The 121,896-nt window shown below is 51.2% G+C and overlaps 4 protein-coding genes across 15 annotated transcripts; 3 read left to right on the forward strand and 1 right to left on the reverse strand.

Annotated features, from left to right (window-relative positions):
* Positions 1-19,753: 19,753 nt before the first annotated feature.
* PLEKHG4B (pleckstrin homology and RhoGEF domain containing G4B) lies at positions 19,754-78,278 on the forward strand. 7 transcript variants are annotated; one of them, XM_074355396.1, is made up of 24 exons: positions 19,754-19,898; positions 40,319-40,516; positions 42,768-43,998; positions 48,045-48,236; positions 49,096-49,219; positions 52,863-52,956; positions 57,086-57,172; positions 59,383-59,499; positions 59,807-59,905; positions 60,519-60,661; positions 61,190-61,310; positions 64,628-64,732; positions 64,815-64,949; positions 65,614-66,371; positions 69,152-69,404; positions 70,380-70,469; positions 70,543-70,773; positions 71,970-72,140; positions 72,642-72,822; positions 73,974-74,090; positions 74,288-74,527; positions 75,584-75,750; positions 76,158-76,629; positions 77,354-78,278. In XM_074355396.1, the coding sequence occupies exons 1-23, from the start codon at positions 19,848-19,850 to the stop codon at positions 76,194-76,196; spliced, it is 4,944 nt and encodes a 1,647-aa protein (XP_074211497.1). In that variant the 5' UTR covers positions 19,754-19,847; the 3' UTR covers positions 76,197-76,629; positions 77,354-78,278. The 7 variants fall into 7 exon arrangements, with proteins under 7 accessions (XP_074211497.1, XP_074211502.1, XP_074211505.1 ...); XM_074355401.1 differs by having other exon boundaries at positions 76,527-76,629; XM_074355404.1 differs by having other exon boundaries at positions 69,155-69,404.
* Positions 78,279-78,409: 131 nt separating this feature from the next.
* LRRC14B (leucine rich repeat containing 14B) lies at positions 78,410-84,330 on the forward strand. The gene is made up of 2 exons (XM_010970333.3): positions 78,410-79,902; positions 82,900-84,330. The coding sequence occupies exons 1-2, from the start codon at positions 79,013-79,015 to the stop codon at positions 83,543-83,545; spliced, it is 1,536 nt and encodes a 511-aa protein (XP_010968635.2). The 5' UTR covers positions 78,410-79,012; the 3' UTR covers positions 83,546-84,330.
* Positions 84,331-90,017: 5,687 nt separating this feature from the next.
* On the reverse strand, positions 90,018-97,437 carry CCDC127 (coiled-coil domain containing 127). 5 transcript variants are annotated; one of them, XM_010970334.3, is made up of 3 exons: positions 97,311-97,437; positions 96,297-96,427; positions 90,018-91,000 (listed from the first exon to the last, which is right to left on the reverse strand). In XM_010970334.3, the coding sequence occupies exons 2-3, from the start codon at positions 96,415-96,417 to the stop codon at positions 90,330-90,332; spliced, it is 792 nt and encodes a 263-aa protein (XP_010968636.1). In that variant the 5' UTR covers positions 96,418-96,427; positions 97,311-97,437; the 3' UTR covers positions 90,018-90,329. The 5 variants fall into 5 exon arrangements, with proteins under 5 accessions (XP_010968636.1, XP_010968640.1, XP_074211547.1 ...); XM_010970338.3 differs by having other exon boundaries at positions 97,332-97,352; XM_074355446.1 differs by having other exon boundaries at positions 97,307-97,328.
* Positions 97,438-97,447: 10 nt separating this feature from the next.
* On the forward strand, positions 97,448-118,464 carry SDHA (succinate dehydrogenase complex flavoprotein subunit A). Of its 2 annotated transcripts, none has more exons than XM_074355431.1 (15): positions 97,448-97,603; positions 101,935-102,024; positions 103,077-103,238; positions 105,002-105,145; positions 105,368-105,532; positions 106,542-106,690; positions 107,312-107,436; positions 108,849-109,017; positions 109,780-109,975; positions 110,534-110,705; positions 112,462-112,580; positions 113,712-113,823; positions 113,959-114,089; positions 115,756-115,869; positions 117,038-118,464. In XM_074355431.1, the coding sequence occupies exons 1-15, from the start codon at positions 97,541-97,543 to the stop codon at positions 117,122-117,124; spliced, it is 1,998 nt and encodes a 665-aa protein (XP_074211532.1). In that variant the 5' UTR covers positions 97,448-97,540; the 3' UTR covers positions 117,125-118,464. The 2 variants fall into 2 exon arrangements, with proteins under 2 accessions (XP_074211532.1, XP_074211538.1); XM_074355437.1 differs by having other exon boundaries at positions 101,938-102,024.
* The last annotated feature ends 3,432 nt before the right edge of the window (positions 118,465-121,896 follow it).

Raw genomic sequence — 121,896 nt, forward strand, 5'->3', positions numbered from 1 at the left:
AGCTCATCTTCAGGAGGAGGGCAAGAGGCAGCCCCAGGTCACACGGAGGAAAATGGAATTTTAAGCTATATTCTAAGGACATTTTTATAACATTTCCTGCTTAATAAAACTTATGAATGACCATCTGGGAAATTTTGGAAATTACAGAAATCTATAATGGAAAAAGCCATAACAATTTCACCACTAAAAGATAATCTTATTACATCATTTTATACTCTTTTTTTGAACATTTTTTTCTTTTTTTTATGGTGGAAGTCATATTGCCTGCACGATACGATTTATTATTTCCACCTTAATATAGTATTATCTTGTCAGTCTCCATTTTATAAACATGAACAGTCACCCTATATTCTACAATATAGACATATCATTCATTTAACTCCAAGAAGTTTACCCATGTGCTCTCACACACAAAGAATGGGCAGAAGGAAACACCAACTCCTGCTGAGCATTTGCTGTGAGCCAGGGACCTTTCCCAGCAAGTTCACACATGTTAATGCTCATTCACTCTATGAGCAATCATGCAGCTCAGGAATGACTGCTATCCCCCTTTTGCAGCTAAAGAAAGCAGGATTGTTTAAAACAGCTTCCTATTGTAAAAAATATATACGCACTTGAAAAATTAACTCAGGAAATTACAAAGACATATCCCTCTATCCAGAGGTGACCACTGTGGCCGTTTTGGACAAGCCCTTACAGGTATGGCTCAGCACATTTACGTACTCATCTCCGACTTGATTAATACCTAATGTCTATTGGTGAAATTTTAGGGTGTTTTACTTTTACTAGAATTTCTAAGGTATATTAGTAAATCTTGCAAAAAAAAAAGGTGTAATTTTAAAATAAGTGATAACATATGCTTTAAGATGCTTTTACTTCACTTCTTTGGGGTTCACGAGGAGAGCAACTCAGTTCAGTCATGGTCACACTGCTCAGCCTCTCCTTCTGGTTCATTCACCTTGTTTTCCACGGAGCTCAGGTAACAGACAACCCGACAGCCAACGGGATGAAAGCTTGTCTCTGCATCAGTTCTAGAAGCAAAGAGCGTGCATTTCACCCTTAATTCTAAACATGATAAATGTGGAGGGTCTGCAGTGATTTACTCACTACAAATGTATTAGATTGACAACTGACAAGCAAAAACTGGGTCAAACTCTTTGAATTGCCCCAGACAAATCCCACTTAGACTCTAAAATACACACACTTCCCCCATGGAAAATGGGCCTAAAACTATGTTAGTTCAAAAATAAATTACACTGCCCGATGGCCTGGGACTTCCAGAATGACTGAGTGAAGAGTTTGGCAAATCCTCTTTCCAAAAAAGAAATGACAAAACTTTAAAAAACAACAATCATTTCAGGACTCTGGAAATGGGCCCACAGGCAGGCAACAAACTGAGAAGCACTTATTCAAGGAACTACTAACCCTTAGACAGAACAGCAGAAATCTGCAGCAGTCAGCCGGTGGCCGCTGCTGTCCACCCAACCCCAGCCGCTCCGCGGTGTGGTAGTTCCACTGGGAAGGGCTAGCTTGATTTGGAGCCGAGTGTTGTCAGGACAACAGCGGCCTCAGAGGTGTCCCGTCAGGGAAGGCCAACATCGCAGCTGCCTGCAGCTGTGCTGCTATTCGGGGCAGATGCAAGCCAGGAGACCAGGTGGCACCTTGGCTGAGAAGGAGGACCAGGTATCACTGGAGTCCAGAGGTTCTTGGGAGTTTCGAAATGCACAAAGCTGCAGGCAAGCTCAGGAGGAGCCAGAGAGGGTCCTGGCTATGCCTTGTTCCTGGATGAACGCGAAGGCTTACAAAGGCTTACACGTGCAGAGAGTGAGGGCCAGGACAGGCCTGTGAGCTGTTGGAACTTTTTACATGGTCTGAAATGACACACAGATCCACTGGCCAAGGAGGAAGCTTCGCTGCCTCGTGGCGTTTCTGTGGACTGAGCTGTGTCCCCAAATGCGTGTGCTGAAGCCCTAACCCCCAGTGGGACTGTTATTGGAGGTGGGCCTCTGAAGAGGTGATTGCAGCTAAGTGAGGTCACAAAAGTGGGGCCCTGATCCCCTTTGACTGGTGTCCTGAGAAGAAGAGGGAGACACTGGGGTTGCAGATAAATGGAGGGAAGGCCATGGAGGACACAGCGAAAAGAGTTCCCACCTCCACCCAGACTGTGAGATGGTAAGTGTCTACTGTTTAAGCCACCCTGTCGGTGGTGTTGGCTACGCAGTCTGAACCAACTGACACAGTGTTTAAGTACAGCTTCCTGACTAATCATTGCCTTGGGCAATTTCAGAAGAAAAACATCTTGTGGAACAAAGGCTTACCCAGTAGACTGTAAGCAGAAGAGAAGGAGATGAATCTGACTTATTTACCTGTATCTGCATGGCACCCAGCACAGAACCCAGTACACGGCAGGTGTTCTGGATATCTGCTGATGATGGGACGCACAAGTGAACCACAGAGCTGAGGTCCAGCCCTGTCTCCACCCACATCAGAACCTCAGAGAGCTCCAAGGGTCAGATGAGGGATCAGAGGGTCCTCTGCTCTGCCCAAGACGATGGCTGGAAGGGCCCTCTGAGGTCAGGCTCGCCCTCTTTGACTGAGCCCAAGGTTCAGAACCTGCGCCCAGGGGAGGGGAGGCCCAGAATCTGCAAGGATGTGCAAGGGTTTGGGGTCGCCAGGTGCAGTCTCAGTGTCCAGACTCCTACAGGGATTGATGCTTGCAGCACATCCTCTTGGTGGTTCTCCAAGACTGAGCTTCTGGAAACAGATGGAGAGATGCAGATTTGTTCACATGATGCTGCAAGGAAAAGCTGGGTTGTGACATGGTTTGGAATAGAAAAAGGGCCAATTTTTCCCAATATATTTTAAAAAATAAAATTTAGGGCCCCATTACCAATGGATAGAGTCGTTATGTAAACTGCTGGCCAGATTGTAGAGCCTGGAGCGAAAGTGCCAGCACCATCAACCTGTAGTTTAAACAACCTGTTCCTCCTCCTCTCTGACTCCCAGAGCCACCTCCCAGCCCTCCTGTCACCTCGACCCGCCAGCCACACTGGCTGCCCTCTCCAGGTCTCTCCTGTCCAGCTCAGCCCATCTCTCTCCACTCTTGCCCCCTCTGGTACATCTGTTTCTGCACCAGAGCCCCTGCGTGAGGAGACGGCTCCAGCATCAGTAGTGTCCCTGAACCGTGTCCATCCCCACCTCACTCCAACTCTCCTCAGTATATAAAGAGAGCCTCATAGTCAGTAACGAAAGGACACAGGTCCCAGTGAAGATGGGCAAAGATCAGACCAGAAAGTCACTCAAGAAGCAGAGGTGTCGGTGAGAAGTGAAAGACACGTCCAGATAGGGGCTTCTTCCATCTTTTCAGGCTCTAAGCCAGCATCCTATCTCCGAAGCACAGTCAGTGGCACATTTATTTGAAACATGCCTTTGCCTGTATACTTGTGACCAAACGTGGGTTATCTATTGTTCATTTTTTCAGATGCAAACGTGAGTTTTGCTTTCATGCTTGAGGAGTGGAAATGTTGGAACTTCTGGGACTCTGAAATTAGGATTTCTCAAAATGTATTTCTTCCCATAGTCAGGTGAAACACAGGCTGACCAGAGGGAGCTGGTCCTGCTGGGACAAGGCCAGAGGGCCTCCCTGTCCAGCTCACGCTGGGCACTCTGGGCCCTTCTTTTGTCCTGCACCCTGAAGTCTGACCAGGATGACCATATTCCTTTTGGAGCAAGTGCTCTGAGCTCAGCCACAGATTACTGCTTAGCATTGAGACACACAGAACAGGCTTTACTCTCTGCCCTGAAAATGTTGCAGGTACGTATGGGCCTGGGAGCAACCCAAAAGCTTTAGAAGACAAGTATTTCAGTTTTCTTTGTAGCTTATTCTATAAAGAATCACTAGGGTCTAAAAATAGTAAAGCAAGAGGCAGAGACCCCAACTCTTGTGTCTGGGAAAATGGTTCTTAGGACAGTTTGCAGAAACATGTACTGGAAACAGGTCTTTTCATCTGATAACTTCAACATGGTGAGGGACATTCTTAGAGAATGCCAGGTGCCTTTGGGAAAACTTCATTTGCCTTAAAATTTCCCACAAGCACCTGGTTTCTGACTTCCTGCCTGAGTCAGAATGACTGGGGCAGGGTGGAGGGTGGGTAGGGTTCTGACATTTGGGAGCAGAGACAGGCATTGACACGGTGTCTTGGAGACCCTGAGGTGTAGAAGCCCCCTTGTCCAGAACACTAAGTCGCCACCTTCAAGGCACTTTCAGAATTGGTAAAAACAAACCACCATGAAGGAAAACCAGTGAACCATTTTCACACCTACATAATTTATAAGTAGGAGCAATACTCAGTGTGCTGTTGAGTTAAATCACCCCCTTTGACCTCCATTCGACAGTCTTTTACCGAAACTAATCATGTCATGACCACATCCAGGGTTTATGTGCTCAAAGGCTGAAGAAAAGAGCAAACCCAGTGACTCCAACAGGGGTCCAAAGAAAATGAGTGTCTTCTCATTTCCACTTCACATTTATCTGCCCATCAGAGGTCTTGCAAGACCTGCCATGAGGCCAGCCTGCCACCTCCACGTGCCAGGCCAGCCCAGCCCTGCCATCAGCCTGGAGCACAGCAGCGCCTGGTGGTGGAGAGGGTCAGGGATGCAGTGCTCAGCCCCTCCCCAACTACGTCTGCGCTGCAGCTCCCAGCACGCAAGGCTGGCGTGAATCCTGGCCCAGGGCCTGTGTCCCCATAAAGCTGAGGCTTCCCCCCCCCTCCCTGGGAGGCCCCATAAGGCAGTGAAACGCACCTCACTGGACCTCCAGTTTTGAGGCCAGACCCCAAGCTGCAGCCCCGCCGCAGGCCTTGATGTAGGTAGGGTTCTGCCCACCAGGAACCACTGCTGGGACTGGCGCCTGTGAGGCCAGGGCCACAACCCCCAAGTCTCCATCCATCCCTTCCTAACTTCCCGAGGCACCACTTCCCCAAGCCTCAGGCCAGCCGTCTGCGGTCTTGTAGGCTTCTGCTTGTGGGTCTAGACCTCCAGGTATGATGTGGGCTGAGCTCAGGCAGAATCACGGCAGCTGTGTTGGACCCAGGGGAACTTTAGAAGGAGGGCTGGGTCTGGAATAGAGAAAATAAAGGCTCTTTCCAAGGTGGGCAGTTAATCGTGTGACTGTGGAGTCCCCCTGTCTTGGGGAGGGGTTGGATGATAAGACAACAGAGTCCTCCCAGCACTCAGGTCCTTTGGCACTCTCTCGGGCCACCTCACTGGGTGTTGGGGAGGCAGTGGGGGCCGGGCTCACAGCTCAGAGATGAGAGAGGACACCCATGCACATCCATGGGCTCCAGCACCCACTTGGTCCCCAAGCCTCACCAGCCCCTTCCTCAGGAAGTGTGTTACAGGAATTAACCAACGAGGCACAAGACGTGCTCAGAGAAGGACCAACCCTGGCTGTAGGAAGAAATCCACATTCCTATCAGGGTGCGGGATAGGGAGCCTGGGGATATGAGACAGGAAGACAAGGAGGCTTGTTCCCCACAAAGAGGGGGAGGTAGTTTGTGGGGTCAGCCTCCATGTTTCATTCCACCTCAGAGAGAGTGCAGAGGGGTGTGTGTGTGCATACATGTGTTTTTGCATGTGCACATGTGTGTTGCGTGTGCATGTGTGTTTCACGGAGGGGGCCGGCTCCCCAGCTTTGGCACATGGCTTCCGGTTGGCTTGGCTGTCCCTGACCTGCAGGGGGTCTGCCCCTCCTGTCCTCTGGGACCAGCCTTGTTGAATTAGGGTCTCCAGAGAGCTGTGCTGCCTCTTCCTTCCTGCAGCCTTGGTTCTCAGCCTGGTGCACCCAGGGACTGGAAGCTCTGTAGGGGCCGGGCAGCCTGGGCCCTGGGGAAGGGGTGGAAGGGGTGGTTTCTGGCCTGGAGGGAGGAACTGGCCTCAGTCCTGCCCATCCAGCTGCCTCACACATGCCTCAGGCCTCACATCTTCAGTCTTGATTTTGCTCTTCCCTCATTGTTCTGTGGCCCTGACGTTTTTCTTACTTTTCCTGCTTCTTCCCCACTGATTTGTTGATTTGCTCTCAGACACCTGTTTTGGGTTTTCCAAGGACTGCTTGTCTGTGGAGTTCTCGTCACAAGAGCTCTGTTCTGTCCTGTCCTGTCTGACCCTCCATGCCCCCTTCATTTAACAACAGTGCCGCCAGATTAGAGCTCACTCAGCCTCCACATGCTTCCTCATTTGATCTTCCCAGAATCCAGGGGTCACTGGCAGGGGTGGTTTTGCCAGCCCCTCTGGCTCTAGTGGCCAGGCCCATCCATCACATGTCCCACTCACTGCAGCGCCCAGTGAACATGGACAGAAAGGAAAGGGACAAGAGAGTGCCCAAGACAGTCACCTCAGGAAGTGTTGGTGGCCAGGCGCAGTGTGGTGAGTTTACCAGGAAGGGGCTGTGGATGGCCAGGCAGCTCCTCTGATGCCGCCCTCCCCCGTGGGCCTCCATGGCCACCCTAGACAAGTGGTGTGGGCGGGACAGCCATGGGGAATCCTGGAGGCCAGCTCTTCTTGTCCAGCTGGGACAGGGTGAGGGGCCCTTTGTTTGTAAGGAAGCGGCTATCCCACAGTGACCAGCTTTAAGGAGGACCAACTCTAAGGCAATAATCCAGGGGCTTAGCACAGCTGCTTTGTCGTGAGAGTAAAAGTTCATTAGATTCCTTATCAGAGTGATTTGCCATGAATTTGACAGGATTAAAATGGCACCACATACTTATGGGTCCACAGTTATTTCCTGGTCACACGGCAGCCCTGGCAGGGGGTCCCCTGGCAGATGGCTCTTTCCTGCAAGTCATTCAGAGACCAGGTGTGCCTTCCAGCCTGTGGCCCTGCCTTCACCTAGGGCCATGCCACCTGTAGCCAGGTGACAAGGGAAGAAGAGCATGGTGGGGGCTTGGCTGGCTCTCCTGAGGGAGAGAGGGAGAGCCAGGGCCTGTGTACCTGCTCTGGAGGAGAGTGGACTTTGGTGGAGAAACCCTAAAACTGTTCATGAGGAGAAGCGCTGAATAATGTTCTGTGTGTAAATGTGACTTTAGTTACAAACATTTGACTATCTGCTATTTAACCATCGGCAGATTGGTCAAAACTAACAACCTAACGTGGTATTTTGCTTCACACATCGAAACTCACGTCTTGCGTGAGGAACTACAAAGTGCTGGAGTCGGTACTGGGACAGCAGACACGAGTGTGTAGGGTGGACGACGCTCCCCCGTGACCTTTTACACTGCTCTGTTACCGAGGCCTGACATTCCACAGAGCACTGCAAGGTTTTCTGAAGACTGGTTCAAAGCTGGGTCCAGACACCTCTGTCCAGGACAAAGAGGCAGGGCCTCCCAAGCCTCAGGAGGACCTTGTGGGAGGGCCTGACTCTGTAGAGGGCTCAGCCTGCAGCCCTTCCCATGAAGCAGCGCGCTGTGGGGACAGCCTGTGAGGTCGCCACTCTGGACCCCTTAGTCTGTGCTCTTTGGAAAGGCCCTCTCCAGCCTGAGGGAGCTCCCTGACCTTGTGCAGGAAGTATCAGGTTAGGAAACTTCAAACTCACCTCCGTGACAGAGCCAGGCTCCCTCCTCATGCCTGGTGGGGGTGCCACAAGGTTGGGCCACTCACCCTGGGGTGCTTTGTCTGAAGCCCACAGACAGCCTTGGTTGAGTGAAGAGAGGCTTTAGGGCAGAAAGAAAAGTGCAGATCAGGAGTGAAAAGGGAGCTGGGCAGGTTGGTCTCCGACTGGGGTAAAGAGGGGAAAATGTGCCAGCAAAGCGCAGAGGGCCAACAGCAGACATAGGTCTTGCAGGGCCAGCAGCCCCAGCCCGCGTCTGCCGGGCCTCCTGGGCCCCGACTGCAGAGGGTGCAGCAGTGAGGGGACACTGGTGTCAGGAACGCGGTGTCTCCTGGAAGCTGTGGCTCAGCGTGCATTCTCTGCCCACTTGGCCAGATTCTTTCCTTCAGGGCACAGAAGGGCCTTTGCTTTCAAGCCCTGAGGCCCTGGGAGCTCCAGTCTCCTTGCTGTGGCTGTACCTGAGGCCCTGGAAACAGGGACCGGGGAGAAGAGCAGTGGGGGAACCGGGAGGAGGCTGAGCCCTCAGGCCTGCCTGCAACTGTGGGCACAGGTCACAGGGAGATACCCGATCAAAGAGGCTCCATCCTGCCTGCCCCACACAGGCCACCCATGGATTTCAGCTGTCCTCAGGAATCCCGGGGAAAGGTGGCTCTTTCTGTCTCTTTGGAACCAAGGTTTCCAGAGTGGAAACAGTCAAGAGTTCAAGAGGGGACATTTTGAAAAGCATTCATGGGAGAGAATTGCCTCCAGCATTACTGCTTTCGGCTCCCAAACAATGTGGGGTTTTTAAATTTTTTTTTTAATTTTAAGATTTCTTTTTATTTTTTAATTTTCAAAACTAAAAAAAATCCTTAATTAATTTTTTCTTTTACTGAACAATGTGGTTTAATGATATTTGTTAACTCATCTTTCATGAATAAAATGGTCGGATTGTAGGAACGCTCAACTCACTGTGCTGACGCTATGTTTTAGTTCACAGAGGCAGACTGAGTTGTCAAGGTAGGTTTCATAAATAACCTCATGGAAATTCTCAGACATCAGCAGGGCAGGTGTCGGTAAGCTCAGGGTGGGGCCCTGGAGTCTGGCGGCAGGAGGGACCCCGCGGGGGGTTGTCGGAAGGAGGCAGGAGGCGGGGGGGGGGGGGGGGGGGGGCGGTGCTCAGCACAGCCTCATACCCAGCTGAGGGTCAGGGTCAAAGGTGGGACTCCAGCCCCTCAGCAGAGCAGGAGGCGGGAATGGGTTAGGTGGCTCTGGCCCGAGGGCCTCTCTGCAGCTTCGGGCTGAGGGCAGTGGTCAATCTGAAGGTCTGCTGGGTCCAGCGCAGGAGCTATGGCCACAGGTGGCAGCCAAGCACTTGAACTGGAGCTCCTTCAAATGGAGAGGAAGAGCAGACCTGACTCCATACTGGGTCTGTTTCTTTCACTTTAACCTTTACATCCCAAGGCTTTTGCTGCGTGTTAATCGCTAAAGGGATGCTGCCTATAGATTAAAGAGTGTGCCTAATGGCGCACCCCCAGGAACCCTGCCTCCCACACTTGAGCCTGAAGCTAAAATACCTTTTCTGAGCTCACAGGAATATTTTGGCCAGGCCTACATTTGAATGTCTTCAAGAACAAAGACTTTAACACATCGCCTCCAGGGTCTGGCAGGCACCAGAAATTTGCAATAACTTTCAACCTTAAGCTCCCACTCTTTGCAGCACAAAACAAACTCACATCCACACCTGGGCAAGATGGTTAGTCCGCCACCTTCTCAGTCCCCTGGCTTTCCAAATAGAAGTGCTATTCCTTGCCTCAACACTTGCCTCTCTTGTGCAGCAAGCAGTACAAGCTTGGATTCGGTGACAAGCATGAGGAACACATAAATTTCCAAGACCAATGCAGAATAAACAAAACATCTCAGTAATTTCTCTATTGTATACATGCAGCCATAGCACTTCGGCTATATTGAGATACATAAAATATGGTATTGAAATACACTTCATCTGTTTAGGTTTATCTCTTTTTACCTTTTTAAATGCAGCTAGCAGAGACTTTCAGACGGCAGCCATGGTTCCCATTCCCCTTCTAGACCCTCGCCAGGGGTGGAGAGCCTGGCTCCCCTCAGCAGGAGTTTGTCACGGTTGCAGGCTTTGAGCTAAGCTGTTCCTGGTTACTGGGATCTTGTGCAGTGTATAGGACAGTGTTGATCATTGTGGTGGGTGACAGAAATTGACTGGGGCCGCCCACCAGAAACTGCTGGCTGCCACGGAAGAGGAATGTGACCCTAACAGCTACCTTCCCCACCCAATCCTGCAGTGAGGACACCAAGCAGGGTCCTCTTGGCTTTGTCTGCCCCATGGGGCTTCTGGTACCTTTTTCCATTCTGATGACCATCTTCCTGGAGCAGCTGCTTTACCTGATAAGGAACTCACAACAATATTGTCATGCTAAAGGAATTACACTGTAGCTGTGTCCTGGGTTTAAAGCCAGGTTTCTGTGGAATCAAGCATCATCACTCTTGGAGCTCTGCAGTTGGTTTGTGGGGGCATCACTGGCAGGTCATCCCCAGCATGTTCCTGACTTCGCTCTGCAGCCAGCCCTTCATCTCTCCTGGCCCTAACCACACCCCCTCCCCTATAGGTTCTAGTGATTCGGGGACAGGGACGGGTGCTGCCCTCCTGGAGCAAAGCCCTATTGGGGAAGGCAGATGTTAGCCAGACAGCTGACAACAGCAGCAGCTGCAGCCTTTGGGAGGGACCCAGCAGTTTGCAGAGGGAGGGATTAAGCTAAGATCTGCAGATGAGCAGGAGTTGGGGTAGGGGTGGTGGGGACAGAGCATTCCAAATGGTGGGAACAGCATGGAGAACAGCATGTGTGAGTCCCTGTGGGCACAGCTGGTCTGTAGGCTCTGTGTGCCCCTCCCAGTCACACTCCACCCAAGGCAGCTCAGACCTGACTCCAGAGCAGTCAACAAACTTCTGTAGCAGCTGATGTCAGGCCTCAGAGCCCTGCAGTGTTCTTAAAGCCCAGCCCAGCCTGGGCCTGCAGCATCTGAGCCCATAGCATGCTTTGTGTTTACATGGGTCCTTCCTGTCCTCCAAGGCAAGTATCCCTGTGTGCTGAGACACACAGAAGGCCCTGCTCTGAAATAACGCCCATTCCAGGGAGGGGGAATATGTCCATTTGTGCTCTGCTGCACTGATGGAACAGTTGTGAGCAGACTCTCCCGCGTGGCCCACTGAGTGCCCTAGAGGGGACAGTAGCTGTGCAGGGTTACAGCAGGTAGATTTCATAATACTTGGTTTTGACTGTTTCTGAACTGAAACAATTTTAGTTTATATGCTGCGTGATGTTCTGCTAGTGATGGATGGTGTAGCTCCCATTTGTTTCTTGGAAGAATTAGCAAATTAACATGGTAGAAACTTCTAACATGTTTAAAAAAATTTTTTTGCAATTACATTAGAGTTTTAATCTTTATTGAAATTTGAAATGCCAATACTTTGAGACAAATACATTAAACATCAAAGCAAAACTTTTAAACAAATGCAGCTCTTTTCTTGTTGTGCTTGAGTAAAACTTTCAGCTGCTTCAGACAGGCACCTGTGGATCGTCTTTGTTTTCCTACTTTGTCCACAGTGAGCAGATGTTTAAGTGCTTTTGGAAAAGCTCAGTCAGGGAACCAGGACATGGGGATTTCCCCTCAGGCTATGTGGACGGGGCTGCCAGGGACACAAACCCTCTCAGCGAATCAACAGCGCCCAGTGTGCGTGGTGACCTACGAACAGGGTCGGCGGCCAGTACCTTGTCACCAGCAGGGCAGACAGAGCGAAAGCCTGGCCTTGGGTCCAAGGAGACTGCGTCTCTCTGCTGCTGTCCCTCAGCTGCTCTTGATGTTTGGTGACTGCGGACATATTTGCTGTGATCTATTGAAACAACAAAGGCCTGAAATAACATGAAGTGAACTTGCCAGTTTTTACATGTGAGGTCTGTGAAACAAAAATTATGAAAAGTTAAAATATTCCACAAACAAGTAAATGAAGAAGCGCAGAGTTCGCAACAAATTCGGGGCACTGAGCATGCTCAAAACGTCTCTTTATTTAAGACTTCTAAATGAACAAAGAACAGAACCTTGAAGTTCAAAAAGTACAAGCTAACAGCAGCTGTGGCCCACAGCCCGCCAGGGTCGTGACTTTTGGTGACAGAGCCTCATAGTCCTCTCAGCAGGGGAGTCCTGTCCCATTTCCAGACACTTCCTATTCCTGCCACTGACAGCCAACAGACAGCCCAGGTCACCCCCCAGGACCAGCCAGAGCCAACAGGACAGCTCAGGTCACCCCCGGGACCACCCAGGGCCAACGGGACAGCTCAGGTCACTCCCGGGACCACCCAGGGCCAACAGACAGCCCAGGTCACCCCCGGGACCACCCAGGGCCAACGGGACAGCTCAGGTCACCCCCGGGACCACCCAGGGCCAATGGGACAGCTCAGGTCACCCCTGGGACCACCCAGGGCCACACTGGCTGTGTCTCCAGCCCCCTCACCCACACACCCCTCGCCAGTTCTGGGGCACACTAGCTCTTTGTGGTCTCAGAGCACACTGTGTTCATCCTGCCTAGAGGCCACCCTGCCTGCTGTTCCCTCTGTGAGGTGGGCTGACCTCTGACCTCTGGGCAGTGAGCCCCTTTCCCCTTTCATCATCTACAGCTGAACCTTGGCCTACTCCCGCTATCTTTCTTCCTCGTGGCGCCCCTCACAGCTTGTTTTGTCTTTTCATTGGCTGAGGCCTCTCTTCCCAGGGTACCGGGGGCCTCTGAGGGCAGGGCTTGCATCTGCCCCTGTGAAGCTCAGAGTCCCGAGCGCAGCAGGTGCCCAGGAGGAGTTACTGGGCCCACAAATGCCTCCTTCATCTCCTTGCTGCTTCCCTAGAAGGTAGACCTCACGGCCACCCTGGGTCGGAGGTTAACAAATGAGCTGCATCCACACCCACTCCACAGACACAGTTCCCTCTGTGCGCAGCCGTCTCACAGGACAGATGGGGCAAGCAGGGAAGGAGGCTGGGCGCAAGGCAGGTGAGTGTGAGCGAGCCCGCAGGGGAAGGGTGGAACCAGGATGGGGCTGGCCGACCACCAAGGTTTGCCGAGGCCCTCCCAGTACCCAGCTCTGCCCAGTGCAGCAGCTGCTCCATGGGGTGCACCCAGGCCTGCCCGCAAGGGCTGCCCTCTGGCCTGTGAGTGGAACTGCCTTGCAGTGAGTCTCCACCACACTCTCTAGGTGTGCAGCCCCGTCAAGGGGCTCCCTGAGCAGGAGGCCTGTGTGGATGGGGGCGGCATAGGCTGCTCCTAATGGAATTCTCATTTGATTCACACTCCATCCATCCTCGGCCTCCCCAAGACACCCACCTGTTTGTTTCGCATGTAATTGTTGTCTGCAGCCAGGACATTTCCCAAGATAATCTCTGATTACAACTTCAAGTGAAAGCAGAGCAAATGCAGAGTAGAATAGAAATTTAAATTTGAAAAGCAATGTGAACCATAAGCCCAGCCCTTGGCAGCTCCCATAGTAGAAACCCCAGACAGTGCACATTGCAACAAGCCTGGTGGTTCCTCATGCAACATCCCACTCAGAGAAAAGGCATCCAGGCCCCAGGTCCCCACAGCCAGATCTGAGCAGACACACAGGGTGCTCCTGGAATAAAACCTGTGTGTCACCTCGCACAGGGCTTTACACTTTAACAGCACGAGAAGTGACGGTAGCAGTCCAGAGCAAGGGGCATTTCTAGGGTTTTTACCTAAACGACACCATGCTGTTCTGGTCCCTTTGTAACTTGCTGTCCTTTCACTCAGCACCGCTTCTGAGGCTTCTCTGTATTCATTCACTTTACGTGCCACTCTCCTTTGCATAAAGGTCACAATTCATATTTTCACCCTCATGTTGATACGCCTGGGGTGTCTCTGAGCTGAGTTCTTTCAGCGCCGTGGGGAGGACTTCAAGCCTCCGCTGCCCAGCGCAGGCGCTCCACTCAGGTGTGTGCCCAGACGCGGTCTGCTGACCAGGAATTCACTGCGTATCCACCAACACTGGGCAAGCACCAAACACTTAGGATGTTTAAACCTCAGTATAGAAAAATATTAAGTATTTTAGCTTTGTGTTACATTTTAGAAAAAACATTTTTAACTTTAAATATTTTAGGCCTTAAGCATTTTGCTAAACGACGGGTATACGATGAGAGCTTGTTCACGCTTGCACTAGAAAGACTGAACATCTTTTGTTTATTGAACATCAGGGTTTAGTAAGAGTTTCAAAACTGACCTTTTGAAATACCAATTTACGACCTGCCTGAGTTCCCATTAGTCTGTCTTTCTTATTGTAAGCTTTTAGGCGCTCTTTATATATTCTGGATTCTGACCATTAGTTGTCCACAAGAGGTCCAAACATCTCCCATTTTGTGGGTCATTTTTAAATTTATCACCCAGAAGTATGAAACTTTAATGCAGTCAGATGTATCAATCATTTTATTCATAGACTGTGCCTTGTGCATCTCATTTATTAAATACTTCCCTATCCCAACTTTCTAATGATCTTCTTTTCTAAGTTTTTGTTTGTCATATTTAGTTCTTCACTCTATTTGCAATTTATTTCTACTGAGGTGAAATTTATGTAACATTCACCATCTTAAAGTGCATAGTCCAGGGGCATTTAGTACATTCAGAATGTCGTGGAACTATCCCCACTACCTGGTTCCAGAGTGCTTTCATCTCTAGAAAAGGAAACCTTCTATTTAGCAATCATTACCATTTCAGCTCCTACTCCCAGCCCCTAGCAAACAATCATTTGCTTTCTGTCCCTGTGGATTGATCTACTTTACGTATTTCATAGATAGAATCATACGATGTGTGGCCTTTTGAATCTGCTTCTTTGAGTTAGCAAAATTTTTTTCAAGGCTCGTCCATGTTGTAGGGTGCATTAGAATTTTACTCCCACCTATGGATGAATGATACTCCATTGTATCATTCATGGACCATATTTTGTTCATCTGTTCATCTGTAGATGGACTTTGGATTTTTTCCACCTTTTGGCTATTGTGAGCAGTGTTACTATGAACATTTGTGTACGGGTTTTCATGTGACCTTACATTTCCATTTCTCTTAAGCGTGTACCTAGGAATGGAATTGCTGGGTTACATACTGACTCTATGTTTAACTTTTTGAGGAAATACCAAACTGTTTTCCACAGAGGCTGAACCACTTCACATTCTCAAGAGCAGTATACAAGGATTCCAATTTCTCCATCTCCTCACCTACATTTACTACCTCTGTAAGTCATCCCAGTGGATGTGAAGTGGGGTCTCATCACGGTTTTGATTTACATTTCCCTAGTGATTGGTGATGCTGAACATCTTGTCATGTACCTGTTGACTGTCTGTATATTTTCCTTGGGGAAATGTCTAAGTCCTTTGCACATTGTAAATGGGTCATTTGTCCCTGTTGTTTCTAGGAGTTCTTTCTATATTCTGGATGTCAATCCCTTACTGAATATATGATTCACAAATATTTTCTCCCATTCTATGAGTCGTTTTTTCATTTTCTTGACAGTGTCTTTTGAAGCACAAAAGTTCTTAATTTGGATGAAGTCCAGTTTATATATATATTTTTTTTCTTCTGTTGTTTGTGCTTTTGGTATCATATTTAATAAACCACTACCAAATTCAAGGCTGTTCAGATTTATCTCTGTTTTCTTCTAAGAATTTTGTATCTTTACACTTAGGTTTTAGACCCTTTTTTAATTAATTTTTTGTATATGGTATGAGATAAAGGTCCACCTTTATTCTTTTGCACGTTGATATCCAGTTTCCCCAGTATCAATTGTTGAAAAGACTGTCCTTTCCCCACTAAATAGTCTTGGATCCCTTGTTGAAAATTATTAGACTATATATGTGATGGTTTATTTCTAGGATCTCTATTCTGTTCCATTGGGGTATGTCTGACCTTATGCCAGTATCATACTGTTTTAATTGCTGTAGCTTTGTAGCAAGTTTCAAATTCAGGTTCTGTGAGTCCTCCAACTTTGTTCTTTTTCAAGATTGTTGTTGCTATCAGTGGCCATTTCCAAGTGGATCTGAGGATCAGCTTTTCAATTTCTGTGAAAAAGGCTGTTGGAATTTTTATAGGCGCTGTCTTGAATCTGTAGATCATTTTGGGTGGTACTGACATCTTGACAATGTGAAGTCTTCCTATACATAAACACCTGATGTCTTCCCATTTATTCAGGTTATCTTTAACTTCTTTCAGCAATGCTTTGCAGTTTTCAACATGCAAATCTTTCACCTCCTTGGTTAGATATATTCCTAAGTATTTCATTCTTTTAGATGCTATGTTATACATGGAATTACTTTCTTAATTTCTCTTTTGGATTGTTCATTGCTGGTGTATAGAAACGTGCCCACACTTAGAGGTCATGAGAATAGATGAGCCTCCTTCTCAAACTCTTCCAAAAAATTGAAGAGGAGAGAATACTTCCCTACTCATTCTCTGAGGCCAGCATTACCCTAATATCAAGGCCAGATAAGACATCACAAGAGAAGAAAATTATAGACCAAGATCCCTGATGAATAAAGATGCAAAAAATCCTCATCAAAATTTTAGCAAACAGAATCCAATAGCATACTGGAAAGATTATTCACCACGAACAGTGAAATTTATCACAGGAATACAAGGGCAGTCCAACATAAGAAAATCAGTTAATGTAGTACATCACATTAACAGAACAAAGGGAAAAAAACATGATCATCTCAACTGATACAGAAAACGTATTTTTAAAATTTCAATACCCTTCATGACAAGAGCTCTCAGAAAACTAGGATTAGAGAGAAAAATTATTCAACAGGTTAAAAAATATTTATGGAAAACCCACAGTTAACATCATACACAATGGTAAAAGACTGAAAGCTCTCTCCTAAAGATCAGGGATCAGCCAAGGATGCATTTTGCTTCTTCTAGTCAACATTGTACTGGAACTTCTAGCCAGAGCCATTACAGACACAAAAAGAAATAAAAGACATTCAAATTGGAAAGTAAGACGTAAAACTATCTCTATTCACAGTGACATGATCCTATATACAGAAAATGCCAAAGAATCCACACACACACACACACACACACACAAAAGGTTACTAGAGCTAATAGATAATTGAGCAAAGTTGCAGGATACAAAACTAACACACACAAATCAGCTGTGTTTCTATATACCAGCAATGAACAATCCAAAAAAGAAATTAAGTAATTCCGTGTATAACATAGCATCTAAAATAATGCAATACTTAGGGATATATCTGATCAAGGAGGTGAAAGACTTGTATGCTGAAAACTGCAAAACATTTGCTGAAAGAAATTAATTTCTAACCCTAACCCTAACCGTGGTGCCTCTTCCCTTCTGTCTGCACATTCAGTTCCCTCATCTCTAGACACACCTACGTGTGGATGCTTCCAGGCCGATATTTCCTGACTTCCTCTCGGTGCCAAGCTCTCACAGCAATCCAACCACTCAACATGTCTAACAGCATCTCAGCACTAATGTGTCTTCTCCCAAATCTGCTTCTCCCATCTCAGTAAATGATACCAACTTCCACCTGCTCACCAGGCCTCAAATCCCTGAATCGCTGTCTTAGTGCTGATTCCTAACTGCAGAGAGCAGAATCCACTGCAGCTAATTTAAGCAGTATGGGAAGCTATCAGGTGAGGTATGCCATCTGTGACAGGGTGGGTAACCAGGAACAGCCAGTAACATCAGCAACCTGGAAAAACTCCTGACAAGTCTATAGCATCCTTTTAGGAAAACCCCACGGCCCTGTTCCCTCCTACTCAGCGCTAGCGCTAAGGACAGGCCTTAACTGCCCAGATGAACCAAACACTTCAACCGCCAATTTGCTGAGACAGCCACCACTCCCGTGGTTCCTCCCACACCTTCGGTGGTGCATGTACGAGCACAAGCAGGCACATCTGCACCTCAGATGCAAAGGACCTGGGGCAAGTGGCTTTGCAGTTGCCAGCGTCTGCACGCAGGGAGCATGCACGGTGGCTGACAGGGGCCGAGATCAGCTAGTTCACTGCCTGCCACCTACCTCCTTGGCTTCTTTGTCCCTCACTCTCCAGACAGCTATCAGCCAGTCCTCTCAGCTCTACCTTTAAATGGATCCTGCTTCAATCATTTTTCACACCCTCTGTCATTCCCACCCTAACCAGCCCCCATCGCTCACTCGCCCCAGGATCACGGCAGTCACTTCCTGACTCACCCTGCCTCAACCAGCTGTGGTCTCCACCCTGAGCCAGGGTGAAAGGTTTGGAACATAAATCAGATAACATCACTTCCTGCCCAAAGTCTCTGCACAGTGGTTCCCCATGACACTCAAAATAAAACAAAACTCACCTCTATCACTACATATCCCTGCAGACTTTCCCATCTGGTCTCTTTCACCTGTGCCCTTGTTCACGGTGTCTTAGGTACAATGGTCTTCCCGTTGTTCCTCAAGCACACAGTTCTGTTCCTGCCCACCTCAGGGCCTCTGCACAGGTGGCTCCGTCTGCCTGGAAATCAGCTCCCTCCCAGGTCCCTGCACAGTCTTCCCTGGCTCAGCCATCTGCCTTATTCAGATGCGATTCTCTGTTCTTTGGTTTACTGTTTTGTCTCCCTCCATTGGAATGTCACACCCCCTGACAGGTGTCATACAGTGGCTGGCAGAAAGGAGGTGGTAAGTACCTTCTGAGTAAATCAAACCATTTCAACAGTCCAAGTTTGGGGGGAAATTTCTTAGGAAACATCCCTGTTTCTATGCATACACAGCAAAGGACTCAGATCCCAGGACACTGCAGCTGGAGAGCACATGCGGACTCCCCTGTGCAGGCCCGGCTTTCCTTCTGCACAGCAGAGGTACAGCATCGGTGTGCCCCAGATCTCTAGTTAAAGAGCTGCACCCTGACCAGGCGTCCAGGTCACTGGTGACTTCGCCTGCTGCCAGCCCCTGGATCCTGGACGACAAAGCCCCCGTTCTGGAGGCATGCCAACAGTCCCGAGTTGTGTCCTGGCAGGACGGCAGAGGTTCACGCAGCGCAGCATGGCTCCTGTTCCTAGAGCGTCAGGCAGGTGAGCAGGTGAGAAGGTGGGGGAGGGGCTGAGGGAGGGGCACCCAGGTACCCAGCACCGAGAGGAATCCGGGAATCCTAGCAGAGGAGCCAGGCAGAGAGCCAGCAGAGGAATTCAAAACCCAGTACTGGGCGAGGGAGCCGAACTCAGGCCGCCACCTCAGCTTCCTTCACCCTATACCTGCCGCCCTTCGGCTCCAACACGACTGAACTTCATCGCTAAGTGACTGGCCTGTTCCGCAGTGGGCGGGCTGAGTCCAGTGCCCCTGCTTCTAGTCCGGACGGCGTGCTGGATGAGACACCGGACGACGGGCGGGTGGCTCTGAGACCCCTGCTTTCCCCGCACACAGCGGGTGCTCCACGAGCCGGAGCCCCCGGCTCGGAGCTACAGGGAAGGAGCTGGCTTCCCGGGGTCGGGGAATACTTCGTTTTCGGAGGTTCTCCGCAAACCTAGGCGTTAGCGTCGCAAACCCAGAGAGAGCGCGTTCAACTCTGGCGCCCGACTCGCGAAGGAGGGGAACGTGGCCGCTCGCTCGAGGCCCAGAAGCGCCCAAGCTCTGTTTACCCCGCAGAGAGCGTCCCGTCCGGCAGGAAGAGAGGCCAGCCCATCCACACCGGCAGAAAGCGGTCCACTCCATCTACCCCAGGGGGAATCGCGTGCTGTTGTCTTCACTAGTCTGTCTACACCGGCGCACGTCAGGTATGAGTCTGCCTACACTGGGGAAAATCACGGTGCGATAGTCTTCACCAGCACAAGTCAGGGTCCGGTCCACCCCCGAGGAAATTAGGTGCAATAATACAGACACTGGTCCGAGAACAAAATGGCAGGTCTCCAGCCCCGTGAGAACAAGAGTAACTGGGAACGCCGCCCCTGTCCGGCCCCCGCCCGGCGCTGGGTGGGGGACGGAGCTCGCCCCCACCCCGCCAGGTGAGGGCGCGGCCCCGGCACCCGCCAGGCCGCGGCCCCGCGAGCCTCCTCTCCCCCAACCCGGCCGCAGCCCCGGCCGCGCCCCGGCTCCTCCTCGGGGCGGGGAGGGGGCGCGGCCCGGGAGGGTCCGCCCCGAGCCCGGCGGGCGGGCGGCCTCGCGGCTCTGTCCTCCCCGCGGCCGGGACAAAGGCGGCGCCACCATGGCTCTCCGCGCGGTGCTCGGCCGAGGCGACCGGGGCTCTGGCGCCCAGGTAGGGACCCCGGGGACGCGGGAGGGTCCCGGGGACGCGGCGGCTGGAGCGGGAGGGCGCTTGCGCTGTCGGTCACTTAAACGAAGGTGTAGCAAACTTTTCGCTTAACCTCATGAATATTTATGAGAGAAATACGCTTGTCAAGACAGATTTGCATTGCTGGAGTTTGAAAGGGGTGCAGGGGGAGGGGCTGTAGGACAAAAAGAGGCCTGTGAAATTGTCGCCGACAAGGAGAATGTTCCTAAGTTGTTCATTACCTCAAAACTGGTAGGGCAAACCAATGAACTTTGTGCACGAAGACAACGAATTTTACTTAAAAAATACCAGGGTAGGCTTTTATACTGGAACAGCCGCTGATTTAGACAACCGACCCTGCCTGGTAAACAAGGCCCTCCGTCCAGGTTCGGCAGAGTGTGGCGGGAGCGGTTTCCTACTTCACCTGATCTGCAAAAAGCGTGTTGGGCGCGTCTTTCCCTTTTTCCTGTGAAACGGGATCACAGAACAGTTTGGTACAGTAATTACACTCTCTTCTGTTACCCAACAGCACTTTCACTTAAGAAGTTTAGCTGGTGCTTTCGGGTGTCTAATTAAGACTTAAAACATATAATTAAAAAATTAAGTTAAACATAACTGAAACTGCATAATTTACAGTGAGTGTCAAGTGAGCCTTGCTGCATCCTGAAGAGAGATTTCAGAGTGGGCAGAGGGGAAGTGAGGGTGGGCTTCCCCTTCTTGACCCTCCCTCGGATTCCCAGGTTCTCTGGGCCAGGAGGAACTTTAGAGACCACTATTTGCTCTCAGTGGACACGTTCAGACTTGGAGACGCTCCTGTTCACGATAGAGCCACATCCCTGTCCTGGAGGGCTGGGTTTCCCCCGCAGAGACCATGCACCCTCTTCTGAGGAGACACCCGGCTTTGATCTCACTGTTTGGTGTCCAGTCTGCAAATAGAAGGGAGGCCTGGGTTGGGTGCACAAGTGGACTGTCCAGGTGGGCCACAGAGGGCAGAGCACTGACCTTCCCAGAGGGCTGGGTACCCAGGTGCAGGTGACCTGTGGTTTCATCCTGTTAGAAGGGCCCCATGTGGGTCTAGTCTGAAATCACCTTTGTGAAAGGTAGGCCTTTATGTCTGTGGTATCTGTTAGTTCACGAGCCTGCTAGTGGTCTCACATGAATACTTTATTACTTGTAAACCATCCCAAATGCTGTGCTAATGAAATAAAGTTGGCCCTGAATTTGCCCTGAGGCTCTCTGAGATATGTGTTCACAGCTTGTATCATCCAAGCAAATACAGAAGACCCCAGATTCCCAGATCTCAGCATTTTTAATGAGAATCGTTCAAGCACAGCTCACATGCCTCCCTCCTCACAAACAGATAATGTGCCCTCTATTTGTGCTTAAACAAAAATCAAGTCACTCAGAGCCTGCTAGCCCTAACAGGAGTCTGCCACGGCAGGCTACCCATTCTGCAGATGGAGGGAGCCAGGCTTCTGCACTTGTCCTGTGGCTCCCAGCCGACAAGCAGCCTGGAAGCGGTGGCTTTCCTCTCCACACTCTGTGTCCTGAAGCAGTGGTGCCTCTGCCCAGTACTTACCCTCCTGCCCTGTAAGAATAGAGCTTCTGTGCCCTGCTCTCCGTGGGAGGGTCACTGGGGATTGCAGACTCCTTATCTGTGTCCCTCTGCCCCTGGCGGGGCCTGGCACTCAGTACACGTGCACAGGCCAGTGCTCACTGGTCCGGACAGAAGAATGAGCCCAGAGAGATGACTGGTCTGACCTTAGAGTCCAACACACTCCTGAGGGGGGAGTGAGGTGGGGGATGGAGGGGTGGGCTGTGAGGTGGTATGTCCTGTCCTCCACCTGTTGATCCTAAGAGGTGCTGGGAATCTGGGGTCCTGTGAGCAGAAGGTGTCCCTCAGTGACCATTTACCCTACAAGAGGTCCAAGAAGACAGGTGCCCGTGGAGTGGGGAAGAAGCTCCCACCCTGACCCAGATTAGAGGTGCACCCACATTCACCCTCTGTTAGCTGTCGGCCCTGGGCAGGGAGTTCAGCCTCTTGGAGGTTGTCTGTTTGTTTACAGGAAGAACCTGTGCCCCACCCACCTCTTGGAGCTACATAGGCTCTAATTTTAAAATGGATGTGTAGGTGCTTCTTGAAAGGAAACCTAGGTCGTCACTTACCTGAACGTTCCTGAGTTGAGGGCTGCCTCTGTGCTGATGTCTGGGACAACTTTCCAGGTGTCTCAGTTCACACCTGGGCCCAAGCTCTCAAAGACAGAGCTTTCAGATACTTCTAGACATCGTATAACCTTACAGAATTTTCCCCCAAAGTGAGATAATCAGGTTGTGCAAAAGATACTTTGTGGTGAATTTCTTCTATATGACATTAAAACTACGTCTGTTTCTGAGACCTGGGACAGGGATTAAATCTAATGCCAACAATGGTTTGGGACAGGAATTAATTCGAAGTTCTGCACTAGAATTGTTCAAGTCTGCCAGGTAATGAGTATGTGCACCCCCAGGAGGTGAATTCTCTTGGAGAAGTCTCACCTGCCTGCAGCTGCACAACCTGGGACCCCCAACCCTGGTAGGCTTCAGCCTCAGAAAGCCCCCTCTGCAGCATCCCCCCCCCCCCCCAGGCCCTTCCCTGCCTGGTTTCTCCAGACAGGATTTGAACCCACATCACCTTGTGCCTGACTCCTCAGTTGCCTGTCTCCCCAGGCGGCACTGGCTTTATTTCATTCCCCTGTTTCTCTGGTGCCTAGAATAGTGCACGGCACACAGTAGGTGCTCAACATGGTGACGACCCTGAAGCTCACTCTCACTCCCCCGCCCAGTGCTGGCCTCTGGGGTGGCACTGATGCACAGCTTGCCCTGTGGCCTGAGCTAGCATGATTCCTGAGACTTTTAAGAATAAAGTAGCAGCTTCAGAGGGAGTGCCAGGTTACAGCTGATTCTGGGAAACAACTTGTCCAAGTGTGATATGGAAAATAAGGCCCAGGACGCTTGCAGCAAATGGCTTGGCAAGACCTGGTGTGACATAATGCATGTGCTTTGTGTGTGGTTTTTGAGGTGGGGATGACGATGCCACAGAGCAGAGGAGAAGAAATGCCTGCATTAATTTTCTGGGACTTTATTGCCAAGTGGTTTGATAGAAATGCTCTGACCTGGAATTAGCTGCGGGCCATCAGGTGACCTTGCCTGGAGAGTGAGGAGGTTGGAATGAGTTTCTGAGAGCTCTTGGGCTCTGTCCCTGGCTAGACTGAGACATCAAGCAGTGTGGACGGAGGCAGAGGGCTCGGTGGTTGGGGATGCAGGCTATGTGGCCAGTGTGGCCTGGGATCAGTCCTGGCTCCCACACTGGGTGGGTGGGCAAGGAAGCCCCTCAACCTCACCATCCTTAGAATGGGGAAGACAATCACATTACAATGTGCTTAGGATAGTGTCTATTATTCTGTGATTCTGTGAGTCTGTGATAGAGAGGAAGAGTTTCATACAAATGGGAGATAAAAAGATTGAGTTACCATTTTTCTGTCAAATCATTTAAGGAAAGATATTTGTGAAGCTGTCTTCAAGATATGCTGATACACAAAGATATCCCCAAGGGAGAGGAATTGCAACTACGATTATGTGCTATTTTAACAATGTATTCGGGTAGTTTTTTAAAGAAATGCTTTGCACAAGTGCCAAAATCAGTATGTCATGAACTCCACTTGAGTTCAAGGGTCCCAGAACTCTCTCTATGGCTTAATCAGAAGGACGAAAGAAGACTTCATTGGAGCAAGCATTTAGCTAGCCCAGAGTACCAGGCCTGGTAACGGAGAGTGTTTAGTTCTCGGACTGATTCTTGCCTGTCCAGAGACACCAACAGTCTGTGACGGCAGCCCAGAGAGTCACGGTGACGTTGGCCTGAGCAGCCCAGCCTTGGAGACCAGTGTGACCTCTCCCAGAGCACATGTTCAAACAGGAAAAGCATGTGGAAGGCTGCTGGGGACAGCGAGCAACAACAGCAACGAATGAGGAGAGAAGTGTCATCCCGATTTCTGGAAGGGGCTGGAACTAATTTTCATTTTAATTTTAATAGGGTTAAATTCACACAACACAAATTTAGCCATTTAAAGCAAACAATTCAGTGGCATTTAATCCATTCACAATATTGTACAGCCATCACGCCTGTCTAGTTCCAGGATTCCAACACCCGAAAGCAAAACCCCACAGCCATGAAGCAGTTTCTTTCATTCCACTCTCTCCCCAGCCCCTGGAAGCACTACTGTGCTCTCTGTCTCTATGGATTTTTCTACTCTGAATATTCCATATAAATGGAATCATAAAATATGGGACCTTTTGTTGTGTTAAAATACGTGTAACATGAAATTTGCCACCTAAGCCATTTTAAGGGTACAGTTCAGTGATGTTAGATACATTCACATTGTTTTGCTACCATCACCACCATCTGTCTCCATGGCTTCTCCAAGTTGTAAATCTGAAACTCTACACCTGCTGAACAACAGCTCCTCACGCTGCCCTGCCCCCAGACCCTGGCAACCACCATTCTGCTTTCTGTCTTTATGACTGTGCTACACTAAGTGCCTCTGTGAATGGGCTCACACAGTATCTGTCGTTTTGCAACTGGGTTACTTCACTGAGCACAAGTCCTCAAGGTTCATCCACATTGCAGCATTATCAGAACTTCATTCCTTTTTGTGGCTGAATAATATTCTGTTGTACGGATGGACCACATTTGGTTTTTTCATTTATCTGTTGATGGACATTTGGACTGTTTCCATCTTTTAGGTTTTGTGAATGGTGCTGCTATGATCATGCGTTTAAAAGTTTTTGACTCTAACTTCTCCCAGCAATGTTTTGTAGGTTTCAGTGTACAAATCATTTATCTCTTTGGTTAAATGTATTTCTTGATATTTATTCTTTTTAGATGCCATTATGTAATGGAAACTATTTTCTTAATTTCATTGCTGGGGTAGAGAAACATAAGTGATTTTTGCATGTTGATCTTGTACCCTGCAACTTTGCTGAATCTACTTATTAGCTCTAGTAGCTTTCTTGTGGATTTTTCTTTGGGATTTTCTATATGTAAGATCATGTCATCTGCAAGTAGAGATAGTTTTACTTCTTCATTTCTAAATTGGGTGCCTTCAATTTTTTTTCCTTGCCTAATTACTCTGGCTAGAACTTTAAGGGCAGTGTTGCATAGCAGTGGAGAAAGTTAGCATCCTTGACTGGTTTCTAATGTTAGAGGAAAACCTTTCAGTCTTTAACCACTGAGTGTGAAGTTAGCTGTGAAGTGCCTTTTTATCATGTTGAGGAAGGTACTTTCTATTCCTAGTTTTCTGAGAGTTTTTTTTTTATCATGAATGAGTGTTGGAGTTTGTCAAATGCTTTTTCTGCATTATTTGAGATGATTATAGGATTTTTTCTCTACGTTCTATTAACATAGAATATTATTTTGATTGGTTGTTGAACTACCCTTGCATTCCTGGGATAAATCCCACTTGGTCATGGTGAATAATCCTTGTAATATGCTGTTAGATTTGGTTTCTTAGTATTTTGTTGAGGATTTGGAACAAATGTTATAACTCTGCTTTTAAATTTCATTATATTATGCAAGAATACTTTTTTCAAGTATATATATATAATTTTAATTGGAGTATAGTTAGTTTACAATGTTGTGTCAGTTTCTGTTGTACAGCATAATGCTTCAGTCATACATGAACATGTATTTATTTTCATACTCTTTTTAACCATAAGTTACCACAAGATATTGAATATAGTTCCCTGTGCTATACTGTATAAACTTGTTGTTTATCTATTTTATATATATTTGTTAGTATCTGTAAATCTCAAACTCCCAATTTATCCCTTCCCACCACCTTCCACCTGGTAACCATGTTAGTTTTCTACCTCTCTGAGTCTGTTTCTGTTTTGTAAATAAGCTCGTTTGTCATTTGTTTTTTCAGATTCCACATATAAGTGATATCTTATGGTATTTTTCTTTCTCTTTCTGGCTTCCTTCACTTAGAATGACAATCTCCAGGTCCATCCATGTTGCTGCAAATGGCATTATTTTATCATTTTTCATGGCTGAGTAGTATTCCATTGTATAAATATACCACAACTTCTTTATCTAGTCATCGGTCAATGGACATTTGGGTTATTTCCATGCCTTGGCTATTGTAAATAGTTCTGCTATGAACAATGGGGTGCATGTATCTTTTTGAATTAAGGTTCCCTCTGGATATATGCCCAGAAATGGGATTGCTGGATCATATGGTAAGTCTATTTTTAGTCTTTTGAGGAATCTCCATACTGTTTTCCATAATGGCTGCACCAAACTACATTCCCACCAGCAGTGTAGGAGGGTTCCCTTTTCTCCACACCCTCTCCAGCATTTATTGTTTGTAGACTTTTGAATGATGGCCATTCTGACAGGTGTGAGGTGATACCTCATTGTAGTTTTGATTTGCATTTCTCTGATAATTAATGATACTGAGCATTTTTTCATGTGCCTATTGGCCATTTGTATGTCTTCATTGGAGAATTGCTTGTTTAGGTCTTCTGTCCATTTTTGGATGGAGTTGTTTGTTTTTTTCTTATTAAGTTGTATGAGTTGTTTATATATTCTGGAAATTAAGCCCTTGTCAGTCTTGCAGATATTTTCTCCTGTCCCATAAGTTGTCTTTTTGTTTTGCTTATGGTTCCCTTTGCTGTGCAAGTAAAAATACATTTTAAGAATGTAAGTTTTGAAATAAGAAGTGACCTCTTTAAAAACAAATTGTTTCAAGGCTGAAACATAAAATTACTAGGAAATCTGCAGAAGTTTAAGACCAATTTTTAAGACTTCAAAATGTAGCAACTGGGAAAAAAGCCACTGGGGAAGGAGTGTTGTGAGGTGAATCCCTGTAAAATGCTTAAGCAGTGTCTAACAGGTACCAGTGCCTGTGGATCCTTGTGAGGATTCAGCAGCCTGGGTCAGGCCTTCTGCACTTGAAACACTGTCATCTGAAGGCACAGATGTCAAATGTTTACCACGGTCTAATTAACCTCCTGAGCCATTGAACGGACATGCAGACCCAGCAGTGACAGCGCTTCAAGTAGAGTCTTGATTAAGTGGGTGTTCAAAATATCCTGAATTGGTTTTAAACAGAATTATAACTGGAAACTACACAAAAAAACCACTCCTCACTCCCCTCCACCCTCGCTCACTTCACTCCACCCCAACCTCCACCCCACCTCAACCCTCACCCACCCCAACCTTTTGTTCGATGGTGTACTCATTAGTGGCACCAATCAAAATGAAGATTCAGGATTAAACTTTGGTTACTTGAGCCGAGAGCTGTCACTTTATGGGCTCAAGGAAACCTATGTTACAAGCAGAGTGGGTCTATCACTTGTTGTCCAAGTTGAAACATTTTGAGGCGAAAAGAGAGCTATTGCCTTAATCACAAGTGAAAACCTGAACTATGTGGGAAGCCCTGGACAGGACTCCGGCCTATGACTTGGGGTATCACTACCTCCTGGAGATGGCTTTCTGAACAATGAGGGTCGCTCTCCACCGTGGATGGGGGACACTTATGGACAGGTGTCTGCCAACTTCCCCCCTGGACCAAGTGTGTGACTCCCAGTGTGAGCACCTCAGCTGGACGGTGTAGACCTGCTGCCTACATGGCCCCCCGTCAGTCCCCAGGGAGCCCCCACGTGGAGCCAGCTGGACCATCAGCAAGCGGGTCTGCACCCTGTCCTCACGAGCCAGCACCCGGCAGCTCTGCCTGGTCAGCTGCCCACACTCTGAGCCTGGCAGCCACTGGTGCTTCTCATTTGCACCGACACTGCTCTCTCCTGTGTTCACCCCTAGGGCTCTCCTCTGTGGACTCCAGGAGTCGTAAGCACCTGCCAGGCCGTTCTGAGTGTGGTTTGGGGCTCCAGGCTCAGCCTCATCACCAGACTCAAGATCCCACCAGTGTCATGTGGCATGTCTTTCTCTGTCCCTCTCTCAGGCCCCCACGTTGGAAACCCACCACCCACTCACATTGCAGCAGCCACACTCACCCACCTGCTTGTGCCTGGGACCTTGTGCTTTGTGGTCACTTTCTTGGGGCTGGGGAGGCAAAAAGCACTACTGAACACTCCAAGTACACTCATCACAGATTTCTCCTTAAACTGTCTGCTTTGCTGTTCTTATCATGCATAAAGGTATTTTGGAGGGGTGGGGGTGCTAATTTTGCTTAACTGTGCCGCCGCTTCCCTCTGCCTTCCTGCATCCCAGTGTCACCTCATGAGCTATCCCTGTAGAGCTTTCCCTGCCAGAACTTCTGCAAACTTAGAGCCTGCACTCCACCTTCTTTCTGAAAACCAAAGGTGCTTCAGCCCAGGCCCAGCACAGATTCCCGACAACCTCAGCCCAGGGTCAGCAGTCAACATATGTCCCACCAAAGCTGAAGATTAAGTCTAAATCACGAGGTCCTTTAGGAAAGCATGGAATCAGGGGTAATTTAAAAGCATATCTGTGGTTTTCCAGTAACACCAGAAATTGTGGGCTTCGTACCTTAATGGTTAATATCAAATTAGGACCTGGAATCAGCCGCCTTCAAGGCACTGTCAGGCAGAGGAGCACTGCCAGGCTGAGAAGCACTTTCCTGGGACTCCTGCACTCCCGTTTGAAGAGCCCACATCAGACTGACCCCGACTTTGCTCACAGCTGTGTCGGGGGTCCCCACTCAGGATGGTTTGGAAAGATGTTAGTTAACACTTAAAACTAGTAGTGCAAACATAAACTGTCACACTCCCACTTAAACTTTGTATCTGATGCTCTTGTCTGTGGAGGAATGTAATCTGAAAGTGTAAAAAAAAACCAAAAACACAAACTTGTAATTGGTGATTTAGGTGAAGTCTGCTGTCATATCTACAGTTTAGAGAAATTAGTTCCAATCGTCCGTCAAGAGTGTCACTTGGAATTAGCTGTTTCTCCGTGGGAAACATGTGAATGGTGTGGGGAGGCCAGGTGTGCTGGCTGAAGCCAGGATACCAGGCAGACACCGGCCAAGCGGCTGGGCTCAAACAAAAGGAAACTTAATCTGCTTTTGAAGTTGTTCTGGTTTGGCTCAGTTTAACAGTGAGGTGAACGAAAAAGGACGACAAAAACTTGGAGGGGTGAAAATAAGTTTTCATCTTCATGCATGAGAAGCACACATCTAACTGAGCTGAAAAATTTCAGGAGCACTTTTCTCTCCTGCCAAAGGGTTTTCTAGATGCATTAAGCGGGAAAGAAAGGCTGTTACCCATGTTTCTCCGAAAGAACTGTAAGTATGGATGCAGAGACAACAGATGCGCCTTGGCCGAGCAGCCCAAGCTCGCCCACAAGCCTCCTTGCTCACTCACACTCTGCCTGTACTGCATCTGAATGGAGGAACCAGGGTAGGAAAGCTAAGTTTGTTGTCATTAAAACTACAGGAGATATTTTTTTTAGGTTGACACGATCTTTTCTGGTTTAGCCGTGGTTTAGAATAAACAAAACTCTTACTTCCAGCTGAAAGCATATTTCAGCATGGGGACACCAGTCTGTGCTGATGGTGGTTAACATCAGTTTTACACACTTTTTATCGGGCACCTTCAAAGAACTGAAAGAACTAAAGAACTGAGTTCACCCAAACTGCCTTAAAAACCAATATTTCATTGTCAGTTTGCATTTTGTATTAAAAGATAAAAAGCTTTGAAGTCCTTTCAAGATGAAATACACTGTTACCCTTGTGGACTAATTGGTGAGTTAGATTCACAGTAATGTTCCATTGACAAACAAAGAAAGCAGATAAGCAGAAATGTGGGGGCTTTGTGCTGTGCCACCGCTGATAGAGAACTGGTTGACGTTTACATGTGGTGTCCCCCAGCCCTGGCCTCAGCCCAGAGACACAGCCCACCCTGGCTAGCCTCTTCATCCTCTGCACCTCCACACCTGCCCCTTGCTTCCTTTACTTCTTTGGTAGGCCCATTTCCCCTTCACCCTGAGGGCAGGGCCGTGTGTGTTGACCGACCACTGCAGGATCAGCAGGTGAGCAGTAAGGTGGGGTCACTCCCTGGTCACTGCTGGCACAGTGGGCTCCTGAGCCCTGGGAAAGCCTTGATCCGGGACCTTGTGTTTGTAGCTGCTTCTGTCCTGGGTAAAGACCAAGTGAACATGAGCAAGGGCTTCCTGTGTGTATCCATCATTACCTAAAGGTAATGCTGCATGGAAAGCTCCTCCCAGGACTTTTACAGCTCCTGGGTTTTGAGCTCCTTGATGAGGCTATGAAATGCAAGAAAGGATAACTGAGGACTCTGCTTTTAGACGTTTTGCATGCACTTGACCATGAGGAGAAATCAACAAGCCCCCAGAGACAGAGGCAGTGGGTGGCCATCCTCTCAACCTCAGGCTCAGACCACTAACTGCCCAGCCTCCAAGCACAGAGTGAAATAAGGAGGGATTCCATGTCACCGTCAGTCATTTGGAATTTGTGTTGGGTCAGAGAATGGTGGTGTTAACACAGCACTTGCTCCTCCATGTCTTCACCCAGAAGGTAGCTGGGGCCCATGGGACTTGGCTCAGGAGGCAGAGTGGGGCTGCCTTGTCCTCTGTTCTCATGCCCCTCGCAGCCTTGCAGGGGTTCCTTCCCGGAGGTGGGGTCAGCAGGCTTGCAGTGAAGGGCCAGACAGAAAGCAGCTGAGGCTTTGAGGGACCGTTGGGTCTGGGTCCTAACTCCTCGCCTCTGGCTGTGTCACAGCAGTGACCGTGGGCAATACACAGAATGAGGGTTGCTGCATTCCAATGAACTTTACTTATGGCCACTAAATTTGAATTTCAGATAATTTTCACATGTCACTGACTAGTGTTTTTTTCCCCAAGCACTGGTTCCATGGTTTGCCAGCCCCTGAGCATCAGGTAGAGAGCTGGAGGTCACCAGGGTGCCCCCCACACCCCTGGTGACGTCCTGGGTACCCCATCTGCTGGGTGGAGGCTGAGAGGCAGCCTCTGCAGAGAGCACCCAGAGGAAGAGTCTGAGTGCATCTGGTGGAGGGCGACTCACCAGAAGATAAAACAAGCCAATTCTGTGAAGTCGGGCTGACTCAGGGGTAAGAGGGGGGCCACCGTCATGCCTGCAAAATTGATGCGGCCTCCTAGGCCTAGCCTGCAGCAGAAGAAGGTGTGCAGGAAGAGAGGCAGGCAGTCCAGGTGTGCAGCTCCTGTGGGAGAGTGGCCAGCAGGAAATGGCCCCCACCTGCCCACTCGGCTTCCCCACCTCTGAGGGAAGGCGCTCTGATGTTCTGTCCGGGGAGGACTGGTTTTAGAAATGCTTGAGAAGTTATGTTTATTTGATTTTGTTGTCTAACCTAAGGTTGCTTCTGTTTGTGATTTGTTTAATGCCAAGCCTGGATAGGAAAGCAGGCCCCTTAAAACATGATTAAAATGGGGACATGAGATCCTGCTTGAACAGAAAAGGGAATCGTGTTGATAAAAGGCCTGTGGCTTTGGAGCTGAGGGCTGCAGGGCGTGTTGGCGGGGAGGGTGCAGGTCTGCTGCTCGTCCCTGGAAGAGAGCCTCTGGTGGGCCGTCTCAGATGCCCACTTGGCACCTGCGTGGCCAGGCCCCCTCCTGAGGCCCAGCCCTCCGTCCTTGCAGCCACTCTGTGTAACCGCTGAGGGAACGGAGGTGAGACCACGCGAGTGCCGGGCCTCGCCTCTTCCTCACACCTCGGTCCCCCGGACACACGCCAGGGACCTGCGGGGCTCGATGGGCAGGTGGGGGGGGGTCCCGAGTCCTTCCCGCAGAGCAGCCTCTGCCCACCACACTGCCAGCCAGCTAGTCTCAGCGAGTCCCTAAACCTCGCGCTGGTCTGGAGTCTGGGTGGGCCTGAGGAGCGAGGATCAGTTTTAAGGCGAAGTAGGTGGGGTGTAAGCCTTCCTTGCTCAGGGTGGACTCGGGGGTGGACTGGGGCATCTGATGCAGGAGGAGAGTAAAGGAAGTGCAGCCTCTATCTGCTCGGCCCCAGAGAAGCGGCGTACCAGCTCCCCGCTGGCAGAGTGTCCAGCGCTGGTGGATTTCCAGTGATTACACGCCAGCTTTAGAATTATCAGTCAGAGATAGCGTGATGCAGCCTCAGTAAGTCATGTGTAAATTCAGAGAAGACATTTTCAGGGTTTATTTGGAATCATTATTTTCTGGATTCACCTGCAAGGCCTGTTACAGAAAGTACAGCCCTGAAGCTTGAACCCTGAACTAGCTCCTTTGTTTTGGCATCCTCCTAATTTGGCCCCGAAAACCGAAAAGTGTTGGTACCATGAAAAAACAAAGTCTGTGGATGAAGAAACTCTGTGTGGAAATGTTTCTGGAACACTGTCAGTCCCCCCACCCCTGGAAATACAAACACCTAGAGCCACCAAGCCAACAGGGAGGCTGGAGCCCCGGGTTCTGCTCCCACCCCTCCCCCCAGGCTAAGTCCACCAGAAAGCTCCAGCTCAGGATGCACCCACGTGTCTGCACACAGCTGGTCCTGCAGGTGCACTTATCAGGAGGGCACCTCAGTGTGGGTGTGGCTACCCTCGTGGGAGGGGTCCCAGATGCTGCAGGCACCAATGCCCTGGCTCCCAGAGGGCATCACATCAGCTTCATCTGGGATCTGGGGTGCTGCCCAGCTCGCGGCAGAGGGAGGGGTTCGAGGCGGAGCATGGGTCTGCTTGCAGAGCTTCTGCTCAAACCGTGTGTGCGCTGCCACCACATTTCCTTGCCAGGAGCCACTCCTGATGCCAGTGGGTGGGGGCGTGCCATCCTCCCAGGGAGGCAGGGATCCGTGGATAACTGTCCCCACAGAGGGTGTGCAGTTTCTGCCGGCTCCGTGCCCATGTGGAAGGCAGGTCCTCTCTGTCCAGCACCCTGCAGGACTGGTGTTCCTCAGAAGGGTCTTCCACGTAAATTCAGCTCCTTTAGAGCCTGAGCGTCTTGGTCATAAGATTTGGTTAGGCATTTCCCTGCCTCCCTCTTCTAAAGATGCTGTAGGTGTAACTCAACTCCGTGAACGGTCCGGGCGACCACATGGTGCACTGGCTGGGAGCAGACCCTGGTTTTGGAGACATGGGCCCAGAGGACAGCTAAGCGCTAAGTGAGAGTCTGAGCTTACAAGAGAGCTCTCCTGGGTTAGGGAGGCTGAGAAGTGTCTGTGGAGGGTGTGCAGTGAGCCACTACAGCCTGGGGTCAGTGCCGGGAGCACTGGCCAGAGAGAGAAGACCTCAGCCCAGGAAAGGCCCAAAACTGGAGGCTGGACTGGGTGGTCCAGCTCCTGCCTCCTCAGCCCAGGACAAGCAGGCCACACCAATGTGTATCTTGCCCCTGGGCCCTCCATTCAGAGGCAGCTGCAGCAAGACCATCCTAAACCTCCAGTCCCCTGTAGAACGGACGCCTCCCACCCTTGGGGCCCTTCACACAGGGACGTCACTAGAGCGGCTCCTCTGTGCATCTCGGACGCGGGGACCTGCCGGCATCTAAGACTGGCAGGTGACAGAGGCTGCCAAGGCTGCTTCCAGAGTCTGGCGGTATTTCTGCTCCTTGTTATGAAGCCCCTGCCCTGATTCATAGTTCACTGAATCCTTAGAAACCAACTCCTGGGCATCTGCTCAGAGGAGCCAGAATTTCCCTGGAGACAGCTGCCTTCTGCATCTGTCTGGACACCTGCAATGTGTTTAATTAAAGACCACATCTCTGTTAGGCCTGCTGCTTCCTCCACAGGCCGGTAACCTTAGCAGTGTTGCCATGGCTCACTGACAGCTGTGGCAGGTCTAGTCCAGGAAGGAAGTCACAGATGCAGGAGTCCTGATCAACATCTGCACAAGACCCGTGCTGTTAGTATCAGAAAGGAGAGCAACGAGCTCAGACAACAGGCTCCTTCAGAGGCTCTACTCGCTGCTATGAAATTTACGGACCCTTAGTTTGAATATGGAAGAGCTGGGAATAGCCTAGTCTGCTTCCTTTCCTGAGAAGAACACCGGCGGGGCCCCGTCCAGCACTTGTATTTTCAGATGAAGGTCCTGGTCCTTAGATTGAAATTTTGCTTTTGAGATTTTAAAAACACCTTAGGCTTAAATACAAAGTTGTTTTTTAACATTTGCATGTCTATTTATTTTAACACTTTTTTGTTTTTAGTCTGATAGAAAAAATTGTATGCAGTGTTTAATATCATAATTTAATAACTATGTAGTATTTAATAATGTAGTATTTCATTACACACTGCACTTTTAAAAGTTTCGAGTTAGACAGTATTTTCTCATGACTGTCTCTGCCGTCTCCCTGCGTTTCTGGAGTTCTGTCCAATGGCTCCTCCCACTGCAGAGTGGCCGAGAGCAGCTCTCGATGAAAAACAAGGCTGCAGAAGTGAGAGGTAGAGTCCAGGGAGGTGCACGGCAGGAGTGAGGTAAGTGTGGGCGTGCTGAGTGTGTTTGTGTACATGCCTGTGCTTCATGCTCATATGTGTACACATGTGTGTGCATGTGCATGTGTGCAGGGAGGTGAAGGTGCAGGGCACTGTTTTGTGTGTGTACATATATGTATGTGTGTGTGCATGTGGGGAGACCGAGGCACAGGGTGCAGTCCGGTCCCCTTGTCCTCCCCTTGGGTTTGCTCAGTGTGCACTGTGGATGGCAGGCTGGAATGTGCGGCTTTCTGGGGCCTGCCCGCCAGGACGTGCTCTCAGGCTGTAGAAGTTAAACACAATGGGCTGATTATCAGTCTGTAAGCCAACTCCAGCTCTGCCTTCTCTTGCTGCTGGAGGAGGGGTGTGCCCAGTGGGACAGCCCCTCGTGCCCCCAGGGCACTTCCTCCCAGGACCTAGCTCACACCGACACCTGCTTAGCCCACTGGGCTCTGCCGGACTTGCTGTTCTCAACTGATTGCCCCCATCCCAGGCACCCAGGCACCCAGTCCCTGGCCCCATCCTGTCCTCCTTGTGGGTTCCTGGACAGCCTCTGGCCATTGCGGGGGATTGAGGGGGCCCTGCAGGAAGGCAGAAGGAATCCCTGGAATGCTTCTTGCCCACATCTGCACTCTGCTTCCATGGTGAGGCCGGCCTGGACCCCAGGCACTGCTATCTGCTGTGCTCCCACCTGCCCTTCCTGCCTGGGGTCTGGCCTTGTTCCCTGGGGTCAGTTTTGAGGGTCCTCTCCACCTCAGATTGTGAGTCAGTGAAAGGCAGGGTCACCTTGAGCAGGGGTTTCTGGGAATGTTGGTGTGGACGGGGGTAGGGAACTAGGCCAGGCGTGGGCATCCTGAGGCTTCAAGCCGGACATGCCTGGTGTGGGAGGGGGCTCTGGCCAGATCACAGGGGTGTCTGTCATGGCTCACCTGGATGCCCCGCAACTTAGTATTCCAGGTGGGGCTGCAGCATGAGACCCAGGTTCCAGGTGGGCCAGGTTTTCTGGGCTTCAGAGAGGACAGGTGTCAGAGGAAAGGCAGAAAGCTGTGCTCTTTCTGCAGTCACCACCCTGGGCTCAGTTACAACTGAGAGGTTTAAAAGGCAACTGTTGAATGGGCTGTGGGGTTGGGAGAGAAGGGGTCTCAGTGACATAGGGCTCCCTGGAGCCCCCTGCCCAGCTGCTGGCACCCAGAGTCTCCCGGAGGCTTCTTGTGCCAGTTTTGGTAGAACAGGGCCAGGAAGCTGTGTGTCAGGGAGCTCGACGTTTGTGGACAAAGCTCTCATCAAGGCCCAAGGTCTCTAAACCCTGTCAGAGAGATTAGGGTGCGTGATTAGGACGCTCTTGGTGATCCCGAACTCTGACCTCTCCCTCCCCGTGCAACTTTGGGCCAAAGGAAGCTCCACCCTTTAGAAGCATCTTCAGCCTCCCCTGCTGGGGTGGGGCAGGGAATCCCTAACGAAGCAGCCTACCAGTGGAGAGCAGGGCCGGTACAGACAGATTGGTTGTAGACAGGCTAGCACGCCAGCCCAGCTGGGAGACTAAGCTTTCCAGACAAGTTTTCTTTGACTCAGAGGTGGCTTCCTGGTCTCCACACACAGGAAACAGAGCCGGCCATCAGTCCCCTTGGGCAGGACACCACGACCATCGCTGGGTGCTTTCAGGAAGAGGCCTCTCTTAAGAGCACCTGAGTGGCTGGAACCAGGTCGGCTGCCCAGAGCAAGTCTCCTGGGGAGTGTGGGTTTCACCCCCACAGGGCTGAGAAAGTGGCTATTGATGGAAAGTGGGCCAGAGCGAGGCCCATTGTGGATGCCCCTCCATGCCTGGGGCCCCTGCTCAGGGGAACTGCAGGAAGGGCTCCAGTGCCCCATGGCGGGTGCCTGCTGCCCCCACATCCTGATTTTTGTGTATAAAATCTGGCCAGAGGCAAAGGCCACAGTGGTGAATTAAACAGTTACCTTGACCTTGTGGGATGGAAGTGCCTAGCTGACGGACCCCCCTCAGATGGTCCCATCCTAGGCTGTCGCCACCAGGGGTATCATGGGGCTGATCAGGGGGCTGCAGGCGGGGCCTTGATGACCACGGCCCCCACCCCACCCACCACTCAGGCCTTGCCGTGTTCTGCTTGCTTTTTGCACCCCAACGTCCGCTCCCTGTGGATTCTCAGGACGAGGTGACTGGCTGGGTCCAGAGAAGCCCCCGCCTAGCTGATGGTTGTGGACAGGACTGTGCCACACAGCTGCCTGGTTCTCCCCTCACCCCATCTGAGACCCCACCCTGTGTCCTAGACACCCCTACTGTCCCTGGGTGCAGTGACCCAGGTATCAAGGGCCCGCCACAAGACTGAGCATCTGGGCTTCTTGGTCACCTGGGGTGGTCACAGGGCAGGCATCCCGAGGTGGCTGTGCTGCTGCCTCTGACATTCTTGCACTTTCTGTCCCCATGGGGACATCGCACCCTGACTGTCCAGCAGTCTGTCGTCTTGGTGCCTTCCCTGGGGCCCTCAGTGAGCTCCTGCAGACCCTCTCCCAATGTGTGGGTCACCCTGCCTGTGGCTGCTGGCGACCAATGGCTCTGTCCTGGGCCCACACCTTTCACTCCCTCTCTGAGACGCTGCACTTGAATTAAAATGAGAGCCCTGAGGGGCAGTCTGGTAGGCTGGGCTCGGCCACGTCTTTCCAGCCAGCCAGGCAGGCCCTAAATGGGTGCCCCATTCAGCTGGCATCGTTTACGTCCTCACACACCTGCAGAGAGAAAACATCCCTTTCCTGTGACATTTAGCTGGTTCTTGCCTCCGGAGGAGAAGCAGTTGTTTCCAGCATGTGTCCTTCCTGCATCTCTACGACAGGCCCCCCACGAGGCTCCCAGCCCCTGTCGTCTCATCGCCAGCACTTGCAAGGTCTAGAGGGTCATGGGGAGGGCCTGTGCACTGAGACCTCGTCCTCTCCCCCAGGCCCTGCGCTGGGAGGAGCCTGCTGAGTCGGGGGCACTGCTGTGACGAGAAACGATAATCGCTCTCGTGTCAGTAAAATTTTACTAAAGTTCACGGGGTAAATACATCCATCATTGAAGAGCGAAGCTTTCAAATGTTTTCCCAGGCATAAATTTCCTGTTGTTAAAATGCAAAGGCAGCTCTGCTGTTGGCCAAATGACGGGAATTCCCAGTGCAGCGGAAGGGAAGTCACATGCTTTTACACCAGCTCTGGGTGAGCTGTCCCACTAACTGTGTCACACTGGTCACAGCCTAAGCCACGGTGAGGTTTATGGTCCAGTAAACAGGCGCAATCCTGAGTCCTGAAGCCGACTTGTGTTCGTGTGAGTGCGTTTGCTTCAAATTGGAACCCTGAGTTACCTCCGGAGAAGTCAGCCCTTTCCTTTCTACCAAGTCACTGGCATCTCTCACTTGGGATATTTTGACAGTTTGCTAGGTTTTGGTGGATGAGTGAGTTACAGCTAACAGAGAGCGGAAGCAGGTGGAAACAGAAGTGCTCGGTGGACATTCTCCCACCCTGTGTCCATGCCCTCCTCATCCTCTGCACCCGAACAATTTTAAGATTTGCCCACACATACTTCTCCTGGGTCAGTACTTATGTACATGCACACATGCACACACACACTCGGCCAAGCAAACATCAGGGAGCTGATGCTAAACAGGAAATATTCCACGTGATGGAAACTTACCCTTGAAGATACTCAAACAACATTCTCTTTTTAAGCATTCTTATGGAAATCTTTCTGAAACATACTGTATACTTTCCTGTTTTCTTAAGTGGAATCGAATATATTCCAGGTAACTTGGTTTTGCTGTGATGTGGTAGTTTTTGCCTCTCTGCCCGCGGGCTCCTGTATGTCTGCTGCTTCCTCATACAATTTGTATGTCCTAAGCACACTAAGTTGTCTGAGTCGTGTGCAGGTGGAAACGGTTTCCTGTACCCATGGCTCCAGCCTGGGGCCGCCCTTCATGCTTCGAGTGGTTTGTATCTGTTCTGGGGTGCAGACCCTAGACGTCTGCTCTGGTCAGGTACCTGGCTTATCCACCAGAACCCCCTCCCAGGGCAGGAAGGGCACCATCCTCAGAGTGACTGGGGGCTCTGTCAGTGTCCTGAGCGCAGCCTCATGTTGCCAGCTCTCCCTGGACAAGAAGTGCCCAGAGAGCAGTGTCAGCAGGAGGGGCTGTGCACGCAGGGGAGGCTGGAGAAGTCGCTCCCTTGGCTTTCCCAGGGATTCCTCGACTTACATGCCCAGAAGTAGCCTCACAGCCGGCAGGCAGCTCCCCTTGGCAGCTCTTGCCCAGCCAGGCTCTGAGTAGGGATGGCCACACACTGCGTGGGGGCTGAGTGTGGGCCCTGACTCAGGCACGGCGGGAACCAAAGGGCAGAAAAAGGCCATGGAGGCCGCCATTGCCCCATAGGTGACCAGGGCTGTGGGATCTCGGTGAGTGGCAGTCCCTCCTCCTCACACTGGGCAGTTTTCAGAAGGTGAGCCGGTGAGACAGAGGCTGGAAGGCTGCTGACCACAGCTAACCTAGAAGCAGACCGGCCCCGTGGGTCTGGGAGAGGAATTGGCCTGGGTTTGGGAAGCTGAGTGGCAGGAAGATATCTCTCCCCAGGAGGGCCCAACATTTGCATTTCAGTTCAAGGGAGGTCCTTCAAGACTGTCCCCAGGATCACATCCCACTTCTTCCTGCCAGTCTCTGTCTCAAGTAAGCATTTGCTTCCAAGGAGGGTGGGTCCTGCCCCTGCTCGGAACCAGCTCTGTTCAGTCCCTGCACTGACGTTTGGTCCTAAATCAGGTGTGATGTGGGCCCTTGGAAGTCAGAGCACATGGGCACTTTTGGGATGCAATAGTGTTTAGAGTATTCCCATGGCCAGAGGAGTGGCCCTGCCTAGTGGGGAGGCAGCCGTGTGGAGAGGGAGCAGACAGGAGGCCTGTGGGAGGGACAGGAGGGAGTGGAGCCGGTCCCAGCAACTGGACTGATCCAGCAACGCATGGCTCCCCAGGTGCTGTGTGGCCTGGCCCACTGGCAGGACAGACGGCTTCTCTACTAGTCCTCATCCACTGCAAACCCAGAGGATTCCTATTTTATTTTCAATTTTCTTGAGATTAGCCATTCAGAAGAGTCTGCGACAGTAACCATTGTTCCTTTAAAAGTTGATTTTGCAATTTTAACCTCTTTGGCTTCTGTTATTTGTGGCCTTGTATGTCTTCTCCAAACGAATGAGCCTGGTGGTATCTCCTCAGGAAATGTTACATCTAAAAATAGAATTAACATTTTTTAAACTAAAAAGCATTCTGTCTCTACATAGAAGCATGTTGCACCAAACATTTAAAGAGGGATTCAGACACCAATGATACTGTTTTCCAAATGGCTGCATGAGCACAATCCTGTGGTTTTGAGGAAGGCTGCCATAATGGTTTCTGTTTAACTTTTTAAAAATCATCAATATAAGTAAAATGTTTCCTGGGATGAAGTTTTCTGACTATAAAATGGGACATGGACCAGCTCTGACCTCCCCCAGGGCCCCGATTCCCTGCGCAGACTAGGAGTGCCGGGGAGAGGGACCAGGGAAGGGAAGGCCCCCAAGAAAGTGCACAGGCTCCCAGAAGAGCCTAAAACGCAACATTTAAGATGCATATTTCAGAATTTGATGGGATGGAACTTAAGTCAAACCTAAACTCACTTGTGCCTTGTGTAATAAGGGACAGTCGTCACTCACAGGTGTTAGATAGGGTTCCCCACTTAGGGACAGGTGTCAGGTGTACCTGTCACGATGTGCTTCTGCTCTGTGATGACGTGAGGACCAACAGCAGGAGCCCTGCTCTGTGCTGGGGGTTCGCCAATACCTTCTTCATTTCACAAAGATGATTCACCTTCCCGGACTTGAGACAGGCGCCTTCAGAGCGGACACTTAAGTGCCAGCCTGGGAGAGTGTCCAGTGCACCTGTTCCTAACTTCCGGAACCTCTCTTTCCTTTCAGGACCTGGAATCCCTTGACACCTGTATTCAGAACACACTCTCTGCCCTCTACCCACCTTTTGAGGCCACGGCAGCCACGGTGCTCTGGCAGCTGTTTAGTGTGGCCGAGAAGCTCTACGGTGGGGACGGGCTGCGCTGCCTCACGGACTTCCTCGTCCCAGCCAAGAGGGCTCTACAACACCTGCAGCAGGAAGCCTGTGTAAGTACCTCCCTTGGGGGTGGAACCCATGAGCCCCTCCCTCAGGGGAGTGGAACCCGTGAGCCCCTCCCTCGGGGGGTGGAACCCGTGAGCCCCTCCCTCGGGGGAGTGGAACCTGTGAGCCCCTCCCTCGGGGGGGTGGAGCCCGTGAGCCCCTCCCTTGGGGTGGAACCCGTGAGCCCCTCCCTCGGGGGAGTGGAACCTGTGAGCCCCTCCCTCGGGGGGTGGAGCCCGTGAGACCCTCCCTTGGGGTGGAGCCCGGGACCCCTCCCTCGGGTAATACAGCCTATGTGAGATCCTCCAGCGGGGAACCCCTTACATTTTTGACTAGTTTAGAGACAGGCAGTGCTTTATCTGGTACTTGGAGAGCATTTAATCTGAACAGTATGAATTTTAGATCCAAGGAAATATGCTGGTGAAGGGGCAAAGGAGAGTGTGCTTCTGTGCGTTTCAAATTAATCCAGGAATTAAGCAGATGTCATTCAAATGGGCGTTTGTCGTTTCCTTTCAGAAAGAAAGCGGGAGATTATTAAAAAATAAAAATAAATTGTCATCTCAGCCATTTTTTTTTTTTTGTAGCGTTTAAACACGCGACTGGGGAAACCGCCCCATTTCCTCTATTTCGTGGAGTCCACTAGGCACTGGCTCCACCCTCTCCTGGGTTCAAATAACGGTGAAATAGGCGCAGGTCCAGAAACAAGGCTCTTCAGCCTCCAGTGGGTGGGGGCCCGCTGTCGGCAGACCCCTCCGGTTCTCCCAGGCAGCTCCCGTCTAATGGCTGAAGGAGGGAACTGAGTCCCGGCCTGAGCAGTGGTGTCAGGGGTGTTGGAGCAGCTCCAGTTCCTTCACACAGACCCCACTTAATAACTGTCCAATGCACTTAGTTTATTGGGGGATGTTTTTGAGGCAAGTTGAAACTAATGACGGCTAAGTTGTAGATGTGTTGTAGTAGGCTGCTGGAAAGATTCATGGCTAGATCTTAAAAAGTACGATCTTTATTCATCCCCAATATTCCACAGCATACGTGTTAATTTAGGAAATGGTTTCTTGATGTAAACCTGTGCTGCTAATCAGCTGGTACACCTGTTACTGTGACAGATACTGAGCGTGTCTCTTGATGACAAATTGGTCACGAATCATAAAAGACCCTCATCACCTTTGATCCTGTAATCCTAACCCCAGAAAATGATAATTTAAAGGAAGAAAAACTGTCATGAGAATGCTCCCTGCATTTTTTATTTACGGTGGAAATGCACAGAAGCACTGTCAGTTTCTGACAGTAGAGGCACCGCTACGTAGTCATCAGGATGGTAACTGAATAACAGAGAAACGCTTGCTGAGGGTGGCTGCCAACAAGAATACAGAACCTGTCTACATTATTATTGCTTTTAGAATAACTAACAATAGTAATAAATTGTGCATAAGGGCACAGAAAAGTTTAAAATCTCTTTAGATATATTAGGATGAGATTCTCTTTTTTTCATTTTCTCTATTATTGTAATAGTGTTTGTGCAGTAAGTCAGTGCTGGAATAGCGAAATTTGCGCGCACACACAAAAATACCGGAACTAAACCCAAACAGTAGCATGCAGTCCTGTTTCAGAACCTGTAGCTCCAGCTCTGACATGCCAGCGGAGTCCCACCTACCCCTGTTCTCTACCAGCCTGACACCCTCATGCCCCACGAAGACACTGGTTCATCCATTCCTTAAATCGAAACCTTTTCTAGAGCAAGTTCTTCTCAAAGAAGCGCTTAAGGACTCACCCCATAGTCAACAGCTTGGTTGCAAACTTCACTGACCCCTTCAAATAAGCAGAAAGGACCGCTGTTTTGGGTGGGAGCTTGCATGGTGTGGGGTGTCCTGCCCGATCAGTGCGCTCTCACCGTGGCCCCCACACCGTGATTCCAGAGGCAATGCTCTGCTTGGGGGCTGCCTGTAGGTGTCAGGAGCTTCCACCAAGGGCTGCAGGGGCAGATGAGACATCTCAGCCCTGCCCAGGGAGGGACGACTCCTGGGAGGGGCTCACCTCTCGCCCCTGGAGCGAGACTGTGCCAAGGGTGGCTCCTTCACTTGGCTCCCCTTCCCCAGCTATCCAGACCCCCAGGCCCCCAGGAAGAGCTGTCAGAATTAGTTTCTAGCTGCCCTGCTTTCAGTCCTGATGATTCCTTTGGGGTTTTGAGGTGCTGGGAGGCTCAGCCCCCTGCTGGACAGGTTCCGCGTCGGCTGCTAATGTCCCTCCCTCTTGTCCCAGGCCAGGCACACAGGCCTCCTCTTCCTGCATGAAGGCTGGCCACTGTGCGTCCACGAGAAGGTGGTGGTGCAGCTGGCGTCCCTCCGCGGAGTCAAGCTCAGGCCCGGGGACTTCTACCTGCAGATCACAGCGGTGGGGAGGCAGTCAGCCAGACTGGTCTTGAAATGCCTCTCCCGGCTTGGACGAGGCTCGGAGGAAGTTGCTGTACCTGAGGCCCTGTATGGCTGCGTCTTCACGGGAGAGTTTCTGGACCTGGTGAATGAGGAGCGGAACTGTGTCCCCTTGCAAAACTGTTTGCTGACCTCGGGCTCCGAGGTCTACCGCACCCCTTGGAGCAATATCACAGACCCTGTCTTTGTACCCACCACGGGAACTGGCCTGTCTAGCTGCCCCAGCCATCCCAGGCCTCAGCAGCTGCCACCCAGCAGCACCTCGGAGACCTCAGCCCCAGAACCAGCCGTGATAAGCTCCCCTCCTCAGGGGGGCACCCCTTCCAAACACACCGCGACCGTGCCCCACCATGGTGGGCTTCCCGGCAGAGACCAGCACCTCCACCTTCCTTCCTCCCGAAGAGCTGAGTGTGAAAGCCCCAGGAACCTGTCCAGGAGTTCTGACAGAGGCATCTCGGGTGTCAGCCCCTCAGAGCAGGGCCCCTGGGAGCCCCCTGAAAGCCTTGCAGGACCAGGAGGGAGGCTGGACCCCATGGACAAGAATGATGGCCCCCAGGACCTCACCTTCCATGCAGAGGGGGGCAGCCAAAGCTCCAGGAGGCAGCCACCTAGGGCGCCGTCCAGTGTGGAGGCCAGACGCTGGTTCAGGAAGTCCTACATGGAGGCGCTGCAGAACCCCATGCCCCTAGGATCCAGCTGTGAGGAGTCCACTGGGGACGAGGCCTGTGGTTCCCAGATCCAAGGCCACAGAGCCAGGGGAGCCAGGGCAGCGACCAGCCTGATCCAGAAAGAAACAACTGGCCACCGAGGAGACCCCCAGGGGATCCCGAGTCAAGAGAGTGTTTCTGGAGCTACAGGGAGAACCCTTCCCAGGAGGTCTCAGTCCTGGGACAAGTCCCTCAGAAGCTCCCGAGGAGACACCCAGCGGGCCTCCCACCACTCAGCCAGTGCCAGTCCTGGGGGCCTCCTGGGAGGACAAGCTGTGGGGACTAGACTCACAGGGTCCAGCCGTCCAGGCACAGCGGGGAGTCCCAGCTGCACCAGTTGCACCAGAGAGGAAGGTAAATGTCCGCCCATCCTCCCCCTGCCCTCCCCTCTCCTCCCCTCTCCCACCCCTCTCCTCCCCTCTCCCACCCTGTCCCTCCTCTCCCTGAAACTCCACTCACCCCGACTCCCCACCATACACCCTGCACAGCCTCTCTTCCTCCCTCCTCCTGCTCCCACCCTGTCACATTTGGTCACTTGATTGAGTAGAAGCCCGTCCGCGTACCAACTGTTGAGTTTCTGGATCTGGCGAATGGGGAGTAGAACTGTGTCCCCTTCCAAAACTGTCTGCATACTAACTGCTGAAAGCGTTTACATGTATGCGTTTCCTGGAGCCTCCACAACAAAGTACAGCAGACTGGTGGCTCAGGACAACAGAAGTTATTCCTTACAGTTCTGGAGCCAGAAATCCTAGACCAAGATGCCCCAGCACCTCGCTCCCTCCAGAGGCTCCAGGGGAGGGTCCTCTTCCAGCTGCTGGGGCCCCAGGCATCCCCTGGCCACACTCATTGCCCTTCTCTGTGTCTCTCTGTCTCAAACCTCCCTCTCGGTTCCCTTGTATGGACACCTATCATTGGATTTAGGGCCACCCTAAACTTCACTAATTCACTTCTGCAAAGCCCCTTTCCCAAACAAGGCCACATTTACACATTCTGGAGTGGACACCTCCTTTGGGGGTCACCATTCAGCCCACCACATTGCATTAGTACTCCTCCCAAATATATAAATCAGGTGTAATGTTCATTTTTAAATGGGACCAGGCCAGTGAGTTTGTGCTGCTTGAAGGTGTGTAACGTCACTGAGCTGTGCCTCTAAATTCTGGAATTGCTACCTTTCCTTACAGCTCTGGAGGGAGAAGGAGATGATATAACGGCGTGTTTGCAGGGTACAAAGAAAGAGAAAGAGAGAATGACAACGTATTTCTTAAGTCAAATATTTCTCTTTTTTTGTTCTTTTTAAATGTTTTTTAAAATTGAAGTATAGTCAGTTTACAATGTGTCAATTTCTGGTGTACACTATAATGTTTCAGGCATACATATACATACATATATTCGTTTTCATATTATTTTTCATTATAGGTTACTACAAGATATTGAATACACTTTCCTGTGCTATAAAATATTTCCCTTTTTTGAATAAAGAAATGTTCTGTGGAGAAAAAAACAATGCCTTTGGAAGCAGTGAAGGTGTGAAAGTTCCATTGAGTCCCAGGAACCTGATGCGTCAGCTCTTCTCTCTGTGGCTCCCTCACCTGTGAGACCCACACCTGGCTGCCCACCTGGCCCTACCTGGGCTCTGCGGAAACTGCCCCTGGGCTCTGGAGACCCAGAGAGTTTCTTGCAGCTGTGGAGGGCCTCTCACTTCCAAAATTAGGTTGTCTGCTCCGCTTGAAATCCTGACAGAATTCCAAAAGTGCAGAACACACACTGGACTTACTACAAAAATTTTTATAGCAAAATTATTTACTTAGGGTTAACACTTTTAAAATATATTCTATTGCCTCACTGCAATTCAATTAAAATTAAAATAAAAACTGGACAGCTACATGTAAAAGAATGAAATTGGAATGTTCTTTAACAGCACATACAAAAATAAGTTCAAAATGTATTAAAGACCTAAATGTAAGACCAGAAACCATAAAATTCCTAGAGGAAAACATAGAACACTCTCTGACATAAATCACAGCAATATTTTTGAAGATCTGTCTCCTAGAGAAATGGAAACAAAAGGAAAAATAAACAAAGGGGACCTAATTAAATTTAAAAGTTTTGTGCAGCAAAGGAAATCATAAACAAAACGAAAAGACAACTTACAGAATGAGAGAAAATATTTGCAAATGACACGACTGACAAAAGGCTAATTTCTAAAATATACAGCTTATGTAGTTCGATATCAAAAAAAAAAAACAAAAACCAAACAACCCAATCAAAAAGTGGGCAGAAGACCTAAATAGACATTTCTCCAACGAAGATATACAGATGGCCAACAGGCACATGAAAAGATGTTCAACATCGCTAAGTATTAGAGAAATGCAAATCAAAACTACAATAAGTTATCAACTCACACCTGTCAGAACGGCCACAATTAAAATGTCTACGAATGATAAATGCTGGAGAGGATGTGGAGAAAAAGGAACCCTCCTACACTGCTGGTGGGAATGTAAATTGGTACAGCCATTATGGAAAACAATATGGATATTTCTTCAAAACCTAAAAATAGACTCACCATGTGATCCAGCAATCCCAGTCCTCAGCATGTATTCGGAAGACACAAAAATCTAACACGAAAAGACACATGGACCCCAGTGTTCATACCGGCACCACTTACAATAGCCAAGACTTAGAAGCAACGTAATTGTCCACTGACAGATGACTGGATAAAGAAGATGTGGTATACACTACTAAGCCACTAAAACTGAAATAATGCCATTTGTGACAACATGGGTGGACTAGGGATTATCATACTAAGTGAAGTAAGTCGGACAGAGAGAGATGAATATCATATGATATCACTTATATGTGGAATCTAAAAAATGATACAAGTGAATTTATTTACAAAACAGAGACTCACAGACATAGAAGACAGACTTATGGTTACCAAAGAAGAAAGTGGCAGGGGACAAACTGGGAGTTTGGGATTAACAGATGCACACTATCAACTACATCTATAAAAACAGATAAACAACAAGGCCCTGCTGTACAGCACAGGGAACTACATTCAATACCTTGTAATAATCCATAATGGAAAATAATGTGAAAGAGAATATACACAGTATAACTTGAGTCACTTTGCTGTACACCTGGAAAGTAACACAATATTGTAAATCAGCTATACACCAGCTTCTAAAAAAAAGCTTCGAACAATAAAAATAATTAAAATGAAGCAATAACTCACTGACCATTGTTTCTAGGTCCTGGAAGTTCCTTTATGTCCATTTTCTTTCCTGTTTGTTTTGGACGGAAAACACACACAACCACACCCACAGGATGACGCAGTGAAAACTCATGTCTGCAACTTCTTCATGGCTGGGAGACAGTCTGTCTTCAGCTCCTGCGTCAATATAAACTAAATCCAGCGATTTTCTCTCAAGGGAGACATGCTAGCTGTGCAGGGCTCTCCCCGGCATAGCCCAGCGTCGCAGGCATTGCAGAACCAGGAGGTGGAAGTGGGGCCTTGGCCGGCAATTCCCCTGCGAGGAGCAGACATCTAAGAAACTCGAGGTCTTGTCCTCAGAGATGTCGTGATCTTAAGAAATCACATCTCTTGGCCCCGCGGGCTTTGCCTACACACTAGTCAGAAATTACTTGTGAGTGGACACTGAGGCTGTTGGGTCAGAAGTCTCCCTGCCCAAAGAACCCCTGGGGAGGGGTTCACAGCCTGGGAGAGGCCTCTTCCTGGCTAAACACAAGCTGGCTGTGCAGGACAAAGGAAGACGCTGTGCACGCGCAGAAGCTGCTTCTACCCACGAGGATGTAGGTGGTGGTGCCAGAGGTCTGGTCAGAAGGGCCAGGACCACTGATCACAGATGCAGGAGACCTGCTTCCATCCCTGCTGCCTGGGACCACACACCTGTCCCTGGAGCCCACAGTCCGTGGTGTGGGCCACACCCCATGTGCTCATTCACAAGGAAAGAGCCTCAGAGGGGATCCCCTGCCCCCGCCTGGGTGGGGCCCCATCCTTGAGGGGATGGATGAGGGCGAGACCCCCTCTCTGAGGAGATGGGTGAGGGCAAGACCCCCTCTCTGAGGGGATGGGTGAGGGGTTATGTCATCCTGAGGTTTCACTCTGAGGTGACATTATTCAGTATTAAAATATTTCCCCTTAAGATGTTTTCAGGTGGTGAGGATCTGAGAAGCGACCTCCCTCATTGTCTCCTCTCTGTGTTATTTATTCATGACTTCTCAGGGAAAGCCTGACCCCTAGTCAGGCATGCTGACCTCTCCCACCGTAAAGAGGACAAATTCATAGAACTCTTGGTTTCTTCTTGTGTTTGTAGCTCACTGAGCCTCCTTCTAATCAGAGAAGTGCTTCATTTTCCACCCGGTCTCTTTCCCTCGTGCAGCCCCTGTTGATGCAGAGGCCAGCCCCCTCCGGGGAAGCAGCCTCAGCAGGTATTCAGAGCTGCTTGGAGGACTGCTGTGCCGGGAGAGAGAAGGGCGGACGCCCCACACAGGAGAGCTGCCCAGCCCAGTGCCCAGGCCAGTGCTGGAAATCAACCAGGAACTGCTGCAGTCTGGGGTGGTCACCCTCCCAGGTGAGCACGGCTGTCTAGCCAGCAGAATACACAGAGATTAACAACAGAACTTTGTTTCTCACAGTCCTGGGGCTGGACGTCTATGGTCAAGGTGCAGCACGGTGGGTTCTAGTGACTGAGAATCCTTCCTGGTTCATAGCCAGCGCCTTTTCACTTGTCCTCACGTGGCAGGTGGGCAAGGGACCTCTGTGGGGTCCCTTTCATAAGGGCACTGATCCCATTCATGAGGGCTCCACCCTCAGACCAAAGCACCTCCCAATGTCCCCCATCCAGATTCCATCAGAATTTCAACATGAAAAATATTCAGAGCATGGCGTTGGCCCTCACCCGCCAGGTGAGCACTGGGCTCTCCTCTCCCCCAAATCTCACACTAAGCCAGTAACTCAGCGAACGTTTGCAAACCCTGGCTCTGTAGTCCTCAAGCCTGAAGCCACACGTGTTCCCTTTGGGGTGCCCCTTTCATGACACCCCCTTGTTAGTTTGCAACCTCCTGAGAGCTTCCCAGGTAGAATCTGAAATTGGTCACATTCTCACAGAGGCAGAAAGAGACCTGAGAAATCGGCAGACGCGCCATGTTGGTAGGTGTCAGGATTAATAAGCAGGTAATTTGTGTTGGACGACTGCGGGATTTCTGCCCTTCCCACCAGAATCTTAAAGTTTATGCAGAGGCCTCAACTGGGCTCCATCAGGTCATCATCCACATGGCCTCAACACCACATCATTATCACAAAGCTGCATCCATGGGCAGCTTCTGGGAGCGGGGAAGGCAGAGGAGCACACAGGGCCAGGGTCCAGCTCGGGGGTCAACCTGTGGTCAAATCCTGTCAAGTGACCCTCACCAACCCCTCTCTTTCCACAGGAACCCGAGACCGGCAGGGGAGGGCGGTGGTGCAGGTCTGCACGAGGGGCCCACTCTGGTCCAGTGAACACACATCCAGTGCTGAGCTGACCCGCCTGCTCAAGTACCTCCACAGCATCCCCAGGTGGGACCGTGCCAGCCGCCACCTTTCAGACCCTTTGGGGGTGAACCCACAAGAGGTGTAACCTCGGGGGTTCCTGGGCTCTGCAGTCTGGTGCCACTGCCGCCAGCCCCATCTCCCATCTCCCCCTCATTCTGGGCCCTCGGCTGTCCCCACACACCATTGGACCCCTCTCCTCCCAGTCAGGCTCTGCCACACTCTGGCCTTGAAGTGTGCGTTGCTCTAAGCATCCTTTATTCACATGTTTATACACCACCTCATTCTAAAATAGATTTGAAGTGGCCTTGATTAGAGACATGAGCCGATACAAAGAGAATATTTAGAATAAACGGGAGGAGGTACTTGGTACCAGGAAGCAGGAAGGACCAAATCATGCTAGCTGAGACTGGTGTTTGTCACTGGGCCTCCGAGCAATTAGCAGTGCTACGTGCCAAGAAATCTCAAGAGACACATCTCCCTGGTGTGGAATTCCAGGGGAACTCCTCCTGACCCTGCGTGAGGAAAAGCAGACGTGCAGCCTCCTTCAGGGCTCTCCATGGACCAAGGGTGAAGATGGGGGTAGACAGGAGAACTGAGGTCAAGGATGGTTAAAGTGCATTATTCAGGGCCCCTCAATCCTGTCAGGTGCAGACACGCTTAGACCTCACAGCTGTCAGACCAGGAGCCCCCGTGGTGCTGGGTAGAGGCAGTCCCCAGGGCTCAGTCTTGACCAACTCAGTTCTAGGTCAACTGTCCAGGTTTGAACCCTGGCTCCGAATGACATGGGATGGTGGCAGCTGTCTGTCTCACAGGTGTGCTTCAGGGGTTGGAAATAATCTCCACGCAGTCCCAAGACCAAAGTCACGTGACACACCATCAGGTGACGTGACCTCATGTGAGAGCATGTTGGGTGATGGAGCACATATAGGAACGTGCGACCTGGTTCACCCCCACGTGACGTGAGAGCGTTCCGTGTAACCACACCTCTTCATGGTTTATCGACTTTATGTTGAAATGTCTTCTGAAGTAGCACAGGTATAATCAGTGTGGGAACATGCAGGCAGAAAAGGAATCAAGGTGTTCTCCTAGACTCCTTCACAGAGCAAGGCTCCCCATCATCTGCAGGGCTTGGTTTTACTGCCTTCAGGTGAGCCTAGGATTTGAAACATCCTTCAGCACAGGTTGCAAAATATAATAAAGCATCTCTGAAAAAAATTAGTTTCATCCTTGCATTAGTTCCTGCTCTATAAGCCTCCAGGAAACACCTCCAAAGCCGTGGGATAACGACATTTTCTGTTTACCAGGAGCTCTCCTTCGGCCATGACAGAGAACATCTCCGATTGACAAGGCCTGTTGGGGCCACGCCCTTCCAAACGCTTAGCTTCTGAGCTGTGTGCAGTGCTCTCCGCCTGGCAGTGAAATGCCCAAGATAAAGGAGTGGGACTGCCATGGGGCCTGAGGGGCCAGGGCTCCAGCTGGGGGGCTGGCCCCCCGCTTTTCCACTTTGCCGCAGCCAGTGGAGACCCACCTCCCCTCACCAGCTCATGAAGCGCTGGGAGGAAAACGTCTCTAAAGACTTCAGGAAACTCGTTCTGGAGCCTCAGGGTTTGGCTGACTGTTTCCCCACAAGCGCTGTCACTTTGTTACATCCTGACGATGAGCAGCACCTTGAGAAGCCATGAGGTACCTGGGATGTCAGCGTCTTGGGGAGGTGCATCCTGCAGAGTCTCACTCCCGGCTCCCACAGATGTGTTCTGAGAGCGTGCCTCGGGGACAGACTGCCATGCCAGTCTCGGATATGTGGCGTCTTGGAAAGGGTCTTGGCTGCCACTCATCCAGCCTCCTGTGGGTGCAGGAATTGACCTGTCCGTCCCTCTGCCGACACTTGCTCGGAACACAGAAGCTCTGAAGGAGACACGTGTGTGGACCCAAGTGATCACAGCCCCCAGCGTGAGACAAGCCCACGGAGCTTGGGAGGAGCCGCAGCCACAGCCTGGCTGGACCTCCAAACACGCTCTGCATCCTGGAGGTGGGCAAGTGTTTGCAGACACAAAGCTCCTGGGCAATCGGCCACTTTCTGAGTCAGGACATGGCCCTGACGCAGGCGGTGAGTGAGGATGAAGGACACTGTAGAGGCAGCAGGCCTTCCTGGGCCAGAACCATGGTGTGCGGCAGCTGGGGGGCCAGTGGTAGCAGGGCAGTTCTGTGGCTTCTGCAGAAACACAGACTGGACGCCCAGGGCTGGTGTGCACAGATGACCAGGGACCCCAGGGGCTAGACTGGGGGAGCCTGCAGGTGGACCAAGACAGGAAGCAGAGGGGCTAAGGAGCCACTCTGTCCACCATGGGGGCAGAGGGGTGGGCAGCAGAACAGAAGCAGATCTGGTCTGGGAGTTCATGGGCAGTTTCCTCCCTTCTAATCCGGTGCCAGCGTGGCTGCAGGAATGAGTAAAGGGTCTGTCTGGGGCGCCCAGGACCAGGGTCTGGCAGCTATCTGACCCAGGAATAGCCCCAGGAAGGGCAGGGTGATCTCTCAGCACAGTCACCAAGCGGACGATTGCGGAGGAGAAGCTGTGGTCCTGCCAGAGGCCTCTTGCTGGACGCAGACTCTGGGGTGCAGTCGACTTTGTGGGTGAAGGAAAACCCCAGGGCTGGGGGCCCACAACAGAGCGAGATCTAGCCGTCCCTGCCCCGAGTAGCACTGGGCCCCCGAGGAAGTGAAGTGTGGTGCCCAGCTCCTGGCAGAACTGACCAGGACTGCAAGGAGAAGGCCTCGGTGCAGGGACTCCGCGCCCACCGCCTGCTCCCACCTGGGCCTCCCAGAGCAGTCAGTGCTGGTGCATCCATCCTTGATCTGCAGCTCCACTTCTGTCCTCAGGAACTGGTCTTCCCCTGGAAACACCCTTCAAAATGTTCTTGAGCACTCATACCCCAAAATGAACACAGCCTGACTCGGGGCAAACAGGGACCCGGCACTAAAAGTCGGTGTGGCTTTGCCGCTTTTGTGTGAGTGGACGTCACGCCCCCGGCTCAGTGAGTGCTGCATGTTCAGTTAAAGACTAGCATCCAGACGTACACCTGAAGTAGAATGCTAACTGATGCTGGAGTCAGGGCTGGAGACAGATCCCGGGGAACACCGAAACCTTTGAAGAGTGAATGTATCAACTGCCAGCCTGTTATTCTTTCCTCCCGAATTTAGAACAGGAGCTTCCGCACACTCACAATAGAGACAAAGCTTTTAAATGGGGATTTCAAAAGCAGGTGGCGAGATGTTTAGTTTCAGGGGCTGCTCTGCAGTCCTGCATCAGCTCTGGGTCAGTGACGCCCCAACAGACAGACTAGTGAAGGAAGCTCTGGAGCCCTGGTCTTCTGACAAAGGCCTGCTTCATCCACCCAGAGCTGCCCCTGGAGGCAGTGCAGTGGGCAAGGGAGATGGTAACCCCGCAGACGTGGCGCTTCCCTGGCCTGGAGATGCGTCCGCTGCAGTGAGTCCTCTCTGCCCTGCCTCCAGCTGATAAGAAGCTGATTCCTCAGGAGCAGAAGGCTGATGTATGAAAAGTCAAGTCCTGAACTTCTGGAGCCAGGATCTGGGAGGGGATGCGTCCCCTCCAGCGATGGAGAAACTTGTTCTGGAAGAGATATAATACCTCCTGCCTTTCTTTCTCCAGGAAAGAGGTACGGGAGCGGGGCCTGGTCATCCTGGTGGACGCACGCAAGAGACTGGCCACCCCTGCCCTCTTGCGGGCCCTGGCAGCACTGCAGGTGAGTCAGTCAGTCCTGTCCTGGGGCCTGAGCCTCTTCAGGTGCAGGGGAACTGCAGCAGAGCTCCCTCTGCCTGGACCTGGAGGTATGGGGAGGGCCTGAGCTCAGAAGGAACAGAGCAGAGAGCCCTCTCCTGTCCCCATCGGACCACGCGCCCCCTCCGGGTCTTGCTGCAAACCTTACCAGCCCAGCTGGCCAGGATCAGTCATGCAGGCTCGTGTCCTGACTTGGCAGGAATGGTAGTGACCTCCCCTTCACAGCATGTCCATGTCTAACGTCTGACTAAGTCGGGGTGCAGGGTGGTCTGTCACCTCCCAGACAGGGACAGAAGCCTGGAGAGGCAGCTGCTGCTCACGGCGGGGAGAGGGCTCTGGACTTTGGTGCCCAGGACTCCTGAGAGCCCTCTGGGATGGGGTCCAGGGAGGTGGTCTAGCAGTGGCCTCAGGGAGCCCCATCCTGGATTCCAGGTCATGAGTAAAATCCAGAGGGAAATGGGAGTCCCTGGAATGGGGAGAGAGGCACCACTGGGATGTCTCAGGGACCCAGAGCCAGACAGGAGCCTGAAAATTTTGTCTCCCTTAGATGTGTGTATAGGGGCCCCTGTGCACCCAGCACGGCGCTGGGGTCTGGGCTCTCACAGGTGCCCAGAAGCCTGTCCAGCTGCTCCACAGGCTCTCTGAGCTCCTCAAGTTCTGTCTCTGCTAGTGGTGCAGACAGCTCACTGTTCTCCCCCCGGTTCCTAAGTTTTGGGAACACTGAACAGGAGTTCTTTCAAGGAAAGATTCAGTGACAAGGTTGGGGCAAATCTGGTCCGCTGGAGATGAAACAGTAGGAACTGGGAGCCCAGCAGACAGGCTGTGCGCAGGGCAGGGGCTGGGTGGGCCTGGCCAGAGAGGCCTGGGGAGACGACCCAAAGTTCCAGGTAGGAGGAGAGGCGTGTGTGCCATGGCATGTGTGTGCTGGTCCGTGTACGTGCTGGTCCGTGTGCATGCTGGGTGTGCTGTGTGCTGGACTGGGAGCAAAGCAGGGCAGCACAAGCAGGAGACGCAGGTGCATGCCCATACCCACACGCTTCCACAGGCATTTCCTGAAGCCGGAGGACTTGGTGGTTTTGCTCCTTTGGCATTCGACAAAAACATGAATATTGGCAATGCCAAGGAGCAAGGAAAATCAAGTGTCCAGCTTCGAACAGAGACGACCGAGTCTTTTGTGGAGAGTCTGCAGCGCTTCCTCACCTGCGCGAGCCCCAGACAGGCCCCACCGTCAGCTGCCGATCTGAGCTCTAGGCAGACTGGACAAATCAGCCCAGAAGCACCTACCTTTCCGCTTACCAGTTTTCCCAGCATTTATTTTGTACAGACTTCCCTTAGATCCTGGGCCCCTTGAGTCCCACGGAGAAGACGAGCCCAGAGAGAGACGGTCCCTGTCCACCTACGTATCTCCCAGAGCAGAAGCTGGGAGCCGGGGAGACATAAGCTACATCATGGACTTCTATCACAAGCAAATAGTCTAAGGAGCTTCGTGACGGGGTGCGAGCCAAAACCCAATTCTTTTCCACATCTGGACAGAACGATTCTTTAAAACTGGCGTTCAGACCTCCCTGAGGACCTTGCGGATGGAGAAGCTGGCCTTGCAGGCCCCCCCCCACCCCAGTTTGGGCTCTGCCGACAGCAAGATTGTGATCCACACAAGAGAAGGGGTAACAACAAGCTGAAATTTAAGGGTCACGTGTCCATTTTCAGTTTAATTTTTAAGGGATGTAAAAAAGTAAATATTTTTACAGAGGGCAAAAATTTCAACTCTTTTTCACATTTACCTCAAGTAAGTATACTTCAAATTTATTAAATTACTAAAGTTCAGATATGATAAAAGCCTTCCATTTAAAAAAATTTTATTTTTTCTCGGTGGAAAAACATTTTAAGAATTTGCTCATTCCTGCCCCACTCTCAACATAGTGATTGTCACAAAGCACTAACTGTTCTCACTTTTCTGAGAATTAACAGTAATTCTCTTTGCAATAGTAATATCCTAATAGTAAAAATTCACTCAAATAGGAATATATGAGAAATATAAAACAGTTTGCCAAACTGTTTGTAGTTTTAATGCCTGATAACTCAAAATTTTAGCTAAACTGAATGAAACAGAATATGGCTCTAAAATAAGAAAGCAAGATGGTCTTTCTATGGCTTTTCTATGGCTTATTCATTCAACAGATATTTACAGAGCGTCGTGCACAAGAAGCCACTTAACAAAGATCTAAGTATATACGATGGACTTAATGCAAACAAGACATCAGTTAGTTCTGAGGCCCATCTATTAAGTTCCTTTCAAAACAGGGGATAACAAAAAAGCCTAAAATTTATCACTACAAGAAAGTGTTAAAAAATAAAGCCTTAAGAAATATAAATGAAGAAACTCTGGGTACATAAAAGTATTTTACTGCTGAATGATCTGGCCTCAATATAATCTAGCAAACAGAAACCAAGGAGGTTAGATTAAAGTCATAGACACATCAAAAAATAAGATTTTTTTCAACCAGTAGAGTTGGAACAATTGTACACCTGTATGCAAAAGAAAAGGAAAAAAAAAGAAATCCTCAACACATACCTCATATGATGTACAAAAATTAACTGAAAATGGGTCATAGACCTATATGTAAAATCTAAAACTACAAAGCCACCAGAAGAAAACAGAAAATCTTCATGACCTGGGTTTAGGCAAGTATTTCTTAGCTCAACCACAATAGCATAATCCATAAAAGAAAAAAATGATAAATTGGGCTTCATCAAAATTTAAAACTTCTCCTCAAAAGACACTAACCAAAATGAAAATGCAGAGCCAAGACTGTGATAAAATGTTTGCAAAACATGTATCTGATGGAGGACTTGAACCCAGTATATATAAAGTCTTAACACTCAATAATAAGAAAACAAACAACCCAGTAAAATGTGGGCAAAATATTTAAGCACACTTCACCAAAAAAGATTGATAAACGGCAAGTAAGCACATAAAAATATGCTCAGCATCATCAGTCACTGGAGAAATGCACCTTAAAACCAAAATGAAATCACACACACAACCACCACAAACGTGCCAGAGTAAGAGCTCGGTGTGCTGCTGGCGGAGCGCAGGGCAGCGTGGCCACTCAGGAAGACTGTTTGGCTGTCTCTTCAGAAGCTGAACACACACTTACTTAGCTCCCAGCTAAGTATCCATGGCTGGATGCTTACAGGAAAGAAATGGAAACACAGCATTTACAGCGGCTTTGTTTATGATCGTCAAAAACCAGAAATGTTTGAGATTTACAAATGTTAGGCACTATACATAAAAATGGATTTTAAAAAAAGGTTTCTGTTGTACAGCACAAGGAACTATGTTCAATATTTTGTAATAACCTTTAATGGAAAAAATACAAAAACAAATGTATGTCTGTACATGCATGACTGGGACATTGTGCTGTACACTGGAAATTGACACATGGTAATTGACTTCACTCCAATTAAAAATAGTAATAAAAATGAAAACAAATTTTTTAAAAAGCAAAAAAAAAAACAAAAACAAAAAAACCCTGGAAATGACCCACATGTACTCCATCTGCTGAATGGATGCCTGTGTTTGGTGGGCTACGACCCAGCGGTGGGAGGAATGACCACTGATCTCACAGCAACTTGGATGGACTTCAGGGCACCATGCTAAGTGAGAGAAGCCAGTACTGCATGAGTCTGTTTTATGACATCTGGAAAAGGCAAATTTATTGAGACGGAAAACAGATCGGTGGTTGCCAGGGGCCTGACTACTAAGGTGTGTGAAAAAATTTGGAGGGGGAGCCAAACTGCTGTTTATCTTGATGGTGGTGGTGGTGACATGACTATAAGCTATGTCAAGACTTAGAGAACTGTACACCAAAAAGGATGAATTTTACTTTATGTAAATTATAACCAGTAAACCTGATTACAAATTCGTAAGGGCAAATACTTCACACTCAGAGCAAAAGCAACTACATTTTATGTGTTCTAGCTTCTTTGGGAAAATATCAAAATAGAAGTAGAACCAATTAAAATTGGACAATTCTATTAGCTCAATGAAGTTAAAAATTAGAAAGTGAATCAATATTTCTTTCTAATTTCAGAACACATCTCCTCCCATAATCCATAGTATTTTGCTATTGGTGGATAAAGAATCAGCATTCAGGCCTGACAAGGATGCAATAATTCAGGTAATGGTTTTAGACCCTCAGCATAAGAGGTGGCACTGAGTGATGCATAAAACTGGAAAGTAAGGCACCTGGATGAGATAAAACATATTGAAGAGTTTCTGTAGGTTCTGGTTGCATCCGTACAGGAGGCTAGAAACCTGTCTCCGATCCCTTGAATTCTTGTGGGTGCCCTGCAGAACATAATAGCAGAAAACTTTTAAATATCTGGTCTTTTTTCTCAACCTCTTTTGTTTTCTTTCCTCCTCTTTCTTCTTGCTTCTTTCTCTTTTATCTGAAAATGTCTTTACTTTGCCTTCATTCTTTTTCCTTTTTAAAGCAGTCTAATTTTATTTATTTATTTTGGTTGGGGGGAAGCAATTAGATTTGTTTACTTATTTATTTAGTGGTGGTACTGGGGATTGAACCCAGGACCTCACGCATGCTAGGCATGTGCTCCACTGCTGAGCTATACCCTCCCCCACTTAGCCTTCGTTCCTGAAGGATATTTTTGCTGGGTGTAGAATTCGGCTTGACAGTAGGTTTTTTGTTTGTTTGCTTGTTTGTTTTTCAGGACTTTAAAGATGTTGTCCTGTTGTCTTCTGGCCTGCATAGTTTCTGATGAAAAGTTCATAGTAAATCAAAAATTACTCATCTATAGGAAACCTACTTCTGAGATTTTCTCTTTCTTTTTAGCAAATGGACTGTAATGTGACTCAGCCTGGTTTCTTCTTACTTATCCTGTTAGGTTTGGCTGAACTTCTTGAACTTTTACTTTTATGCTTATTACCAAATTTAGGAAGTTTTAAGTCATTATTTCTAAAGAGTCTTTTTTGCCTCATTCTCTTTTCTCTTGATTTAAATTACATATACGTTACTGATACTGTCCCATAAACCTTTAAGAATCTGGAGGTTTTTCTTTTTTTAATTTTTTTAAAGTTTCTTTAACATATTTTTATTTATTTATTTATTTATGTTGGTGGGGAGAGGTAGTTAGATTTACTTATTTATTTTTAGAGGAGGTACTGGGGATTGAACCCAGTACCTTTTGTTTGCTAAGCCTGTGCTCTACCACTTGAGCTATACCCTCCCCGCTTTTCACTTTTTTCTTCTCTCTTCTTCAGATCAGATCGTCTCTATTGATGTATCTTCAAGTCTGTCATCTCCATTCAGCTATTAAGCCCATCCAGTGAATTTTTTTAGTTCAGCTATAGTATTTTTCAGCTATAAAATTTTCAGTGGGTTTTAAAATACATTTTCTGTACCTCTGCAAAGATTTCCTATCCTTTCATTAATTTCAAACATTTTTCCTATATATCATCAAGCATAGTTGTAATAGCTGCTTTAAATTTTAAGTCCTTGTCTAGTTTTGACGTCTGTGTCTCTTCTGGGTTGGTCTCTGTCGATCATTTTTTCCCTTCAGAGTGTCACATTTTCCTGGTTCTTTGTATGTCAAGTAATTTTGGATTGTATCCTGGACATTGTCAGCATCCTATTGTAGAAACTGGATCCTGTTACAAACTTTCATAGAATGCTGTTTTAGTGAGCGTTTGCTTGATTAGACTGAAAACGATCAGCTGTGTGGGTCCAGCTACACACGGCTGGAGCTCCCTTCCCCTGCTTTCTCCGCTGTGGAAACTGACCTTCACTTTCTACCCCAGCTCAATCCTCTGGCTGTTCAGGCCAGAAAGATGCCCATTTTCTATCTGAGCTTCAGCCACACCAGTCCCACCATATTGGCCACCTGCCTTCAGACCAAAGCCACAAAAGCGAGGAGCCACCCACGCTGGTCCTTTTACACAGGTTCAGCTGCCTCCACCGTAGCCTGGTTGTGCTCACCCTGCAGAGCTCTCAGATGGGTGTCATGACACTCAGCGGGCGTAATGGGTCTGTGTCAGGAGGGGCAACGTGCCAGACCAGAGGTAGCTCATCTGTGATGTGTCCTCTGCCTTTTCCTGCCAGCATCTTCCTTCTCTTCTTCCCTGATTTCTCCATTCCTTTGGCCTTTCCTTCATTTCTCTTTGCTGCCTTCTCCTTTCACATCTCACCTTCACACCTGTATCCAGTCACATGCCCTCCAGTATTGCTGCCAGCAGGCAGGATAGCTGAACCCCAAACTTGCCTCTCAATGCCCTCATCCCAGGAAGACCAGTTCTCCCAGGAGTGAGCCATTCTAGGGGTTTTCCTGAGAGCTGCCTCTGTGGCCGTGACCAGTGAACGCCTGTCCTTGGCAGTGTGAGCTCGTGGGCTCCCTGAAGGCCCTGCACAGACTCATCGACTGCTCCCAGCTGACTGCAGACCTCGAGGGCTCCCTTCCCTACAGCCACAGTGCCTGGCTCTGCTTCCGTCAGGTAAGATGCAGCTCACAGCTGCTGCCTGGGCCAGTCTCCTGGGCTTCTCCTCGGATGCATGTGTTCACTCAAATCAGAAAAGGCTGTCACCCCCCTGAGTCACAGTCACTATCCACAGTCTGTTTCTGGACAGCCGCACAGTGGCGGGCTCAAGATACCCAGCCCTGGGCAGAGCAGAGGCTTCTGTGGACACTTGGAGGCCACTGGGCGACTGGACAGCAGGCTTTACAACTTGGGAACTCGCTACTGCTGGTTCAGCACCTAACAGAACCTGCATTTCTGTCTCCTGCCTCTCAAACCTCAACAGAAGCTGGACCCTTTCACCACAAACTGCGAGGAGGCCATTGTTTTCCTACAACACTCAGTCCGCTCCCTGAACACCCCCAGGACCCCGAGCACAGCACAGGTAGGTTCTTGTGCATTTTGTTTTATTTGACAGGTGGGTGGGAACACAGAGGTTTGGCCAAAACCATCATTTACAGTGGAAATTTTTGAGCCCGTTTTGACTCTATATCCCTTTCAATTAGCAAAAATCTTCCAAACCACTTCCTCCCCTTTGTGACCATAAAAGTCCCACTCCGCCCAGAAGAGAAACATCACCACTACATTTGCTGATGCGCCGCCAAGGCACAAGTAATTGCTGTTAGGAGTGAGACACAGAGGTGGACTGGTGGGAGGGACCTCGATGGCTTAGGAACCCAGGACCTGGAGACAGCGCCCAGGGTGTGCGGTGAAATCCGCTGGCCTCATCTAAATGCCGGGGTCTCTTGCTGCTGCCTTCAAGCTCTCCTCTTTCTACCTACCCTCAGCTCTTCCTTCCCTTGGCCGAGGGCATCTGAGGCTGTGCTGCCTTCCTGCTGGTCCAGGGTGGCAAGTGTGGATGTGCCCGACCCGCCGCACTTTAAGCTCAGTTGAAGGAGAAGGGACATGGGTCGGAGCCAACATGTCCACGTAGTGCTAGGCTTAAGAGGAGTGGCCTGGAGGAGGAGTTCCATGCGTGTTTCTCCCACCCCGTGCAGGAGGTCGCAGTGTTGATCAGCAGGCACAAGGCAGTGATGAAGCATGTCCTGGAGGACGCAGTGTTGGTGGCCCTCCGGCTGGAAGGTGGCACCGTGCTGGCCCAGCTGAGAAGGGAGGGCTTTGGTGCCAGCCAAGACTGCCGGTGAGTGTCCCCCAGAGCCACGCTGGACTGCAGCCCACCCATGGCAATTCCCAGTGTTCTGCCTGGTCAGGGGAGGCGCATCTCCATCACATGCAGTGTCTCCAAGGAGTTCAAACCTCCATTCCACTGACGGACACTCTGTGACTGACTAGAGCTCAATTCCCTCCAGAACCAAGGGAAAGCCTAGCAGATTCCTCTAGGGCTCAAGTAGAGACAGAATTCATTTCATGGGATTCAGCAGTCTGTCCTAAGCGAGTGCTTCCTCGTCATTCCCTCGTGGTGCTGGGTCCACCCAGCACCCTTCCTCTGCCACCAGTGCAGTGTCTGAGCCCATGGCTGGTGGGGCATCACAGATCACAGTCTGTGGGCCTGCTTGGGCCGTGAGCCTCCTCTGGCTTCCATTTCTGTTAGATGTAGAGAGTGCAGTTGTGTTTGTAACCAGGTGGTCACAACAGACGTTGCTTGGGGACTGGCTGTGAACAAACAGGTGATCAGGACACCACACCGACTGCTGCCTTCTCTTTCCAGAGATGCTATCGAGGCTGCCTCCAGGCTGTACAACCAAGTGGATGAGGAGGTCCACAGGCTGGTCCTTGCATCCAACAGGTGTCTGCAGGAGCTGGAGAGTCTACAGGAAGGAGGTGACCAGGTCAGTGTCCACGGGGAGGCAACCAGTCAGGGATCCAGGAAGTATGGGACCAGGTTGGTCTCTGCCACCTAAAATGACTGGTGTAACACTCAGTATTTTAATCTAGAGTCTTTTCACATACATAGGCATATAAGGCTTTTTAAAAGTTTGTATGTATTTTCAAGTGAAATCTGTATTATTTCATGAAGCACTAAGTCCAAGTTATGAGTGTGTAGCCTGGAGCCCCCGCACAGCCAGCAACATTGGGCGACAGGAAGAGGGACTGGGAGATGCTGGATGCTTGTGGCCTCTGCGTCCCTCTGGTGGCAGCTTGCCATGGGGCAGGCAGGGTAGGAGTCCCCAGGATGGCCAGCAGACCCGGTAGGGTGTGTATGCTGTGTATTTTCCCTCCCTGGTCTCCCCACAAACAACTCCAGCTCCCCGCCATGGGCCAGCAGGGGCCCAGGTGATGGGAGACGGTGACACAGCTTATCCAGGCTTCAGGGAAGGGAACGAGAGACTGCCAGCACCCCTGGGCAGGAGCACAGGTAAGAGCCTGACCAGCTGGCCAAGTCCTGGTGGTGGCCGCCTGGAGTGTGGCTGACTCAGGACACCCCGCCCTGGAGGCGGCCCTGCCTGGGGCTCCTCTGTCCTTGGGAAGTCCTGGAGTGGGGGTCTCCTCTGCCTCCTCCTCCACCCTGTGGGGCCAATTCCCTGTCCTGTAGGGCCTGTTATTTCTTATACATCATGTATTTTATTATAAATATGCTTCAGGGCTTTCTGGAGAAAGACCTGCGTGTCCGATGATATCTTTTCTGGCTTCACATTTCTCAGTAGCTTGTCTTCCCAGTGGTGACTCTGGGTCATTTAACTTCATGGGGTGCCGCCGAGAGCCTGCTCTGCCCTGCTTTTGACTTCGGTCTGCGCCCTGCTTCTCACTGGACGCTCGTCCACCCAGGGCCTCAGAGCACCTCCTTGGCCAACCCCGGCCCCCTGCTCTGGGAACTCTGGGGTTTCCTGGATCCCGCGCTTGCTGCTGGCTCACTCATTTTCCTCCTGTTCCACCTTTGGTGTCGCCAGTCTTCCTCCACCTTCAGCATAGGTTTTCTCGACTTTAGCGTTTACCCCGCTTGAGAGTTCTTCCTTCTTCTCAAACGTTCTTAGTTTCCTTGCAGTTTCTGTTTGCTGGTTCCTCTCAGCGTCCCCTCTTCACAGCACCTGAAATACTGACCGTGGTGTCTGGCCAGCCTCTGCCCCTCCAAGGGGGTTTCTGCAGGCTTGTTCTGGCTTCTCCTTTTCATGCTTGAGGCTCCCTGGTGACCCTGGGCTGCTGCCCAGGTCACTGGTGAGGATGGGCCATTGGAGGCTTTGTGCTGGTCCCTCTTCCTGGGCTGGTCATCCCTCTAGAGGCACCTGCAGGTCAGGGAGGAGATGAGACTGAGTGTCCACTGGCCTCCTGCCTGCCTCATCCTCTGCAGAGAACACCCCAGGCCCTGCAGGGTGGGGTGGGGTGTGCACGTGGGGCTCCTGCCCCTCCACAGCACCCCCAGTCTACGTCGCCTCCCCCTCAGTTTCCCGACCTCTCAAGATGCCCCAGGGGCCCCCACTGCCCCTGCCTTTCCTGGCTGTCTGCTGTCCCCTGTCCCCACCCTTTATACCTTAAAAGAGTTTACTAAAATTTCAGCAGTGCTTCAGGAAGGAGCAAAATTAGTTATGTTTTAATCTGCCATCTCTGCCCAAAACTAAACTCATTTTAACCTAAAAATGAAATCATCCTATATAGCATGTTAAATTGTCTTTTTGACCTGAGAAATGCATGCACACTGTGGAAGAATTAGCAAGGAAATAGGTTTCACCAGAGTGGGCTCGTGCTGCACATGCAGCTCTGCTCGGCCCTGACTGGGGCCGGGGTGGGGGGTGGGTGCTGCAGACTCCAGCGGGAGGTTCCTGGGCTCTGTCCCACTGTTGGCTGTTACAGAAGTCACCCCATGGGCTTCACACCTTGTGAGTGTTTGCAAGTTACTAGGCTGGGATGGCAGGTCAGAGCACGCATTTTCTAAGGTTTTCGCACACCTGTCAGTGGCCCTCTGACCGTGGCCGGCCTGCGCTCTCTGCATCCTTTCAAGGCCCACTTTCTCATTTGCCAGTCTGACAGGTGAAGATAAAATGGCTCATCACTGTCTGAGTTCAGATTTTTTATGCTACAATTGAATGTTTTTGTCATATGTTTATTGGTTATTTTTATTTATTCTCTAATAAATTGCTTTTTCGTGCATTTGGCCAATTTCTCAACAATTTGCAATAGTTCCACTGTGTTACTTCTAATCCTTTGATTGTGTTGCAAGTATTTGTAATTTGTCCTTTCATCTTACTTATGATTTAAATGGCCTTTCCTACCTTAAGGCTACAGAACGACTAAAGTATTCCATCAAAAGACTTTCATGGTTTGAATTTTTCCATTTAATTCTCCAAACCAACTGGAATTTATTTATTTTGGGACTCCACCGATAAGGTGCCTCTGCTCTGCTGACCCATTCCTCCTTCTCACCTGGCAGTTCCAGAAGCTTCCTCACAAAAAATCTGGGTTCATGGTGTTTTCCATGACTCTGTCCACAAAGAGCACATACACTGGTCTCTCTCCTCTGCTCTTACATCTGAGACCATTGAACACAATTATTCTGGTTGCAGATCTAGCCCGATGGCTCTATTTTTAATAACAAACCTTTTCCTGGGTGAAAACAACCAGATGCCCCTGCATTGCTTTGTGGCAAGAACTGCTCGTGGAAATGAAGGCTTACCTTTGACGCGCTCAGTGTGAGCCCAGTGTTGTTGCCATGGGACTTGTGTCTCTAAAGCAACAACCTTGACCTGGTGGGGCTGCATTGCGGGTGGGCCTGCCATCACCCCTCCATCTCCCAGTGGCCCTCCAGAGTCCCAGCGCCACCAGCCTGAAGAGTATTTCTGGGGTTTGGGTACCATAGTAACAAATTTGAAATGGAAACGTCTGGATCTATTTTTCAATGACCTTAATTTCCTTTTCCAAACAATGAAAATAGTTATAAACTTGAGCTACAGAGATCTGTGGTCATCCCTCCCCAGCCCCATCCACAGACTGAAAAAGCACAAGTGTCAGAACAGTGGTTCCACCTGCAGCTGCGTGGCCTTCGTTGCCATGATTATGTAGGACGCAGTCAGGAGATGTGTCAAGACAAGGTGTATGGCTGTAGGAACCAGGTGTACCAGCCCTGAGGAGGCGTCTGACGCCTCCTGCATCCTCCGAAATCTTAGATCTGGACTCCTTCACATGTATAAAAGTAAACCCTTCTTTTCCTACATAGATCAAATCGTGGCTTGGAAAAGGAGGGGAGGAACTCCTCGGGCCTTTGGAGCTGCTCTCTCTGGGAAGCATGAAGCAAAGGCAGGCGCCCCAGGACAGGCAGATGGTGGGTGCCCCCCAGGATACACGCAGGGATGCCCAGAGGAAGTGCCAGGGCTTGTTCTGATTGTTTGCTTCTTGGGCCGCAGCGGTACTGTCAGAGAGGACTGGGGCCGACGGGAGGGAGCGCTCCAGGCACAGAGGAGGTGACCCAGGACTTGAGAAGGAGTCTAAGCACCACAGCCAGCCAGGCGGAGCAGAGGGAGGGGGAGTTCTGCGAGGAGGTAAGAGCCCCAGCGCAGTCTCTCCTGGGCCCAATGCTTTGCTGCTGGCACTCGCTGAGTGTCGTCTGGGGCCCGAGCAGGCCGGGCTCTGGGATGGCTGCAGCGCCCCTGTCAGACCGCCCCTAGGCTCTCCATAGACCTGTGAAGAGTTTATTTATCGTACCAGACAGATAGGCCACAGGGACACGTGAGCTTTATTTCACGTTTGCCAGTTCAGTGATAAAAGCTTCGAAACCATCACTGCCCATGTCAGGCACCTGCACACTTGCAGTGCCCTAGAATTGCCCACCGTGTAGGCGCCAGGGCCAGAGCCCTCAGGACACAGAATCCAAGGGGCCAGGGCAGGGCAGGAACTCTCTGCCCTGTCTCTGCCCCTCGGGCTCCCACACCAGGCAGAGGTGTGGATTGCTTCATGGTCTCTCCAGCCCTGAGGCCCCCAGTCAAGTCTGGTCAGCAGTTGTCCCTGTGGGCCGAGGGTCTTCCTCTCACTCTGGCCTTTGACTCACCCTGGTCCTTGGTTTGGGCGACCTTGTCAGCAGGACAAGCATGACCTGAGTTTACTCCAGTTGCTTGTTGGCTACAAGCTACTGAGTGGGGCCCACCAGGCCATCTGGGCCATGACCATCCCTCATTGCTCTGACCAGTGCCCTCCTTTGCTGTGCAGGTGAGCAGGTGGACACCGCAGTGCAGTGAGTGCCTGGAACACCTGGTTGCTGAGGATCTGAAGCGTTGTCACCAGGAGACCACAGAGCCACCCATGCAGAGCCTCCCCAGGGCGAGTGTGGCAGTGTCGGGCCTGGGCGGCCAGCAGGCACTGCCTCAGGGGCACACCTCGTGGCTGCAGTGCCAGCAGACCCGACTCCCCTGGCAAGAGGCCTGTGGAGAGGCAGCCCTGGGCCCTAGCACCCCGCCTGTGGTCCAGAGCCCCCCGAATCATGAGCTTGCCCGGGGGCTGGAGGAGCAGCCCCCTGAGCCTGCCTGGACCCTCGTCAGTGACCCTGAGGGCTGCACTGGAGAGTCGTCCCGACGGCTGCCCAGCCGCCCTGGACAGGCTACTCTGTGTGGGCAGGAGGGTGAGCACCTGGGCACAGGTGTGCAGGACCAGAACAGCAGCTCCACAGGCTCCTCTGAGCCCTTCCAGACACCAGCTTCCCAGCCCAGGAGGCACCCCCTGAAGAAAATTATGAGAAAAACACAAAGCTTTGAGATTCCTCCACCTGAGAGTGACCCCAGGGACTCCCACCAGCCAGGCCACAATGAGATCTTTATCAAAGGAGTGGAGGTGACCAGCATCGCGACCTCAGAGAAGCAGCCCCTGCCGAGGCCACGTGCCGAGAGCCCCCTGGTCCCTCGGAACCGGAGTCTGTCCTCTCCCTCCAGGATCCACCCCACTGCAGAGGACAGGCAGGGGCAAGCAGAAAGGTAAGGTTAATTCCCCCCAGCCTGCGAGCCTGGTGGTCAGGGGGACCTAGACCGGCCTGAGGGCCTGGTAGTCATTGGGGACCTAGACCGGCCTGTGGGCCAGGTGGTCAGGGGGGACCTAGAAACCCAAAGCTGTTAAGTGTGCTTCTGCAAGGTGGGAAATCCACAGACACCCTACAGGCCCACCCCATTCAGTCCAGGTAGAAATGCTCAGGTCTGAATTTAAACATGACATTAGTTACCTCCCTGTGCTCAGAACAGAATCCTGAAAACTGCTTCCTTTTCTGGGCATGTGGTGACCTAGTACACCCGCTCTGATGGTTAAACAACCAACCCGAGTTATTTAGAGTCCATTTGTAGAAAATCATAATAAGCGAGTCGAGCCCACAATATGAATAAATTACCTTAAAAACTGCTTTTTAAAAAGTCTCTAAGTATTGAGGTAAGAAGTGTGCTTGTTTATCTGTTGCCCAAAGATGTTTATTTCAGTTTGTTAAATCTATAGGAAGATGTTTGCAGAAAGATACTTTTTGTTAGTTGTTGGGATAAAAAGTGGTCGAGGGCCCCGCCCACCCCAGTGGTGGTCGGCGGCACTGGCCTGGCCTCGCAGCCTCTGAGTTGCTTGTCCCTGTTCACAGTGAGCACTGGGCTGGAGGGGGCGTCCTCCTGGGGGTTTTTTGCTCACATGAAGGGCCCATGTGTGCTTCCTCCAGAAAGCAGCTTGAATCTGAACTGAGATGGTTATAGAATTCTCCTCTGAAACACCTTCTACCTTGTTAAAGGTGGAACCTTGTAGGGGACGAGGAGGTGGCAGGGGTGCATGTTGTGGGCGGCCTGCTGGCTCCTTAAGTTTTCGAGACAGCAGAAGGCAGGAGTTAGCCGGTCCACTCGCAAAGGGCCACACGGTCACCCAGAGTGGATGTCTGGGGTCAGGGAGGGAGCAGGCTTATGAAGCTGTCCTGACTTTGCCGCAGGTGACATGTCCCCCTACACTGTTCACAAGCCTGGAACCCCCAAGCCCAGGTCTGGTCACCAGGACTCCATGCAGCCAGGAAGTCCTCACACACCAGGGCCAGGGCGGGGGCTTCATGTGAACCACCCCATCTTCCCTGGAAATCCAGACCTGCTGCCTGTTGTCCAGAGGGAGCTCCTGTCCCCTGGCCAGCAGTCATTTCCACAGAAATTTCTAGCCCTTATGACCTCGTGAGTCAATGTCCATTTACTTGGTCCAACTCTCCAGACCAACTGGTGTGTGTGTTTTAATTCTGGGTGTTAAAGGACACGTTTTCAGTGAATGTCAACAGGGCCCTCTGGTGTGTGGGGGCATCTCGCACCACAGCTCCAGGACCCTGATGAGCAGAAGGTGCTGTCTTCCCAGAAGCAAAAAGCACCTATAAAGTCTGTTCTGTGCTGTGGAATGGGGCAGCCCGGGTCTGCTGCAAACAGATGAGCTCACAGCATTCTGACCATAGTGCTTTTTTTCCCACCTGAAAAAAAAAAAAAAAAACCTCAAGTAAGGACAAATAATGGCAGAAAACACCTGCCAGCTCCCATTGGTGTCAACAGGGTTGAGCAGTTTAAGAAGGTCACTGGTAGGGTGCCATCACAGGGTAGAGAAGCAATGAGCCTCGTTACTCATGATGGGGCCAGTTCACCAGCGACCACAACTTCAAAGTGCAGTTGGTGGGTGCCATCTGCAGGACAGAAGTGCATAGCTGCATGGACCCCACACCAGCCAGAGCCCAGGGAGCCCTTGCAGGGGGACCCAGCCCAGGCAGGGAGGCGGTGTCTGCTGCTGCCCATCTCTGCCTGCACCATTCCGGGCCTAGGCCGGGTCTCTGTCTTCTGCTCCAGCTGCTTCTCTGCCTCTGGGTTGGATGCCGCTAAGTAAAGCTGACTTGTGTGTGTCAGGAGCCTGTCTTCTCATAAATGTCCACTACAGCCTTCTTGGCAGAGGGCTTGCTGTAGGGGGCCTGCGAATCTTCCTCTTGCCAGAGCTGACCCTCAAAGAGGGTGCAGGGGTCAAACCAGCTGGACCTGGGGGTGACTTTAGGGAGCCTGCGAATCTCCTCCTCAGTTTCCCGAAGGGTTTTCCCTGGAAAAGCGTGGTCACAGCGTGGAAGTGCTTGTACAGCAATGTTCTTCCCGCTATAACCCCTCCATGCTACTGCTTGTATGTACGTATGTACGTACATGCGTATGTATGCATGTACGTATGTATTGTGTATGTACATACGTGCGTATGTATTGTGTGTATGTATGTACTACGTACGTATGTACGTACGTATGTACATATGTATGTATGTACGTATGTGTTGTGTATGTATGTATATATGTACGTATGTATTGTGTGTGTATGTATGTACGTATGTATTGTGTATGTATTATGTATTTTCGCAGCAGAGGGGCAGTAATTAGGTTTATTTACTTGGTTTTTTGATGGAGGTGCTGGGGATTGAAACCAGGACCTCGTGCATGCTAGGTGTGCAACTCTACCACTGAGCTACACCCTCCCCACCCTTTTTAATGTTTTGTTTTTTTTTTTGCTTCTTGTCTTTTCTCATCTCAGAGGAGCAACTCCAGTAACAGATATGCAGCATGCTCAAAGCTATTCGTTGCCAAAGACAGGAAACCTTATGGGAGTCTTTTTTGTGCATCTCTGCTGTGTGTAACCCTGTTAACTTCTCTGGAGTTTCAGCCTCTTCTGTTTCTCACGAGGCAGGAGCCTCATGAGGCCGCCAGCCGCTGGCCTGAGCATTCCCTCCGGCTCTGTCTTCCAGCAGCCGACTGCAGCACATAGTGGCCGAGATGATCTTCACAGAGAGGGAGTACGTGAGGTCCTTAGGATACGTCATCGACAACTACTTTCCAGAAGTGGAGAGGACCGACCTGCCCCAGGACCTGCGAGGGAAGTGTGGTGTCATCTTTGGGAACTGGGAGAAGCTCTACACCTTCCACCGCCAGCACTTCCTCCAGGAGCTGGAGCGCTGCAGGCACTGCCCCTTGGACGTGGGCCGCGGGTTCCTGAGACACGTGAGTACCCCCAGGCCCAGTGTGGGGGCAGCGCAAGGCCAGCCCAGCGCCTCCTGGGAGACACCCACATTTCAAGCGGGTGGATCCCTGCGTCCGGGTCGGGAGACGCGTCCCTAACAGTCACCACCGTCGATAGGCAGAGACCACAGCCCGTAGGTCTCCCAGCTCTGGGCTCTCCACCCCTCGTATCAGTGGATGGCACCCTCGTCAAGAGCCCTGGCACAGGGGCTGCACCTGCGTCATCACACCTAATCTGTCCACAGCCCTGCTGCTCATCACTTGAGGCTGGTTGGCCAAAAGAAAATTCCAAAACCAGTTTGCTCCCTGCATGTAGGAAGCCCACCTAGTCCCTGTCACAGGCCTCCTGTGAGCCCGCCCCGCTCTCCTCCAGGTGGGCCCTAGGACCTGCCTGGCCAGTTCTGGGAGCCACGTGGACGCACAGATTAGTCTGAGATAAGTCTCCTCGCAGTCGTGAATGTTGAGTCTTCAATAAAATCCTTAATTTACTCTGAAAAGAAAGCTCTTTCAACAAGTAGTACCAAGCACCGTTCAGGGCCCTGGGGCAGTGTCTGTGCTGGTTATCATGTGTGAATCACCGTGACCAAATGCCCGTGCTCGAAAGAAACCTCACGTTGTGTCTTTTCAGCCATTTCTTAAGAGCTTTTTGCCATAACGTGCAACTTCCATGTTGTTTTATGTTGACAGCAATCCTGAGAATTTTAAATGTTAATGAATATTGCAGACTATCCACAGGCCTGCACTCTGAGCAGCCCCCTCGCCTCTTCCCCAATGCTCGGTACTTTAAGACCGATTCTAGGACTGTGGCATTGACCCCAGGAGCTCCCACCATGCTTGGGGAGCTGGCAGTGTCTAATGCAGCAGGGTCCCCTCTCCTGACTGCAGGGAGACCTACAGGGCTGGGCGGGCTCGGGTTCTGACCCCGGGCCAGCTCAGGCACCCCGCTCTCCTTTGCAGGAAGAGCAGTTTGGCCTGTACGCACTCTATAGCAAGAACAAGCCAAGGTCGGACGCCCTGCTCTGCACCCACGGCAACGCCTTCTTCAAGGTTGTCCCCTGCCTGTGAGCCTGCGAGCCTCGTGGCCCAGTGCAGCCCAGGCTGACCCTCTGCCCCCTTGCAGGACAAGCAGCGGGAGCTGGGGGACAGGATGGACCTGGCCTCCTACCTGCTGAAGCCAGTGCAGCGTCTGGGCAAGTACGCACTGCTGCTCCGGGACCTGGTCAAGGAGGCCAGCCACTGCCCCACCCGCGAGCAGGAGCTGGGGGAGCTGCGGGCCGCTGAGGATGTGGTCTGCTTCCAGCTGCGCCACGGCAACGATCTGCTGGCCATGGACGCCCTCCGCGGCTGCGACGTGAGTGCCACGAGCCCCAGTGGGCTAGAGCAGGCCTGCGGGGGAGTGTCCACGCTTAAGACCCCAAAGCCCCACCCGGAGGGGAGGGGAGGGGGCTCCAGGGAGACATGGTGTGGAAGGCAGGATGGCTCTTAATGTACCTCAGCTTGTTGGGCAATTTTTAAATAACTGGATGCCTGAAAATTTGACCTTGGCCTCAAGCTTTGGGCCTGGACCTGCCAGTTCGCCTCCTCTAGAAGCTGGCAGGGAGGGCAGGGGCGAGGCCAGTGCTCAAGACCAGCATGGGACCTCCCTCCCAGGCGGGACAAGCCCAGAACTCTCTGGTCGGAATGGAAACACTAGTACCTTGCTAAAGCAGCATTAAGAGTCTCAAGACACCACAGATTAGCCCCAGGTGGTCACCCCCAGAACCCACAGGCCTGATCTGATTGAGCGATTTGGGAGGGCTCAGCGCCACTAAGGACAGGGCCATCCACGGGAGGGAAATGTGGGAGAGGCTGCTCCCCAGGGCTCAGTCATTCGGGAAGCTTTCCACAGAGAGACGTCAGCCTGACCCCCACCCCAACACAGCCGGCACACGGGCTCCAAGGACCGCCTGGGCGTTAAACACACAGTGAGACTCCAGCAGCATCGACAGGGGGCTTTTGTTAAAGTGGACAAAGCAGCTGTCAGGTGGAAAGTTAAGTAAAATTGAAGAGAAGTTTCCACTGTAACCTCTGCACAGAGAGTGGGGACGTGTGCATGCAGCCCCCACGGATGGATGCAGCACCCACATCCCAGCCAGTCTCAGGCACAGCTGGTGTCCTACAACCAGCCCAGTCTGACACTGTCTCCCCAGAGCTGGCGTCAGACCCCAGGCCAAGGGCTCAGTCACGAGACCACCCCCTGACCCTGCACACACTCCAGACGCCAGTCTGAAGTCAGGCCATGACCTGTGCTTCTGACTGACTGGCTATAAACCAGGGGTTCCCACAAGCCCCCCAGGGTTCAATTAATTTGCGAGCATGGCTCACAGAACTCAGGGAAACACTGACCACAAGGTCGCAGTTCATCTTAAAGGCTATGACTCAGGAACAGCCAGCTGGAAGAGACGCATAGCGCGAGGAGCGGGGAGGGGGCTCAAGCCCTCGCCCTCCACAGGGGTCAGGGCTGGGGTCAGGTCCCACCCTCCCTGAGGGAGGCTCGCTCACCTGCAGGTGGACCTGAGGGAGCAGGGGCGGCTGAGGTGCCAGGACGAGTTCCTCGTTTGCTGTGGGAGGAAGAAGTACCTGAGGCGTGTGTTCCTCTTCGAGGACCTCATCCTGTTCAGCAAGACCCAGAGGGCGGCTGGAGGCGGGGCTGTGTACCTGTACACGCAGTCCTTCAAGGTAGTGCCAGCGGTGTGTGTTGTTTTCTGTGGTTCTTCCACTGAATTCGGAGAGCCTTGGGCCTCCAGCGGCTGCGAGGGGACATTTGTCCTTCCCTGCTCCAAGTGCACATCCCAAATGTCTCCTCAACCAGTGGCTTCATTTTGGGCTTGGGTGAAGGCAAACAGAACACGGAGGAGGCATGGCCCCCACCTGTCCCCCTGCTGGGCCCTGGGGGCGAAGTCTCCTGGGAAGGGCCCCACCCCAAAACCTCACCTGCCGAGCTGGTCAGTGGGGTCCTTAGAGGAGGTGCCAGGGAACTTTTCTGGGGAAGGGATGACTGAGGCCCACGAGGGAGCTGTGCGGTCAGGGCAGGAGTGCGATCATCCAGCCTCGAGCCAACCACTCGGTTTCTGGGGGACGGGACCTCCAGCACTGAGGTGTGGGGTCAGACATCAGCCAGGAAGCAGTTGGTTGTCCAAAGGGAAGAGTCTGAGGTCCCCTTGGTGCTTGTGGCTGCAGACGGCGGAGATTGGGATGACAGAGAACATCGGGGACAGCGGCTTGAGGTTTGAGATCTGGTTCCGCAGGCGGCGGAAACCCCAGGACACCTACGTCCTCCAGGCGAGCTCCGCAGAGGTCAAGACCGCCTGGACGGATGTCATAAGGAGGATACTGTGGCAGCAGGCGCTGCGGAACAGAGGTGGGGCAGGGCGGAGGGGAGGGCCTCTCTGCATGCAGAGCTGGGTATGGGTCATGGGCAGTCCCAGGGCCCCTCAGTCAGCTCATTCACCGGGTAGTGCCTGGATCCACCCCTCAGCACACAACACTTCCTCTTAGAACAATGAATAAGACCCCTGCCCCACACGCTAGAGAAGGATCCCACCCAGGCTCCCAGACGCCCTCAGACCTGCTGAGTTGAGTTTCCTGCCCCACCCTGTTGTCAAGGACCCCTGGTCCCCTGGATGCTGCGCTGATGGCCAGCCTGTGGTCTCCCCGCAGGGAAGGCCCCCCACCCCCGTCCTCTCCTCCCTTTGACTTCATCACTGGGGCACCTCTGTCTACCCCCAGGTGCCCGGCTGCTACAAATACCATTGTCATAGCGACCCCTCCAAGCAGGTGCTCCTCGAGGCTTGACCCCAAGGCCTGAGAAACCTTAACACCCTAGCATCCAAACATGACCACCTGGCCCTCAGGGCCTGCCACCCTGGCCAGAGCCTTGACTTGTCACCAGAGATGCCCCACAGCACCCTCAACTGCTGCCTCCTTCAGCACACCAACATGCACAGACATGCATGTGCTCATACAGAAACATACGTACAGACACGCGTGCGTGCCCACACACACACGGCTGCTGTACTCAGGGCACCCAGTGGCTCCTCAGCCCTCTAGGACTCAGTCAGCCCTCGTGAGGAGCAGGACGCCTAGTCCCTCCACCCTGCCATCCCCTCTGCTCCTGTCTCTCCTTCAGCCCCCCAACCACAGTTGCCGTCTTGTTTCTCTCTGCTTGGTTTTCCAAGCATGAACTCACGCTCAGACTCTCACCTCCTCTCAGTATCAGGCACGTGGACACTTGTTAGTTTGTCTTTCACGTGGCCATGCCCTGCCTGGGGGCCTCTGTCCCCCTCCAAGATGTCCCTTCATCTGCAGACAGGGACTGTCCCCTCCCTCCCTGGTTGGACACCCAGTTTCTTGGCTCACCCCCTTGGGCTCCCTGAAAAAGGCTGGGCCGGCACTGCAGCAGGTGCAGTGTCCCAGCAACACCCAGGAGCAGGGCAGGGAGCAGAGCGTCGTCAGGGTGGAAGTAAACCCAAGGAGTCGCATGGAAAACTACCCCACACGCTCCTGTCTCAGAACTCAGGATGCAGGAGATGGTGTCCATGGGGCTCGGCAGCAAGCCGTTCGTGGACATCATGCCCAGCGACGCAGCCATAAGCCACCGGGCCATCGATTGTACCACAAAGGGAGCAGGTTAGCAGCCGTGGCCCTCTCACTGCACCCTGTCTACCCCGTGGCCACCACCTCGGGCTGGATGGGTGGCGGCCAAAGGATGCCCGATGTGACCGCGGGGGAAGAAACCTGGTCGGTCTTCCAGGTGGCCATCTTGTTCTTAAATCTAGGCTGCACCTCCAGAGTAGAGGCCAGACTTATCTTCTGTTCCCATCCAGAGGGACCAACCCCGGCATGCATAGCTGTGCCCTCCTTCAAGAGACCGCACTCCACCATCTCGGACAGCAGCACCTCCTCCTCCAGCAGCCAGTCCTCCTCTGCCCTGGGGTTTCTGCACCTGCAGGCATCTGCCAGCACAAACCGTGCAAGCCTGCTGAGCCCTGCCTACTGCCCTTGGCCACAGGACATCCATGAGGAGGACGAGCCGGAGCAGGGTTCCGGGAGCCCACCTTCCCTGCGTGAGTGCCCTTGTACACTGGAGCAGCTCGGGTCGGGTGCCAGCTCACGTGTTCAATATTTCACCTAATTTTATACACTGCCAAAAGTTTCCAAACAATGTGGAAATTTTCTTTTATTAAAGCAAAAAAAAGGTCTTCCACTTCCACTCCAGACAAGGTAACTGGAAAAGATTTATAACAAACAAGCAAAAAAACAAAAACGGACAGAACAAATGCCCTCCAAAGCCCCAAATGTGCCACTGCTACCCATAAAATCATCTCTGAGGGTGTCCCCCACCTACCCCAAAGGCATCTCTGTGCCCGGAGGTGCTGGTGCTGGGCATGAGACCCGCTGGGGGAGCCCAGGCGAGCTGCTCCATCGCCTGCCCTGAGCGACCACTCTCCTGGGCGCCTCCTTCATGCTCAGGCTGCAGGTGGCTCCATCTGGACTGCAGGAGGCAGCCTCAGGTCAGGCCTGAGTCTGGATGTGGGGTCTCTCCGGCATGGAGCCCATTTGTAAGACAAGGCAAAGGGTCTGTGCTCGGCCTCCTACCCCCAGCACAGCACGTGGGGAAGCCACCCGACAGCCACTTGCAAGGTTGCTGCTGAGCTCAGGCTGGGGCCCCACTGTGAGGAGCGACCCTGTGGGCCTGGACCCTGCAGCCGAGGCTTCATCTGGGGTGACACGGGACAGGCCCCTGGGAACACACCTCCCATCCAGTCCTAGTCCCGCTTTCTATGGAAGCCACGTGGTCCTTCTTGCCTCACTTCTGGCTTTCCTCCCGTGGACTAGCACTTGGTGCCAAGTGTGAGACTTCTGCTGGCGGAGAGCTCGGCCTGAGCACCTCCCTGCCAGCCTTCCCTGGCCTCCTGATTTCCGAAAAGCGGTCAGAACTCTCTTGTCCACGAGCATCAATGTTGTCTGACCTCTAGTGGTGCCGTCCCTCCTGCTCTGACCGGCCGTGAATCTACACTGTCTCATCCTCCCTTCACAAGGCTCAGGGTCCGAGTGCCGGCCAGTTGGTGGGGGGGCACCGTGGGGCTGGAGGACAGTCCTCACTGGGCCCCTCTTTGCAGAGACTGAGAGCTTTGAGCCTTCACACTGCACGTCGGGGGACGGCGGCCCTGGCCTCCACCGGCCCTCTCAGCGCCCCACAGAGCTGTTCTCTGATGAGGATGCTCACCTGGCCCTTCCCAGGAGGGGCTCACAGCTGCAGCGCGACGGGGGCCAGTTCATCACCACGGTGAGTACCCTCCTCCAAGCCCCCACATGAGAGGCCCAGGTGCTTTGGGGGGTCAGTGCCTGCCCAAGTGATGCTGGGGTGCCCGTGACCACACAGACCACCCCTCACGGGCCACCCTGTGTGTGAATCGGCCCCACACTCCAGCGCCCACTGGCTCCATCCCCAATTCCGAGTTACTTAGAGATTTGCAGGCCTTCTGGGCACCTGGATTCCACCCACCACACAGAGGCTGCACTCGTGCTGTCCAGCACATGCTGGTCCCAGGCTCAGCCAGGCCCACTCCAGGCCTTGCTCGAGCCCCCACAGTCCTGGGTGAGGGAGGACTTGCAGCTGGCCAAGGAGGTTTGTGAAGCCAGTCCCAGATGGGCCAGGGTCAGGGGCTCACCTCCAGCCCCGCCCTCTGACAGGATCGCATCCTGGGCAAGTCACAGTATCTCCTGTGCTGATGCTGGTGTGGGGGTGTCAGGAGGGCCTGACATCTGCCCCAGCCTGGTGCAGAGAGCACGGGAGACCCCAGACACCCTGGTTGCGCACAGGGACCTCAGACCCTGAAAGGGAGAGACTGAGGGGACAACCAGACAGGAAAGCACACATCACCTCTTTCAAAGACCTTTCGTCACCTGGGCCCGGCCGCTGGCTCAGTTCTCTGCAAGCGCGTTCCCCAGCCCTGTCGTGGGCAGCACCGGGAGAGAAGGTCCGATTCTGAGTGTGTGCTGAGCCACAGTCCAGAGAACAGTTTCCTCACAGTGACTGGTGACATCCCTGCCCTCTGCCAGAACAAAACCCCTCATGGGCTGCTCCCCAACCCCTGACTCACTTCCCCTGGAGTCTCGCTGCCTAAACACCCTGGAGCCAGCGTAGCTGCAAGAGGCAGCACGGGTGAGTTCTGACAGCTTAGGCATTTCTCCAACAGCAAGGGGTCAGGCCCCTGGCCCCTGGTGTGGTCCACAGAGGCCCAGTGAGGGGGCCAGCAGAGCCCACCTCCACCCACCCCAGCCTCCAGGGGTGGCTCCTTGGGCCCTCAGCACCTCTCCCTCTGAAAATAGGGGTCTCCCTGACACCCATTCACAGCTGCCTGCCCCCCACAGCCCCAGTCCACCTGTCCCCACAGCCCCTCCTCCTCCCACAGCCGGCTGCACTGAGGGCCTTCAGCTGCACACATAGGTCCGGAGCTAATCACAGGTCTACCAGTAACTAAAATAGACTGTTTCCCACAAGCCACATATAAAGTCGTCTAAGTGCTTCTGTTCACACAATCTGCTGCTCGTGACACGTGGACAGACACACACATGTTCTGGGGTCAGAGCAGCAAACACTGAACTGACACCTTTCAGGGCCAGATCCTTTCCCCTTGAAGTCAGATGCCCGGTGATGCTGGCTGGCTGGCTGCTACAGCCCCGCCGCTCACTCCATTGCCCAGACCTGCGAGTGTCAGCCTTGCAGAGAGTGTGTCTGGGTCTGGAGCCCTGTCCCGTCCTTGCCTGGCCCCAGCTGCTTCTTCAAAAGGATGCGTGTCCCCGAGTCTGAGCACACCTCAGGGCAGGAGGTCAGGGGGCCAGGTGGGAGGAGGGGACTTTGGTAACAGTGGTCCTTCTTTTGGCAGCTGTGATGGGTCTGGATGAGAAACAGCACCTCCAGGGAGAACCCCTTGCAGAGCAAAGGAACCTCAACCTGCACATGTGCATGAGGTCACAAGGTCTGGGAATGAGACACTAAAGCTGGGGCTCCTGACCACCCCCTTCTGCCAGTCATGGGGCCCCCGGTCAGCATGCCCCCTGAGGCCTGGGCATCATGTTATGGGCCTCCCCCATCCTGCCTGCACAGATGCCCCAGGATGCCCTGAATACTCGTAAGCAGCGGGAGGCCAGGGCAGGAGCACAGGGACCCCCACATCCAGAGCAGAGGCCCACAGTGGAGGGGGTGCGTCTCAGAGGAGGGGGTGCGTCTCAGAGCAGGGGGCCTCTGGAACCATGTTTCCCCTGCCCTCCAGGCAGCTCAGGCCATGGGCGATGGTCCTCAGGTGCAGCCCCTACGAGGTGTGTCCCAGACGCAGGGGCCGCTTTCCTGAGTGTAATTGGAATCTCGGTCTTGTTTCCTTTTTAACAAGCTGTGTGTGGCTAGTGGCACTAGAGTTAGGCTCCACCTGTGAGTCTGGGATGAGGCCACACCCTGCATCCCAGGTGGACCCCAAGCTGGGGCCGGGGCACAGCAGCTGGACCTGAAGCTCTGACCTAGCCTGTGCTAGGAAGTCCTGTCAGTGTGGGTGGTGCCCCAAGAGGACCCCTCACCACACAGAGGAGAGTCTGGGTAGACACAGCCCTTCAGTGGCTTCCTGCCACAGGTGTACCCCAGATCCCACCCTGGGGCAGTGACGTCGCCCAACGTCAGCCACCCAGCACAGGAGCAGGTGGATGGGCAGGGTCCTCACCTTCAGGATTTGCCGGCTCTGAATTGTTTTCCCTGTCACCAGTCTCGGTGCTGACAGTCCCAGACTTCAGGAACATAAATAAACTGGACATTGTTTTTTCTGCCATGTGGTCATGGTTCTCTTGCTGGGTTCTGTTGTGTTGGGGACGTCACCAGCACGCCTCCCCCAGGGAGCTTGGCCCCTGTGACTTTGAGGGGACAAGGCCCTGGGAGGACCTTCAGCTGGAGTGGGGGAAGCCGCTGCCCACTGTCCTCAGCCTCAGTCCCTCTGATAAAAGAAGGGGGTCCCAGCAGCGTGCAGGCACCTCATGGGGCCATTACTTATCTTCTCTTGAAATCAGGAATCAGGTGTCAGAAGTGCCCTCACATGCCCACTACCATGTCCCTAACTCCAGATGTGGGTCAGAAAGAGGGACTAGGCCCCCAGGGGCCCAAGAAAAGTTTTGTTAGTTCCTCCGACTGTGGGATGGCCCAGGGCTGGGGCAGACCCAGTCCAGGGGAGGGGGAGCAGCCCCCAGGATGGGCCACCCCCACAGTAGACACAGGGAACACTCCCAGGGGCCCAGCCCCCTTTCCCCAGCCAAGCACTGGGCAAGTGTGCTTTCACCAGCTGAGAATCAGTAGGACAGGCTGGCCACCACCAGACACCTCCACAGCCAGAGCCAAACCGGCACCCGGGATGAAAATAGCTGTCAGATGACTAGAGGGCTGGCTCACCACCGTCCAAGCAAGCTGCTCAAAGCAGCTGCAGCTAAAAATAGGCCAGAAAGGGACTGTCTTTGGAGAAGCACAGGGGAGAGCTCTGTCCTGCTTGTGGCCAACACGGGCAGGCACAATGTGGTCGCTACGCTTCATTTCTGCTCAGGCTCTGGTGTCCCACCCCCAGATGGTCCAGCATAGTCTGGGCGGGGTGGCCCACAACATCTACCCATTGCTGTTCAAAGCCAGCTATCTGCTGGAGCAGCCAGAGGTAGTCCGTGCTCTGCTGGAACACTGGCCGCTGGAAGAGTTCCGGCTGGGTGCTCTGCTGGGGCCCAGCACAGAGCACCCCGGGGACCTGCGGGACCGGGCCTGCAGGGCCTGCCTGGAGGCCTGTGTGCGGGGCCTCGCGGACCACGTGCTCCGGGTCAAGGGCCGCAGGCGGCTGCGGCTGGCGGACCTCACTGGCATCCGAGACGTACAGGTGCAGCAGTGCCCCTGCGGGAGGGCGCTGGGCAGGTGGGGCCGCACGGAACTGCTGGCCAGGGTCTGCTGCGAGCTTCAGGCGGAGCACCATGCAGCCTGGAGCCCGGTTGAGGTCCTTGCTGACCTCTTTGTCACCGGGGGTAACTTTGAGATGGTGGTGCAGGCCCTGGGGCCCCCAGGCCATTCCCCACTGCGGGTGCGCTGCATCTCCTTCCGGGCGGACAGCCTGGGCCCCAGCCAGCTGCTGCAGGTGCTGTGTCTGGCTGGGCCTAGCGAGCTGCGCCGGCTTGAGGTGGTGCACAACGTGCGGCTGCACGCCGGCCACGTGCAGCAGCTGCTGGCCCAGGTGGGCTTCCCCCGGCTGGTCTCACTCACCCTGCCCGCCAAGGCCTTCGACGCACCCCCTGCCAGCACTCCAGCCCCAGACGGCAAGGATGCCCTGCTCACCTCCATTGCCAGGGAGCTCAGCCGGATGATGCAGCTCACTGAGCTGAGCGTGGCCTTCTCCACACTGACCGGGAAAATCCAGAACCTGCTCGGGTGAGTCTGGGGTGGCTGGAAGGAGGGCGGCACAGGGGGCGGGTGACCAATGCACCTGCTCAAGCCCCTCAGCCCCAGACAGGGCAACATGGGACCCTCCCTAGAGCCCAGCTTAGGACACCCTGCAAGACTGCAAATCAGACCTGGTTACTTACAAAGCCACAAGCCCCCAGCTTCTTGATTTTTGCCCAGCCCAGAGCAGCAGGAGGGGACAGATAGAGGAGGAGGTGGCCTGGCCGAGGCTGGTGTTGTGTGAAACCTGGGAGCATCAGGACTCAAGGAAGACTGTCTCCAGTTGTAAGAAAAAGGGAAAAGTCCTAATTAGCAAGCAAACAACATAGAAGTAGCTCCATTACCTGTGGTAAACAAATTCACCCAATGCTGGGGCTTATGACAAGACAGGAGCCTGGGGAGGGCAGCTAGGGTCTCCCCTGAAGGCTTGTTGGGGTGGAAAGGTGGGGCCATCTGCTTCCACGCTCAATCACATGGCTGCCGACAGCCTCGGCTCCTCAGCACATGAGCCGCTCCACAGGCCACCGGGAGTCCTCCAGATGGAGGCCAGTCTCCTGTAACCTTCCCTGGAGAGCACCGTGTGGTTGCTTCTGCACATTGTGTGGTGAAGGCCGGTCACCAGGTGAGGGGAGGGCATTACAGGAGGTTTGGAATGTCCAAGGGCTGCAGGGCCACCTTGGCAGCCACCAGCTATGAATATGCTTATAAAAATTTATGGAAAATTAAACTTCCCATTTCTTGAGCCAGTGAGTGTGAAGATGTCTTTTCTGGTTTAGGCTGTCCTTGACTTACAGGAATTTCTCTTTGACTCAGAGGAAACCCGAGGTAGCTGGCCCCAGGTGGCCGGGCCCACGTTTGCCTCCCCTTCCCTGGGGGATACCTGGGCTCTCCCCATCCCTGCTCCTCCACCCCAGCACCCAGTCTCCCACCTTGGGAAAGGTGGCCCTCAAGTCCACACACAAATACAGCTCTGCCACACGGTGACTCCCTGGGACCCTCAGGATGGTCCTGTGTTTGGCTGACCTGGGTCCTCAGCCAGAGGTGCCTGCGCTCTGGGGACATGTGTTCCACCAGCCAGATGACTCTTCACAGGCATGCAGGGCTGTCTTGTTAGCTGGGCCCTGACATCACCCCACATACTCTGACCCTCTGCTCTGCACACCTATGGGCTTCGGTCAGCTGGTTGCTGAGAGCCTGTCCACGGCCCCAGGAAGGTCCAGGCATGGAGTGTGGCAGGCCTAAGTGGCAGGGAGAGCAGTGGGTGGTCTGGATCCCAAGGTGACCTTCGAGCAGAGGCCTGGCACAGTGGGCGGGCAGAGGGCTTGGAGAGGGCATGCTAGGCAGGAACCCCGCGGGTGAAAGGCCTGAGTTGGGGTGAGGCAGGACAGGGGTTGGTCCACAGGGAGAGGACTGGGATCAGGAGCCGGCACGTGAGGGAGGGAGCAGGGAGGGGAGGAAAGGAGGGACAGAAGAGACAGGCCAAGCCCCGGAGGCTCTGAACAGGATGATGTGCGATCAGCTTCATGTTACAAGTGTCACTCTGCTTCCTTGGCCCACACAACAGACTCAGATGAAGGGACAGGCAGACAGAGCAGGACCCCGAAGACCACCCAGGTTTGGTGCGTCCCAGTGAAGACTCTCTGCTGAGATTTATTATAGCAGAAGGACACAGGGCAGAATCCACCAAAGAAAAAGGCTTGTGGAATGGGGTCTGGAGGAGATGGGGCAGGAGTCCAGAGTCTCGTCCCAGTGTGGCCAGTACCCACTGTGATGACATATGGGAGGTTTACATTGGAGACACAGGCCCAGGGGTTTTACCTTGAGTGGTTGGGTGGGCACCCCAGCCTGGCACGCACCAAGATTCCAGACCCCAGAAGGAGAAAGGTGTCAGGCAGGGACCACATTGTGCAAACAGCTCAGGTCAGGGACCCCTCATCAGTTGGGTGAGGGACCCTCCCTAAATCCAAGCTCCCAGATGCAGGTGGGCAGTCAGGCCTGCCCTTTGACCCTTTTCCACACCGGAGGCCCCCCCAAGGGTAGGGAGCAGTGCAGGTGGTGAGAGGGTTCCTTGTGGCTGGATGTGGAAACACTGCCTGCAGCTCAAAGCCTGAGCAGCTGCCTCTGCAGAGCCAGGCCATGGGGCGGGCACTCCGCACACAGAGTACAGGTGCAGGAGGCAGTGGGAACGGCATTCTCAGCAGGCGGGCAGGACAGAGAGCGGGGCCCTATGTCCCCTGGCACTCAGCACTCAGCCAGCTGACCCCGACCCAGGCCCAGCATCCCAGAGGGCAGGTGTGGGTCTGTTCCTGACTTTGAGAACCGCGGGCAGGACAGTGACTCACCCACCCATGCGTTTCCTGATGCCAGCCACCTACACTCCTGGTTCAGAGCGCCAGAGGGGCTTTCAGGTCCCAGGTGATGCTAAGGACGGACCGGATAGCTCCAAGGCGCACTCAGCCCTAAAACCGTGGGCTTTGGCTCTTCATTCAGAGCCAAGCCAGTGTTTCATTTCCTGCCAGTTCACAGCTATCTCACTGCCCCACAATAAGCTTGTGAACACACAACATGCTGACAAAACAGATTTATTACTTTAGTTGCTGAGGACAAAGGCCAGGCCTGTCTTCTTTGGGTAAAGTTAGCTCTTCCTGGACATGACCACACACTGTCTCCATGACCCAGCTCTGCCATCACCCCAAGGCAGCCAACAAGCAGTAGGTCAATGAAAGTTCCTGGCTGTGTTCCAATTACACTTTATTTACGGGCACTGAAACTTGAATTTCATATCACTGTCACATGTCACAAAATATTCTTCCTTTGACTTGTTCAACTATTTAACACGTAAAAACCATTTCAGCTCTCTCACACTGAATGAAGTCAGGGGCTGGTACGTTTGGCGCTCAGGACAGGACTGGCCTAAACAGCCCCAGAGCTCCTGCGGCGGGAGGGGCCCCCTCTCACCGGCGCTGCTTCCCGCCCTGCCCGCAGCCCCCTGAGGACCCCGCTGAGAGTGCTGGACCTGGCCAACTGCTCCCTGAACCATGCGGACATGGCCTTCTTGGCAGACTGCATCCACGCGGCCCACCTGGAGGTGCTGGACCTCAGCGGCCACAGCCTGCTGGACCTGTTCCCCTCGTCCTTCTTCCGGCTGCTGGGCCACGCCGCCCCAACACTGAGGGCCCTCACCCTGGAGGAGTGCAGCATCACAGACCGCCATGTGAGCACGCTGATCCTGGCCCTGAGCCCCTGCCAACGGCTGCGTGAGCTCCGGTTCTTGGGGAACCCACTGTCGGCCCGTGCCCTCAAGCGCCTTTTTGCAGCTCTCTGTGAGCTCCCCAGGCTGCAGTGTGTGGAGTTTCCAGTGCCCAAGGACTGCTACCCCGAGGGCAGCGCCTACCCGCAAGACGAGCTGGCCATGACCAAATTTGACCAGCAGAAATACGACGTGATCGCCGAGGACCTGCGTGCGGTGCTGCTGCGGAACGGCCGGGGCGACATCCAGGTCTCCACGCCCCTCTTCGGAAGTTTCGACCCAGACATTCAAGAAACCAGCAATGAACTTGGAGCTTTCCTGCTGCAAGCTTTCAAAACTGCTCTGGAAAAGTTTTCCAGAGCACTGAAGCAAATGGAGTAGGCCCTGGATGGCCCAAGGCGGGGCTGCTACGTGGCTGGTGCCCTGGGCTCGGCCAGACCACCAGCATCCCAAGCGTCTCTTGTGAAAGCTGCGAGGCGTCCTTTAGGCACTGTCCGAGCAGGATCCTGCCCTCCAGGAGCGGTGGCGGCGACTGTGGGGTGTCCGAGCGCAGTGCAGTCCTGGAGCGGGAAGCTCCGGGGGCGACCACCGCAGCGGTGACAGCAGAGGAGCACCCGACCCCGCGGGCATGGCCAGCCTGGTCCCCATGTGCCTGGACTTCAGTCCGTGTGCGGTGTAGATGAGAGGACACTTCACGGACACAGGATGACAGCAAGCAGCTGAGGCGAGTAAAAGCGAGCTGCAAGGTGGGTCCCTTGAGGCAGTGGCTGGCTCCAGGGGTGCAGGGAGCCCGCAGGGCCGCCCCCAAACTCCAGTCCAGCGAGGATGTGGGCTTTGATCGTTTATGGCTCTGTCCCTGCTCTCTGCCGGTGGGTGGCAGGCCTGGGCTCTGCTGGTGCCAGGCGGAGCCCCCAGCACAGGGCAGCCTCTGACTCGCACTCGAGACTGCGATGTCCCATCAGCTACTGCTCCCACTCCCACCTCCACAGACTCTAGGCCGGGGTGGGTGTGGGGCTCAGACTCCTCTGGGCAGTTGTCTGAGTCCTGGCGCTTGAGGAGTGGTTAATTCCAAAGTCTGGACTTGGTTTCTACCAAGATCTGATTTGTGCAAAGGACTGAGTATTAGAGTAATTAAATACTAATAAAACAGAAGTGTGGCTTGTTCAGATGTGGTTTGCTTTCTTTCTTTTTAAATCTAGTGCATGATAAAACGTCTTGTATTACTGTGTATTTCCCAGACGTTCATGAAGCTGGGCATGTCTCCATATGATTGTTGCCCGTTTGCGGTTTTTTCATGATTTCATTTATTTAAACAAAAACAAAATCAGTTCACCCATTTCTGCCCCATGCGGCCCCCCCAGCTCTGGCAACCACCAGTCTGCTCTCTGTGTCCATAAGCGTGGAGACATGTATCTGTATCTCAGTCCACAAAATACATTCCACATAGAGTGAGATCATACGGTATTTGTCTTTCTTTGACTTACTTCACCTAGCACAATGCCCTCCAGGTTCATGTTGTCACAAATGGCAGAATTTCATTCTTTTTATGGCTGAATAATGTTCCATGGTGTTCCATATACCACACATTTATCCAGTCATCTGTTGATGAACACTTAGGTTGCCCTTGGCTATTGTAAATAATGCTGCAACAAACACAAGGGTGTAGATATCTTTTCAAATAGTGAATTTTTTTTTTTGGGGGGTAAACACTCAGAAGTAGAATTGCTGAATCATATGGTAGTTCTAAGGTTAATTTCTTGAGGAGCCTCTGTACTGTTCTCCATAGTGGCTTCACCAATTTACATTTTCACCAAGAGTGCACAAGGGCTCCCTTTTTCCCACACCCTTTCCAGCACTTGTTATTGCTTGTCGTTTTGATCATGGCCATTCTGACAGGTGTGAAGTGATATCTCATTGTGGTTTTGATTTGCTTTTCTTTGGTGATTAGTGATAATTGAGCATCTTTTCATGTCTCTTCAGATGTTCTGGCCATTTCTTAATTAAACTGTTTACTTTTTTTCCAAATGAGCTGATAAATTATTTATATATTTTGGGCACTAGCCCTTTATCAGGTACATGATTTGCAAATATTTTTTCTCATTCTGTAGTTTGCCCTTTTTTTGTTGATGGTTTTCTTTGCTGTGCAGAAGGTTTTTAGTTTGATATAGTCTCACTTGTTTATTTTTGCTTTTGTGTCTGTTGCTTTAGGTGTTAGATTAAAAAGATCATTTCCAAGACTGATGGCAGGGAGCTTACCAACTATGTTTTATGATTTCAGGTCTTATGGTCAAGTTTGAGTTAATTTTTCATGTGTGTTGGAAGACAGTGGTCCAGTTTCACTCTTGCTTGTGGCTGTTCAGTTTTTCTAGCACTATTTATTGAGGAGACTGCCTTTTCCTCATTGTATATTCTTGCCATAAATTAACTGACTATATATGCATGGGTTTATATCTGAGCTCTTTATTCTGTTCCATTGATCTATGTGTTTTTATGCCAATACCATACTGTTTTAATGACTATTACTTTGTAGTATAGTTTGAAATAAGGGCATGTGATGCCTCCAGCTTTGTTCTTCTTTCTCAAGAGTGCTTTGACCATTTGGGGTCTTTTATGGTTCCACACAAATTTTAGGATTTTTTGTTCTATTTCTGTGAAATATGCCATTGGAATTTTGATAGAGATTGAATTGATTCTGTATATTGCTTTCGGTGGAATGGACATTTTAACAATATTAATTCTTCCAATCCATGAGAATGGAATAGCTTCTTCAGTTTGTTTCATTATCATCTTGTCATTTTCAGCATACAGGTCTTCCACCTTCCTGGTTAAATTTATTCATATTTTTGATGTGATTATAAATGGGATTGTTTTCTTTATTTCTCTTTCTGATAGTGCATTCTTAGTGTATAAAATGCAGCAGATTTTTGTGTATTTATTTTGTATCCTGCAGCTTTACTGAATTTGTTTATTAGTTCTAACAGCTTTTTGATGGTGTCCTTGGGGATTTCTATATATAATATCATGTCATCTGCAAATAGTGACAGTTTTACATCTTCCTTTCCAACTTGGACTCCTTTTATTTCTTTTTCTTGTGTGACTACTGTGGCTAGGGGTTCCAGTGCTGTGTTGAATCAAAGTGGGGAGAGTGGATATCCTTGTTCTATTCCTGATTTTACAGGAAATGTTCTCCAGTTTTCACCACTGGGTATGATGTTAGCCCTGGGCTTGTCTTATATGGCCTTTATTATATTGAGGTACATCCCTCCATACCCACTTTGTTGAAAGTTTTTACCATAAATGGATGTTGAATTTTGTCAAATGCCTTTTGTCAGAGTTGGAAAGGAGAAACAGCTCAAAGGGCAGATTCAATTCTATTTTTGGAAAACCTGCAGAGGGGGTCTCCAGTTAGACTGGAGCCTGTGCTCTGTGTACAGGCTTTGGGAAAGAACTAAGAGTATGAAAATAAAACATTTTATCAAGAGAGAGGCTAGTGTTTGATGTGTGTGTGGCCGAAAGCTCCTCACAACGGAGCTGAGTGCTCAGTGGGGGTCTGAGTCATCGTGTGAGTGGGCTCTGCCCTCTGGTCCAACTCCACGCGGCCCCTCCCCCAGACATGTCCCCCTCCATGTGCTCCTGCGCTGCCCCTCCCCCGGGTGTGTCCCATGCGTTTCTCCCCACAGTGGAGTGAGAGTCATCTCAGGGGTCTGCCTGCTAGGAAGGCAATAACCTTCCTCCTGGGTCTTCAGGAAAGGGCTGATGCCCCTGAGTGGGCAGGAGCAGGGAGGGACGTGGTAACGTCTCACTCCTTGGGCTCCTCAGCTCTGCTTTCTTAGCTGGCCTCTGCGCATCTCCTCAGATGTGTTGTGCTGGTAAAGTCTCATTGGAACCCAATTTCAGCCATATGGACTTTGCTACTGCAAGTTCTTGGAGAGTAGGCATGGGGGAAATTTTTTTTGAAATGATTTGATTCTAACCCTAAAGAGCAGAGTAGCTTCTGCTGATTGTGCCCGTAGAATTTTCTTGACAAGAGACCTGGCCTCTGGGTGGTCAGTGGGTAGAATCCAGCATGTGCATGGCTGAGCCAAGCAGCTGTAGTAGACAAGGGCCCAGAGATGCTGCAGTGGCCTAGGACCTGAAACTTGGGGCAGGAGTGGGCACACAGGTGGAGACTGCTCCTGACAGCCCGCGCCTCACCCTGAGGAATAACCCATTCTTATGAAACCGAAGAGGCTGGGAGGCTCACCTAGAGCAATTCTGAGACACACAGAGCAGCCCAGGCGAGACCCACGCCTCCCACACATCCCAGGGCATGGATGCACTCATTCAGGGGACCTGCTCAGCCCCAGTCCTGAATGTGCCACTTGCAGCCACGATGGGTTTTGCCTGCACCTGCCCAGCCCGAGACTGGTGGCCCTGAGCACGCAGGTGTGATGCTGGCTGTGACGAGGGTGGGGGTTATCTGCCAGGGCCCAGGAGCGCCCCTGTACTTCTTGTGCTGAAGAGGGCAGGGCTCACACACAAGGGCAAACTGAGTGGGACAGAAAATGCACTCAGCAGAGGGCCAAGGATCAAGGAGGTGTGAAAACGCCACAATGAAGCTGGACTGGGGCTCCTCCTGGTGGCCTTGTAGAGGGGGGCTGTCACCTGTTCAAACCCACCTGGTCTTCCGAGGGGCCAGATACTTGAATTGAATGGGAACATTATGGGATCACCATCCTGGGCACATAGGGACTACCAAGATGGGCACCCCTGTCCTGGGCATGTTGGGGCCCTCATCCTGGGCACATGCGGACCACCGTCCTGGGCATGGGGGGACCCCCACCGTTGCCTCCTTCAGCCCCCTGCAGTGGACTCATCACTGCCCTTCCTCCAAGAATCAGAACTGCCTCCTGTTGACCATCCTGGCAAAGAGTGGCACAGATCTGGTGGCTTCCTCTTGTCCTTCCCACCATAACAGTTCTTGCTCCAGACGGTTCTCTTCAATTATATACTTGGAGCTTAGGAGACACCTGCAGACCCAGTGGACTCTGTGCAGTGGCCGTGGCCAAAGACCTGGGGACTTCAGTCTGCAGCCCCCTCGTCAGCTGCCACCCACCAGATCCCAGGAATCCTTCTCTCCACCAGCCGCTGGCAGGCCCCATGGATAAGGGTACTAGGGTCTTGACACCCATCACGGGGTTCGCCTACCTGCCTCCACCAACCCAGGACCCAATTCCATGGTGTCACCTGCGATAGTCAGCCCTGGTCTGCAGGCAGCAGCCACCACTGAGCCACCCCGCAGGAGCTACAGCCCTCATGAGTGGGGCTGGAACTCCCTGTCCTCCCATGGTTAACACCCCCGCCTCCACTGACCATGAGCCCCGAAGGCGCCAGCAGGTCCAGGAGGGAGGTTAAATACAGGGTTGCACATTGACTACCCACAGTGGCACATCCCCCAACCCTAGACCCCCTCCGCCTGGACCCCAAAGCCTGCACTTCCTCCAGGAGCAGAGGCCTGACTTCAACAAGCAGCAGGCGACGAGGGACTGAGCATGGCCTGAGGCAGGCAAGGGCTGACCACCACCGTCCCACTCGGGGCTCTGCATCTAGAGGCATGGCTTTGGCCTAGGAGCCCTCAGGGATGTGGTTCAGGCCCCCTTGCAACCCTACCACCCGGACAAGATCCCTGACTTGCCAGAGGGCCTGCAGGAGGTGAGCTTCCTCCCCCAGGGCTGCCCAAGTTGGTGCCCTGCTTTCTTCTCTCAGCCCCAACTCTCGCTTGCTCGCCACAGTAACGCGCAGCCCACTGTTTCCTGGACTTGGCCACTCGTGGGAGCAGGACAGGTGGCTGCTCTTATTGTGGGATCTGAGCAGAGAAAGCGGGTTTGCAGGGAGAGATTAAACACACACAGAGATCTCAGGCCAAAGGGTCATCACTCCAAGGCCCTTGATGTTTAAGAGCCGTTTCTGGTTCTTCTCTGATGCTTGGCCGACTCTCCATTCTTGCCCTGAGGTTTCATCAGGCAGCCTTAAAACAAGCCCCTTTAACTGGCCAGGCTGGCTTGAACTGATCTCTGTTGCTTGCTGCCAGAGTCCTAATGCAGAGAAACAGAGAGCTATTTCTGTCAAACCGCAGGTGGAAGGCAGAGAAGGGCACTTCTGGCATCGTCCCACATAACCCGCTCAGTTACTCAAAAAGGATCTGGTCTCACGTGGGTCAGAGAGACCTGAGGCCAAGCTGCCTGGGTTCCTTCTGGCTCCAGTACCACAAGTGTGACCGCGCCTCAGTTCCAGGTCCCTCGCCCGCCAAACGGGGTGGTACAGAGCCCTACAGCAGTCTGAGACCGCAGCCCTCTGCTGGCACCTGCACTCCGATAGGAGGGCTCCCTCCACCCATACCCTGCCTACAGCTTGGACTCAGCTCCTGCTTTCTTTGGGGGGTTTGGAATTGGGTCTGTGCCAGGCAGAGGGTGCCGTGCAACCCACCCTCCAAGGAAACCCAGGACACTGTCTGAGGAGCCTCCACGTGGCCATGACCATGGGCAGGACTCAAAGCTGTGCCTGTCCCTCTACCCTTTCTGGCCTTGTACCCTTTCTACATGAGTCTCAGCTGTGCATGCAATCACATGCTGAGTCCTCGTAACTCTCAGCGAGTCACTAAGCCTGGGGAGGTCTCAAGGACTCCACCCCATGGGTAGCAACAGTCCTTCCGCACAGGACTCAGGTCAGGATGACACGGGGGATGTGCCTAAAGCATACAAAAGCCAGTTCATATTAGCTTTGTGGAAAATGGGCCTAAGCTTGCAGTAAAACTTGAGATAACCCCTATAAAAAAACTGCTTTGTAAAGAGTAAGGAATCACACTCATAAAAAGTGGCATTCTTGCTTTTCAATTGCAGGTGTTTTAATTATACATCACGGCTAATAATTTTTTCCTAAAGCTGAAATAGGAGGTTATACTGTTCTGCCTAATAAAATATGGACAGCTTAAAAAGTGCTTCTGAGAATCTGCATCCTTAGCTGCGGAAGGGGATGGAGCAGGAGCCCTGTCTCCCAAGGCCTGCGGTCCTGCTCGGGGGAGGCGGGGCGGAAGAGGTGGCTGTGAGTGCGCAGGCGCAGCCAGGGCGGCACCGGCAGAGGATCAGTCCCAGGGACTGACCCAGCCAGAGGCCCGCCCACCCTCGAGTCACTTCACTCTGGCCTCCTCTTCCAGGATGGCCTTCTCCGCACTCCTGAACTTCTTCAGCTCCACGACCAGTTCCCAGTACTTGAGATACAGCCACATGAGCCTCCCATTCTGGCGCCTGTCGGTGTTCCAGACGTCACCACAGTACGTGTCATGCTTGAATATGTCAACCAGGCCAGCCGCCACCCCCAGGTCCACAGCTACTGGGTCCGTGGATGCTCGGACCAGCCAGCTCTTCTCTAGCTCCAGCCGGCGGCGGCGTGGGAGCAGGAGGCTGCAGTAAATGCCCTGCCTCTCAGTGAGGGCACCTTCCAGCTCCCGCAGCAGGAGCCGGGCCCTCCGCTGCCAGTCCTCCTCCCTGTCCAGGCAGCTCAGGTAGGCCCTCCGCAGGGGCTGTGCATTCTCCCGCAGGACCCGCGCCCGTTCCTGCTCCAGAAGCTTCCTTTCCTCCACCATCCTGCGCCCCTGAGAGATGAGGGCTTCTCGGTAACTAGTCGTCCTATTCTGTTCCTTTTCAAGCTCCAGGGACAACTGGGCCACAGCACGCCGACTCTCTGAGATTGTGGCCTGGTACTTGGCTTCGAGGTCCCGCTGGAAGGCAGCTGTTCTCTGACGACACGCTTCCCTCTCAGCTTCTATTTCTTTCTGGGACTCCCTAGACCAAATCCAACCTGCACAAATGAGTTGGGGGAGGAAAACACACGTAATGAAACATCAGAGCACAAGTTCTATAATCTTTAAAGAAAACATAAAGCTGCTAAGAACAGCATTTCAATAAAATCTTAAGTCCTGAGAGGTACGAGTAAGATAGCATTTCGTATGAAACTACATAATACACAAAGTTCTTAACTTAAAAATCAGATAAGGGCTCCCAAAGACAAGCACGGGACGGCTGCAGAGAATCTGCCTTTCAGCCTCTGAGTTTTTGAGGCTGAGAAAATCTACCACTGCTTTCTTTTGCTCCCAAGCCCATCACCGTTTGTCTGCTCTGGGCACAGAGCTCTCACGTACCACTGGCAAGGTTTAAGAATGAACGTGGGTGAGTATGCTTCAAATACTCTCAGCCAGGTTATTGCAGAACTAAGTTCCAAGTGTGTTCAGCTTTGCCTGCTCATCAGAAGTAAACAGCTGAAGCCCAAGATGTTTGCTTATGTTCCGACAGGGACCACATAAATAAGGAGCTAGGAGTTCAGCCTCAAGACAAGATGAGGCCCCACCATAACCTCACAAACACGGGACAGAAGAGTGCGGAGAGCTGGGGTGGGTAACACCCCGCTTTGCCTCACAAAGTGAGGAGCCACCAGGCACCTGCAGCGTGGAGAAGGCCAAGGTCAGAGAACTGGAGTCTGACGACCACAAAGCCTGGGGCCAGCAGGTGCCTGGCCCTGGGTGTTGTTGCCAACTTGTCCCCATCCCACCAACAATAAGAGGAAGATGGTGTGACGCCTCCACTGGTATAGGATACACTCCTGCCCAGTAATTTCATCAATGTGGGGGCAGCCACGCTGGGTCCTGGCTTTTCACAGTGACAACTCGTCCGGCCAGTACTTGCGAGAAGCAGCAGGGATCTGAGCCCCTTGGAAAACAGCAGGATTGCTCAGCAAACCTTCAAAGGCACCAAGAGGACCACTTAAAGCATCATTTTACACCCAGCCCTCCAAACGCAGCCAGGGGGCTCACACATTTCTCTCCCACTTCCTCTGCCTCCCTGGTGTCCACTCCCCAGTGGAAACTGCTGGAGTGTCCATCAACCGTCGGTTCTCTTTCTGCTCTTGATGGTCCCTCCCCATCAACACCAAGGCGGTGTCCTTGCTGTGCGGCCTGTCCCCTGGTCCCGACGTCACTGTCACCCATGAGGACAGCACTTCCAGGTGCCTCAGAGCCACCTTCATTCTACAACCATGAGACCAAGTGCACCCTTCCTCACTTAAACAGCCTCCAGTCCCTAAAGCTGAGGGGTGGGGCAGGACAGAGCTAGCCCTGCTGTACCAACCCACTCCAAGTCCGATGCCTCAAACATGGAGCCAGCGGAGGCTGATTCATAACATGGCACACACCTGACATCGGAGCACAGAACATAGCTCATCAGGAGGGCCTCCAGAAAGAGGAGGCGACTGGGCAGCTATGGAGACCAAAGTGCAGGATGGAATGGTAGGTGGACACCCTAATTCTGGTCTGGGAGTCCTGCCTCATGACTCTGCAGACACAACTTGGTGGAGCCTCAGTTTCAGAAGGCACATGAAAGAGCTGGGAGTCCTGCTTTTGGGAAAATGGAACACAAGTACTCTCTCCTATTCTTCTTGCTAAGAACAATAAAGCACCCGGACGCTGTACGTAGAACTAACACAAGACGCCCATGGAGGGCGGACAGGAGCAGGCAGGCCGGCGAGGGACCTTGGCACCCAAGGACACCGTGGCAGTGGGTCCCCTGGGGCTTCATTTTGCCTTGTGGTCCCAGATTTGAAGCTGAAATGCCACAGCTAACATTTACTTAATGGTGAAAAGACCGACTGCTTTCCTCCAAGATCAGGAACTATTCAGCAATCCTGGAGGTTCCAGACAATGCAAGAAAGGGTTAGAAAGGAAGACAGAAAACCTGTCTCGCACCTCACAGAAAAATTACTTCCAAATGGATCATGCACTCCATGTAAAACGCAGAGCTAACACTGCAGGGAAGACACAAGAGAGAACCTTCTGGACCCAGGGCCAGGCTAAGAGTCCCCACACTCGGTATATGAAAGCATGAGCCATCAAAGGAAATACTGATAAGCTGGACTTTATCAAAGCGAAAACTTCTGCTTCATGGAAAACTCTGTTAAGAGGCTACAGGCTGGGAGAAGATACCTGAAAACCAGACAGCCAACTAAGTACTAGAAGCTAGAACACAGTAAAAACTGTCCAAACTCAACATGAAAAAACAATCTGATCAGAAAACAGCCAAAAGACAGGAACAGACACTTCAAGAAAGCAGGTAAACCAATGCAAGTAAGTGTGAAAAGATGTCCAGCATCATCAGTCATCAGGGAAATGAGGTCAAAACCACATGGGGTGTCACTGCACGCCCGCAAGAACAGGCAAGGGCAGTGGTGACCACACCAGAAGAGGGGGGAACCCAAGAGACCGGACGAGAGAGCAAAATGGTTCAGCCACTCTGGGGAACATCTGTCACTTTCTCAAAAAACTGAACATTGACTCCCAAGGAGGCTGATGAGCAGGCGGGTTCTGTGATTCAGGGATCTGCAGCCCAACTCCAGCCCTAAGGGCGCTGCTGTTTACAAACTAGCCTGCTAGCTTGCAAAACCCTACCTAACACCCAGAGAGGCTGCCTGTGGCTAGGGCGATGAACTGCTGAGTGACACCACTTACTCAGGTAATAATTAGCTAGTTTTGAGGCTGGGAAAGGCCCAACGGGACTTGTTTTTCCGACTCTCTGGCTTTTATAGCTTGTCTGGTGTGAACAGGACGCCGTGGTTATCAAGCCTTCCCGGGAGCCCTGAAGAATAGACACCAAGCAGGAAAGGGGGAGGCTGACTGCTGCCAAGCCCTCGGCCACAGCAGCGTCCCCAGTAGTGGCGCCTGAGGGGACTCAGGGTAGGGAAGAACAGGACACTGGCCCTGGGCAGCTCAGGTGCACATCGCAGGAGTGATTTCAATGAGCCCAGATGCCTGCGTCTTTCCGTGCGTGGAAGAGTGCTATGTATTTTACACATTGTATTAATGTATTAACACACTGATCGCCACATCACCCAAATCTGGGTGACAGCTGTGCTTCCTCAGGCACACCAGAGCCACAGCGTTAACTCAAGATGCCTGGTTTTCTTTAATTAACAGTAATCTTTAATGTTCCAACCACCTGGTCTTTGTTAACTGTTGAGCAAACTCCTACACATCCTGGCTCCTCCCCTCCCTCTTGGGAGTGGTCCCTCAGAGCATCTGAGAGGCTGCCTCCTCGGGCCTGAAGTCCTCAGAAAGTCTGCCCAATGAAACCACCCTCAACTTTCAGGCTGTGCATTTCTTTTCAGGCGATGATGGTAATCAGCACATTTGAGGTTCCTGCCTGCTTGTCGTTTTGAAATGATACTTTCTGTCCCTCAGAAGGGTTGAAGAATGTTGTACTTTTTCGTCTCGGTTATCTTGCTCAGGGTAATGTGATCAGAGAAAACTTCTAAACTTTGCATTCTTGTATGGATTCTCCAAAAATGTGTTATTACAAGGTTAAGAAATTATATGGAAGACATGAGGGTTTAGTAGCCCCCAGCACAGTCTGAAAGTCACGGCAGACAAATGGAGTGATAAATGCTACTCTTGTCAGCCTCCACTTTCTCGGCTCCAACCTGTGGGAGCCACTCCACGCGTCACGCAACAGAGGGGAGCTCTTGCTGGTCTTCCTCCCAAGTTTTCAGTTTCTCATACTCTTAAGTGCCAACCCAGAACCATGGGAGGTGATACGGGGTAGCAGAATATGCCACCCTCACTATGTCTCTTTGGCATAAGGGTTACTTAAGACTGGTTATTTTCTAAGAAACAGCAGTCATGGGAGAAACTTGGAAAACCAAGCAGGCGTTATCCTTTCGTAAGGAACACTTAAAGTTACAAGGGAGACCTCCATTTGTAAGGGTGTCTCCCTGGCTGAAGCAGGAAGAGGCTGACCAAATCTCTGGAACTCTTACCAAAGGAGAAGGCTGCATAACCACCCCACCCTTGAATACTGCACTCTTCCTGGTCATCTCTGGTAACTAACTCTCCACCCTGAAACCCTCTTTTGTATTCAGTGGGGGATGGTATGCAGGGTGAGGGCTTATGCCCTTCTGGTGAGTTACTCAGTGTTCCTGGGTCTCTCCTACCTGTACATGTTAACAACTTCTGTTTGATTTTCTCCTGTTAGTCTGTCTCATGTCAATTTAATTCTTGCACCAGCCAGAAGAACTCAAAGTGTAGAAAAAAATTTCTTTCTCCCTGACAATAACAAAATATAAAACTAACTCCTGCACATCAGGATATTTATCGGGTGGCAGGGACATAAACTAAGAACTGGAATAATTACGACTGACTGGCGACTGGTAATTTCCCCAGAGTAGACAAAGTCAGTTCAAAGCAGAGAGTTTCTGGCCTGAGCAGAAGTTTCACAGATGAAGCCTCCCGAAGACCAATTTCCTAAACATCACACAGACATCCAAAACAGCTTTTCTTTTCTGCCTGTTTTATTCTTCCTCATAGGTCCTCTTAGGGCAGCTGAAGCAAGAGAGCCCCTTCAGAGCAAAGACGCCTTAAAAGGGTGCAAGCAGTTACTCAACTCACTCCACATGAAATGCCTCCAAATGTCCTGTCTTATTTACCCCTCACAGTGCATGCAGATGACTGGCGGTCAGAGTGGCCAAGGCTCAGAGGGCTAAGTACTTTGCTAAGATACACGTCTGTGATAAAACAAGGCTGTGCACATGCATCTGTGTCAACAAAGACTGCTGTCCAAAACTCCAGTCACAAAAGGGTCAAGCCATCAGCTGCAGCAGCCGCTGACCTATAAGTTCAGCCTGAAAGGCATTTGGGACGAAGGCACTCTGTGTTCTGGATGCATAGGACCCTGCACAGTTAAGACGCACAACTAAGGAAGACTCTCAGTGACCTTCCCTTCAGAGGTAAGCACTAAAATCATTAACTTGCGATACCTGGATTGTTTTGTGACAACTGGTAATCTTTTACCAAGAGGTACGCTTCCCAGCTAAAACATTCACCTGTATCCCAGCTCCTCCCCGGCCTCTTCAGAGCTGTTCCTAAGAACTGTCTGAGAGGCTCCCTCCTGGGCTATACTCCTCAGTAAGACCCTGAATAACACTCAACTTGCAGCTCTCACTTTGGGCATTCCCCCCACCACCCCCAGTCAACAGTTGTCAGGTTCCAAAGCCCAAGATGTTTCGGCTCCACACTTTCAGCCCAGAAAAGTGAAATGTCAGGAAAACCATGACTTACGAAAAGCAGCCAGCCCCAGCATCGGCACCAACAGGGCATAATTCCATCTGCTTCCATCACCACCATCAGCCCTGGAATTAGGCCGGATATTCCAATTTGGAGGGTTATTTAAGTTATTCATGGAGATACACCTTGAAGTAAATAATAACGCACCTTGAAGTAAATAATTAACCATACAAAATGAGTAAAATAACACTGGTCACAATTATGACATCTACATGGCTCAAGAGTCCTTTTTCCCTTCCAAAATTTTTAGATCTAGGTATGTGCTTCACAGCACTGAGTCCTATGGGATTAAAAGGAGAAAAAAAAAACAAGATTTCAGGCAAAAGCCGCTCACAAACCGTAGGGGAGAGAGATGTGTCTCAAATAGCTGAAATACAAATAGAACAAGGTGAATATATGTAAAAGGAACCCAATTCAGCTTTTAAAAACTCTTAATGGGCTTTTCAATAAATACCTGTTAAACACCTAAAGACATAAAATTCTAATTGGCAATAAAGAGACGACCACAAAAAAAGTTTCAGGACTTACTGTTAAGGAGCTTGTAGCGAGCACGGAATAAAAAACTCAGAGGATGAAAAGCACTAAAGCGTGGAACCCCAAGAGGGTAGGTCTGGGAGCAGCTTTCCTTCCCCTCGAACCCCATAAACTACAGGGTCCGGACCCTCCCCCCCGACCCCGCAACCTACGGGGTCCTCCTCCGGAGACGCACAACCCTAGAGCAGCGGAACCCGGCACGCACCGGGCGCCGCGCAGTTAACCCCCGAACGTCGGCCCCGGGGGCGGCCCGTCCAGAACCTGCTCGGCACAGTAACTCCCGCTCCGTCCCGGAGGAAAAAGCGGGCGGAGACCACGTACCAGCGAGCACTGGTTCATTTCAAAAACTCCAATAAACTCAACAAAAACCAAACACCGTGTGGACAGGAGGAGAAACCAGGCGAGTCCGTGAAGACGCCTGACCCCCGACTCGGCCCGGCCCCGCGGGCCCAGACCTCCGGGACACCGACCTACCCCGAGTGGGGAGCTCCGGACCTTGTCCCGGGCGCCGCCGTCTGCGGGTCGTCTCTGCGCAGGCGCGCCGTCGCCCGTTGACCCCGGGCGCGTTGATGTTAAGAACCCGGCGCTGCGATGTGCGCAGGCGCGCCGCTCCTCCCCCACCTGCCCCGCGGCCAACCCCGCGTCGCGGCGACGTGCGCAGGCGCAGTCTGCGCGGGGCTTGCGGACGGCTGCGGAGAGCGGACATGTCGGGCGTCCGGGCGGTGTCGCGGCTGCTGCGCGCCCGGCGCTTGGCGCTGAGCTCCGGGGTGAGTCGGCGCCGTGCGTGGATAGGCGGGCGGGGCGGACGCCGGGCCCGGGCCCCAGCCCGCGGCGGGGCGGGCTGAGGAGGGCCCGCCGGACTCCGCGCCCGCCGGCCGGGCTGCGGCGCGGTGAAGGTCACGGCCCAGGACGCCGGGCCTCGGCGGGCCGGGGCTGGGGTCCGAGCCGAGCCCGGCGCTGGGTTCGGGTCTTCCCTCTGGGGTTCGTGCGCTGACCCTGCGCACTGACCGCAAAGCCACAGGGGCGGGCCCGGGACGCGCGTGCTTTCCTGAGTCCTGGCTGCTGGACCGTGTCCCATGCACTCCTGGCAGGTCTTCAGAGTCGACCCTTTAGGGTTCTGTTGAAGCACTGGACTTAGAGGGTTTAGTTATTTGGCGTTTTTACGTGAACTCGCCCAACCACCTAATTAGTAATTTAATTACAAAGTAAAGGACTTAATGGGAACCAAGGCTTTTAACAACGTTGATTTATGCTTGTAATTGTACCCACAATTTTCTCCTTTTTAAAATACAAGAATTAAAAGTTATGTTAAATGTGAGAAGGTTTAGTCAGACATCCCACCAACCTTTTAAATGCTGGTGCTTTGAGACCCCAGATCTGGGGCTCAAAGACAGTGGTAGCAGGGGACCCCAAGCAGGAAATGGTCGGTAGGGTGCTTTTAGTCAGCCCAGCATGAGCAGACTTGTAAGTGGGCCCTCTTGTCCGGTGAGAGGAGATTGGAGAAGAGCTGACACGTCTGTCTTGACACAGACTGCACCCAGTGTTCCATGTTGCAGCCTGGGAGCTCCCCTCACCCACACCCGCCCTTTGTCAGTTTATGAGAATGTTGATCTAGGCTGGCCTAGAAGGAATTCAGCTCTGAGCTTTTAGCTGAGAGTGAGAGTGCAGTTTGAAGCAGGACTGGTTGGAGTGTAAGCCTCTCCTTTCCTATTGGCTTGGTTGAGCTAGCTGTTAGCTGCCAGCAATTCACTTCATTATCTCCTTGAATCCTCACCACCAACCCGGGCTCAGGTGCTTGTGAACATGGTGGCAAGCTAGCGTTTGCAGAACTGAACCACGGGTCAGGTCTACCAAAGAGATGGGCTTGAGTTTTTAAAGCCTCTTTATCTTGGTTAAGATAGCTGTGGAAATTGTTTCCATCTGTGGAAATGAATTCTGTCCCCAAGCTGTGTTTATTAGAGTTTAAGATTGGTGAGAACAAAAGCATCAAGTTAGCAGAAGGAAAAAAAGAAAGAAATTCTTATCTCCAGCTGAGGAATGTTCGCAGAACGTTGTTGATGAGGGTAATTTGAATAAAGTCCACAGAAATTTTTTCTATATCTCATTTTGTTCAATTTTGTGGTGTTTCCATGTCATTTTATATTTATAACTGCTTTCCAGTTAAAAAGCTATCCAACCTATCTTGACTTTGTCTTTTTTGATTGTCCCAATGCACTGACAAAATTTGCAAACTATTCCAAAGTTGTTAAACCAAAAGGAAAAGTAAAACCAAGGACCTTAAATAGTAGTTGGCTAACTTCTCATTTCAGATGAGATTTTTCAATTTTCAATAAAATATTGTTCTAGAGTAAGCCAATTTCTTTTCTTTGTGTCATTCTGAATATGTTTTAATGGTGTATCTAGATTTACAGTATTTAGGCCACTGTAATAACCTTTTGTTTTGCTTCTTGGGACATTACAATGCCACTAGCATTCAGTTCTGCATTCCATGTGATGTTTTTCCTGGTTGACTTGAAAAATTGTGGCTTGATTTGGGTACATAACCTGTATATTCATCTTAGTTTGGAGTCCCAGAGATTTTTCCCAAGGATCCCTAGTTAGTGGGGAAGTACAGGAGTCAGACCCAGTCCAGACCTCCTGTGTGCTGCAGAGACTTGGTTTCTCTGTGGGGTTAGTGAGGATTTTGTGAGGTAACATGAGAAAGTTTTGTGTGGTGCTCCTCCTCTGTGCAGGGCTCACAGCCTGTGCTTAGTAACTGTGTGAACTTTATTTTAAACATCCCTATTTTTAGAATCTTTAAATTTTTAGTGAAAATAATTACACATAGTAGTTAAAAAAAAAAAAGTCTGTGAGTACAGAAGGCTTTATACATGAAAAGGGCTAAGGCCACCTCCCTCCCCAGACTTGTTCCCCAGGGAAGCAGTGCTGAATTGTGTTGGTGTTGCCCTCAACTGTTTAACCTCCATTTCTCTAGCTAGTATGCAAGTGCATTTTTATCCATTTTAGACACTGGTTTTTGCTGGTGAGTGAGGTTTTCGTTCACTTAACCCTTTCTACTGCCCACATCCTCAGTTCTCTCTAATGTAGTTATGCAACCTCTCAGATCCTTTATTGGCTACTTTTGTAATTGTATAGGTTGTACTTACAAATTACCTCCTTGTTTGTGATTCATAGGTGTATTTTATTAGATGAGGACTCCCCACTTTGCAAGATGAGGATATCGGTGTCTCTACTCTTCGCGCTTTTTTCTCCCTTTTTCCTCCTAATTCAATTACCTGTACTTTTATGCTATTAAGAGCTCTGTGTTCTTTCAATTCTACCTTAGGTAGATTTCCACATTGTTTTTCATGTTACCATCTTGAAAAATGTTTGATAGTTTCTCTTCAAAAAACATTAGACTAATAAGTGACACAAAATGAGTTTTATCTAAAGACAGATGTTGGATTTAAATTGGACTCTCCAAATTCTAAAATTTTTCCCCAAATTGGTTTTAGATGCAAAGAAGTATTGCCATTTTCTGCAGAGAGATAACGTGATAATTTGTTCAAGATTTCTTTACAGTAACTGCCACTTTTTAAGTTAGCTGTGTGTGTGGTATTTGTGTCTCTCTTTATTTAACATGAACATTCTGGAAAGAAGAAATAAATACCTAGGGAATCTGTTTCTACTTTAATTTTCTTTGGTGTCACAAAGTGTGTCTTTCTTATTGGTGCTATTACTTATGTTTATATTGTACTTTATGAAGTTTTCAAGAAAAATTGTATTAAAATTCTTTCAGTGACTTAGTTTTTTTTTAAAATATGGTTTTACCATATTTTATAATATTTAAAAATTAGAATAAAGCTGAAGAGTATTTGTTCTTTTTAATTCATATCTGAAAGAAAAAAATTAAATTGGTTTTGTTGGTAAAAACAAATGTACTTAACATTGCTATTAGAGAATCAAGGATATCTCTCTTAACAGTTCAGATCTACTTAGAAGTCCAAAGAACTACGTTGTGATTGGAGCCATTAAAATAAACTCAAACATCTGTGTCAGCCACCACTCGGCCTCAGGGTTAGAGGGGCTGCCTCTGCCCCTCCTCACAGTGGCCAGGTCCTCCATCCCTGCCTGAGTCCTACATCTTGTCAGGATGTCTGTCCAGTTTAAAACACTCTGTTGAAGTTCATTTTTTGTTGGAAATTCTCCCTGTGACCCCAGCTTGCTTGTCCTGTAGTCATATCTGAAGGCATCTCCCATATCCCCTCTTGTCATTGTCGAATGTACTTATTTCCCAGAACTGTTCTGTCAGTAGTCTGCAGTCAGCAGAAGGGAAAGACGTACTTTCTAAATTGCTGACATTCTTAGCGCATGAAGAATGTTGCCTCTCATGCTGGGCTGCGTTGGGGAAATGGTTACAGGATGGGGCATTGAAGATGGGACTTGGAGAGTTGCAGAGGTTGGCCAGGGACAGGTGTCCAGGTGTCCAGGCAGAGGGCAGCGTAGGTCAGATGAGGGGTGTGGCTGAGCCTAGTGCCCACGTGGAGAGTGGTGAGGCAGGATGGGGAACATCCCTGGGCCTGCGTCTTCACATCTGCAATGAAGGGATGGTACCACTGGTGCCTCAGTGCCACCATGAGGAACAGAGCCTGCTCTGGAGCCTCCACCCCAATGCACTGCTGTATGCTGGTCCCAGGTCCCAGTGAGCTGCAAACCTCCTGGGGCACCAGTGTGAAGAGGGCTGTGATGGGTCCAGGAAAAGCACCTCACTGTTTGCAAAACTCCCACTTAGGCAGTAATACAGACATCCTTCCCATTCTCCACTAAATACCATGATTTGAGAAACTAACGTGAAAGTGTGCCTTTTTCGTTTCCCGAGTCAGTGAGCATCCTGTCTGGAAATATGCTTCATCTGGAAGGGCCTTGCCAGAGTGCTGGGTCCTCGCCTCCTGGGCCTACCTTTGCCTTACCCTTCAGGGTTAAGTGGAAGGTTCCAGGTGAGGTTTCTGGGTGAAGGGGAGCACCTGGGTGCATAGAAGGGTAATGACTTAGAAGGGAAGTTTTAATTACAAGTCCCCTGTTCCTTGAAGACACTGAACTCTCGCCATCTGTGTTTCAGCAGCAGCCAGCAGCATTGCAGACAGGAGCCCGCAGTTTCCACTTCACCATTGATGGCACTAAGAGGTCGTCTGCCAAAGTTTCAGATGCAGTAAGTTCATGGCTCTTTGTTCCGTTATAAGTGATTTCTTGACTTTGTGGAGTGATGTTGCCAGTTTTTAATATATGTGAGTAATACACAGGTCTTACTTGAAATAAAAAATTCTCACTCTAATAATGCTTAAATTGTTTTTAATGTACAAATACTTAATTTTAGTACTAATATAAACATAGGTGTTAACATTTTTGCTGTAGCTTTTATATATCTATAAACCAGGTTAAACTTTAAATCAAGTAAACAGAATGATGAAACAGACGTCAGATGAGTGGCATTTACTGGGGTAGATGGTGGCAGCCATGCTGCTCAGCTGAGCAATGTGTAGCCCCTTCGGCTCTTGAGTTCACTGGGCCCATCTGCTCTCTGTTGGAGGAACTGAAGTTTGCTTATGAGTTCTTTTCTCACAGTCTCACGATCATTACTAAATGCTAGTTGGCACCTTCTCAGACGTAAACACAAAGTGGATCTGGAGTAGCCTTGTGTCCTGGGATCCTGGGTGGTCACCCAGGTGAACTGGGCTCTGCTTACCTAAGTGAAGACAACACTTCAGCATTTTCATGAGCAACTTGTGAATCACAGGCTGAGAATCATGGTCTGTACTACATTGTAAGTTTAGATTTGTATAAGCATATGTATCTGGGTACAGACATAAAAAGAGAAGACAAGTGAAAATGATAATTGGAAAGAAAACCCATAGTTGAAACTGGTATTTTGACTTGTGGTGTTGCTTTCTTTGTGTCTGGTTGCTTGCCCTGGGTTTTTGGCATTTCAGCTAATGGTGAGTGTCCTAGCCCCATGTGATGGGCTCTCTGCTGCTGATAGCTGTTTGGCGGCCCCGTTCAGGGTGAGGGTGAGGGTGTGCCCGCTGCCCACCTGCCGTGACGGCTGTGCTGTGCTCGGTGTTCGGGCCCAGCACCAGGCAGGGCCCTCTGGGCGTGGCAGTTGCCCTTGTGTTACTTCTTTCCCTTCAGGCTCTATCACCGCAGCCACAGTCTCTGTCTGGCCTTGTTGCACCAGTGACTGACAGGTCGATTTTTCTTTTCCAGATTTCTACCCAGTACCCAGTAGTGGATCATGAATTTGATGCAGTGGTGGTCGGCGCTGGAGGGGCAGGCCTACGAGCTGCATTTGGTCTTTCTGAGGCAGGGTTTAACACGGCCTGTGTTACGAAGCTCTTTCCTACCAGGTCACACACTGTCGCAGCCCAGGTAGGAGGAGGGCTCACTCCGTGCCTTCAGTGTCTGCGCGGCGGCACTGCATGGATGGCACTCTGCCAGAGCAGCCTTCACCGCAGGCCACTCTCACCGTGCTCCCTCTGCTCCTGGCACTCACTCGCCAGGTCTTGGGGTCTCTGTCCACACTGCCCCCAGCCCACTGCCAGCAGCCTTTTTGTCACATATTTCTGCTCCAGTCACACCCCTGGTGCCTGCCCCCTGTGTGGTGTGATTTCCTTCCTTGCACCTCCCCGATCTGAACCGGCTTGCTATGGACTTGGTCCCCAGCTGCCAGAACCCTCAGGGCAGCTCTCCAGGGTGGGCCTCCAGGGTACTGCTGGCGAGCTTTCATGGTGGCACAAAGGTGCAGCACAGAAAATGGTGGCCCTTGATGCTCTGAATTGAGGGAAGGAGTGAAGGCATGATGGGAAATCATGTGGTGATTTTATCATTTTGTTTTCTTACTCTAGACACATTAGACAGTGCCTGGCGAGTGTACAGGTCATGTTCTGAAATCACGTTTGCCGTCTTTTCTTGTATTTGAACGCGTCTCCTTGTGGAGACAACAGAGGGTGCGGTGACTTTCTGGGAATGAGTGAAAGCCTCCTAGCCATTACATCTGGAGCAGCTGTGTTCAGGGCGCAGCAGCATTCTTCAGGCACTTAGCTGCCCAGATACTTGTGGTGAAAAGCTCTCCTTTTTAAACTGAAGAATAAGTAATATATATCTTTGGGGGAATTCATTGTCTGGAAGGAAAAAGGGACATAAACAGGTAATTTGGAATGATATTGCAAAATAATACAGCTTTCAGGTAGTGCAATATTAATAAAATAAAAAGAATGAGAAAAGGTGGCTTAACTTGAGTGCTGGTTCTTGAGAAAAGGTTTGAATGGTGGAAGGATGGCAGCATTTATGCAGGTGCCCGGGCCACATGTTTCTGCATTATTTTAAACCAGCTGTCTACTTCTGCTGCTCTGGAACTGAAGATTTTCATCAGGATTGTGTTTGGGTTTGCAGTTGGAGGCGGGAGGGAGGAAGTAACTTGATGGCTCCTGTAGTGTGTCTGTGCTAGGTTCCTTGCTCTGTGCCAGTGCGAAAAGATAACATGGGGAATGAGGCAGTGCTCAGGGCAAGGTTCTGCTTGACTCAGAAGTTCTGAGTGAATAACAATTGGGAAAAAGTGGGAAGTTAGAAAACATGCCTCTACTTGAGAAAAAGAGATAGAGGAGTAACTTGGTTTTAAGGTGTGGGGGGGTGGGTAATGTTTGTCCCTTTGTCCCTGTTCTGTGATCTGTGTGACTGAGGGATGTGTAGTGGGGGTCGGTGGGGAGGCACAGCAGAAGGAAGCGGGGGTTTAGGGAGAGTGGCTCTGAGCCCTTGGCAGGAGGCACTTCTGTCTTTAACACATGCCTGTAATACCCTTGGGAACGCTTGTCACAACATTATTGGGTACAGGTGACGAGTCTGTTCTACATGTGGGCTTGGGAGTAGGAAGTCTTGTCTGAGGAATCTTGGCTACCCTCCAGGAGCTCCCCAAGGAGCTGAGCACCACATCCTACTACAGATGAGGCACTGAGGCTGGGGGCTTCCAGAGCTGGGCCCTGTCTCTAGGTTGGCAGGGAGGGGGCGCCCGTTGGAGTCTGCCAGGTCATGAGATCTCTTTCCTGAGCCTGGACCCAGGGCAGAAGGTGGTAGGGAGGTGGGCCTGGAAGGTGCTGCTGGGTTCCTGTGAGGCTCACGGCAGCTCCTTCCTCCAGGGGGGCATCAACGCTGCACTGGGGAACATGGAGGAGGACAACTGGAGGTGGCACTTCTATGACACTGTGAAGGGCTCCGACTGGCTGGGGGACCAGGATGCCATCCACTACATGACGGAGCAGGCCCCCGCCTCCGTGGTGGAGGTAAGGTCTCGCTGCTGTCCAATGCCCAAGGGATCGTGGTGGGAGCAGTCAGCCGGAGGGATGGCGGTGAGCTGCTGTCATGGGAAATCTTTCTTGGTGCTGACGTCTTCATAGAATGTGTTCATCTTGGGTCTGCAGATTAGTGTTGAAGTCCTAGTGTAACTTAGCCATGAGTGTCTTGACCCCTTTAAGATACTAGGTGTTTGTTTCTGTGTTTCTCAGCTGGAGAACTACGGCATGCCGTTCAGCAGAACCGAGGATGGGAGAATCTACCAGCGCGCCTTTGGAGGACAGAGCCTGAAGTTCGGGAAAGGCGGGCAGGCCCATCGGTGCTGCTGTGTGGCTGACCGCACTGGCCACTCACTGCTGCACACGTTGTATGGAAGGGTGAGGAGCCCTGGGTGCTCAGGGGGGGAGACATGGCCAGGCCAGGCCCGTGGTGACAGGCTGGAAGCGGGCCACCCTGGGGATGGGTCAGCCTGTCAGCCCACGGATCACTTAAAAAGTAGCAGAGTAACTTTGTCATTGTTAACTTGGAAGTATCTGTTTTAGAAAATTCAGTTGATAATCATTCATACCAGGTTTGAACTTGGGGTCTGTCACACTGAAAGTGTGAGAACAGAGTAAGTATTTTGAGGCTCTTTTCCCACCTCCGAGTTCCTCAGCTGATTGATTTGTTTTAATATTTAACTGTTAATACTGGCCTGTGACTTGAGGGACAGTAGTCACTGGTTAATCAGGGCCAGCTTTGCTAAATAATCAATATTCTGAATAATACTGCTTTATCACAGTCAGACAGTCCTGAATTCTCATTCTCCAGCCAGGACAGATCATTGATTTGCAAGTGCTGAGACACTGGCCTCCATGGCTGAGTGTTGGCAGTTGTGTAGCAGGATCTGCCCGTCCCTGGGAATCATGTGTCACTTGTAGGGCTGGTGGCTTGACGGCCGCCCTGTCCATTAAACTGGGGCTGTCAGATCCTGAGCCTGGTGCCAGGGCATTGTTCAGGTTGACCCTCCTGCTGTGTGGAGATGAGCTCAATGTTTTGTTTCCTTGGCCTAAGTGGCCACGTGGCAGCACACCTCCATGGTACAGGCCGGTCCAAGTCGAGGCCCTGTGGTCTGAGGGGAGCTCAGTGCTGCAGGTGGCGCCGCTCCGGGTTGTGTAGAGCTGAGAGCTATGTCCATGTTGCGGCATCCTTTTCTGGGGTGCATCGTTTGTGTGGCAGCACTGTCACATGATGGCTTTGGCACGGTCATCCATGGGCTGCCGTCCGCACCTCTTTCCAGCCTGGTGTTCCCTGAGGGTTTGCCTGCACCAGATCCAGTCTTTAGCCTGTTGGCTTTGACAATGTGATTGCAAATGCCGGATCCCTTTATTTCTCCCCCTTTCCCAGTCTCTGCGATATGATACCAGCTATTTTGTGGAGTATTTTGCCTTGGATCTCCTGATGGAAGATGGGGAGTGTCGTGGAGTTATTGCCCTGTGCATAGAGGATGGGTCCATCCACCGCATCAGAGCAAAGAACACTGTTGTGGCCACGGGGTAGGGATCTACTTTTGCTGTGTTTAGTTTCTTCACTGTGGTGAAATAGAGGCATCACGGGGTCCTGGCTGAGGCGCAGGCTGCGACTTTACCCAGGGAAGGCAGTCGCTTTGCCAGCCCAGGGGCGACACCAGCACTTGCCTTAGGTGGCAGGCAGGTGTCCTCAGCTCACAGCTGGGGGGACCCTTGAGGAAATAGGCCTGGAGGGTCATGTGATGTTTTCTAGAATAACATCTTTTTTGCTTTAATGGATGTTGTGTTTATACTGATTTCTGGGTAGATAAGTGGTGTTCATTCACATGAGGAAAGTAAGTAAATTCCATCTCATATGCGATTAGTCTGTTGTTTTAACCCTTTTAAGTAGTGAACTCTTAAGTGGTTTTTAATTTCATCAGGAAAGTAACATTAGCTTATCAGGGAAATTCACACAGCATGAAAGTGCCCTAAAGTACAGTGACAGCGCCGCCTCTGCCCCAGGCTCCCTTCCGGCACCCTGGCACCCTGTGCGGTCGGCACCCACAGAGGCGCTGCCTGGGCTGCTCCGTCTGCCCAGGGCCGTGAGAAGGGAGGTCCTGACGGGACGCTGGTGCAGTCAGCTCTGCCGGTCCATCTGTTTTCCAGAGGCTACGGGCGCACCTACTTCAGCTGCACGTCTGCCCACACCAGCACCGGGGATGGCACTGCCATGATCACCAGGGCAGGCCTTCCCTGCCAGGACCTGGAGTTCGTTCAGTTCCACCCCACAGGTAGGGCAGGGCAGGGCTCTCTGTCCTTGGAGCACTGAGTGCCTGCGGGAGCTCCTCTGTGGTTCGTGCAATGCTGCTTTCTGGATCTCAGACCCTGATTGAGACTTGCTCAAGGAGGCTCGGCCCTGTTTCCCCCAAGGCAGTGGAGGTCACCGTTTTACCTCTGCACCCTGTCTTGGCGCGCTTACCCAGCCAGGAAGCGGTGGTTGTCCAGTGTCGTCCTCCTCTGCTAGGGGGCGGGGATGGGTCTGCCTCGTGTCCTGCGTCCCTCGGTGCCCAGCCCGTGGTCAGACCTCAGGCAGTAGAGAATGGTGCAGACTGCAGTTTGCAGAAGGGTGTCCGTCAGGCTGCTGCAGGGAGAGTGTGATGGGGGTCCCTGAGCTGTGGACGAGTGCGGGGACCAGCATGCATGGGAGGGGAGGCTGAGGGGGTGGTTGGCAAATCCTGTCCTGAGCTTTCTGGGTTTTCTGACCTGTCAGCGGAGGAGCTGCCACTGCGCCAAGGAACCAGGTCTGTTTTTCTCTCTGCTCCATCAGTATGTTCTTTCTGAACCCTGGCAGAGATAAGAAGTAAAAAATGTATTATGTGGTCATCTTATTGCTATTTTTAACTAACAAAATGTCTGAGGCTTCTGAGTTCTCTTTATAGTTAGAACTCCAATTCTTTTGCTTCCTTTTCAACATGTGAGAAGTAAACCACTGGAAAAAATACCATCGAAACCAGGAAAACTGGAAGATGAGATGCAGGAATTTGCATCTTATTCTAAAAGCACAGTGATCTTTTGTGCACTGCTTAATGTGCCAGCCCTTCCAGCTGCACTGATGGATGTGTTAACATCCTGCACTGGGCGTCCTTGTCCTCGTTATACTGGGCGACAGTCCAGATAGGGCACAACTCCCCCCCACCCCCACCCATTGGCAGACGTGGATTTGGGCTCTGCCCTTCCCAGTGTCGTTTTGGTGGGCTCATCTCTGAAGATGGGAGCCACCCTGCTGGGACCGTTGTGAGGCGTAGCTTTCACACAGTAGGTGCTGCCTCGTCATCTTGTTACTTTAGAGGCCAGCTTTCCAAGATCCTTAGTCACCACAGTTCCGTGGTGCAAAAGGATGTTCACAAATTAACACAAAAGCTGAGGTATTTAACATACACTTAGTCGTGTTGAGAGTTTAGAACACAGCTGTAATTGGGGTATCGGGCAGAGCTGTGTTGTCCACGCAGCCGACCTTTCTGCGACTTGGTCGTTGCTTGTCGTTGCCAAAGCGTCATGAGTGTCATGCCCTTTGTACACCCTTTCCTCTCTCCCCCCAAATGTTCTCTCTCCCCCCAAAATGTCTTGGGGAAAATATTTGCATTTGAGATGTAGACCCAGCGATTGTCGGGTCATAAATGTTTGATCAGCTCGTTCCTTGCAGGCATATACGGTGCTGGCTGTCTCATCACGGAAGGGTGTCGCGGAGAGGGCGGCATCCTCATTAACAGTCAAGGCGAAAGGTTCATGGAGCGGTACGCCCCTGTCGCAAAGGACCTGGCATCCAGGGACGTTGTGTCCCGGTCCATGACTCTGGAAATCCGTGAAGGAAGGTCTGTCCCCAGAGGGCGTGCACCCCCTGCCCTGATAGCTGTGGTTCGTGTCTGCCTGTCAGCGTGAGCTGGGTGGCTTCTGTGTGAGTGTCGGCCCCCCGCCCGCCCCAGAGCACGTGTGTACTTACCTCTGACTGCCTGGCAGTTTATGATCTCTCTCTGCGTTTTGAGACATCTGGCCAGTTTGCTGTAAGTCTTTCTCAAATCCGTGGAACATAGTTTGTGTGAGTGAGTGTGTGACAGGGGCAGACACTTAGTTGGGGGCAAAGACATACCCCCAACCTGAGGTTAGTGTGTGAGCCTCAAACAGCATGTTGATTTAACCCCCAGACAGTTGGGGCCCTCAGGGTGGGTGGGCTGTTCTTCAGTAAAGCAGCCTGAGGCGTCAGTGCTCTGCACTGTGCCCACTGGTTAAATGCCTGGGGATGTGGCCTCTAGAGGTTTGACATTTGTGCACAAGGAATGAGAAGTCCGATGGCTCCTTGGAGCTTTGGCGTGAAAGGATGTTGTAATGCACTCACCAAGGAGAGCGTGGCAAGTTGTGACCTCCTGACACTTGGGTGGGCTGTTTAGGGCAGGCTGTCCATGGTGTTCACGGCTGCGTCCAGCACCTGGAGTCCACCCTGGTATGTGATGGGAGCCGAGAAGAGGTGCCATGTAAAGGTGGCCTTGGTGAAGAGGACATTTTCTCCGGGACCAAAGAACATGGAGCCTCCTGGATTGCTACTCCTGGCCTCATGCTGTGATGTCCTTTATCCCCAGAGGCTGTGGCCCCGAGAAGGACCATGTCTACCTGCAGCTGCATCACCTGCCCCCAGAGCAGCTGGCGATGCGCCTGCCAGGCATCTCAGAGACGGCCATGATCTTCGCAGGCGTGGATGTCACCAAGGAGCCAATCCCCGTGCTCCCCACCGTGCACTATAACATGGGCGGCATCCCCACAAACTACAAGGGGCAGGTGATGGCCAAGAGTCCCCTGCAGGCCCTCGCAGATGCCTTCCCGCAGGGTCCTGGGTGGTTGGGCGGGGGCTGTGGTCGCATTCTAATTTCTGCATTCATTTCTTAATTAACTGTGAACAGTTTATAATCTCTGCTTAGTCACAGACACAAGGTCACGTGCAGTTTTTCCAGTGTGTAGTTACATTTTCCTGCGTGGTTGCATGTTGTGAATGGTGAACTGTGTGCTCCTTACAGTCAATACCTTTGTGTGGCCTGTGGTTCACAAAGAGCTTTCTTGCTGTTTTGCTTGAGGTGGGAGGGAATTGCTGGAGGGGTCTGAATCACCGCCCAGGCATCTGCCTCCAGCTAATTATTCCTCCACCCGCCGTGCACCCCTCCTCTGAGTCCACAGTGGGGGTGTGGACCTCTGACCTTGGCTCAGGGTGGGAGGAGGCTGGACGATGCCGGTAGGGTTCCCTGCAGGTGGTGCAGGCCCAGTCTTGACCTCCTCTCCTTTCTCCCACCCCTCGTAGGGAGGGGCATGCAGACCACGCTCCATAACCTTAGTCTTCCGCAGGTTCTGAAGCATGTGAACGGCCAAGATCAGATCGTGCCAGGCCTATACGCGTGTGGGGAGGCCGCCTGCGCCTCTGTGCATGGCGCCAACCGTCTGGGGGCCAACTCACTCCTAGACCTGGTGGTCTTTGGCCGAGCGTGCGCCCTGAGCATCGCAGAGTCCTGCAGACCCGGTATGTGCTGCCTCCAGTAGCCTGGCTGTTCCAGGAGGCAAGAGGTTACAGTCTCGACTGTGATTGGAAATCTGCTTTGTGGTCATACAGTGTGGGTCTGGATTTTTCCCCTGGAAGTGAGGAAACAGGGATTCCGAGACTTTTGTGGTGATAGACTTGAGACTAGACACAGGCTGTGTGGGGCAGTTAGGAGAGTAACCACTTTTTTTAGTCAGATTTTTTTGCAGTCATTATTACCTGCTCAGGAAAGTCACTACTGGAAAATTGTTATTTCGAGGGGGTTTATCACGTTACTTGCCTGGTATGAATTATCTCCAAAGAAATGTTTTCAATGGTAGGTATAAATGAATGTACTTACAGAAAGTTAGTAAAATAATAAAAAAAGAATAATCTGTTAGAAGAAAAGGGATGGGTTAATGCAGACAGTAGAAGCCTGGGTCACGGCTCTGCCTTTTCTCTGAGGGAGTGGACTCCGTCAGTGATTCTCTTCTTGTGGTAACTAAATAATTTGCCAATGAAAAAAATACTACGTGTTGGTCTGACGCCAACCCTGGTGCTCACTGCTGTAGTCTCTCAGAGCAGAGCAGGAAATTAGACGTTCCCTTTCATTGACAGTGAGAAAAAGGAAGTTCTGTAAGAATGCTTTATACTTTTCTATCTGAAAAACCAATGCACACTTTAAAAAATTTTATGGAACTCAGCAGTAAAAAGGAGCAAACTACCCACACGTGCAGTAACACGGATGCATCTCCCGTGTGCCAGGCGGTGTGATCCCGAATCAGGAGGCCACACATGTGTGGCTCTGTCTGTGTGGCGTCCTGGAGAAGGGGAGCGAGGGCAGGAGCCAGGGGGCGGTCAGCAGGGCTGGGGCTGCGTGTGGTGGGGCTTATGCAGCTCTGCTTGTCAGAACCAGCAAACTGCTCTAAAAGGGATACCATGCTTTAGTTACACTTTAATTTTTAAAAAGAAAAAAAGGAAAGGAAAAATGTTTGTACCACAAATTTTCCGAAAATATGCGTATTTTAAACATTAAGATGCATAAACTGTGTTCTGTGCTCTGATGTTGGCGGTTACAAGAGTCTAGATGTGCGTTAAAATTTATGGAACTGTGCACCTAAGGAAAAACTCAGTTTTATGGAATATTCATTTTTAAAACATTAAAAATAAGAGCTCAGGCACGGCTTGGCCTTGGAGGCCTTTGTTTCACACTGACATGTTTTCTTCTGTAAAAAATAAATCTAAAAACATGCCATCCCAAAGAAAGTTTAAAACCCTCGAAACGTTTATCCTTTTAGAAAGGCGAGAATAGCAAACCTGGAGGTTTGGGTAAGAGCTGGTTCAGGGCCAGGATCAGCAGGAGGCTGTTAAACACCTCCAGCCAGTGAACCCTCCACTCCCCCACCTCCAAGTCTGAGAACTGCTGTTCTGGATAATAGAGCCGTGGTGTAAGGGCTGTTTGCATAAATCTAACTTTTTGCCTTAGGAGATGGTTTCTGTTTTGCTTATTCAGAGGTTACCTATTGGACACCTACTTTTTGCCAGAAATTTTGTCTTTTTGTTTACTTTTTGGTCCCAGGTTAGTAGATACTTTCTCAGGAATAGGCTGATCCAGTGGAGGGTTAGCTCAGGTTATGTGTACATTTTCCAGACTCCCTGGAAGGGTGTAATACACATTTGATGTCATGGAAAATCCATCTGGGTTTTCTCAGTGTTTTACAGAGGTTAAATTCTGGCTTTTTTTTTTTTTTTCTTTAAGGAGATAGGGTTCCCTCGATTAAACCAAATGCTGGGGAAGAATCTGTCATGAATCTTGACAAATTGAGATTTGCTAATGGAAGCATAAGAACATCGGAACTGCGACTCAACATGCAGAAGGTAGGAGCCTGGACACTCTGGTGCGGCTCAGGCCTGAGCAAGAGAGAAGTGCGTGTGTTCCGCACTGAAGGCTGGGGGTGGCAGCTCTGGTGTCAGCACTCAGTCTCCTCTCAGATGCACCCAGGTGCTCGGTTCAGCTGCCCTCCTCACACCACCTCTGGCAATCATTCTGTGTCCCAGCCTGAGAAGGGACAGGGGAAAGTCCGGGAAGCTCGGTTCCCAGCTGGGAGCGTCCCCAAGCACAGCGTGTCTCATCTCTGAGGAGCTATCCAGCAGCTCTGGAACTGTCCTCAGACTGGGCCTGTGGATGCCTCTGAATAAATTCAAGGGGTAGTGTGGGAATGTGCAGAGGCCGTGTCTGTACACTGAGTTACTGCCTCCTAGGTCAGCACGTGTGATGGGGCGACCTGTGTTCTGACCACATGTGATCATGGGGCCAGTCTCAGTTTTAGTTCATTTCAACTTAAGCATACATACCTGTGGTTAGTGGCTACTGCACCAGGTAACAGGTTTAGGTTAATTGAAAACATGTAAATCAGCTAGGAATCAATAAAGTTCTTTTAATATAGGGATTCTTGGTCTGTGAATGAGGTATCTGTCCACCTGAAATTATTTACAAGGATTTCTGTGTGGGGTTTTTTTCTGGAAAGAAGCCCCTCACTTTAGTTTCATTCTGAAAGGGTTCCAGTGGCCCCGACACACAGACACCGAAAGGGAAAAGGTGCTTCAGGCTATTCTCGTAGGGCTGTGTGGTTCTGTCTTCAGATGAGGCTGGGCTTCGGAGAGGCCTCATGCGATGTAAGGAAGGTAGCAGGAGTGAAGCAACAGAAGCCTGGGTAAAGGGAGTCGAAAGGTGCAAACCTGCAGACAAATGTAACTGCATCCTGGGGATGTCAGGTGACTAGAGTGAATGTCACCGTACTGTGCATTTGGAATTTGCTTAGAGGGTACATTTTTAAAGTTCTCATGAACAAGCAAACTTCGTTTTAAAATTCAGAGTAACAAACTCATAGTCTGAATTTCCTAGATTTTCTATTTACATAAATATTTTACAGAAAATGAAATGCATCAAAAAAAACACTAAAGGTTACAGGTTCCTGGCATGGCTTTTCCTGATACTTTGTGTTGCAGTCGATGCAGAGCCACGCTGCAGTGTTCCGTGTGGGGAGCGTGCTGCAGGAGGGCTGTGAGAAGATCAGCCAGCTCTACCGCGACCTGCAGCACCTGAGGACGTTTGACCGGGGTGAGCGTCCCGGACCCTGTTCATACTCGCCCTGCTGCATGTGCATGGCTGGCTGCTGTCAGGCCTGGCTCGTCCCATTTAGCTGAGTGAGCCCTGGCTGGACCCTGTTGTCTGACGGGTGCCTTGTGTCCATAGGAATGGTTTGGAACACTGACCTGGTGGAGACCCTGGAGCTGCAGAACCTGATGCTCTGTGCCCTGCAGACCATTTACGGAGCAGAGGCCCGGAAGGAGTCACGGGGCGCTCATGCCAGGGAGGATTTCAAGGTGCGCCGTCATGTGCACCCCTGTCCCCCCAAATTTGTCGCTCAGCCCCTGACCCTGCACTCTGCGTTTCATTTCTCTGCACTTTCTCTGCTTTTCCCAAGAGTAAATTGAGAAGAATGCTTTTTCTCTTCTGATGACTCAGTTCAGTGCTAGTGTGACCTTTTTCTTGCTCTGGATGGGTGTCTGCTGCTGCCGACGGTGGCGTCCCCAAGCCTCACTAGAGCAGGTGTTAGTGCACAGCAGATGCTGTTGCCTGAACATGCTCACGTGCTGACTAGAAACGATGAGTAAATCATTGGTTCACACCTGCCCTCTGGTTTGGGAGAGGGATTATAGAGCCTCATCTTGGGTCACTGTTTTTTTTAATGAACTGATTTTTATGCAGAGCTCACATGTCAGATTCTGCAGAAAAGAGCTCTCGGCATGGGGTAACGGAAGAGGGTGTTCGGGGGCCGGTTGGGTTAAGGATGGAGCACATTTGCTGGACCTTAGCTCCTTTCCCCACAATGGACACACAGGCTTTGGTCCAGGACAGTGTTTGGGTGGCCCAGCTGGAGGCCAAGCAGGAAGAACTAGGTTTTGATCCCCTGTGAGACTTAGTGATCCCGTGCTGATTGGGGCGGGATTAGGTTTGCCGTGTGCGCAGTTAGAGGAGGAGGTTAGTGAGCACACCCGTCTGCACAAAGGACAGAAGCCTCTCCCCAAGGCCTGGGGTTGGTGGTTCATGTGGCTGAGACGTGACAGCGGACATGCAAGGGGAACGTGCTTGCCCTGGGAGGGCTCGTCCCCCACAGGCACAGGTGTAGAGTAGGCAAGTGTGCCCCGCGCCGCGTGGTAAGATTAGCCAAGGGGGTGGGTGTTTTGGGTTTCATGTGAAGAGGCTCGTGTGTCTTATCTGTTACCATGAGTGAGCAAGGTATTCTTTACTAGTGTTCAGCTTCTCTTTAAAAGTTTTTGAAAAATTTAATGTGAATGCCAAAACTACATAAAAATAAAAAGGTCTTAAAGAAAAGTTGAACTCTCCAAGAGTACAGAGCAAAAAGACAGGAAAAATATTTGCACTTTTTAGTGTATAAAAGACCAATTTAATTGCAACATCTGTCCAGTAGCCATAGACAGAAAACGCAGAAGCGGGTTTCTGCTCCTCGCTGTGCTGCAGGCCTGCGGCACAGCTGTGTGGCTCGGAGGCCTGACCTGTTGGAAATGGAGTGAATGAGGGGTGGGGGCCCCAGGCTGGGCCAGCACAGAGGGAGGGGCTTGTCAGTGTGTCTGGAGGACCAACAGCTCATCAGAAAGGGCCCATCGGTAGGTCTACAACACTGACCGCTGGCCAAAGGATCCCAAGTCTCGTTCCCATCCCTGCGTGTGGTGCTGGGCGACGTGTTCTTGCTGTGTAGTCTTCCAGGTCAGACCTGCACACGCAGTTTCAGTGGGAACTGTAGCAGGGACGCAGGTTGGAAACGGACCGGGAAGGTCCTGGCTCTCTGAACAAGGTCTGCGTTGGCGGTGGGGCCCCGCCTGCTGAGTGGGGGTCTGGAGGATTGACGTCAGATCTCTCTGATGAGTTTGCCATGTTTTCTGGTTTTACTGCTCTGCAGAGGAATGAGTTTGGACATGATGGCGGGTTGCGTTCTCTGAAATGAACTTACTTTCTCTGCGGCCTTAGGAGCGGGTTGATGAGTATGATTACTCCAAGCCCATCCAGGGGCAGCAGCAGAAGCCGTTTGAGCAGCACTGGAGGAAGCACACGCTTTCCTACGTTGACATCAAGACAGGGAAGGTACGTGTTGTGCGGTTGAGCATTTGGTGAACTGGGAGAAGCAGCGTGGATTTAAATGGACTGTTGGCAGATTTGAGTCACCACAGAAGACACTATCAGTCAGGCTTCTGCCTGGAAACAGAGCCCAGCACAGGTGGTCAGAAGGGTGCTCCCACAGCACTGGTGCTGGGCAGGTAAGTGCCCGAGGCCTGTAGTAGGGGCAGAGGTGGTGGTTCTGAGCCTGGTGGAGAGGGACAGACAGGAGGACCCCCTCCCCTCCTGTCCCTTTGGCAGGCCACCTGGAAGCAGCCTCAGGGGAGCCCAGGTGATGCCGTGCAGCCTTAGCTTCCCCTGGGCAGGAAGGGGCGGGGCGCCAGGGTCTGGAGACAACCAGCCCAGATGCAGTGGCCCTCAGTCGGTCTTCATCAAAGCATAACGCATCCTTTTGGCATTTCTGCTAGGCATTAAGATTCAGAAATAATTACAGTATTAAGTGTTTATGCCCTTAAGCTTTTCAGAACTTGTAAAGGATAGTCTTAATCTTTTTTGGGATCTACAGCAGTTACCTTGTGCCGTGTCCTCATCACTTCCACAGAGTGCCTGGTGTGTATTTAATCAGGCGGCGATAATTTTCTTAATTTTTCATGTGGGCTGTTTTCTGGCAGTGTCTAGAGTCAGAGTTCCCTCTTAGTACAAGCCAATTTTTGTAACATTGGGTTTTTTTTCTGATTGTAAAAAATATATGCTCAGCTTAGAAAATACAGATAGAAAGAATAAAGTTAACGTTTCTAAGCTCACCAGAGATATGCTTTATTATCATTTTGAAATATTTTCTTCAAATTTTGTGTGTATATAAACTTTGATTTAGAAGTAGAAAAAACTGCAGACAGTTTACACAGACTCACAGGATGACAGTGGACATGGGGCTCCCTACTTTTTGAGCATTTTCCGTGTCAATGTCAGAGCATTGGCAGCTCGGTGCACTGTAATTATAGTTGATGTATCCACCACGTGGATTCATAGTCCTGAGTTTGTGGTTGAGAAACACTTCAGTGAATGCCTTTGTGTTTAAGTTCCTGAAGGCTTGTCTGCAAATCTGCTTTTATGGTTGATTTTCCTCAGGCACACAAGGGAGTGTGCTGTTTGTGCATTTTTGTGCGCTGACTCACCACCAACTCTTCTTCTCTAGGTCTCGCTGGAATACAGACCTGTCATCGACAGAACGTTGAACGAGGCTGACTGCGCCACTGTTCCCCCAGCCATCCGCTCCTACTGAGGAGACTGGAGTACCCCGCTCTTGTAATTATGTGTAACAGCTCACACCCGTGTTCGTGTCGTGACCGCCGCCTTCAGCTGAGGACGCATCCGAGGGAGATTGCTTGCAGTGACCAACAGCCAGGAGTGTTCCACTTGTCTTTATCCCTGCTTCATTCTTGGAAAGTAATCAAACTGGGCACGATTCTTAAATGAAGCGAAAGTTACAAACTTGCTTTTACTTCCAAGCTCATTTATAATCTTATACTGTTTGACTTGAGGCATATTGTTGACCTGAAATATGTGCCTGTCTTTTTATTCTGTCACATCAAAGTCAAGAAATTTTGTTGTAATATATGTTTGAGTTAGAAATGAATTTGGGTGCCTGACAGCAAATGCAGAAAACAGACATTTCCTCCTTGTTCTTAGCATATGGTTTGATAGGTGAACATGTGTCCTGAAGTATTTAAATGACCAAATACTAATGGAAGCTGATGTGGCTGTGAATGGATTTCTTCCTTTTCCCACTTCTGTGCAGATGCCGCTTGGGGCCACCTTCTAGGTTCTTGTCTTGGGGCAGTTTTTGTAGAATCCAGTCCTAGGCAGTCAGGTTCATTTGTTTCAGATTCTATTCTTCAAGTTTAAAGATTACCTTTAAGATTTTCAGTTTGTAAATATGTAAAGTGTTTACATGATTCCAAGGCCCGTGTGTTCAGAGCTCACCTCCTTAGTTGTCCCCCCTGCTCCCTACTCCCCTCCATGGCCCCCACTGTGTTTTTTCTTTCTAGTTAGTGTCCTGAGGAAGAAGAAAGGAAATACATGTTTGTATTAATTAGTAAACTGCTCTGCCCCTTGCCTGCACATTCGGGGTCCTTCCTCGTCAGCCGACCTTCCTCCCTCCTCCTTTTGGCTGCTTCGTGCTCCACTGCACGAGTGTTCTGTCCTCTAGCGGGGCGTTTGTTGCCTCAGTGAGTAACTGTGTGGAGTCGTTTTCTTTGCCAGTTTCTCAGAGGGGGAGTCCTAGAAGTAGGATCCCTGGGTCAGAGGGCAAGTACACTTGTTTTGTGAGATGCTGCAGAATTCTCTTCCGTAGGGGCTGTGAAATTCTGCATTGCCACCAGTAGTGCCCGAGTCCCTGTTTCCCACAGCTCTGCAGAGAAAGTATGGTGGTAAACTTCTACCATCCAAACTGTAAAGACTACATCTGATTGAAATAGGTTGAATATATTAAAAACTGAATTCATAATGGTAATTTTAAAAAACCAGAACCAAATAAGAATATAATGAATGACTCTTGGAAGTAACTAGGGCACTGACTGCTAACACTGACAATGGACAATTAAAGGAAAATGATGAAATGACTATCCTGCCTTTTCTCTACAAATTGCAATTCATGATAACCTAGTTGATTAGGGAACTTCACAGAGGGCTTCCTGAGATAGATGAGTGGCACCATTCGGCAGTCCGGGTGCACTTGACTGTATCAGCATCACCTTGTTAGAAAATTCCCAGCCCCACTCCACTCCAGAGCTGATTCTGTAGGTCCTGGGGTTGGGCCTGAGAATCTGCATTTCTAACATGTCCAGGGACCACACTTTGAAAACTACTTGCGTGGAGTGATGTGGTCCGACAAAACGAATGAAGTAATTTCCAGGAGAATATAACAGGCAGAAGGACTGCTGACCACCTCAGACCGCTTCATCCCAGCCAGGAGATATAATGAAGTTTATACCAAAGTGCTTTGTAAACAAGGTGGAAGTGTTACTGCGGGCATTCGAGCAACATTTAAGTGTTAGGACAAGAAATTTAAAGCCAGCACAGGTACCCCTGAGGCATGACAGGATGGTAACAGGAGGGCTGATTCGGTTGCAAAGAAATAACTGATGGGGTGGTTTCCTTATCTCATCTGCTACTTCTGAACCAAAAACAAACTTTCAAACTATTTTCATGAATATTCTGGGACCAAGAAAACCACTGGGAAATGGGTTGTCTGGAAATGTAAGTTTCTACGGGCTCCACGAGGTAAGGAACCACGGGACAGAACATTTCGTACTAGAAATGTTTGTAAAATGTGTGTTCAGGGTTTTAGAGGAACCCATGTGTTTTGGGGGAATTGATGCACCAGGGAAGTAAAAAAGGGAAAAAAAGGTGTTCCAAGCTAAAAAGAAAATTTCATTCTGCCCGGAGAGATGTGGGTAATTTCTAGTGTGGGTCAAAAGAATCAAAAAGGTAAGCTACATAGTAAAATACTCAGACCTGCACTGTTCATAGCAACAGCCACTTGGCTATTTATATTTAAGTTCACTAAAATTATGTAAAATTCCATTCTACTGTCACCTGGATCCATTTCAAGTGCTTGGTAGCCATGTGTGGCTGGTGGCCATCACACTGGATGGCAGATACAGCAATTCCATCATTGCAGTAAGTTTCAGGGGCCAATGCTAGTGAAGACTTTGGTCATACCTTCTTTTACCTAGCATCGTGTGTTCCATAAATTGACCACTGCTCAGTAAGAAGCCAGAGTTAAATACAAACTGGAAAGTCATTCGCTTTCGTATTGAATTCTGACAAGAATATTTGCTGAAAAGGAAGGAGAGAGCAGGACACAGGCTGTGCCCTGCATTCCGTGCCAAAGGCTGTCAGCAGGGAAGTGACTGGAAAAGGAAAGGTCTCCAGCGTGCAGTTGCCATAGTGGTCCTGCTGAGAAGATAAACACAAGTAATGAACCCGAGTGTCTTGTGAGAAAAGCTGTTGAGGTAGATGATACAAGATGTGTCTGTGAGTGTGTGCATTGACACACGTGTACGTAGGACAGAATGAGGGCATATAACCTACTTGGTCATCCATTTATTTCATGTGTTTATTGAGGGCTTACTATATGCTGAAGACCGATGAACAAGATAGTGGACTGAAAACTGTTAGGAATACTAGCACCTTATGTTTAGAGCCAATGTTTAGAAAAATTCTAAGGATGATAAAAGAGGCATTTTTTCCAATTAGCTCGGAGAAATTAGACCAAAGGAATGACTGGCCCAATATTAGGGAAGAAAGCCATGTCTTCCTGTTCACTTCTCTTCACCCAGAGACATCATCTAAACGGAAGGCTTAGAACAGATCTGGTTAGGAGGGAATTGAATCCCAAGATAGGCGAGGAGATAGTGGCAAGCACATCAATACTTTACTGACTGGTCTGCAGAGCCAGGGGCGGGAGATTGTCTGCCTCTTTCTGTTGGCAGAAGGTGGGCACTGCTCCTGCTGTACATCTTGGCAAGGTGGTGTTGGCGCTCCAGGTGACACCCCCCCCCCCAAATGGATGGCAGCAGTCTGTGGCCAGGACTGTGGGTTAAGTACTGCACTAGGGCATAGCACAGGTGCCACGACCCATGTGCGTGCCTCGATTAGCCTCACAGAGCTTCAGCTCTTGGCCATCAGGGCTGAGGTGAAGGGAGGGACTAGGGCTGCCTAGTTGGCGAACGCGCCAGGCCAGTCTCTGATGAATCCTAGGCTCATTTGTACATATATATGGGTATGCATTGAGGGGTATGATTTTTTTCGTTTAAATCTTCATTTCCTAAATTAATCTCCCTTTTAAGAATAAGCCTTGCCACCGCTGAGGTGGCACAGAAAAGGCACAGACAGACCTGGACTAGAATCTCTTCTGCCTCCGACCTTAGGCCAGCACATTTTTCTTGCCAGTAAAATGGGGGCCTTGATACCTTGCCACAAGGTGCTGGGATGAGGATGACAGGAATATTTAAACATGAAGGTAGATTCAGTAAAAGTGCTTCTTTTGCATGAAGTATTTCCCATCTCTAGACCTACACAGAAAGTGGAATGGAGCACTTCTGGGCCCCACAGACGGTGCTGGCTGTGGCAATCTAGGCTGGAATCTTGGCTGAGGATTGGTGGAGCCCATGACACCGTCTGGAGAGGGAGGCCAAGGCCAGCTGAAGTCGCTGAGAAGTTTCTTGCTGAAGTTGCACAGTACTGGAGAACTTACAAATTCGATCACAAAATCGTACGTATTTATTTTGTGGAGTCCTAGAGAACAAAAAAGGAGCCAGAGATGGGAGATACAAAAAAATAGATTTCAGAAACTACAAAGAGCTGTGGAAAATTGTAGCTAGGGTTAGTCAACAAGTGATGTGAATGTTTTATGAGGATAAAACTAGAAACCACTTGAATTCATTAAGTGATTTAAAAAGCCAAATTGTTGAAGAGGCTTGTAGAGTAAATGATCTGTGTGAATGTCGAAGTTAGAGTATCTTAATCTCTTTGAAGAGTTAAAAAAAACTCTCCAGCATATGGTCTGGTGGGTAAAAGAGAGAAAAGGGACGGAAAACAATACAGCTGGAGAATGACAAGGGGTCAGACACGGAGCCAGAGCCCTGAATAATGGAGTCATGTCCAGGAAAAGTCTCGGGCGCCTCCTCGGTGCTCGACTCCTCAAGCTGTAAGCAGCGGAGGAGGATGAAACACGTCAGCGTGATCTGGAGCAAGAACTCAAACCCCTGAGAGGCTAGAAGGCTAGAAGCTGATACTGGGCTTCCCTGCGCGGGGTGCGCTGCGGTTCAGCGGGGTCCCAGACGCAGGCGGCAGCGTCTCCCACTGGCCGCCTACCACTGCCTGCAGGGGACATCTGGGTCTGGCCACAGGGAGGACGCACTTGCAGGCAGAGCCGGCGGGCAGTGGGCGCTGTCAGATACCGGAGGCGGCGTCGTGCGCTCCCGAGAAGCTGGGGGGGAAGGACGCCGAGACGCGCAGTGGGGTGGGAGGGGCGGAAAGTCCAGAAAA

This window comes from Camelus bactrianus, chromosome 3 (assembly GCF_048773025.1).
Source record: "Camelus bactrianus isolate YW-2024 breed Bactrian camel chromosome 3, ASM4877302v1, whole genome shotgun sequence".
NCBI classification, from domain to species: domain Eukaryota; kingdom Metazoa; phylum Chordata; class Mammalia; order Artiodactyla; family Camelidae; genus Camelus; species Camelus bactrianus.

What these genes read in the sequence shown, in the direction of transcription:
- PLEKHG4B (XM_074355396.1), top strand. Translation starts at nt 19,848, where the DNA reads ATGGCTCTCCGCGCGGTGCTCGGCCGAGGCGACCGGGGCTCTGGCGCC. An exon ending in GGGCCCTGGCAGCACTGCAG is followed by an intron (nt 52,957 to 57,085) that starts GTGAGTCAGTCA and finishes TTCTAATTTCAG; the next exon opens with AACACATCTCCTCCCATAAT. An exon ending in CGCCCCAGGACAGGCAGATG is followed by an intron (nt 64,733 to 64,814) that starts GTGGGTGCCCCC and finishes CTTGGGCCGCAG; the next exon opens with CGGTACTGTCAGAGAGGACT.
- LRRC14B (XM_010970333.3), top strand. Translation starts at nt 79,013, where the DNA reads ATGTGGTCGCTACGCTTCATTTCTGCTCAGGCTCTGGTGTCCCACCCC. An exon ending in AAAATCCAGAACCTGCTCGG is followed by an intron (nt 79,903 to 82,899) that starts GTGAGTCTGGGG and finishes CCCTGCCCGCAG; the next exon opens with CCCCCTGAGGACCCCGCTGA.
- CCDC127 (XM_010970334.3), bottom strand. Translation starts at nt 96,417, where the DNA reads ATGAATAACTTAAATAACCCTCCAAATTGGAATATCCGGCCTAATTCC. An exon ending in GCTGGGGCTGGCTGCTTTTC is followed by an intron (nt 91,001 to 96,296) that starts GTAAGTCATGGT and finishes TCATTTGTGCAG; the next exon opens with GTTGGATTTGGTCTAGGGAG.
- SDHA (XM_074355431.1), top strand. Translation starts at nt 97,541, where the DNA reads ATGTCGGGCGTCCGGGCGGTGTCGCGGCTGCTGCGCGCCCGGCGCTTG. An exon ending in CCCCCGCCTCCGTGGTGGAG is followed by an intron (nt 105,146 to 105,367) that starts GTAAGGTCTCGC and finishes TGTGTTTCTCAG; the next exon opens with CTGGAGAACTACGGCATGCC. An exon ending in ATGCCAGGGAGGATTTCAAG is followed by an intron (nt 114,090 to 115,755) that starts GTGCGCCGTCAT and finishes CTGCGGCCTTAG; the next exon opens with GAGCGGGTTGATGAGTATGA.